General features: G+C 43.8%; 4 protein-coding genes and 1 pseudogene across 4 annotated transcripts; 1 reads left to right on the plus strand and 4 right to left on the minus strand.

Moving 5' to 3' along the window:
- Positions 1-9629: 9629 nt before the first annotated feature.
- Positions 9630-17827, minus strand: LOC128124058 (pregnancy-specific glycoprotein 22-like). Its single transcript, XM_052760294.1, has 5 exons — positions 17764-17827; positions 16132-16491; positions 12515-12874; positions 10948-11307; positions 9630-9904 (listed from the first exon to the last, which is right to left on the minus strand). Exons 1-5 carry the CDS (start codon positions 17825-17827, stop codon positions 9630-9632), a joined length of 1419 nt encoding a protein of 472 aa, XP_052616254.1.
- Positions 17828-25064: 7237 nt separating this feature from the next.
- On the minus strand, positions 25065-26228 carry LOC128125617 (MHC class I-like protein MILL2). Its single transcript, XM_052763195.1, has 2 exons — positions 25290-26228; positions 25065-25191 (listed from the first exon to the last, which is right to left on the minus strand). The coding sequence occupies exons 1-2, from the start codon at positions 25555-25557 to the stop codon at positions 25094-25096; spliced, it is 366 nt and encodes a 121-aa protein (XP_052619155.1). The 5' UTR covers positions 25558-26228; the 3' UTR covers positions 25065-25093.
- Positions 26229-28867: 2639 nt separating this feature from the next.
- LOC128124059 (MHC class I-like protein MILL1) lies at positions 28868-57717 on the minus strand. The gene is made up of 2 exons (XM_052760295.1): positions 57583-57717; positions 28868-29139 (listed from the first exon to the last, which is right to left on the minus strand). The coding sequence occupies exons 1-2, from the start codon at positions 57677-57679 to the stop codon at positions 28868-28870; spliced, it is 369 nt and encodes a 122-aa protein (XP_052616255.1). The 5' UTR covers positions 57680-57717.
- Positions 57718-90679: 32962 nt separating this feature from the next.
- Positions 90680-101242, minus strand: LOC128124060 (pregnancy-specific glycoprotein 22-like). The gene is made up of 4 exons (XM_052760296.1): positions 101236-101242; positions 96162-96521; positions 91958-92317; positions 90680-90951 (listed from the first exon to the last, which is right to left on the minus strand). The coding sequence occupies exons 1-4, from the start codon at positions 101240-101242 to the stop codon at positions 90680-90682; spliced, it is 999 nt and encodes a 332-aa protein (XP_052616256.1).
- Positions 101243-106581: 5339 nt separating this feature from the next.
- Positions 106582-107084, plus strand: LOC128124061 (heterogeneous nuclear ribonucleoprotein K-like; annotated as a pseudogene).
- The last annotated feature ends 4349 nt before the right edge of the window (positions 107085-111433 follow it).

Genomic DNA, 111433 nt, shown 5'->3' on the forward strand with positions numbered 1-111433 from the left:
TTACAGTTTCAGAGGTTTAGTACATTATAATTATAGCAGGACATGGTGCTGAAGAAGGAGCTGAGAGTTCTACATCTTGATCTGTAGGCAGCAGAAGAAAACTGTGAACCACAATAGACATAGCTTGAACATGTAAGTCCATAAAGCCTGCCCTAACAGTGACACACTTTCTACAACAAGCCCACACTTACTCTATCAAGGCCACACCTCCTAATATCACCACATCCTATGATCCAGGCATTCAAACACATGAGTCTACGTAAGGCATAGGTATTCAAACCACCACACCTCAGCACAGTAAGTAAGCAGGTGTACTTACAGCATGGGAGATATAAAGGCTTCAGACAGAACCATTGCTTGGTCCCTAACCAGCAATGCCCTGCCTCACACAGGTAAGGACCATGCAGAGATATTTCATGAAATACCAGTAGTTGTTTTCTTTTATTTTTCTTTTTGTGTATGGAATTTTTGGCTACATGTACATCTATGACCACAAGCAAATCTGGTGCCCAGAGAAGCCAGAACAGGACATTGGATCCCCTGGATACTGGAGTTATAGTTGGTTATGATCTGCCATATGTGTGGTGGGAACTTAACTTTGGCCCTCTATGATAGGAATCAGTGCCTTAACCACTGAGCCATCACTCCAGCCATTTCAGGTGGATGTTTTCTGAGGCATAACTAACTGGTAGAAGGTAGAGAGCAAGAACTTGCAAGGACTCTGGCTGAAAGGGACAGTTGTGTTTGGTATATCTTGGCTATGGATTTGGGATGCTAACTTGTTCCATATGTGACCATTGTTAGTAATACCCAGTATCTAAAGCCAGTCACTGCAAGGATTATTTCTATAAAGAGCACAATATGGTAAGATGAGAAGCAGGTGCTAAAATGGATTTATTCACTAACTTCTTCAGCAGAAAGTCCATGTACTAGATATGGTTCCTACTGGAAGGGACAAATTTAAGCCCTGTCCTTTACCTTTCAGGTGTAGAGATATCCACATACAAGAAAACACATCGTTTCCTGTCTACTAGGTGGGTTTGGGAGACCTGAAATTCTGCAGAAATTCTCCAGAGGCAGATGGCTGTTCTAGAGTCAAATCTAACTGTCCATTTGTTTTCATTTCCTGCACCAGACATCCCCTCAAGCTGCTGATGACAAAGATTAAATTCTCTAAGAAACAGCTCCTCATGATCCACAGACATCAGAGATGGCCTCCAGGGTGGAGACACTCTATATGTACCTGTAGACAGATTGCTTATGCTTCCCATCTTCCATCCATGACTTGTGTGAGCCTAATTGGATGAAAATGTTTTCTGTGTCTTGATATCCCAGTGATATCACATATGGTAAATGAATATTGTCATAGCAATAGAGTAGGCTAAATATGACCAAGGACCTGACATTGGGACAAGACAGCTGTTTACATCAGTCTTGTCCTATTTATGATTGTTACTATTTACCTACAGAAAGAGTTCACTAGACTTAATCGCTGAGGACATTCAGTCATCAGGAGGACCTATATCCTCTGTCCCTCCACTTGGGGACATTGATATTCCTGTAAAGTCACATAAACCCATCAGAAATGTTGGCTTAGGGCCTCGGCACCTGGGCAGCTGTATTCTCTATGCTGAGATTCAAAAGGACTTGCCCAGGTGACCTAGCTTAACTGTGGGTCTCTTGGTAACAATGGTTGGTTCCATGAGTTAGGAGATTCAGACAGCTAACAAATCATTCTTCTCTGTTAGCTGTAACAGGTCAGACTATAAGCCTGACCACATTCTCCAGCTCACTTGGAGTCAGGATTCTGAGACAATGATCTTGAGCCAGGACATCCTGGTCGTGGGTCACCCCTCTAATAAGATTTCATATTTCCCTCATTTAGCTACATTTATGGTGAGATCCACAAAATCTGAGCTTGTTCTGATCCTTTGAATGAGTTACATCACCACATATACTATTCTCAGCAGGGTGAATTCAGATAAAAGATTGACATTGCAATTGGTCTACACTGGGTGTGCACTAACTGCTTAAACCCTAACATGGGCTAAAAATAAAATAAAATGAGATAAAATTTTTAAAAAATATCATGTGTCCATCAGGATGTTGTTGGAAAGAGCAAAGATCCATTGATGCACATTGTGTCTGCCACTGTGTGCAAGTCTCGGTAATCTTTGATTGACAGCTATTATAGCTGCATATGCCCATAAATTTCAACCACATTTACCCCTTTTCATCAGTAAAACTTTGTACTGATAAAAATTAAAAAGTTTTTACCTTTTTTGTTTTTACTGTCATTCCCTGGTAGACTAAGAACAAGTAGAATGCCAGGCATTGGTGGCACATTCCTTTAATCCCAGCACTCAGGAGACAGAGGCAGATGGATCTCTGGATTTGAGGCCAGCCTGGTCTATAGAATGAGGTCCAGGACAACCAGGGCTACACACAGAAACCTCGACTTGAAAAACCAAAAAAGGAAAACTGAACTAATAGACTATTCTCACCTTCAGCTGCATCGCGCAACTGTGATACTATGGTAATTTAAGCAATATGGAGAGGGTACCAGCAGGTTGAAAGTAAGGCTAGAAGCTGGAGGGAAGGAAGGATTCTTAGTTAAGAGCACTGACTGCTCTTTCAGAGAACATGAGTTCAATTCCCAACACATACAGGGCAGCTCACCATAACAACTAACTACAATTCTAGGGAACCCAATGCCTCTACTGGACTCCGCATGCATTGCGTGCAGGTGGTACACAGACACACAGGTAGAAAAAACACTCATAAACATCAGTAAATCTTGTAAAAAAAAATCTTTAAAAAATAAATAAAAACTGAGGCTAGAGAGAGAAGAGGGGAATCTTGGCCCCTGGGCATTTCATGGAATGCTGTGCCTATGTTCTAAGCAGATGTGTTCATCCCTGAGCTTCAGTGTGAGTGACTGGGTGGTTCTACAGAATTTGGTGGAAAGAAGCAATGTGACGTGATCATTTTCAGTTAGTGCTCCTGAACATCTCCTACAGATCACTCTAAAACAGAACATTCACCCTGCATGTCATTGTATTCTCAGGTTTGTGAATGGTTCAACTCAACTGCTTCTAGGTGTGCTCACAATTAAGAGCATTTTGTGGGTTGGGGATGCCTTCTCTCTTTCAACCACTAGAATCCTTGGGCCATCTCTTTCTTATTTTATTTTTATGAGATTTATTTTATTTTATATATGCATATGGTTCTGTACAAACCTCTGTGCAGGACCCTTCTGAAGCCAGAGGACTTTGTGGAATTCTCTGGAGCTAGAGTTACAGAAGGTTGGTTGTGAAGGCACCAAATATTGATGCTGGGAACTGAACTCAGGTCCTCTGGAAGAGCAACAAGTGCACTTATCCACTGAGCCATCTCCCCAGGCCTCCTTTGTCATTTTCTTTCTCTGTGCGTGAGAAAATCCTACTGTAGAGTTATGGAAGTTAGAAGGCATGAGGGAGTTGAGTCTGTCTCTGAACCACGTGGGACATGGGGATTGACTCAGCATGTCAGCCTTATCAGCAAGTGCCTTTACCCACTGAGCCATCTCTTTAGCCCAACCTGGTAGGATTTTCATTTGGAGAATCACCCTGTCATAGTTGGAGACTTAAATCGTCAAAATATAATGGCCAACACTGATTAATTTTGAGTAGAGAACACTCTGGCTTTCCCCTCCATCTCTTAACATTTCCTGCTCACTAAGAGCTTCCTGTTCCTGCTGCTGAACTGCTGTCCTCCCCCCTCCACCCCCACCGTCCTCTCTCTGTACTCTGCAAGCACAAACTCTGAGGCCCCTCTCAAGCTCTTATCTTAGGAAATTTCATCTATTCTTTGAGATCCCCTTCTCTTATCCACTGTCAATGCATGGTCACCTTACCTTTGTGTCAGGACACAGGTCTGCAGCTTTTGGCCAGATTCCCACACCCTTAATCAGGCCACATCTCCTACAGATCACTCTAGAACAGAGTGCAGGAGCTGTCTGTGCTGAGACCTGACTGCTCACACTACAGTACCGGGCTCCTCCATGCTCCTTGTCACTTACACAACACTGAACTACAGCACATGATGTGAAACCCCCCACCATTGCTAGGAGATTGAAAAAGATCATACTTTTTTTCTCCTGGGGATCAGGAGAAGACTGCTTAATGATATTGCCCAGAAATAGAGGGTGTTCTTAGAAAAGGCTCCTCAATTTCCCTCCCTGATCACTCTCTTGGTAGCTGTTTCTCATTCTCTCACTCTCCCCAGCCCTCTCTTATTTTCATTCTTATTTTTAAAGCTTTTAAAAGTACTTTTTTAGAATTTTCTACATACATATTCTGTTTACATTATGTCCTTTTCACCCCACTCTCCTACTCTACCACCTGTTAGGAGTTCAACTCCCTCTCAACTTCATGGTTTTTTTTCTTTAATTGTTATTATTATTACATATATGTATGCATAAGTCAATAAATACATAATACAATCTGATGGGTCCATTTAGGGTTGTCCATATATATATGTGTTTATGGTTGACCGTGTGGGATTAGATTACTTATCCAGGGCTCATCCCTGGAGAACATTGACTACCCCCTCTCAGAACTCATTAATCACCTGGAGCTCTTTATGTAGGAGGGGGGTCTCTTGAGATTTCCCCATGTATCCTGCCATGTCAATTTGTGTTGTCATTTTTAATATCTATTTATTCAGTCACATGGTTGACTTTTCTTGCCTGTACCTTTCCCGTAATACATAGAAGACACAATCTCACAGTAGACATCCTGGTCTTCTGCCTCTTACAGTATTTCCAGTCCTCTTCTGTGATGTGCCCTGAACCTCAAACAAGGGGGTTGTGTTACAGATAGATCAGGTAGGGCTGGACACCGCACAATGTGTATCTTAGTTAGGGTTTTATTGCTGTAAAGAGACACCAAGGCCGTGGCAACTCTTATTAAGAAAAACATTTAATCAGGCTTGCTTACAATTTCAAAGATTTAGTCCATTATCATCACGGTAAAAACCATGGTGACATGCAGACAGGCATAGTACTGGAGAAGGAGCTGAGAGTTCCACATCTTGATCCTTAGGCAGCAAAAGTATACTGTGTGCCACAGTGGGAGAACTTGACATATGAGACTTCAAAGCCTGCCTCCAAGTGACAAACTTCCTCCAACAAGACCACACCTGCCCAAACAAGGCCACAGTTCCTAGTAGTACAACTCCCTAGGGGCCAAGGATTATAACATGTGACTCTGTGGGGGACATTCCTATACATACGACCAGGCATTCATTGTTTGTTGCATTTGGATTAGTTTTAGATTTCTTTGGTGGGCTCTCTCTGTGCAAAAAAAGAGCATCTTTAATGTAGGGTTAGAGCTACACTTGTCTGTGGGAATAAGAATGTGTATTTAGAATGAACCTAGAAATTAAATGGGTTTAGGAAAATGGCCATTATAGGTTCCCCATTAGGATCAATAAAATCACTATCCATTTTCAGTTGATTGCATTCCAGTACCAGCCAGGATTCCCCTCATTTGGGGCAGCCTGAAGTCCAATTAGACAGTTTTTCACAACCTCCAAGGGATAACTGCTACTCTCACACATTTAGGGATATCTTGTCATGCTGGCCATTGCTGTAGTTTGTAGGAATCACAACTGGGTAGGACAATAGATTGTTTTCTTCTGTTGCCAGCTTGCATAGAATCTTCAAGCACTATAAGATCTAGTCCTCAGAGAAGAGGTTTCCACATCAGATCAGTAGGCACAGGGGCTACAAGAGTCAGCAGCAGGTCCTCTGCATGTATACTATAGCTATTAGCTTAGTCTTTTTATGAGAATCTTCACTCAGAGAACAAGTGGATCTCTGACTCTTGTGTCTGCTCTTGGGACTCTTTTGCTCCTGTTGGGTTGCAGGGTCCAATCTCAATATGCTAGGTTTTATTTCATATTACTGTGTTTTATTTTGTCATGTTTTGTTGTTATCATTTAGAGGCCTATCCTCCTCTAATGAGGGAAAGAAATGGGGTGGATCCCCAGGGTAGGGAATGAGGGGAGGAACTGGGAAGGGTTGAGAGAGGGGAAACTATAAGCATTATATATTGTATGGGGAAAAAAAACTATTTTCAATAAAAGGGGGAAAAAAGTTCTTTCTTCAAAGTGACTAATGGCATTGACAACCTTTAATTAGATTAACTTTACTTTTTTTTTTTAATTTATTTTGCAATACAATTCAGCTCTACATATCAGCCACGGATTCCCTTGTTCTCCCCCCTCCCGTCCCCCTCACCCTCCCCCCAACCCCCCCCCCATTCCCATCTCCTCCAGGGCAAAGCCTTCCCCACAGACTGAGGTCAACCTGGTAGACTCAGTCCAGGTAGGTCTAGTCCCCTCCTCCCAGGCCGAGCCAAACAATCCTGCATAGGCCCCAGGTTTCAAACAACCAACTCATGCAATGAGCACAAGATCTGGTCCCACTGCCTGGATGCCTCCCAAACAGATCAAGCCAATCAACTGTCTCACCCATTCAGAGGGCCTGATCCAGTGGGGACCCCTCAGCCATTGGTTCATAGTTCATGTGTTTCCACCCATCCGGCCATTCGTCCCTGTGCTTTATCCAACCTTGGTCTCAACAATTCTCGCTCATATAAACCCTCCTCATTCTCGCCAATTGGACTCCCAGAGATCCACCCGGGGCCTAGTCATGGATCTCTGCATCCAGATCCCTCAGTAGTTGGATGAGGTTTCTAGCACAACAATTAGGGTGTTTGGCCATCACATCACCAGAGTAGGTCAGTTCGGGCTGTCTCTCGACCATTGCCAGCAGTCTGTTGTGTGGGTATCTTTGTGGATTTCTGTGGGCCTCTCTAGCACTTTGCTTCTTCCTATTCTCATGTGGTCTTCATTTACCAAGGTCTCCTATTCCTTGTTCTCCCTCTCTGTTGTTGATCCAGCTGGGATCTCCCGCTCCCCCAAGCTCTCTTTCCCTCAACCCTCGCCTTTCATTACCCCCACTCATGACCAGGCTGTTCATGTAGATCTCATTCCATTTCTCTGTCATTGGGCAATCCCTGTGTCTTTCTTGGGGTCCTGTTTTCCAGGTAGCCTCCCTGGTGATGTGAGTAGCAGACAAGTCATCCTTGTTTCATGTCTAGTATCCTGCTATGAGTGAGTACAAAAAGTAAAGATTAACTTTACTTTTTAAAGAGTAGCATTATTAACACTAGAAGTGAAATGTGAGAACTTGCTGTCTGTTTTTTTGGATTACTAAAATTTTCATGACTATAGAGTGACTTACATGAATCAAAGACCTAGAGACCCAGAACTTTACAGAGGAGGAACCGTGAAGAAACACAAAACTGATTCCACTTATAACTCTTAAGACTGAATCAATAAAGAAGTCTGACAAAAGTGAACAATTTTTAATGTTGAAAACAGACAAACTAGGAGTAGAAAGAGGCCAGTGCAGTAGGGAGACATGTGAAAAACCACAGCCAACTCAGTACTCAGTGGGGACACTGACAGCTTTCCCTCTAAGACCAGAATCGACACAAGGATGCTACAGTGGCATCTTTTTGTCAGCATTCTCTTAGATGTCCTAGACAGAACAATTAGGCAATGCAAATAAATAAAATGTGGTCAGTTAATTGTCTGTAAAATAGATCTGCAGATGACATGAACATATTTTTGGAAAATTCAAAAGATTCCACAGAAGTTTCTGGAACTGGCAAACAAATGCACCTATCTGAGCTCTACTACTATAAACTAATATTGAGCACAAACAATCAGATGTCCTGTTTTATTCCATGCATAGAGAAGATAAGTAACAAGGAGGACTCAAGTGGGACTCACATAACTCCCTGGGAAGTCTCAAGGAATAGAATAGATTTTGTGAAAGGACTGGGTGGAGGTGGGGATGGGAACAAAAGGAAACAGGTGGATGAAGGTAGAATGTAAGGAGAAAGGACTTGGAGTAATGACTGGGATGGTGGGGGCATTTGGGGAGCAACGTGGAAACCTACTACAGTGGAAACTCCCTGGAATCCATAAGAGTGACCATAGTAAACACCTAGTAGCAAGGGATAGATAGCATGAAACAGCCATCTTCTATAACCACAGAAGATTTTTAGCAGTGGGACTGGGACAACAAAACCTTTGACCTGCAATCTGTCTTTCCTGTAAGATGTACTGGGGTAATGGTGGAACAGAACTTGTGGGAGTGGCCAGCCAATGACTGGTCCAACTTAAAGTCCAGGCCACGATAGGGAGCCCAGACCTGACACTGCCTGGATGGCCAGGAACCAGAGGCGGGACAACCCAGAAATTCAAGATAGAACCAAACATGACCGGAAAAACATGTCAACGAAATGATTACTAATGATAGTCTCTTCTACTCAAAGGTAAATGCCTAGCCTCATTGTCATCAGAGAGGCATCATCAAGCAACTGATGGGAGCAGCTGCAGAGACACACAGCCAAACACTCGGGAGTGGAAAGAAAAACCCACAGAATAGGGGGAGGATGGATTGTAGGAACCAGAGGAATCAAGGACACCATGAAAACATGGAACACAGAAACAATTAATCATGGCTTAGAGAGTATCTCAGAGACTAAAGAGATAATCACAGACCCTGTATGGGTTTAAACTAGGGCCTCTGCATGTAAGTTATGGTAATGTAGATGGGTATTTTCCTGGAACTCCTAACAGTGGAAGTGGGGGCATCTCTGACTCTGTTGCCTGCCCTTTGGACCCTTTTCTTCCTACTGGGTTGCCTCTCCCAGCTCTGATGTGAGGGATTGTGGCAAGTCTAATATAACTTGTTATGCCATGTTCTGTAGATATAGCAGGGAGGCCTGATTATTTTTTGAAGGGAAGCAGAAAAGGAGAGGATCTGGGGTAGAGGAGAAGTGGAGTTTAGGGAGGAGTGGGGGGAGGGGAAACGGTGGTCAGGATGTAATATATAAGAGGATTAAAAAAAAGGAAAGAAATACATATTAACAGGAAAACACTCATGTGCAAGGCCCCACTGTGAATGCCACTCTCGGGATGAAACACAGTATGATCTGTGCTTACGTGAAGGATTTTACATCTGTGCATTAAACAAACTGTGGATCAAAGCTATTTAGAAACCAGCTATGTCCATTGTGAAACATGGGCAGACCCTTCTCCTGTCACTCTTCCTCACTTCAAATGGATGACTGGTGCACAGGCAGCATTGGGCCTAGGTGAATTAGTTAAACAAGGGATGTATTTGAGCGTATGAAAGGATGTTTTTCTCTATGCAAACAATGCACCATTGTGACAGCAGTCTTCAAAAGTTTGAGGGCTCCTGAAATTGCTTCCCATGAATTCCGAGGTATCGCTATGTATTTCAGCCACAACCTAAGCTCTTGAGGCCTTTGAATTTTTATATACCATATTGATGGCTTTATTTTCCTTTTAAGACAATCTCACTTTAAATCCTGGCCTTCCATTGTACACACACTTATCTCAGGTTTATAGCCATGAGTCACCATGATGACTGTACCTGAGTAGTAACTAATCATTTTCATCATATAATTTTTCTCCATTCTGTAATCCATTGATAAAGAAATGACACCACTGTGCTATGGGATGAGAGGAGAGAGGTCACTAACTCATCTTGGCCAGAAGACTGGAAGACTGGTCTTCAAACTGAAGCGGTTGGAGATCTGACACTTATACTCTCCAAAATCCTCATTCCTGACAGGATCTATTCTGAGTCCACACTTTGTCGGGGACAGAGTCATCCTCTCTGTGAGCTGCAGATTCTGGTTATTGAAGATCCAACGGATGGAGATATCAGTGTCGGGTGAAATGCAGGTGAAGATCACAGATGTACCTCCTGTGACTGTGGTGTCAGTGATTCGAACAAAGGGCTGTGTCACATACTCTGTAAAGAAACGGAGGAAGGTAATAAATGACAGAAGTCCCAAGAGTTCTATCAGGCCCTCTTTATACTTTTTAAAGCTTCCAGTGGGGAGAATTTGGAGCTGTGTCTATAAACATATCTTCTACTTTGGATCTCCCACCCAGGGACTGTTCTACACTGATTCAGGCACTGTTTCCTGTGTCTCCGTTTCCCTGTAACAGGCACATCTAGCCCTCCCTAATGATCATGGCTGTGCCCATGAGTTAAGCTTAGTTATGAGCAATGGTGTGAACTTGGGATGGGGAGCTGCTCACATCAGCAGCATCTGCTACTATTCACCTGCAGAAGAGAATTCCCTAGGCTGGGCCCCTGAGGTGAAGGAGGAATCTGGAGTAGCTGCTGCCTCTGTTTCTTCCCTTGGTGCCTTGACCTTCCTGTGAAGTCTCATAAGCCCATCAGAATGACAGGCTAATGGTCCAGACACCTGTCCACTGAGCCTCAGGAGGAGATGCTCAGGTGACCTACCTAACTGCAGCTGTCATGACAGTGCACAGATGGTTCCACACTATGTGACAGTCCTATGACTTGGACAATCAGTAAAGCTGACAGCAAGCTCCCTATCAACTCTCACAGGAAATCTAAACAAAGAGTTACAAAAATCTCCCCAGTGTCACCTTGAGTCCATCCAAGGGCAAAGCTTTGGATTCAGGGCTTCCTTGTGCTCTCTGTGAGGACCTCATGGCTTCCTCAGCCAGGGACTACCTGACTCCCACAGAGTCTTTCTGGGGACATGTGCATGGTGAGAGCCCCATGTGTCTGGGCTGCAGCTGATACCCTGGGATTGAGTTTACCCAGCACAGATCCCCCTCTCTGCACATAAAGACAGGTGAGGAGTTCTGATTTATTACAGTTTGTCTACCCCATATGTGTCCTGCAGTAAGAGCCGAAACCCCAGTGTGGGACACAATGCAATGGGGGAGAGAGCAGACACAGCCCAGTCCTGACAGTTTAGTGTATGAAGTAGGATAAGCCACCCCCAGCCATCGGAAACTGTAGTCGCTTACTCTTTACATAAAATTCCACGTATGCTTTTTCAATATTGAAATCTTTGTTTAAAACTTCCAGTGTGTACATTCCTGCATCTTTCTCATTGACATCCTGGAGCATCAAGGATCCATTATTGTTCAACATCCATCCTCTTCTGTGTGCAGGCGCCCAGGAGATGGAATTGATGGTTCTGTTATATTCTACAATTTTAAGGACCGGAGTCCTAAACTTTGATTTGTACCAGACAAGGGTGAGTAGATCTTCTGGAAGATTATGAACTTGGAGAAGTACGCCTTCCCCTTCAGCAGGATACCGAGGCACCGGTTGGATCATGAGTTGGGAAGAAGTAAAAGGGTTACAGAACAGAGAAAGAGAAGCTGGGAGGGAAAACAGGAAAAAAAAAACCATCACATGGGGATCATTGTGCTTGTTGAAAAGATGATGACCTCCATCCTGAGCAGATGGATTCATTACTCAGCTTAGAGGTGCAGGTCTGTGTGTGTCTACCCCACTTAATGAAGAGCAGAAACATGACCTCCTCCTTTCCAACAGTGCCCCTGATAGTGCCATGTCCTCTTCATGGAACTGTCCCCTTGAGTGTCTACATGGCTGCTCCCTCACAGGCCTCAATCAGACACTGCACACACTCATGTACACTGGGATGTACACTTGAGATGATGCCTCCCCAGAACTCAACAGGCCTGGAACTTTCACTTTCTAAGTTTTTTCTTCAGTTTCCTTTGAGGCAACACTCAATCTCTGACTTGACCTAATTGATGCACTTGCTGCTCTGTCAAGTACTCCTTAGGTCTGGGGCTGTGTTGGGGCTGGGAGCAGTCTGATCTTCAAGGCAGGCTCAGGTCTTTAAAAGGCTTGGGTACTAGGCTGGCTGGTTTTATGACAACTTGACACAAGCTACAGTCATTTTGCAAGACAAGGCCTCAGTTGTAAACACTACTACCAGATTGGCCTGTCAGCAAGAGAATAGTTTACATTTATTTTAAATTGGGGACTCATGCAAAAGGATTCAGATCAATGCAGGCAGTTCAAGCCATGGGCCAGGAGTCCTGGGTGATGTAAGAAAGCAGGTTGAGCAAGTATGAAGAGCAAGCCAATAGAAAGCACTATATGAGCTCTATACCAGTTCCTGGATTTTATTTATGACACTCTCAATTTGGAGCTAATAAATATCCCAGTTTGATATGGATGTTCTTAAATCACTGTTCCCTATCATCTTTGAGAGACTGTAAGTATAGAGCACTAGAAAATGCTCCCTTGGGTCACTTTAGTCCAGCCTTGGAAGGAAGACAGGATTCAGGGCTCCCTGGTCTAGAGCCCCAAGAACCTCAGCTGACTCTGGCATCTTAGGCTGAGTTACTTTCCATCAAGGTCTTCCTTGATGCAGGTGGAGTCAGAAGATGGATGATGATCTATGGCCATTTGTCTCTACCAGTGTGTCCTGCACTAAGTGCTCAAACCTCCCCGTGGGGACACAGAGCAGAGGGAAGGGAGGCTAGACCAGCCATGACAGCCCTGTGTGTCTAAGCCCCACCCAGCACTGAACAGTCACAGAGAGTCACTTACTGTACACATGGAGTTGCACTTGTGTTTCTTCCTTTCCCATGTCTGTTCTCAGAACTCGTAGGGTGTACAATCCACGGTCTCTCTGAGTGACACTGTGAAGCAGCAGGGATCCATCACTGTGCAATGTCTCTCTGCCGCTGTATGCAGGCCCCCACACAGCTGACTTCCTGTCTGATATAAAGTGGGTAGCCACAACGTTCTTGAAGTCAGTCGTTCCTTTGAACCAGACAAAGCCTACAATGTTCTCTGGGGGATTGTGAATGCGTAGAAGAACACTTCCCCCTTCAGCAACGCTGGGTGGCACTAATTCAATACTGGTCTGGGCAGAGGTAGCAAGGCGCCCACACTTCCAAAGGAAAGCTAGAAGGGAAGAGAGAGATCCATCTAAATGAGACTTTTGTATTTGACTTATGAGGCCCTGTGTCCTGGCAGCTATGTCCATTGCTCAGCCTAGGATTGTGGGTTAAGTGTCTCCCTGCCCTACTTGGTGGAGGTCTGCACATGATCCCCATGTTCAGTGTCCCCACACTTGTCACTTCCACTATGTGGCTCTCTCTCTTCAGTTGTCAACATAGCCCTGTCTTACTGCCATCTGATCCCTGATCATATTTACAGTGTTAGTGTTGGGGTGATGCCTGCCTGACCTCTTCCCCTACACACCCTGTGTCTTTACTCTATGAATTTGTTCTGCTTGGGGTTGCAGCCAACACCTGAATTCACCTTCTAGCTTTCTTTACTTCAAGTCCACTCAAACTGGGACATCATAAGAACCCTGAGTTGTCTTGTATTTTTTTTTAAATAGTGCCTAGAAAAAACACAGAAACATGTGGAGACTGAATGAATGAATGATGTCCCAGAACCCTGTATGCCCATAGATTTAAGAAACTCATAGGTTTGGGAATATAATATTCACTCATTCTATTATCTTTGATTTTTTTTACACTTGTTTACATATTATACTTGTGTGTGAGTAGTGTAAGGTTTAGTCTAGTGTGTGGGGTGCATATAGGACATAGTACTTAAGTGGAGGTAAGAGGACTTCTGTTCATTGGTCTCAGCTAGCCAGACAATGAAGCAAATGCCTCTATCTATTGGACCACATCAGTGATCCACACCAGCTTGATTTTTATTTGGGCCATCAAGCTGAGAGCATCAGTCTTCAGGATATTGTGGTCATGCTGACTCACTTCATGCAAGAATAATGTCTCCCAACCCTTACTGGTAAATATTCAATGAGAGCATTCTAATGCTGAACCTCTCTCCTATTCTGTATCTTCTCCCCTGCAAACACTGAGATTCCACTCACGTCCTTGTGACACTCAGGAGACTCCAGACAGTACATCAGCCCTCTCCTCTCACACACTGTCAACTCCTGGTCTGCTCATCTGTGAGCAGAAGCCCCTGAGATGTGGTGCAGCCTTTGGACAGGAGTACAGAGTGGCCTCCATTGCCTCAGTAGGCTGATCTGTCATCCCTCTGAGGTTCTTCAGCTCCATCACAGCTCCCAAGCTCTGCTGTCCTTCCCCTATCTGAGCTGAGTCTCTTCCCAGGAAGGAGCACCTCCCAGAGTCCCATAGGCTGAGGGTGGGTCAGTGTTCAACACATTGTTCAGCCCCTCCAGTTTCAGTGCTGCCCCAAGTTCCTTTCCCATTCTCTCCTTATGTTTCTGTCTCTAGAACACGGAGTGAGAGTCAAGGGTAATGACCATCCCTGTGACATGAGAGAACTGCACTCTGCTGTGTCCCGGCCTAGGTTTGTCAGCACCAAAAAGGGACAATCTGCACAACTGTGTGACAAAGAAACCCAGCTGGGCACCCAATCTTCCCTGTGTTCTCAGTGCTCCGGAAACATGGAATTTGCTCCCAGCAGGAAGGTGACAAATCTGCCTTTGAGGCTCCAGAGGGACCAGATGAGTGATGTGTGGGGGAAAGAACAGATCTATTCTCAATGGAGTCTCCATCAGACTCGGTTCTGACTGAGGTCAAAGGTCCAAGATGTGACAGGAGTCTCACATCTCAGGTGTGTGGGAGGAGGTGACCTGATTCCTGGAAAAAGGCTGTGAGCTCCTTCAGCCTGTGCAAGATTTTCAGGACCATGCTCCCACTTTTCCTTCTTGATGAGCTGTGTAATGGGTCTGCCCATGTGCTCTGTAGTTTTTCTGAGATGTCTGGAACCTCTATTTAGTTCATTCCCCTTGGATAGCCTATATTTCCCAAAGGAAACACATAAAGTGGGAAACAGAACATGATCTCCTGGCCTTGTAGCAGACACATTAAGCAGCCTGTCTGAGAATGCTGGGACCATGATTTCCAGGTCTGTGGAAATGGGTAAAACCAGGCTACCAGGTAAGATCCTGGTTCAGGCAAGTACTTTTCTGCCAGTTCATTATGTGTCCTGATAACATCCCTGGTGTTCACCAGGGGAAATACGGCTCATGTCTGTGAAGCTGTCAGATCAGCTCAGCCTATAGCCATTTGCCTGCAGAAAAAAAATTCCCCAAGCTGGACCCAGAAGACAAGCACTTGGCAGGAGAATCTGTGTCCTCAGTCCTTCTCCTTGGGGACCATGACCTTCATATGAAATCTCATATGTCCAATGAGGACAGTTAGTTAATGGCCTGGACGGACACCTGTTGAGCTATGCTCCCCTGATGACTCTCTGAAGAAGATAGTCCAGGGGATGGAGCCCAACCAAGGTTTCAGGACAGTGCAGTCTGGTTCCACACATCACAAGACCTTCATTACTAGGGAGCTCTGTTCCCTGCCATCAGGAAGTCAAAATCCAACACTTATAAAATGCTTCTCATGGACACCTGGAGTTGATTTTCAAACAGAGGTCTGCAGGCAGGGCATCTCTGTGAGGATCTCATGTTTTCCTCAGTCACGGTCTGTCTCAAGGAAACACTCCTGGTAAGAACCTCAAAAGTTAGACAGAGGCAGATATCCTTGGCTGAATTACCCACCACACATCCACCCGTGTGCAAGGTAAACTCAAACAAAAGATTCTGATCTATGCCATTATTCTACACCATATGCATCCTGTTCAAACCCAACTGGGGCACAATGCATAGGTGTCGAGGGTCATGAGAGCATACAGCAGGTGATAACTGGTGTTCATATGTCAACCCACCAAGTGAATGACTCTTTGATGGGAAGCCCCACCTGGCAAGGCCATGAGGTTACTGACTATAAATGACCAGTTGCTAACTGTCTCTGTTTCTCTCATGTGCCACTTCATTTCTTCACTAGGAACTGCAGTCTTTCCTTAAGAACAGCTATGCTAGCCGGGCGGTGGTGGCGCACGCCTTTAATCCCAGCACTCGGGAGGCAGAGCCAGGCGGATCTCTGTGAGTTCGAGGCCAGCCTGGACTACCAAGTGAGTTCCAGGAAAGGCGCAAAGCTACACAGAGAAACCCTGTCTCGAAAAACCAAAAAAAAAAAAAAAAAAAGAACAGCTATGCTATCTCCCCATTTACCACACATTTACATGTAATGTGTTCATGTAATCTCATGATTACATCTCGGTCTTATGGGCAAGGTAGGCACAAACCACTCTCCTGTGTATGTCCAGTGAAAAAGAACTCACAGAGCTCACAGAGTTCACAATGAATCACTTACCGTGCACTTGGAGGTACATGGATGTTGTTGATAGGATTTTTGCACGTCTGTTATAGGTTCGTAGAGTATAGTATCCTGTGTCCTTCTGGGTGACGTTTTCCAGCAACAGAGATCCATTGTGATATACTGTCTCTCTACCGCTGTGCACAGGCCCTGTCACACTTAAATTGTTGTGTAGTGTATACATTGCAATTCCTTGTTTCATATTTGTTAGTCCTTTGAACCAGGCTAAGGCCGTAAGATTTTCTGGCAGATGGTGGACAAGGAAAAGGACATTTTCTCCTTCGGCCACTAGGGGCGGCAGTGATTCAATGGTCACATCGGCAGTGGTGGACAGGTGCCAGAAAGTTAAAAGGGAGGCTAGAAAGGAATTGAGAAAAAAAACCACCAATATTAAATGGGTGTGATCATCACTCCGCTTAGGTGTGTGAATAGGGGTGTGCAACATGACTTCCATTGACTCAAAGTGTCTGAGTGTGTCAGTAACTCTCTTAGTAATTATCTGCTCAGGTGTCTGCCTGGTTCCCCACTTGGTGTCCCATATCCTCCTTACAGAGAGTATTTGGAGTGAGGAGCAATGCCTCTCTGAACTCCTCCTCTGGAAAGTCCTCACTTCTGATCATTTTTCTCTGTTCCCTCTATGACTGTAGTCAACCCACGATGTCCTCTTTTGGATATACTGACATCAGTTCCGCTAGAACCAGAGCTTTTTGTTTGTGTGTTTGTTTTTGTTTGGGGGTTTGGGGTTTGGTTTTAGTTTTGTTTATTTGAGACAGGGTTTCTCTGTGTATCCTTGGAACTTGCTCTGTAGACCAGACTGGCCTTGAACTCACAGAGATCACCTGACTCTGCCTCCCAAGTGCTGAGATTAAAGGCCACTGCTGGGCAGAACCAGGGATTTGTAGGAGCAGGATTAGTCTGACCTTTTTGGAAGGTTCAGTTCCTGAAAAAGACTCAGACACCAGTGGACAAAGGAAAAAAAGAAGAAAGGGAGAAGGAGTTTGTCTCCATGGATTTATCTTCATAATTGCTAGGATTGGAGCTTATGACAATAATTATACTCAAGTGTGAAATGAATGATTTGAGATTTACTTATGTGAATATATGTGTGTATTTGCGAAAGCTGCTGCCTTCTTGTGCACATATGAAGATGTTTTCCACAAATATGTGTGGGGGCACACGTGTCAGGGTGTGCATGTGTGGGTGCTGCCACAGCATCTGTGTGGAGGGCAGAGTAGAGCCTGCAGGAGTCTGTTCTCTATCTACTGTGTGGGAGCTGAGGGTTGGTTTCAGGTTGTCATATCTTCACACACTGAGACATCGCACTAGCCCTCCCCTGTTTGATTTCTGTTTGGAGGGTCGTGCTGTCATGGTTGGGAACAGCTGTCTTGAGAACATTGCAGCCAATGTAACTCACTGTGAACATGGAGTGCTTGACCCTTCTCCCTTACCGTCATCACCTGCTGTCCTCTGAGAACTTCAGGCCGCTGAGCCTCTGTCCCTCACTGTACCTTCTGCCCCATGACTGCAAACAGAAACCTTGAGTCTCCTCTCAGGATCCTGACTCTTTAGGAGACTCCCACTTGCTTCTGAGTTCCCCTCCCCACACAGTTAGAGAGTGAGGACCCTTACCTGTGAGCAGAAGCCCCTGCCAGAGGGTACACCCTTTGCAGAGAAGCACAGAGGACTCCTCCATCAATCTTCTCACTTGCTGTCCTCCCTCTGAGGAGAAGAGATTCAGCTCCAACACAGAACTCAGGCTCTGCTGTTCTTCCTTTGGGGCTGAGATTTTTCTGAGACAGGAGCACTTCCCAGAATCCAAAGGGTGGTGAGTGATGGGGTTTGAGTCCAACACACTGCTCAATCCCTTCTACTCTCCGTGCTGTCCTGCATCTCCCTCAAATTCCCTTTTTGTTTCTCCTCCAAGCAACACATTGAGCAACAAGGCTGATAAGCATCCCCATGCCCTCAGAGAACAACGGCTCATCCCAGGGCTGACGCCTGTTGTGTCCTTGCCTTAGGTCTGTCAGCACCAAAGAGTGAGCTTCATCACGTGTATGTGTCCTAGCTTCATCACGCCTATGTGTCCTTGTCACACAGAGACCCAGCTGAGCCCAGACTCTACCCTGCATTCTCAGTGCTCTTGGAAAGTGGAATTTACCCCCAGTAATAAGGTGACAGAAACGTCTCTGAGGGCTGAAAAGAGACAAGCTGAGTGATGACTAGGTATGATGATCAGTCCTTTATCACTAATGACACCAGTCAAATTAAAGATACAAGAGAGAGGTTCAGGAGCAGTTGTGTGAGGAGTTTCATGTGCTCAGTGTTGGGAAAGAGGTGACCTGTGTGTCCTTGAAAGGGCTGTGGACTCCATCTCCCTATGGATGGTTTCAAGGTAATATTCTAGCATTATGTGTTGGCTGAACCCATGTCCTTTCTGGCCTTCCTGGGTCACGTTTGCCCTTTTACAGGTGATTCCCCGGTGGTAATCTGGTCTTCCCCTATGAGAGATGCCAGGAGAGAGGACAACGTCATGGTCCCCATGCAAAAAGGTGTTCTCAGACAAAGAAAGGAGCCAGTAGGTCAGAGCAGGGCCTAGGGAGAGAGCTCAAGGTTAGTAGGGACAGAGATGGAAAGCAGTCTGCTAGATCATGACTCAAGAAACAATTTTCATAGCATTGAGCGTGTACCCTGCTATCGCCCCCTGGAGATCACTGGGAGAACTGCAATGTCATGTCTAGGGCTACAGCAAGCATGGTCTAGAAGCCAAATGTGAACTTCCCTGATATGTTCAGCACAGGTGGGATGCAGGCCCTGTCATCCTGACCACTGTGCTCTTCAGGACTCCTAATTCCATCTACTGCAGGATGGGTCTAGACAGGGTTCAAGATTTGTCCTGGGAAGCCCTGGACTAAAGTTGGAAGTGGTGTGAACACAGAGGAAGAGCATTCTCGGGAGGAGCCTTGTGCTCAGGAAATTTCAGAAGAAAACACTAGGACATTTCTCTTGAGATTAAAAAGACAGGACACAGATGAACTTAGTAATGAAAGCAGAGGCAGGGGGATCTCTTAGATCTAGACCAGATTGGTCTGTGGAGCAAGTTCCAGAACAGCTGGGGCTACAGAGAAATCCTGTCTGGTGAAAAAAAAAAAAAAAAGGAGAGGACACTAATGTAGGGGTTGCACGTGCACTTTCTGGCCAATCACTGCTGTCTATATCCTAACTTCTCTTTGCCCGGGTGTTCTGAGGGGGGTTGCTCTTGAGTACAAATCACATTAATTCAAATAGGCGTGACTTCCCTATACATTGTTCTCTGTTTCTTACTCTTACTGTGATAAAAAAAAAAAAAAAAAAAAAAAAAAGCACCCTGAAAAAAGAGCAATTTAGAAGAGAGAGTAGAGTCCATTTCCCTTCTGGCCTGTGTTGTATTATAGCACTGAAGGAATCAAGGCATAAAACGTGCTATTTGCTGGTTCATTTGCAGGCTCACACTCTGGCTCATGCTTAGCTAGCTTTCTTATACAATCAAGGACCATCTACCTTGGAATGATGCTGTACTGATATCCTCTGATAAACCTGTTCCAGTGCCCTCAAAGGCAATGATTTTCAAGTAAATCCTACAGATAGGACAGAATAAGGCTTCCCATTGAGCTTCCCTGAGAAGTACCCACAGACTGTATGTAATCTGGAACTCTATGTACAGAAATCTCAAACACAAGACCAGGAGAGTGCCTGTCAATCAGCTAAATGAGCAGCCTGGATCATAACATGGGCCAATATTCTCAGGAGTATGATGGTGATGGAGATGAGGCAAGGTCCCCAAAAACAAATGAGTCTCAGAATGATCTAGGAAAGTGAAGAACAAGGGGTACAGGTAAGCTTGAGGCAAAATCATTGTCTTGTCCTGTAATGCTCTGTATTTTACAGGTAAGGACCATAAAGAGATATTTCCTGAAATATTAGTTGCTATTTTCTTTCTTTCTCTCTCTTTCTTCTTTCTTCCTTCCTCCCTCCCTCCCTTCATTTTTCTTTCTTTCCTCATTTCTGTCTTTCTTTACATGTGTATGGTTATTTTTACCGCATGTATATCTGTGAACCACAAGTATGCCTGGTGCACACAGAAACCAGAAGGTACCATTGGATCCCTGGGAAATGAAATCACAGATTGCTTGTGAGCTGCCGTGGGTGTCCTGGGAGCACAACCTCAGTCCTCTACAAGAGCAATCATTGCTCTTACCCACTGAGCCATCTCTCCAGCACTCCCAGGTGGATATTTGCAGAGGCAAATATTACTGTAGATGGCAGAGGTGTGTTTGGCAGAACTAGGTTAGGGATTTTGGACTTTAACATTTTCTATATGAGACGATTGTTACTCATACCAAGACCTAAGGCCAATCTCTGAAAGGATTACTTCTCTAAGAAGCACAATGAGGTATGATGAGAGACAGATGTAAAGTTGTTTGAAATAGTGACTTCCTGGGCAGAGAGAGTCCTGAGTTAGATGCAGGGTCCATTGGAAGGAAGAAAGAAAAGCCCTGTCCTTTGCCTTTATGGAGTAGTGGCAGCAGAATTCCAGATAACACATGATTTCCTGTCCAGAAGCCTGGTTGCAGAGTCCTGGAATTTTGCACAAATTCTCCTGTGGCAGGTAGTTTAGTTCTAGAGCCAAATCTAACTATCCATTTGTTTTCACTTCCTGGGACAGACATCCCCTGAAGTTGCTGATGACCAAGATTAACATCTCTGGAAAACAGCTCCTCTCCATCCACAGAAACCTGAGAAAGTCTCTTAGGTGAAGACACTGTATACAAGGTTGTACACAGACAGCTTGTCTGTCACCCATGGCCTGTGTGAGGCAGATCTACACATTGAGGTTTCTGTGTCTCAGTTTCCCAATGATAGCACACTCGGTAAGTGAATGTTGCCATGGTGATAAGGTAACCTAAAATGTGAACAAGGCCCTGACACTGGGACAGGACAGCAGTATGAATCAGCACTATCTGTTACTACGTGCCTGCAAGAGAGAATTGCCTAGACTTAATCCCTGAGGATGTGCAGTCATCAGGAAAATTTACACCCTCTGTCCCACCCCTTGGTGGCCCTGATTGTCTTGTGAAGACTCATAAGCCCATCAGAACCATTGGCTAATGTCCTGGGCACCAATGCTGCTTGAGTGTCTATGCTGAGACTCAGAAGGAGATGCCCAGGTGACTATTTGGTGCCCAAGCATTTTGTGGAATCTCCTGGAGTTGGAGTGAAGTAAGATTGTGATTCCTCTTCACATACAACACTAATAGCCTATATTGTTTGAGGAATCTCTTGGACTAACCTGACCAAGAATTTGAAAGGAGGTTTCTCATCCCTGGTTCTGGATTTCTATAAATCAATGGCTCTTGGTGTGGATCATTCTCATGCCAACTTCATTTAAAAATATGTGTATATGATGTAATTTTAGGTAAACGTAATATAATAATGTGAGTCCTTGTAATTTTTCAAATATCCTTAATGCTATATATCCCTCTTCTATCCTTCCTCCTCTGCATCGCACTCATTCACATCCACCGGTTAAGGACCCCCCTCCCTTTTTCCACTCCCCTTTCATAGCATCTGAACAATGCTGATCCTACCCCCAATGTCTCTTTTAACTTTCCTACTTCTCTAGGTATTCCAGAGACTATATCACTGTCTTCCTTGGTCTCAGTTACTCAGTCGTTATATTTTCCAGCTCCACTCATCTACCTGCAAGTTTTATGCTTTCTTTTTCCTTACAGCTGAATACTTTCACTGGGTCTATGCATCCCATTTTAACATAAACTGCATAATCGTCCCAGTAGATGCAGAAACATTCTTTGACAACATCTAGCATGTCTTCATGGAACAAGTCCTGGTGAGAGTAAATGATGGGAGGGGAATACATCGATATAACACAGGGTACACAGGACAAAGCCACAGTCGGGACATTTTAATTGTGCTGAAATGTGATTTTATTTGTATGTTAATAAACAAAGTTTGCCTGGAGGTCAGAGGTCACATAGTGAGGTCACATAGCGAGCCATAAGCAGAAGTCCCGTGGTGGTAGCACACGCCCTGAATCCAATCACATGACAGGCAGGGTCTCTGTGTGGTCAAGGACACAGCCAAGCCTGGTGACACGAGCCTTTAATCCCAGTACCAACCATAGAGACCTGGAGGTCCGTATAGACCAGACAGTGATGAGGAAGTCATGTGGCTGGGCCTAGAGCCAATGAGAAAGCAGAAGAGAAAGGGAATAAAAACACAGGTTACACAGGAAGAAGCTCTCCCTGGGGAAGCGACGAGGTGGTAAGGTAAGGTAGTCGTGGCTCTTCGCTAGTGCTCTGATCTCTTTGGCTGTTACCTCTGCATGTGGCTCTGTGTGTCTTATTTAATAAGGCTGTTTAGAAATTCGTCTACATGTGGCGCCCACATGGCAAGAATTCATTAAAACACCGTTGGTGGCCTTACAGGACAGAGGTTACAGGCCCCAGGCCTGGCCGGAGCTACAAGCGGTCTGGCCACATCCAGTCAGAGCAGCACGTGACCGGAGCTACCAGCTGCTACACACAGCTGGAGCTACTTGCGGCCAGATCACCAGCTCACGTGGCCGGAGCTTAGAGGGGCCAGAACTACAAGCAGCTCAGGCCCGAAACGGCTCAAGCCGGAGCACGTGACCGGACTTTAGCTTTTTTCTCCTCTTCTGGTAGATAGTAGATGTGCTCCCCCCCCCTCTCTGCAACCACGTTGTTTGTTCAGTTTCTGTGAAATCCTATGAGCCCAGGTTACTTAATTCTGTGGGTTTTCTTGTGATGTCCTTGACCTCTCTGAATCCCACAATCCTTCCTCCCTCTCTTCAGCAGGATTTCCTGAGCTCTGCCTCATGTTTGATCGTGGGTCTGCATCTGTTTCCACCAGTTGCTGCATGAAGCCTCTCTGATGACAATTGGGCTAGGCACCAATCTCTGAGTATAGCAGGATATCGCTAGGCATCATTACTTTGATTTTTCTCTACAGTCCTCGTTGGTTCCGTCCTAGGTCTCTGGGCCATCTAGCCTCTGGGTCCTGGCATTCTAGGCAGTGTCAGGGGTGGGCTAATCTCTTGGCATGGGTCTGAGGCTGGACCAGTCATTGGTTGGCCACTCCCACAATCTCTATGTCACCCTTACCTCAGCACATCCCATAGTCAGAACACAATGTAGGTCTAAGGTGATATAGCTCAGTTGGGGTCCAGACACCTCCATTAGAAGTCTTGCCTAGGCACAGGAAGTTGCCAGTTCTGTGTAGGATTCCACTATTGCCGGGAGTGTTAGCTGGGGTCATCCTTGTAGATTCCTGGGAGATTCCTTTGCACCAGGTTTCTACTGACCCTGAAATACCCCCTTCCCCATTGGTTCTTTCCGTACTCTCCCCCAAACCACCCCACCTGATTCCCGACCCCACCCCCACCTTGATTGGACATACTTTACAGCCAGTTTTCTGTAATTGTTAATCTCAGACCTTAGAAACTAATATCATATATATTGTTTTCAAGTCTGATCCTTAAACACATTAGAAAACTTACTCAGACTTTTGTAACTTATAAAAGCCATTTAGTTTCCCATTCTAAAGCCATTTATCCATATAATCTTTATACATCAATCTTTATGCATTAAATAATTTTTATATTTTTATACCTTATCTCCTTATCTTTACAGCAATTTTATTTTTAAAAACACTATAGTAGTATACATAGATTTCCCTTTATTATTTTTAAAATAAAATGAATTGGGAGGGCCAATTCACCTCCTTTTTTGGGGGGGGGGTTGTTCTTGGAGACAAGGTTTCTCTGTGTAGTTTTGGTTCCTGTCCTGGATCTCGCTCTGTAGACCAGGCTGGCCTCGAACTCACAGAGATCTGCCTGGCTTTGCCTCCCAAGTGCTGGGATTAAAGACATGTGCCACGGCAGCCCGGCTTACTTCCTTTTATTGTGAAGGAGTATTAACATTCAACAAATTTTGTTGTGATCATTTTAGGCTGCCATGGCTGAAGGTAGAAAGAGAGTAGTTCAACCTAGAAGATAGACCAGAAGTCCTGTATTGGATCTTCAAAGATCCATTTGATTATTAATACGGACTTAAAGACACCACAGAGATTAAAATATCCTCAAAATCTTTAACTGTCTGTATTTATGTATACATACACTGTCTCAACCAGATGTTTCATAAATATCTTTTGAGGAGAAGTTTCCATGTTTGAATCAAGATGCTAATTGGAATAGACCTCATCATCATCTGGTGAATTGCCTGCCTCTCAATCATCTTTTGGGCTACCAGGTCTCCCTCTGTATAGTTTGGCTCTATGCATCCTGTGTATTTGGTAGAAAGATGGGAACATTTGTGGTTTGCCACAATCTGGCCTTTGCTGTGGGTGTCCTGCCTGCTTTCCTGTCCCTGTGTTTCCTAATGTATCTAAGAATACATGGGAAGCAGCACCGTACATCCACCAGGGGGCGCTGTCTCCCAACAGCGGGGGAGGTTAATAGGTTAATGGTGGCTCCTTGGGTTCTTCTATTCACCAGTGGAGCAAAAAGAAAGGTACCTTTCTACCTGTACAATTTACAAAGAGAAGGAAAGACCAGGCGGTGGTAGTGCATGCCTTTAATCCCAGCACTCGGGAGGCAGAGCCAGGCGGATCTCTGTGAGTTCGAAGCCAATCTGGTCTAGAGAGCGAGTTCCAGGACAGCTACAAAAACAACATAGAGAAACCCTGTCTCGAAAAAAACAGAGAGTCAGAGAGAGAGAGAGAGAGAGAGAGAGAGAGAGAGAGAGAGAGAGAGAGAGAGAGAGAGAGAGAGAGAGAGAGAGAGAGAGAGAGAGAGAGTGAGAGAGAGAGAGAGAGCTGTCACCCTCTTTCACACCCTGCAGGGATGCTCACCTGGTCTCTTGCTGTCCTGTGTGTTCTTGCTGCTCTAGGCCTGGCCTAGAAATACCAACACGGCAGGAAAAACAGAAGCCACAAGAGCAGAAGCAGAGCTGGTGGCTCCACCAGTTTTCCTGGCTTGAGGTTCTGGAAGTCACAACAAAAGCTGAGTGATTGTACTCCACAGGGGCTTCCCGACCACGCCTCCCACTCTCTTAGGAGGGATGCTTGCCCTATTTTCTCACCAAGGAGTGTAGGGACCTCAATGTTCTTGCTGCGGTGTCTCAGGCGGCAGGTGAAGTGTGGTTCCTGTCCAGGAAGAACCCAAACAGACACCCAGGTCTGGTAGGTCCCATCTCCGCTGGGCAGGATGGTCCCAGGCCCAAAGGTATGCTGCTGTGCCGGCTTCCCATGCTGAAGCCAGGCCAGGATGGCCACAGCAGGATTCAGATTAAAAGCCCAGCATGTCAGGGTGATCCTGCCCAGTTTGTGCACTTTGCTGGTCACTGTCATGTTTGGGGAACCTGAGAGATGATAAAGCGGGTCAGTTAAGATGAGGACCTTTCAATCTCTGAATGGAGTGTCGCCCAGAAGAATCGTCTTGTTCACATTCACTGCCCGGCGCCCACTGGACGGCACAGCTCTCAGTGGTTATAGGACTGTGGGAGGCTGGGGCTCGGCTCCACTGGCCCCTGATGCTCTTGAGAGTCAGTCCCTTCTTTACATGCTGATGATGAGAGGACATGGTGTCCCTGCTGTCACGGGCCAGCAGTCCCTCTTTCCAGCACAGGTCACAGATGAACAACAGGCACTGAGAGGACAGAGGCTCAGTGTTTATAGGGGCCACAGATCAGACCGTGGTGGGCTGTGCCTCTTCTCTAGGACAAAGCCAGCTCCGCAGTCTCTAGGGGACAGGGGAGGGACTCTCTAAGTACAGTCAGCTGACTGTGGCCATGATTCTTTGTTCCTGGATTTATCCAAAAACTGATGACCAGTATCTTTCTTCCTCCACTAATATCCCAGGACAACCTCTATTTTCTGTTACAAGATTTATCTAAAGCTTTAAACATCACATTTCAGATCCCAGACAGGTCCATTATCATAACACTAGAAAGGTAGAGGCAGGTGGTAGGTGAATTATGAAACTCTGTTTTCTGAAAAAGACAAGCCAAATAAAAAATAAAAAGTTGATCTTTTAAATATTTTAGAATTGTTTACTTTATTTTATGTATATAAATGTTTTGCCTGCAAGAATGTACATGTACCATGTGTAACCTAGTGCTTACAAAAGTCATCAAAAGGTTTTGGATCCCCTAGAACTGGAGTGACAAATGATATTAAGCCCCCTAATGGATACTGGGCATTTACCCTGGGTCCTCTGCAAGAGCAACCAGTGCTCTTACCCACTGAGCCATCTGCCAAACCCCAACTTGGGGTGTGGGGATGGCAAAGACACAGGTTAGAAACAAAGCATGTCAGAGTGTGCCACCCCACTGCAGAACTGTGGTGGGTCACAGTCATCTCCTGCACACTGCTGAAAGACGAGGCAGAGCTCAGTGGGGCTGAGGACCCCAAAGGCCTTTCCTAGTGAGAACCTGAGGGCAGGAACAACCAGTTATTATATAGTGTCACCCTGTAGATGTTTTCTCCAGCCTCCTTTCCCTGGGAGACAGGCCACCTGTGGTCAGATGAGTATATGAGATTCACACACAGCTCCATTGGCCCTGACAGTCTATGGGTGTCAGCCCCCACCTACCTGGAGAACTTGAGAGCACATGAAAATCTCGCTGTCAGAGGCCAGCTGATCTGGCCTGTGATGCAGAAGACTTTGTAGACACTGATGGGACATGAGCTTCCCTGTTCCACAGGGACTGGACACCTGACCTCAGTGGACTGTAGCTCCTTATGCCACAGAAGAAAAGAAAGCCTGTTCTAAATGCTCTAAGGCACAGTGAGGGACCAGCCTTCCTAGGACAGGGAACTGACCGGGGACCTGATGGTTTGCCTAAGGCTTTAAGATTTCCCCTTGAAGATCCCTAGATGATCAGTGGTTTCTTCATCCTGACTGCCCTCTCACCACCCTGGGTTCTGTGGACACTCTTTGTGGGAGTCTCTGTGAACATGATGCCCAGCAGAGAATGTCGATCCATAATAGGCAAGAAGGAAGTCTGGTTCAACACTGAGCAGTAGCCAGTGTTAGTTTAAACTTTGAGAGTCTGATCCTGGGTAGTTTGATTTAAGTATATTTAAGTTCAGTACAATTGGCAAAGAAGATTCCTGGTGATGATTAACTTAATCCTGTGTGTGCACAAAGCTTAGGACATGACTACATCAAAAGTCTTGTAAGGTACCAGTGACATCATCCATCAAAATAGATTCTATAGGTTAACTGAAGAAATAGGCTCATGATAAACAAGTTCATGATGAAGGTCTAGAGGAGGATAGTGTTGTAGATTGAATGAGTCAAACAAGATTAAGATAAGGGACTTGGGGAGCCTGTGTGCCCTGATCATACAGATTGCTCAAAGATCAGAAGGCTCTTACCCTTGTCTCTCTGCTCCCAAATTCCTGGGTGAAAAACATCTCTCCCTTTGGAGAGACAACCCTTTGTGTTCAACATTCTCCTGATTCCCAGATGCTTATCAGTGAGCACAAGGACCCAAAGGCCCACTACTGCTCTGTGTTTTTGTCACAAGATTAAATTGAAGAAGAAGCACTGAACTTGATCTTCCTTAATCAAGACCAGAACAAGAGCAAAATGACTTTGACCCATGACACAGAATAGGTTGTGAACCAGCTCCAGGTGCAGAAGTCTCCCATCTCAGCTCTCCATCATGATGACCCCATCTAAGGGACAGGACTCCACACACCCAGTTGTCTCAGTTCTTCAAAGTAAGCATCCCAGAATGTAGGGCAATGGAGTGAAATCTATGGTTACTGATACTTGGGGACTTTTAGCTATGGACTCATGTCAGAGACACAAAAGCCTCCCCACTTAATGTGTACAACAGAGGCTCTGGAGGAGATTACTCACACTCTATTTGAGTGTCCCTTAGGCTATGTGATGCTTGTCTAATTTAGTGAGAACCCAGCACCTCATAAGCACTGTGGCAAGATGCAGACAGACACAGTGAATGGACCCATGCACCCATAGTCAGTACCTGTATCCATCAATTGGTTCCCCAAATAAATCGAATATCTCTGGAGACGGTCAGGACATATGCCATTCAGAAAAGTCTTAACTTGTTCCACACTGGGGCCATGCCTCTCCCAGAAGGTCTTGGATGAGTGTGCTGAAGGCATGGACACTTTCCACGTTTGGCTCTTCTGGTCAAAGGTGAGGAAGTCGCCCGGCGGTGGTGGCGCACGCCTTTAATCCCAGCACTCGGGAGGCAGAGCCAGGCGGATCTCTGTGAGTTCGAGGCCAGCCTGGACTACCAAGTGAGTTCCAGGAAAGGCGCAAAGCTACACAGAGAAACCCTGTCTCGAAAAACCAAAAAAAAAAAAAAAAAGGTGAGGAAGTCTTGCCCATCATAGCCCAAGCGCCAGAAGCTTCCAGTGTTGTTTCCTTGGGTTTCACAGCCGAAAGTTGCCTGAAGGGTGTGAATGCCTGGCCATACCAGGCAGAGACTTGTCACCTTATTTTTTAAGGACCTTATTTCCCTCTGGTCTTAAGGTGAGTTGGGCACATCCTGTGACCTCTCAGGATTCAGGTCCTGCATCCCTCACAGAAGCATCACTAGTTTATTCAATCATCCTAGCTATGTCCAGCCCCAACCCTGACTTTAGAGACCAGAATTGAATTATGTGCTTCTGTCTCTGCCTACTCACCTCCATGCTGGCCCTTCTGGGTCATGACCTCAGTCAGCATCCTCCTGAGTTGCTCCTCCTTCTCCTGCATGCCCTCAGTCTCTCTTGCCCAAATCTCAGCTCCTCCTTGTCCCTTGATCCTAGGCCCCCAAAGCTCTGCTCTTCTCCTGTAGCCATCATAGAGCAGGAAGAGCTCATTGTCAATGTATCCCTGGGCCCTGAATTGGGACTTCCTTGACACCTCCAGAGACAAGGCCATGAGGTCATAGTGCAGAGTATGGGTTCCTGAGAGAGGAAGAGAAAGATGACACAATTAACAAGTTGATGGTTTTCACAGTCAGCTCTGCCTTAAGGAATTGAGCTCAGACTGTACTGTGTTCCTGTGTGAGTGTGAGAAGCCAAGTGGAGTGTTTCGTTAGAGCATGAAAGAGAAAAGGAGTAGGAGAGTGAGAGTCAGAAAGACTGTAGTAGAGAGATGTAAAATGGCCTTCTGGTGTCTGACGGCCTTGGCACTACAGATCTATGGTGGTCTGTGTGTAGTGTGCTGCTACCCAGGGCCCTGGTGTTGTCTGGGCCTGGGCTGCTCCTGAGGGTATGTGTGTGTCTGTGGCCCTACAGCAGCCAGGGCCTGATTCAATATTTGTGGTTCCTGTTGCAACCGAAGTCTGTGTGGTTTCCTGAGTCTGATCAGCCAACCTGGACCATGTTGGTGCCCAAGGACCATCCATGCTGCAGCTGGCACCATGCAGATCTGAGTGGCCTGTACTGCTGCCAGTGTAATGGTGACAACCCAGCCAGAGCTGCTTCTGAAGGCCATGTCATGAGTGTGGCCCCACTGCAGCAAGGGTCTGTGTTGTGTTCAAGACTCCTGTTACCATGGACAGCCTTGCAGATACCTGAGTTCTGGGGACATGTTTGTGTCTGAGGGCCACAGTGTTGCTGGGGCCATGTCAATCTGAGTGGACTGCCCTGCCACCTGGGGCAATGGTGACATCCAGACATGGCTGCTGCTGAGGATCATGTCTGGGTCCATAGTCCAGCTGCACCTGGAGTCTGTGTTGATGTCTGTGGCCTGTGGGATCTCAGTGAGCCATAGGAATCTATGGGTGATGAAATCAGGTCAGGCTGAGCTGTCCCTGCCATTGGTGGGCCTGGGAAAACTGGCCCTGCCCCTCACTGGACACTGAGCAAGAGAGCCGGTCCCAACCCTCACGGGAGAACTGGCTCCACACCTGGGAGAGATGGCCTCACCGCTCACCGCAGCTGAGGGAGAAATGACTTTAATGTAATGGGCATAGGCTATAGGGTAAAAGGGCCAGACAAAGAAACACACCCTAACCCTGAAACCAGAGCCAAAAACCCACTGTGGCCCTGGAACCAGAGCCAGTGAAAGAAACACACCTTGGCCCTAAAAACAGAGCCAGAAGGTTAAGAAGAGCCAGTGAAAGAAACACACTTTGTCCCTGAAACCAGAGCCAAAGAAACATTCTCCGCCCCTGATCAGCTGAGCATGAAACCAACCAACCCCTGAGCATGAAATCAGCCAATCTCTGAGCTTGTCCAAGATGCACGATTGAAATCTGATCAATTCCCACCCTGAAAATCTTCACTGTGCATAAACTCTGCCGCCAAGAAGCCCTGTATAGGCCCAGTGCCTGTTCCTTGGGAGTTTGCCTTTTTCCACCTTGGCAGAGGCAGCCACTCGTCTGGATTCCTCCCTCCCAATAAATCTCTTAAATGAGTTTTGGGTGAAGATCTTTCGCTGGAATGGAGAAGCTCAGAGAAGTAACAACTTTAGAAGGAGCAGAAGCGAACTGCTATATTTCTTGAGGGGAGGGGTTCCCCCAGCAGAGTGGGGCAGAGAAGTAGCAATTTTCACTGGAGCAGAGAAGCAAGGGACATCTCTACAGGGAAACTCTCTTAGTAGAGTGGAGTAGAGATGAGCTGTAAAGAATTTCTGGGAGAGGACCAGGATTGCTACATTCCTGTGGGTAAACCATCCACCATCAGACCACAGCCATAGGTATAGCCTGGCTTCTGAAAGCCGGGATGCCTTTCCCTTCAGAGCTGTAAATACTTAAATAGGAGACCTGGCTCCTCTCCCTCACCTGAGGTGGGTGGCCTCTGTGGCCCAGACTGCCCAGTTCAGGTAGAACCCAGCCCCACAGCTGGCCCTTGGGTTGGCCCACCCTAACATCTGCCTATTCTAGGACCTGCTGGAGCTCCTGAAGTGACTGATCCTGTGGAAAGCTACTCGTGGGATCTCCATAACTCAGGGCTGCTGCAGGATATCCCAGGGGAGTTTCAGTGAGGTTGCAGTGATGAAGGTGTACCAGAAACCAGAGGCTTTGAAGCAGATCCATGACTCATTGCAATCAACATTTGCTAGTAAAGCTGATTGGACAAAGGAGTATAGTATGTGGTTCAAAATATTATAAGGGACTACTTCAAAAAATCTCTACTCCATGATGTTGGAAAATCTAAAAAATGGGACACATTTCTAGATTGAGTCAAACCACCAAAGCTAAACCATGAAGTGATCAATAGCCTAAATATAACCATAATAAAGGGGAGATTTTTAAAAAGTAATGATAATCCTTCTGAAAAAAAGCAAATGAACAAACAAACACACACACAATAAAACAGCCCAGGCCCATATGGATTCACAGCATAATTCTACTGTATTTTTAAAGAACATCTAGAGCCAATTCTTCTTAAATTAAAAAAAAGACACATAAAGAGCATTCTCAAACTTGATCTATGCCAGTATCAGTCTCATACACAAATCAAGTAAAGACACAGCAAAATCCCCAAATCACAGACCAGTATCCCTAATGAAATCACATGTAAAATCCTGAATAAAAAATACTTGAAAACCAAATACAGGTACATATTAAGAACATCCTCCACAATGATCAAATTGACTTTATTACAGAGACACAGGAATGGTTTAGCATATGTAAGTTAACAAATATTATAAAGCCTAGTCACGGGCTTGCAAACAGAAAAAAAATCACAGGATTGTACTAGAATGTTTTAAGGTGTGTTACTTTTGTTTATGTTGCATTTGTTTAACTCTGTGAAGCTGTGTTACTGTGCCTGTCTAAAACACCTGATGGTCTAATAAGGAACTGAATGGTCAATAGAGAGCAGGAGAAAGGATAGGCGGAACTGGCAGGCAGAGAGAACATATAGAGGGAGAAATCTGGAAAGGGGGATGGAGAGCAAGCCAGAAAAGGGGAGGACATGAAGGGCCAGCCACCCAGCTACACAGCCAACAATCCAGGATGTGAGAGTAAGATTTACAGAAGTAAGAGAACGGGAAAAGCCCTGGGGCAAAAGGTAGATGGGATAATTTAAGATAAGGAAAGCTGACTAGAAACTAAGCCAAGCTAAGGCCGGGCATTCATAAGTAATAATAAACCTGCATGTGTGAATTTATTTGGGAGCTGGGTGGTAGGCCACTAAAAAAAAGAGTAAAAAGCAGATAACAACATTACAGGATCATTTCCATAGTTCCAGAAAAATCCTTTGAAAAGATCAAGTGTGTATATAAAGAAAGTAGCAAAAAACATATGAAATACATGAAAGGACAAAGAATTTTACTGGAGTATTGATCCGAAGAAATAAGGAGCTGGAGCTAAGAGTGAGAGCATGCATGGGGCTGTGCATCCAGTCCCTACAACCACAGTGAAAAATCTAAAGAGTATATAAGATGGGAATGCCACTGAAGAAACCTGTAGCATCTGAAAGTTAGGACTCATCATGGGATTTGGAGCCGACCTGAGTGGATAGGCTCTATTATAGTGGCCAAATATATGGTGGGGTATGAACGATAGAGACAGAATGGTTCATGTTGTATGGATCGAGGCAGATCCAGAGAGGAGAAGGCAATGAGGAGTGTGCCGAGGTCAGTGGCCTGCTTACCACCCAGGGCCATGGTGATATCTGGACCTGAGCTGCCTGCAAGGGCCACGTCTGTGCCCATGGCCCAGCTGCAGTCATGGTCATGTCTGTGGTTCCTGTTACCACCAAAGCAGAGAGGATAGGGTTGTGCAGAGTGTGACCCACCCCTCACTGGCTGCAACAGTAGGAGAACTGGTCCTATCCCCAACCAGCTGTAGCACTGGAGAGAGCAGGTCCCTGCACCTCACCTGGGCATCACGACAGAGATGACTGTTCGTCGGGGAGCAGGTCAGCTGGCCCTGAGGGCATGAGAGTGGGAGACATGGTTCTGCCTCTCTCAACTGCCATGTGGTGGCATGGGCAAGGAAAAGATGCCCTCCCACATTCACCCCTCACCACTGGGGCCAGTGAGAGAGCTGACCCAGGCCCTCTCCAACGAGGGGGAGCAGGCCCTGCAGCTTATCTGGGCAAGACAATAGAGCTGACCCTGTTGATGGGGGTGTGGATGAGACACCTTAAGAAGGTAAGCATGATAAATCTGGCCCCACCTCTCATCTGCAATATGATGGTGTGGGCAAGGCAGAAAACCCCCCCCCGCATACCTCCTGCAGCCTGTGGCAAGTTGAAGAGCTGTCCCTGAGGTCATGAGGACCAGTGCACTGGCGTGACACTTCTCTCTGGCTGCAGTACTCAGGAGAGTAGGCCCTGCACCCTGCCTGGTCAACACAGTAGAGCTCCCCTCTTGGTGGGGGTCTGGTGTGCCAGCTCTGGGGGCATGAGTGTTGGAGAGATGGCCCCAGTACTAGCCTGTCATAGTGCAATCTGGGCAGAGAAGACATGCCTTCCCTTACTCCTCAACCCTTGCTGCCTGCGGCAGGCGAGAGGGCTGGCTCCTGGGTCATGAGAATACAATGGCTGGCCCTGCCCCTCCGTGGCTGCAGCACTTGAAAGAGTGGTCCCTACACCTCTCCTAGGCAACATAGTAGAGCTGGCCCTGGTGGTGGTGGTGTTGGCAAGCCAGCTTGGAAGACATGAGATGGACAACAGGCCTGGCTCCTTTCTGCTTACTACTACATAGGGTGAGCTAGCCAGGTTGGAGCTGGAGAGGCTACCCTGGTGTCCAGGATGAGAAAGATCTGGCAGGCTGAGCAAACCAGCAATCACCCAGGCCCAGACCCAGGGCTATGAGTTGGCCCATCTCATCATCCACCCCTTCTATGATCTGTGGGAGCGTGTGAAGGGGCCAGCCCTAAAGACCTGAAGTTGCATGATCTCCATGACACAGGACAACAACGGGATATCCAAAAGGAGCCCTAGTGAGCACCCGGTGTCAGTGGTATGGCAAACCCAGAAATCTCAAAACCAGATCAGTAACTCATTGCAATGAACACTTTCAAGTAAGATATGTAGACTAATGTGAGTCACTGTGTCACACTAGATTCCATGATGAGATTGTTCTTTCCTTTTGAATTCTATTTTGTTTTATCTAGGTGAGGAGGTTGAAGGGTTGAGGGCAGAAGGGAAGGGATAGAAGAGAGATGAGTGATATCAAGATCATAATATGAAATCCCAAAAAAAATCAATAAGAAATTAAATTGGGAAAAAAACAAACAAAACCCAACATTCTTATTCCAACTGTAGTAGAATTTGGACAATGGAGTGTGAGCATACCACAATAAGGTTCGTAAACCCAGAGTAAATTTGAAACAATGTCCTTGAGTCTACTGATTCCCTGTCCACACTTGTCCAGACACTTCCCTTCTGCAATGCCTCACCCACTTCCCCTTCACTTGGTCCCCACACCTATCATGGCTCCTCTCTACCTCCCTGGTATAAGGGATACTACTTCTGCTTCCCTTTCTCATTGCTTGTTTTCATACATACCTCTCCCATTGTTACCACCTCAAGAGCTTGCCTGACACCTTCTCAGAGAGTATCAGACACACACACACACACACACACACACACACACACACACACACTGCACCAAATATTCACTTCACAAAAAGTTATATTGACACAACCCCATAGACTCTCACAAGTACCATGAGAAGGAGCCTCTTGGCCACAGGAATATTCCCCTGGGTGCTATGAACCAATCCTGGTGACAGTTAGTACCTATATCTAGCAGGAAGTTCCTCAAGGACACTAGGTATCTCTGGAGCTGAGCAGGACATACATCCTTCAAGAAAGTCTTAACTTGATCAGCTCTGGGTGCACACATCTCCCAGAAGGGCTTGGTCTGCTGGGTGGAGAGCACAGCCACTCTCCATGTGAGAGTCTTCTAGTCAAAGGTGAGGGAATCCTGCCCATTGTAGCCAAGGAGCCAGAAGCCCCCAGTGCTCAGGTTTCTCTAAAGCTCACAGCCCAGAGTTGCCTGGAGGGTGTGATGGCCTGGTCCACATCAGATAGGGACCAGTCATCTTCTTGTCTCTGGATCTCATCTCCCAGTGGGGTTCAGAGTAGGTAGGGTGCATCCTGTGATCCACCAAAGTATGGGGCACTTGTGCCTCATAGGGAAGGACCAGTGATTTGTTCAATGAACTTAGACACACCCTGCCCACACCCTGACTTCAGGAACCAGGGCTGGATCTGTATGCACTGAACTCTGTGCACTTACCCCCGTCTTGGCCTTTCTATCCTGTGACCTCAGCCAGCATCCTCCTGAATTGCTCCTCCTTCTTCCAAAGGTCCTCAGTTTCTCTTGCCCAGATATCAGCTCCCACATGTGGTGATATTGTGTCCCCCATATATTGTGTACCCTAATAAACTTATCTGGGGTCAGAGAACAGAACAGCCACTAGACAGACATAGAGGCCAGAAAATGGTGGCACACATGCCTTTAATCCTATCACTTGGGAGGCAGAGATCTATCCACATCTCTGTGAGTTCAAGGCCACACTGGAAACCACCAGGCATGGTGATATACACCTTTAATCTCAGGAGGTGATGGCAGGAAGCAGAAAGGTATATAAGGCGTGAGGACCAGGAACTAAGTTTGTTACGCTTTTAGGCTTTTAGCAGCAGTTCAGCTGAGATCCATTCAGATGAGGACACAGAGGCTTCCAGTTTGAGGAAACAAGATCAGCTGAGGAATTGGCAAGGTGAGCTTAGCTGTGGCTTGCTCTTTTTGCTGATCTTTCAGCATTCATCCCAATATCTGGCTCCTGGGTTTCTTTTTATTAATAAGACCTTTAGAAATTCATCTACACCTACATGTCCCTTGATGCTGGGCCCCAAGGGCTCTGTTCTCCTGCTCTCTACCTTGTAGTACAGGAAGAGCTCATCATCAAAGTATCCCAGGGCCAAGAACTGGGTCTGCCCAAAGCCCTCCAGAGACCAAGTCTTGAGTTCATAGCACAGTGTGTGGGGTCCTGGGGAGATAAGTTCATGGGTTCCCACAGTCAGCTCTGCCTTGAGAGACTGAAACCAGACTATACCATGCCTCAATGTCTCATAGGTAGATATGAACAGCATGAGCTGTGCTCCCAAATAAATAAATGAAAAAATAATAAAAAATTTAAGAAGGTAAACAAAACAAAAAAGAAAATAGAAAATCATTGAACTAAAAAAAGAATTACGAAAAACCTGTCAAGCTCTCTAAAATATTTAAGAAATTAACCTAAGGGCTGGAGAGACAGCTCAGTGGTTAAGAACACTGACTGCTCTAGAAAAGAAATGGTATTTGGTTCCCAGAACCCACATGGTGGCTAACAACCCTCTGTAATTCCAGTTTCAGGGGATCCAACACCATTTTCTGGCCTCTGAAGGCACTGCATGCATGTGTTGGACATACAAACATGTAGACAATGCATCCATGCACATAAAAATACATTAACAAATTTAAAAAGAAGTGAACTTGCACATGCACTTGAGTGGCTGAAGCAGGAGGATGACAGGCTCTAGGGTTTCCACAGAGTGAGACATTGACAATCAAGTAAAACCTCAAAAATTTACCACTGAGGAAACTAAACTGGGCTTTCCTGGGTTCTGGGATCGACTGGTTTAATCTTCCATTTATCTAAACAATCTTATGTAAACTCTAGCAGAACATGGACCATGGAAGGCCCATCAGAATGATTCAGCTGCCCCCTTAACTTCCATCTGCTGCCCTGCCTACACCTGCCTGGATTCTCCTGTGCACATCCTCCCCACCCTGCCCCATTCGCTTGGTCCCTTCACTTGCCATAAGTCCCCTTCATCTCCATGGTGGGAGACAGACAGGGCCACTACAATACTGTGAGGAGCCAGATCAATCCAAGACTTCCTCAGAGGCCCTGATGAAAGACAAAGGGAACTTTGGGGTTGTGACCTTGTCCAGGAGTGGGCTTGGCAAGGCTGGAACTATACTGGAGCCAGTGCCTTGGAGTCAAGGTTGCAGTTTCCAGGGACCCAACTCTTCCCTCTGGGCAATGGTTATCAGTCCTAAGGGAGCTGTGTCTGTAGTATCCTGTGTTCTTCTTCCAACATTGACTTAATTCTCCGCTGAACTTCGCCATTTTTATCCTCCAAATAGTGTATAAGATGTTACACTTCTTTTTTTTTTTTTTTTTTTTTTTTTTTGGTTTTTCGAGACAGGGTTTCTCTGTGTAGCTTTGCACCTTTCCTGGATCTCGCTCTGTAGCCCAGGCTGGCCCTGAACTCACAGAGATCCACCTGGCTCTGCCTCCCGAGTGCTGGGATTAAAGGTGTGCGCCACTACCGCCCGGCTAGATGTTACACTTCTTAATAAACTTGTTTGGCATAAGGCATCAACCATTTCTTTTTTCTTATTTAGCTCCCATTTTCTCTGTTTCCCATGCCTGGTCCTCAACTCAACATTAAAGTCATGTGCCACAACCTGCCCGGCTTAGGTGAAAGTTTAAAGACAGAATATCACCTACAAGAGTGATGTGAGTTTCATATTAATGTGTTTGCACTGTGGAATTTGATAGGAGATTGCTTAGACCCACGTCATAAAGTTGGTTAACAACGTTAAAGTGTAGTTCAACACCCACACAAATATGGTTGGCTTACTCCAAAACATGGAAACAAAATATAAAAATTAAAAATCAAAAAATAGCAATAAAAGTCCTGAGAACAAAGAAGCAGCGTCAATTATTGAATTATTTTTACTTCCTGATGCCTCATAGGATGAGGAGGACGTTTCCTTTTTAATGATATGGTTTTAAAATCCCCTGAAATGGCTCCTACTCCTCTAGGGGAGCCAAGTGCCCCTTCTAGTTCATCACACACAGGATCATTAAGGCCCCTGTTAAAGCTTTCTGCACTTCATTTCTGGGAAGCTGGAGGGGCTTGAGACCCAGGATAAAGTATTTTGAACAAAAAAAGCCTTCTGCAAGCCACAAAAATATACAAAGTAGGATTTCAGTTGATTATGACTAAGCTAATACCTAGAAGAAGCCAAAGGCCTTCCAGAGGTCAAGCTGAGGCTCAAGGAGTCTTGTTGATATTTGGCTTTTGATTATCAGCTGTTTCCTGCTATGAGTTTCTTGTGTGCTATTGTAGCTTTTACATCATTTATTGGGCACCATTTCTCCTCTGCTAAAGAAATATTTAGATAACCTTGTGTGCCGACAGCTATGCACAGCCAGAACCCCAGTTTAAGCCTCCCTGTAATTATCGTCATTAGCAGCATCCAGCCAGGACCATCCCCAGATGGATGAAAGTACCTTATCAGAGATACCTCTGTACTCTCTAAGAGCAGACTTAAGCATCCAGACTACATGTTTGAGAAGGCCGGGTGGATGTGCCAATTAAGCTTAACTTCCTCTTTTGCCAAATCTTACCTGTAGTTCCAGATCTCCCTTTAACTATCACCAGAGGCATCTAGCTGTACACAAGTTGCCTAGCGACTGAGCACACTTTCCCCCACCCTGCAGAAAAATGGCAGATAGCTTGGACAGATAGGAGCCACAGGAAAAAAGAAGACAGTTTTTTTTTTTTTCCCATTGACCTAGCAACTTATAGATTCTTAACATTTTCTACCAATCATGTTTAAGACTATAGTGGAGCACATAAGATCCCTCTTCTTAGATATTTCCCAAATTTAGCCTTTAGTTAATTCATTTCCCCATTAGTCACTTCTCTTTTGGGTCGCAAATGATAATAAATAATTACTGCCCCTCTATGTGATTCTTATCACCCCTCCGCTTGACCCTGGAAGCCTGGTGGTCACTGCCTGAGGAAAATTCTTACCTGTAGATGTATCCAACCTTCTTATTAAATAAGAAACACAGAACCAGTGCAAAGAAGAAAGTCAAGAGGTCAGCGCTAAGAGCTAAAACCTTTCCCTTCCTCCTGCGGTGGTCCTACCTCTCCGAACCAGAGCTACCCCTGTGTTAAAGTCTTTATATAGAGTTCCTGTCCTGCCTTCTCATTGGTTGTAAACCCAACCACATGACCGCCTCCTCACGGCCTGTCTGTATAGGCCTCCAGGTTTTCCATGATTGGTATTAAGATTAAAGGCATGTGTATCCAATAATGGCTGTATCCCTGAACACACAGAGACTTACCCAGCTCTGCCTACCAAGTGCTGGAATTACAAGCGTACGCCACCACTGCCCTGCTTTCCTATGGCTTGCTAATAGCTCTGACCCCTGGGCAACTTTATTTATTAACATACAAATAACATTTTAATACAAATAAAACATCACCATATTTCCCCTTTTCTATTTTAATAAAAAGGAAAAAAAAGAAGAAGCTTATAACTAATATAAGAAAAACTATATACAAAAGTACAATAACTATATACAATATATACAAGTAATAAATACCTAAATAATGTCTAGTCCATTTGTATTTGACAAATTCAGAGAAAATAATTTCATTATCTATCCTATTTTGGTAAGTCCAAAATGTATCCTAATTAATCTTCAACTATAACTAACTAACCTTCAACTATAACTAACTAATCTTCAACTCCCTCAGAGACCCAAGAAGGAAATAATATTAGCTAACAAAAATAAAAACAGGAAGTGCATGCAAGCAACTTCCAGAAAATTTGTGAGTTGACAGAAACAGCCAGCTGTCTGGACAGTCACCTGAGGTTTCTTCGCAGTGCTGGGGCATCATCTTCAGCCTATAGGCTTAGCATATCTGACAGACTCATTTGTGAAGTAGGATGTACACAAGGTCAACAGTTCAACCTCACATTGAGTGAGAGTAGTCCATGTACCAGAAACACCTGAATTCCACTAGTGTCATGTCATGATTCAGGATTTTAAATTCTGGAAATTGTTGATGGTTTTTTAATTCAGCTGTCCATTCTTCTTGGCTGTGTATATATGGCTTCATCTCAGCATCCCATTCTTCTCCACATCCCTCTATCAAATGCCAGTCTACTATTGAGAGGCGTGAGCTTAGTTACTCTTCAAGAATAACTGTTTCAGCTGCTGTTCCATTGCACATCAGAGGCCATCGGCCCACTGCCTGTTCAGCTGCCTTCGAAGAAAAGAGCACTGTACCTTTTCCGAATTGCGAAGGCCACTTCAGGGATGGTGCCATATTGTCCTGGCCTCTGAAGATGCCTTTTGATAAAGCCATAACCACACTTGTTTTGGCAAGAATCAATAGTCCTTTGTTTTATGTCCTGTCTGTCCATTTTGTCCTGTTGATTCGAGGATACTTTGTTGTCCAGTGGCTAACTTTTGCCACAATGAAAGTTAACTCCATATGCAGTTTCTTCAATGCCCATATTTTCTCTGAAGTAGATTGGTACTGCCAGGAGCTGATATGTCTCATAGTCATAACAAAAAAGAAAAATTTTCTAAGTTATTAAAACATTTTAAATGCCATATTCTGTAGATCTCTGAAGGGTTTGAAGATAACCTGTCTATCTAAAATATATCTACTCAATCTTGAAAACATACCTAATATAACTACAAGTTCTATTATAATGTCTAACTACTAACTTTCATTTCTTTATATCCTAATACTTGGTAATAACATTCAAGGATCAGAAAATTGCATTACATTGTTAGATGAACAGTACAATTAGAAAAATATATATAACATTTTCTAACAATATCAATTTCAATATATATAATTTGTATACAATATAAAACAATCCAATCCAATGTAAAGTATTTACATTTTTCTTTTCTTTCTTTTTTTTTAATAAGAACTTTAAATCTAATCTCCTTTGCTTAGCCTTTTTCCTAACCCTTGACAACAACTTGTAACCAACCCCCCTAATCAATGAAAATTATCCCAGACCCAAAACCCATTAAAAGACCAAAAAAAACAACCGCCCCACACCACCTCTTTGGGAATGTGGACGTCGTATTCTTGAAATTGCTTCCTGCTGGGTATGGGCGAAGGTATCTTTATCCTGAAAGAAAAATTTTAGGTTAATTGTCAAATTCTAGGAAAGGTAAATATATCCTTCATTATCCAGTCTGTGTATAATGCCAAAATTCAGGGTTTATCTCAAATCCTTATTCAAGTAGTCTTTGAGACTGGATCATCTCAGCTAGCTCTCTCAAAATTGCTCTGAGCACTTTGTAGTTCAAAGCTGATCTGTAGATGATGTTTGTCAGCTTAGTGATGTTATTATTGTCCACGTGGAATTGTTGTTGTTGTGGGGCCCCATCTTCTTCCTGGAGACTTCAGTTGATGTTAGGCCTGACCGTGATTTCCTGCAAAAAACTGATAAGAGACTCGAACACAAAGACTATATATGCGACTTTTTAGAATTAGTTAGTACTCTATATGACCATTTATATCTTAACAAAGTTTAAAATGTATATATATATATATTAATCTTGTAAATTTTGATATAAAATTCATACTTTAAGAAAAGTTTAAAGAATCAGAATAGAATCAAAGAGTTGAGATTAGTAATAGAATAGTCCCTTAATTAATTTGGCTTTTCTCCTGTCCGATAGCAGAAGATGGCTCTTCATGATACAGGGAGTTTGCATTTTCCTTTTAACAACATGCTTGAGTTTAAAGAAGGAGAGAGCCATTCTCCAACTCCAAAGTCAGCTTTAAATTTTAATTGAACTGGGACTATTAGAAGTTAAATAGTGTTAAATCTTTAAAGAAAAGCAGAAACAAACATTTAGGAAGACATAAAATTTTTTTAGATAACATACCCATACGCCATTTCACTCTGTTTCTTAGGATAGATGATTTGTCCCTTTCCTTCAGTTGTCTCATTTGTCCAGTGTTCTTCAGATTCCTTAACCTTCATTCTCCTAAAAAACAAAAACAAAAACCTTCCCCAAGGTTTTTTGGGGATGTTCCTTTTTGACAAGTTATTATCTGATTAAATGAAAAGGCATGTGTTACTGGTGTAAGTTAGTTTAAATTGGATGTTTACGATAGTTGATGAACTATCACCTCCTCTAATTAAGAGGTCTCTCTTGTTCAAATCGAACCTTTATCAATTTTGATGGTACCCACAGCTTATCTTCTCCTGTAGAAATAAAAGCAAAACCTCATCCCCAATGTAACACATATCCTGGTTTCCATTCTGAGGTCAGCACATCCTTAAAGTATATAGGTTGATTTAATTCTGTAGTTTTTTCTATTATCCAATGTCTCTCTGCAGCTGTTGTTCCTTTCTCATTGGCATTGAGAAAATTCAAAGTTAATAGAGCATTATGTAGTCTATTTCTGGGGGTTTTTGTTACTCCTTTTTGTTTATTTAGCATATCCTTTAGGGTTCTGTTTGATCTTTCTATAACCGCTTGACCTGTAGGATTATGTGGTATACCTGTAACATGGTTTATATTATAATAAGCAAAAAACTGTTTCATTTTAACAGAGACATATGATGGAGCATTATCAGTTTTGATTTGTGCAGGTATACCCATAATGGCCATAGCTTCTAGCAAATGAGTGATTACAGAATCAGCTTTTTCAGAACTCAAAGCAGTTGCCCATTGAAATCCTGAATAAGTATCGATAGTGTGGTGTACATATTTCAGTTTTCCAAATTCTGCAAAGTGAAACACGTCCATCTGCCAGATTTCATTCCTCTGAGTACCCTTTGGGTTACATCCTGCTGGTAATGGTGTTTGATTGTAGAAGGAACAAGTAGGACATTTCTTTACTATTTCTTTGGCTTGTTGCCAGGTTATGGAAAAATCCTTTTTTAAACCTTTACTATTGACATGATGTTTTTTATGAAATTCTGAGGCCTCCAGCACATTTCCTATCAATAATTTATCAATCTCATCATTGCCTTGTGCTAGAGGGCCTGGCAGACCAGTATGGGATCGGATGTGAGTTATATATAAAGGATGACTCCTTTTTCTGATTGTATCTTGTAATTGAATAAATAATGAAGTTAATTCTGAAGCATCGTGGATAAATTCTGCAGTCTCAATATGTAATACTACTCTTTCAGCATACTGAGAGTCAGTTACTATATTGAGAGGTTCTGAAAAATCCATTAATACCAACAGAATAGCATACAATTCTGATTTTTGAACTGAATTATAAGGACTTTGAACCACTTTACTTAAATTTTCTGATTTGTAACCTGCCTTTCCTTGTTTGTTGGCATCTGTATAAAATGTACAAACTCCAGATATGGGTTTTTTCCTCACAATTCGAGGCAAGATCCAATCAGCTCTCTTTATAAGATCAATTCTATTGCTTTTGGAATATTTGCTGTTAATTTCTCCCAAAAAATTGCTACAAGCTTTTTGCCAAGCTTCATTTTCTATCCATAATTTTTCAATGTCCTCCTTAGTTAAAGGTACGACAATTTCTGCTGGGTCTATTCCTGCTAATTGATGAAGTCTCAATTTTCCTTTCCAAATCAAGTCAGATATTTTTTCCACATAAGTTTTTAATTTTTTATTTGGTTTATTTGGTAAAAATATCCATTCCAATATAATATCTTCCCTTTGCATTAATATTCCTGTTGGTGAATGCCTAGAAGGTAAAATAACCAAAATGCAATCCAGCTTTGGATCAATACGATCTACGTGCCCTTCATGTACTTTCTTTTCTACCAAGGCCAATTCTTTCTCAGCTTCAGGTGATAATTCTCTTGGACTATTTAAGTCCTTATCACCTTCTAAGGTTTTAAACAAATTATTCAGTTCATCATTTTTTACCCCAACAATAGTTCTTAGATGAGAAATGTCTCCAAATAATCTTTGAAAGTCATTAAGAGTCTGTAGTTGATCTCTCCTAATTTGCACCTTTTGAGGTCTAATTTTTTGAAGTTCTATTTTATATCCTAAATAATTAATAGAATCTCCTCTTTGTACCTTTTCTGAAGCAATTTGTAATCCCCAGCAAGGCAATATTTTCTTTACTTTTTCAAACATTATTTCTAAAGTATCTGCATTTGAATCAGCTAATAAAATGTCATCCATATAATGATAAATTATAGATTTAGGAAATTTTTTATGTACCACTTCTAATGGCTGTTTTACAAAATATTGGCACAAAGTTGGGCTATTCAACATTCCCTGTGGGAGAACCCTCCATTGAAATCTTTTAATCGGTTGAGAATTATTATAAGTAGGCACTGTGAAAGCAAATCTTTCTCTGTCTTTTTCTTGTAAGGGTATTGAAAAGAAACAGTCTTTTAAATCAATAACTATGAGAGGCCATCCTTTTGGTAACAGAGTAGGCAAAGGAATTCCAGATTGTAAAGAGCCCATTGGCTGAATTACTTTGTTAATTGCTCTAAGGTCTGTTACCATTCTCCATTTACCAGATTTTTTTTTATAACAAATACAGGAGAATTCCAAGGGCTGGTTGATTCTTCAATATGATGAGCATTTAACTGTTCTTCCACCAGCTCTTGTAAAGCCTGGAGTTTCTCTGTTGTTAAAGGCCATTGCTGGACCCATACAGGCTTGTCTGTTGACCATTTTAAAGGTAGAGCTGTTGGTGTTTTTGGAAGATTATCAGTTGTTGTGCCCTGTTCTTGTATGACATGGATGGCTGGTGAGCACTCATTAGAATATCTTTTAATATTTCTCTCAGAAATATGTACTAATTTATGATTTGTTTCTGAGATTGGAGGGATGTTAATCTGAGTATTCCATTGTTGTAACAAGTCTCGACCCCACAGGTTCATAGCTATGTTAGCCATATATGGTTTTAATTTTCCTTTCTGTCCTTCTGGACCTATACATTCAAGCCATCTTGCACTTTGTTTCACTCTAGATAATGTCCCAATTTCTAAGAGTTGAATGTTTACCTCCTGAAGAGGCCAAGTTGGATGCCAAAATTCTGGTGCAATTATGGTAATGTCAGCACCTGTGTCTACCAGACCAGACAACAAAACACCATTTATTTTTATTGTTAGTTTTGGTCTTTGTTCATTAATAGAAGTTTGCCAAAATTTTTTCTTTATGTTTTTTCCTGTATTTCCTATTTTCTCTGTTTCATCATCTCGACTAACATGATTTATTCCAATAGACATTTGGTTATTTAGTTGCTTTGAGTAGGGGTTTCCTCTACAACTGCAGGAAAGGTTTGAACTGGATTTACTGTGGGCGCCTGCCTGAGGCCCCTCTGGGAGTTTCCCCGAAGCTCGAGGCAGAGGGTTACCCTGTCTGTCCCTTGTTGATCTACATTCATTGGTCCAGTGTTTTCCCTTACCACACCTTCTGCATACTCCAGAAGGAAGGGACATTCTGTTGCCAGTGTTCCTTGAAGAAACATTATTTCTAGGAATGACCTGTTTACAATCCCTTTTCAAATGTCCTTGCTTTCCACATCCAAAACATCTAACATTGCTCAAACCTTTTGAAATTGCTTTTCCTACCCACATATCATCATGGTCATAAGCCTCTACATTAACTGTATCTCTAATCCAATCTTCCAAAGGTGCAGATCTTGCCTTTAACGGCCTGATTATTCTTTTGCACGCTGCATTTGCATTCTCAAAGGCTAAAGATTCAATTATTATCTGACTAGCCTCTGAATTCGGGACCATTTTTTGTACTGCTGAAGTCAATCTTTGTAAGAAATTTGTGAAAGATTCTTTGGGGCCCTGTATAACCTTTGTAAATGACTCAGTTTTTTTTCCTGGTTCTTCAACTCTGTCCCATGCATTCAAAGCTGCCGTTCGACATAGAACTAGGATTTGGACATCATATGAACATTGTGTTTGTACTGAAGCATATTGGCCTTCTCCAATAAGCTGATCCTGGCAGACTTGTATTCCACTATCCCTCCATTGTCTTTCTATATTTTTAGCCTCATTATTGAACCACATTTTCCACTGGAGATTTTGTCCGGGTTCAAGAACAGCCTGTGCCAATTCCCACCAGTCCTTTGGTAGAATCCTATTACAAGTTGACCAGGTGTTTAACATTTGCTTTACATATGGGGAGTGCATGCCATAAGATGCTATTGCCTCCTTAAATCTTCGTAAGTCTAACATTTCAACTGGAACCCAAGTATTTTGTTCATTCTCTTCATCAGGTAGCTGCTGTACGGCTACTGGATAAATTAAGGGTGATTGTGTGAAAACTGGCTTTCTTTCTGTAACCTTATGATCCAATTTTGAAACAACTTCACTATTTATTTCTTCTGTCTGAATTTGAATTTCTCTATAATTCATTTTTACAGGTTTAACAAGTTTTTCTAAGACTGTTATCCTGGCACTTAAGTTGATCTTTTTAAATAGTAAAATGAGGATAAGAAAAGTAATAAACTGAATAATTCGTTCAATATTAATCTTCTCATATAGTTGTTCCATTGTCAGAGTGCCTAAAATTTCAAACAAAGCCCAATTTTCTTCCAATGTACACATAAAGCCCATTTTTTTTAATGTAGAAAAAAATTCTCTTTTAAATAGATATGTTAATTGACTTACCAAGTCTGGGTAGAACAGTAGAATCCCAGGGAATTTCACAGCCACCTGGTGTTCGAGGTGTGAATCCAGCGAGAGAGAGAGAGAGAGAGAGAGAGAGAGAGAGAGAGAGAGAGAGAGAAAGAGAGAGAGAGAGAGAGAAAGGGTAGCCGCTTGAGCCGAGTCAAGCCTTGGCTTTACAGGCAGGGGCCCTGTTCAGCAGGGCAGGCCTGAGTTGTTTGTAGCAGTTGCAAGTAGCTCCAGCTGCGGGTCAGTCAGGCCTGGGCCCAAGCTAGGCAGCCTGGCCGCCCAGGCCAGAAACCGGACCTGCCGCCAAGCCAAGCCAAGCGGTCTTTAATGAATTCTTGTCACGTTGGGCACCAAATGTAGATGTATCCAACCTTCTTATTAAATAAGAAACACAGAACCAGTGCAAAGAAGAAAGCCATAGGTCAGCGCTAAGAGCTAAAACCTTACCCTTCCTCCTGCGGTGGTCCTACCTCTCCGAACCAGAGCTACCCCTGTGTTAAAGTCTTTATATAGAGTTCCTGTCCTGCCTTCTCATTGGTTGTAAACCCAACCACATGACCGCCTCCTCACGGCCTGTCTGTATAGGCCTCCAGGTTTTCCATGATTGGTATTAAGATTAAAGGCATGTGTATCCAATAATGGCTGTATCCCTGAACACACAGAGACTTACCCAGCTCTGCCTACCAAGTGCTGGAATTACAAGCGTACGCCACCACTGCCCTGCTTTCCTATGGCTTGCTAATAGCTCTGACCCCCGGGCAACTTTATTTATTAACATACAAATAACATTTTAATACAAATAAAATATCACCATACTTACCTACCTTTATGACCCCGTAGAATTCAAGCCTGGTGACCTTGCTCGACCAGCGGATTGCTATGGCTTGGGTTTATAACTGGACACTTGAGAGACCTGGGGAGGATGGAGAGATGGAGAACGGAAAAAGATAAGGAGGATTTGACCAGAGAGAATGTGTGGATGAGATGGAAGATGAGGAAGAGTCAGATGGGGAAGTACTAGCTGGGTAAGAATGAGATGAAAAGGACCTAGATGAGGCAGAGTTAAGACGAGAGAATTAAGATAGAATAATATAGATAAATATAGAGAGAAATCAGGCAAGAAAGGAGCTAGGCATGAGAGCAGAACTGAAGCTGTGTAAATAGGATGTTATTCCAGAGAATTAAAGTGAATGGACTAAAGAACTTGGTGTGCTGAGATTCTATTTCCCAAAAATAGTCCTCGCTGCTTGTAATTCTCTCTCCTGAGCCTCTGGGATGTATAATATTAAGGCTGGTGCCTCTAATATTATACATGAAAAGCCTACTTGTTTTTTTTCTGGATTTCCCTCTACCACAGCAGGGGATGTGACAGCATGGAGAAAGAGAGGTGCAGTGAAACACAGAGGCCGCTGCACAGACTCCAGACTCCCAGAGCAGCGCCCCGCATTGCCCTGCAATCTTACGCTAACGCAGACAACTTCATAATTTCCACACATCAGGCTTTATCGCTGACTATTACCCCTGGCCATTCTCCATGACTGTGGTCTGAGGCCTCATTTTTCATTCTTGTCTTGTTTCCTTGTCCTTCAGGAACACTGAGCAACTTGTGCCATTCTTAATTGATCCTTGATTAATCGCCGGGACACCTGAGATATTAAAACTATGGGATATCATTTATTTTTTTCTTCTCTCTGCCACAGCCGTGGGAAATAAGGACTGCAATCCCATAAGCCCCACATCTCCTCTGGGATGCCTTTTAGAAACCCTCAAACCTCTCAGCTTAATGTCCTACTTACAGACTTCTAAGCTTATCCACCTCTGCACTAAAAAATGGCCTCAATATCCCTTAGATAACAATAAAAAATGGCTACATAATTCCTCCTTGGACCCTGGCATTTTATGGGAGTTATCTAACTTCGGTCAGCGAATGGGCAAATGGAAAGAGTTATCTTACATCCCAGCCTGTTTCCATCTCAGTTCCAAACCCTCTCTCCTTGATTCCTGTTCACCTGCCCGTGTGCTTCTAGCTGTGTAACCTGAACCAGAGGAACCCCGCACTACTACTCTAGACCCTGCTAATGAACCCCAGCCTTTCTGACCCCCTGCTCCTTCCTCTCCTCCAGGGACTGTTCCTTTGACTCCCCCAGCCCCTTCTTCCTCTCTGGTCCTGGGCCGAGTCAACTGCCCGACTCCGGCTCTCACCTTTATTCCTCCTGTCATGCTTTCTTGAGCTGCTAAGGAGCCCCACCCCAGTCAGGCCGACCTGGCAGCCATCCTCCCTTTGTGAGAGGAAGCCAGAGTGGATGGACTGGTTAAGGTCCATGTCCCTTTCTCACTGGCAGAACTCTCTCAGATAAAAAAAAATTGGGTTCTTATGCATCTAATTCTACTTCTTTTATTAAAGAATTCCTATATGACTCAATCTTATAATCTCACCTTTCATGATATACACATGATCCTAACTAACAACCTACTTCCTGAGGAGTGCATACGAGTTTAGGAACATGTGATGATATTTTATTTGTGCTTTAATAAAGCTTGCCTGGAGATCAGAGGAAAGCCAGCCACCATAGTAAACACAAATGTCAAGCAGCACACACCCTTAATCCTATCACTTAGCAGGTAGGGTCTTTGTGTTTTTCAAGGCCACACTCGGGAACAGAGCCAAGCGTGGTGACACACACCTTTAATCCCAGTATCAACCATAGAGACCTGGAGGTCTGTACAGAAAGACAGAAAGTGACAGATCTGTGTAGGAAGAGGAAGTGAAGTAGCTGGGCTAAGAGAGCCAATGAGAGGGCAGAACAGCAAGGCAATAAAGGCATGGGTAGACAGGAAGTAACTCGCATTTGGAAACTGCAGAGTTGGTGAGGTAAGGTTGGTTGGTGGCTTTCCCTATTTCCCTGATCTAAGGTTTTTTCGGTTCCATATTTTTTTTATTTAAGAAGACCATATAGAAATTCGTCTACAGGAACAGGCTAGGATACATGCAGACAAGGTCCACCAGACTAATGCAGCATATCTTCCCAGGGGTGAGGTGGTCCCCTATTGGGATCCATGATGGGATTATAATACCCCGGGTGGCTCTCTAGCTAGGGATCAGTTTATGACCTGCCTCCTAGCAGGTCTTAGAAAGGCTGCCCACAAACCAGTAAACTATGAATAGCTTCAAGACATAGTTCAGGACAGACAGGAAAATCCACCTCAATTTCTAGAATGACTTACAAAGCCCCTCTTACAATATTCTAATCTAGATCCTGAGAGCCCATAGGGCAGTCAGCTCCTTATGACCCATTTTTTTTTTCACAGAGCTTCCCCAGCATTAAGGCTAAGCTTAAATGTCTGGAGAGAAGATCCCAGACCCCACAGGCAAAAGTCTTAGTGCTGACTTTTAAGATGTACCATGGGAGAGATGAGAAGCCCCTAAACAGAAATACCAAATGCTGCCAAGGCCATCCAACCACCTGCAGCGACTGCCTAAGTACCCCCAGTCCTTGTTTGTTTTAAATGTGGTCCAGAAGACCATTGGGCTCGTAGTTGTCCTGCTCTGTGTGGGCTGCCTGGTCCGTGTCCAAAGTAGCACCAAGAGGGATATAGGTCAGTTGACTTCCCCTGTGCACTTCATGGCATGGGAACATCAAACACAGAGCACCCTCCAGGTGACCTTCTAGGCTTGGCCATGGACAATTGAAGGTGCCCAGGTTCGGACCTGACACCTGTCATCTCCCACAGGGGGCCTTGGGTACCATTCCAGTATCAGGGTGATCCATTTCCTTCTTTGTGGGCACCTGGACAACTTACTAGATCCTGAGGGAGTTTTGGGGACCCACCTCTTCTTCTTGTCTCCCTATTGTCAGGGTAGGGGGATAGCCTTATATATGTCATCACTCCCTACCACTTAATTGCATTTTCAGGGGTATCCCTATTACCCACACCTTTGTGGTTGTGCCAATTAGCCCTGTGCCACTAATGGGAAGAGATTTTTTTAGCCAAGGTAGGAGTTTCTATTTCATTTGCTCCCCCATTTGCCTGACACCAGACTCACCAGCAGCTCCTCTCCTCCTAGCCACCCACCCCATAAGCTCTAATGTTTCATTTCCCTTGCCAGCCTCTCAGGTAGACCCCCAAGTCTGGGGCACCCCAAACCCTTCTATTGCTAGGCACCATTCCCCCATTATTATCCAGTTACAGGACCCTACCCAGTATATCACTCAAGCTTAGTAGCCTCTCTCATTCCAGAGCCTTAAGAGGCTTAGACCTATCATCTCTGACCTTCTAAGAAAAAAGCTACTTTGCCCAACCTCTTCTCCTTTTAACAACCCTGTATTTGCAGTTAAGATGTCTAATGGAACCTACTACCTGGTTCAAGACCTCCAGCTCATTAATTCTGCAGTGGTCCCACTCTATCCTGTGATACCCAATCCTCATACACTCCTCTCTGCTGTGGGATAATGCCCTTGTACACTGGTTTAATAAAACACTGATTAGCCAGTAGCCAGGCAAGAAGTATAGGTGGGATAAGCAGACAAGGAGAATTCTGGGAAGAGAAAGGCTGATGCAGGAGATGCCAGCCCACCGACCAGGAAGCAGCATGTAATGACACACAGGTAAAGCCATGGAACATGTGGCAACATATAGATTAACAGAAATGGACTGGGTTTAAATGTAAGAGCTAGTTAGTGGTAGGACTGAGCTAATGGCTGAGCAGTTTTAAGTAATATAAGCCTCTGTGTGTTTACTTGGGTCTGAATGGCAGCAGACCAGGTGAGACACAGAAAAACTTCCCACTACACCTCTCCTCTATCCCCTCAGGAACCTCCCATTTCTCAGTTCTGGATCTCAAGGATGCTTTCTTCTCTATTCCTCTCATCCCTCAGTCTCAACATACCTTCCCTTTCACCTGGACTGACACTCACCTGTCCATGCATCTGACCTAGACTGTCTTGCTATAGGGATCCAGAGACAGCCCACATCTATTTGGTCAGGCCTAGCCTCTCACTTACCCTCTCTGTCCCTCCCTGGCTCTAAGTTAATGCAGTAGGTAGATGACATTCTACTCTGCAGCCCATCATTACAAATTAGCCAAACTAACATCTCTGGTCTCCTAAATTTCTTGTCCAGCTGGGGTTATAGAGTCTTGCCTTCAAGGTCCAGCTGTCCACTCCTCAGGTCACCTATTTGTGTCTAAGCATTACCCCAACCCCAAGGCTATTTAGAAACTTTAGAAAGAAATCACCTAGTCTAGTCTCTTGCAGTCCCCTCTACTAAACAGGAGATTCTATCATTTCTGGGAATAGCTGACTTCCTATGGTCCTGGGTCCCCTCTTTTTCCCTCCTTGTTTGCCCCTTATACGAGGCAGCTTTTGGCTCCCTGCATAAACCCCTCCTTCACCCCATTACTAAACCCTTTTGGGAGTTCCAACAGGCTCTCCTCCAGGTCCCAGGACTTCACACCCCAGACCTAAGTCATCCCTTCTCCCTCTGTGTAACAGACAGGGAGGGATACACCCTTGGAGCCCTAGGACACCAGCTGGGACCCTCCTTTGTGCCTGTAGCATGCCTCCCAAAAAAATTTAGACCTCACCACTCAGGGATGGGCACCTTGCATGTGTGCTTTAGCAGCTGCTGAGCTCCTTTGGGTCACCCACCACTATCTTCTCCCACCACAACCTGTTCCATCTCTTAACTTATAAAGGCTTACAAGCTTTACCTCCTTCCCGAGTTCTTTCTCTCCAAGTGGTACTAGTGGAAGATGCCACACCTGCGTTCCAAACTTGTCCACCCCTTAATGTCACAAGTCTTTCCCCTCAGCCTGGTAGTGACTACTCATCTCATTTCTGCACTGAAACCCTAGAGGAACTACTGCCCCATCCTTCCCACGTGCAGGAGGGCACACTGCCTCAGGCCACTTAAATCAGTACACAGATGGCAGTTCTTTTTTACATGAGGGGACCTGCAAAGCAGGCTGTGCCATAGTGTCAGATACTGGGGTGGTTAGAGCCAAGGCACTATCCGCTCACACTGCTAACCAACAGGCTGAACTAATAGCTCTCACCTGTGCCTTCCAGTTGTCACAGGGACAATCCCTAAATGTTTACACAGACTCTAAATATGCATTTCATATCCTCCTGTCCCACACTGCTGTCTAGAAAGAGCGTGAGCTTCTTACACCAACACATAACAACCCACATCCTCACAGCCACCCCCTGTCACTCGGCAAATTCTGTCCTATGTACACCAGCTCTTTCATCCTAATTGTCATGCTCTGTCTCATTTTATCAAGGCCCACCTGCATCCCACCCCTAAAGACTTGCATTTCTTAAGAACTATTACTGCCTCTTGTAAAATCTGTCAAAAGTTAGATCCCAGTTCCAAATATCAGAGTCAACCTTTTCTCACTCTCCCGGCTAGGAGCTCCCTTTCAGGGACTGACTGGCAACTCGATTTTACCCATAAGCCTACTGCCAGATGAGTCAAATACCTCCTTGTCCTAGCGGATTCATTCTTGAGCTGGGTGGAGGCTTTCCTGTTTGTTTGTTTGTTTGTTTGTTTGTTTGTTTGTTTGTTTGTTAATGGGCTCAGACCGTCTCTGACCTCCTTCTCCAGGAGATTATGCCCCGATTTGGATCCCTGCCTCTCTCCAGTCTGTAATGGCCCAGAGTTTACCTCCCAGATTTCTCAAACCTTATCTGAAGCTTTTAACATCCCTAAGCATTTCTATATCCCTTACAATCTTCAATCCTCAGGGAAGGTAGAATGGACCAACCACTCCTTTAAAAATATACTTACTAAGACGTCACAGGAACTTCACCTTTACTGGGTATAACTATTGCCTCTGGCTCTTTTCAGGCTCTGGGCTCTTTCCACACAACCCCTTTAAATTATACTGTCTGAACTCGTGTCTGGGAGGCCAGTCCTAACCCCTGGCCTCCTATTCAAACCTTTGCCGCACCCTGACCACCCGCTCACCCCCTTACTCTATCACTCTGTTCTCTCCTATGGAATTGGACTGACCATTCCCTACCCAGGCCATCCCCAATCAACAGCAGGGATCATGTCCTTCTTCCACCCAAGGCCAGCACCCCTCCCTACTTCCCCCTAAATGGCATGGACCCTTCAAGGTAATTCTTGTGACCTCCATAGCTGCTAAGCTCAAGATCTTTCCTCACTGGATTCACTTATTTCACCTAAAACCTTTTACCTCACCCCCACCCCAGGGTCATTCCTCCTCATACTCAGTGATGCAAACAGGGCCCTGCTCTCGTAAGTTCTAGAGGACACAGAGATCAACTGCCTGTTTCCAATTCCAGAAGAATAAGGCTTCATCCCACAACTGTACTCAACTCCACTGGATTGGGGACCCCGTATGTTTCTCTTCTTGATTCCCCCTCTGCTTTCTCCTGTCTCTACTGATCACATTCTGCTTCATCAGTTCCCACCCCGTCCCCCATCTCTAATAACATATTCAAATTTCGAATTAACTACTCAGCTCACTATTACAGGACCACCATCAGCCACAGAGCTGGAGATGCAAGGACCATCAAATATACCCCGGTGGTAAGAAACAGTAACACTCCAGAATTATTCATACCCCCAGACTCCAAAGGTTCTGGACTCTGCAAAACAGACTTTAATACATCAAAGTTTGTTATTGTTAGCTGCCCTCACCAATCCATCACCTGTGTCTCCTGGATGCTGAAGGGATAGGGTGATAATGAAAGGAAACAGACGCCTTAAGGTTTGTCTCAGGTGAAGACAGGAAGCCTAATTGATAATAACAGAAACAAATAAAGCAGTTCCAGATTCCTCTCTCTCTTTGCTACATGACTCCATAATTTTAACACTAACCAATAAAATTCTGATATCAGAGTACTCAACACTATAATATCATAGCTACAAGCTCAGGATCTTAAATTCCCTTTGGTCACTTCTTAATATGTCTAAATTTGTCTCCTTCGTAAACTTAAAAATTCTTCTGAGCTCCAGGGAGTTGACTTGGACCCACCTAGACAGGTCAGATCCACTTCAGACAAGTATCATTCAAACTTTCCTGGTCTTGTGACCCCCTCCCTCACCCTTAGGGTCCTGCCTCATCTCCTCCCCCACCAAGTACCAGGATCTAAGAAAAAATATTTTCTAAACTTCAACTTCTGCCTCACCGGCATCTTGTAAGATTCAAGCAACAATGGATGATTGCCCAGGACTCAAAACAGCAGTGAAGACAATCAGCTACCTCAGGACAACCAGCTACCTTGGAAAAAGTCCCCTGCTCACCAAAAATTAACTGATGCCCACCAAGTCAGCTGGGAGCAGTTCCAAGAGACACTGTGCCCCAATTCTCATTCACCCACCTCCCCTAATCCCTTACTTTTTATAATAACAAACAGGGTGGAATGTTACTATTCCTAGCCACTTCTGGAGTCACATGACCACACATGTGGTGTCAGCAGTCAGGCAAAATGCTTAGTCACTCCAGGGCCTTACATCCTATGTAATCTGTGCACAGCATGGTCAAGTAATCTGCACAAAGTGTGGTCACGTAAGCCATGTGCATGTGTGGCATAGCTATATAAGCCCATATGTGCATCCATGAGGTGACCTATAAAAGCAGACTCCACCCTGCCCTCTCTGCACATTTCTCTCTGGGAGGCCTACTCATGTCTATCCCTTCCTTTCCCTATTAAATTCTCTTATAGTGGGTTCTGTTGTACCTCGTGTTCTCCTGTGCCCTGTAAACAACACTGGGGACCCAATGCCTCCCTGGGCTGTGGTTATCACTGTAGGGTAAAAGGGCCAGTGAAAGAACACCCTGTCCCTAAGACCAGAGCTAAAAACACATCCTGCCCCTAACCAAGTTCAGGACTTGAAATCCCACAAATCCCTGAGCTTGGCTCAGAGTCTGTCCAGGGTTTCCCCAGCAAAGTGTTAACAGCCCTCGCTCTGGGAATGGTTTCCCTAATGCAAGTGTAAGAACTCTGCTCCAGCAGGGGAGGGGTTTACAGCTCTGCTCTGCTCCAGAAAAAGAGTCATTACAAGAAACCTCACTCAATAGATTTATTGGGAGGGAAAAATCCAGCAGAGTGTTTGCCTCTGCTAGGGTGAAAAGCAGTGACAAACTGGACAGGATACAGAGCTTATATTGTTTCTTGGGGGCGGAGCTTTCCAGCTCTGGGAAACCATTGGCCATCCTGCCCCACCAAGTTCCCAGGAGTCTGTGATTATACACTATGCTAGGACAGCCAAGGACATTTCCTCCCAAAGTCAGTGTCCTTTAGACATGAAAGTTCCTCCAAATGGCTACCAGATGTTCATCTTTCCAGGGACTCAACTAGATAACACACATATACACAGAGAGAAACACAGACACACAGACATATACACACAGACACATACAAAGACATATACACAAAGAGACACAGAGACACAAACACATGCACAACACATGGACACACACACAACACACAGAAACACAGATACAAACACAGAAGCACACAAGCACACACACAGAGAAACACACAGACATGCTGCAAGTCGCAGGAAAATGTAATGGAATCCAGCTTCTATCACAAAAGCTATTACTTGGAAAGATCAAGGACTTTTCCAAAGGGCAATCCATGGCTTAAGAAGTCTTGGTGATATTTTAGCTTTTGTATAGACATATTAGCCAATTCCTGCAATGATTTTCTTATATGCTGTGTATGCTTCCAAGAACTCCTAACAGTGTATTTATCTCATATTCTTCTCAAGCATCCTCGGCCGTAACAGCAAACGGGGCGCAATGTAGCTGTGAGGCAGACTTCCCAGCTCTGGCAGTGACCCCGCCCTGCCAGTGTATGGCGGCATAGGAAAAGAGGAGAAGTTTTGTTTTAGTGACTTAGAGACTCTTTTACCTAACCACGTGTGGGATTGTAGTTTGAGCACATTTATGACAGACTTGTAACATTTCACCTAACCACTTATAAGAATATATTTTGAGCACATAAATTCCCTTTCTGATTTACTCCAGGACTTATCAACCCCACCTCCTCTATTCACATCCCTGTTTCGGATAAAGCTGGCTATCACGGCTCTGGTAGGGAGCTTGGAAGCTTTGCTTGGTATTGGAAGAGTCAGGCTGCCGGTGAGATGGAGGGGAAGGAACCAAGATGGAGAAGAACGAGGATGAAGAAGAGGATGGAAATGGAAAAGAGTTAGAGTTGTGAGAGGACAGGAGGAGAAGGGACAGAGAGGAGCTGAGTACAAGAACAGAAAAGAAAACGTGTAGAGAGAAAACTGACTCAAAAAAGAATAAAGCATATGAACTAAAGGGTTACATGTACATAGATTCATTTAATGTCATCAAGGATTAGATTATCAGCTGGTCACAGATTCTTTCTGGACCCTGAAAGGGCTTTCAAGGGTCTGGACTCCCATAGTCCCTGTTACAGACACACATACAAAGACACACATTCACACAGAAATACATGCCCAGAAACACACACACATTACACAGACACAGAAGCACACACACCATGCAGATACACACAAGACGCATATACACAGACACACAAACACACACACTCAACACACAGAAACACACAGGCACACACAAAGACATACACTCTCACATAAACACACAAATACATATTTAACACAGAAACATACAAGCACACACACACCACACAGACACAGAAACACACACCATGCAGACACACAACACACATACTCAGACACACACACATGACACAGACACACAAGCGCGCACACACAGACACACACAGTCCCATACACAGACATAGACACACTCACACACCACACAGACACATACACACACACCCACACACACCACAGACACAGACAAACACACAGCACACAGACACAGGCACACATAGACACACAGAGACACATACACACAGAGACACACACACTCACATACCAACAGACACATAGACACATATTTACACGCCCCAAATTCCCTCATGCTGCCCTCCACAGCACAGGGACATAGGAGGTCCCTCTCCCTGCCCATCACTCACCCGCACAGGTGCCCAACAGCTCCTCCAGGAGCAGGTACTTTAGTGACAGCTGGACTAGGACTAGGGCTCTGGGTTCCAAGGACAACATCGTCTTCATCTGCCTTCATGAATCATCTGAGTTCTCTGCAGATTCAAAGCCAGACACGCTTCTCTTCTGGGTCCACCCAGCCCCGGATGCCAACAACTGAAGTGTGTCACAGAGGGCGGAGCAGATCTGGCAGCAGGTGAACAGCTGGCTGGTGGGAGAACAGCTGGTGTGGGGCTCGGTGGAAGGTGAGAGTCGCTGATAGAGTGAGAATGCTGTGGGGTCAGGCAGCCCTGATTCAAATCCTCTACTTCCTCTCCCTGAAAGCATTAAAGCTTTCCTTTACAGCTATCTCCACTGCATCTACAGGAAGGTTTCTTCTTCTTGACTGTTTGTTTGTTTGTTTGTTTGTTTGTTTGTTTGTTTGTTGAGACAGGGTTTCTCTGTGTAGCTTTGGAGCCTGTCCTGGAACTCAGTCTGTAGACCAGGCTAGCCTCGAACTCACAGAGATCTGCCTGTCTTTGTCTCCCGAATGCAGGGACTAAAGGCGTGTGCCACCACCTCACGCTCTTCTTGATGTTTTAATCAGGAGTCTGGAATACATATAAACCCCTCATCAACCAGAAGCCTTGTTTCATTATCCACTCCCCATATCAAGATTCCATAGACCACTCAAATGTAAATACATACACATGCCCACTCAGGACTCAGAAAATTTCTGCTAGGAATTCCCCTTCTGCAACCACAAAAACAAATGATGTAAGCTCCTTATTAATAACTTATTGAGAATAAAGCCATGATGAGAAATTTTGAAACAATTTAGGTAACTATTGTTTGACCTTTGGGTTTAGTTATGCTGCTGTCTGGATTGGGTTTAGCCCCTGGGGCTGAGCTCACCACCCACTGCTGCTGAGCAGATCCTGCCCAGCCTGGACTTAAGTATTTTTTTTTTTTTTTTTTTTTTTTTTTTTTTTTTTTTTTTTTTTTAAAAGGTTTATTTATTATACAGTGTTCTGTCTCCACATATCCCTGCAGGCCAGAAGAGGGCGCCAGATCTCATTACAGATGGTTTTCAGCCACCATGTGGTTGCTGGGAATTGAACTCAGGACCTTTGGAAGAGCAAGCAGTGCTCTTAACCTCTGAGCCATCTCTCCAGCCCGGACTTAAGTATTTTTAAAGCAGAACAGTAAAATTAAAAATATATTTTATACGCACGCGCGCGCACACGCGCGCACACACATACACACACACACACACTCACACACATTAGGAGAGACACAAGGCAGCTCATATAATTTCTCACTAGTTTAGAAACTCAGGGAGTAAGGGTGGTGCTGCACACCTTTAATCCCAGATTTTTTTTAAATAAATGAATTTATTTATTTATTTATTATGTATTTATGTGTCATTTATTTTACTTCCCTGGCACACCTATCTCCTAGGGGAACAGAGAAAGTTGTGAAGCCAGCACAGCTGCTTGACAAAGCTCCAGCAAAGCTGAGCCACACACTATGACTGATAGTTGACCTGAGGCCCTTTACTTTTGATTGGAATCTCTGTCTGTTACACTCTTAGCAGGCTATTACTGTAATGCTTCACCCATGTCTTTTCTGGGGAAATTATTTCTGTATCTTCCTGAAGAAGTCCTGAATGTACGACCCCCTGCTTTCAAGGAAATAACCTTAGTTGATCACACTTGAGAGTCTTCTCTGTGCCTTGGAGGTTGGTATCTGCTCCTACACAAACTCAAGAACAAAACAGAACCATATAAATTCAGAGGAGGCTGACAAGGTTGAGCAGGATAGGAGAATTGACAGCAGATCAGTGTAGCTGGACTTTCTCCGGTCCTTCCATGCCCAGCAGTCCGGAAGAATCTCTCACACCTGAGGTCCCACAGCCACCTATAAAATAATTATTCAGAGGCTTATATTAATTACAAACTATATGGCCTATGGCTTCAGCTTCTTGCTAGCTAGCTCTTTCATCTTAAATTAAACCATTTCTTTTTTTCTTAAGAAATTTTTTATTCATTTTACATACCAATCACAGACCCCCCCCTCTTCCCTCCTCCTGCCCCTCCAGCCTTCCCTCCCTCCCATATGTGCAAGTGCCCTGCTGTGTCCAAAAAAAGACTGTTCCCTTATAGTCATCCACTGGCTCTGGGATCTTTCATCCCTTAGTCCATAATTTGGGTAAATGAGAAAGGAGTGATGGATCTAGGAGGAGTGAGGTGAGTAAATTATATGACTATCATACATTTTTATAATTAAAAATGATAAAAATGAGACAGAAAGAGAAAAGAAGAAAAAGCTCCATATAAACCTACAATCTTGTAAACAAACTTAAAAGTTGGAAGGGAGGTACCCTACATGGCTGGAAAAAGCTCTCCTGGAAGTGATGGGTTATAGAACAAAAACTCCAGGGCCAGGAGGAGGATTGCTCATGATTGGTTGATCAGGGAGCCCCTATGGACTCAAGAAACAACACAGGCTCTTGTCCTTGCTCTTGGTTGCCCAAAGAACTAGGTGATAACACTTGATTGCCAAAGGCATCACACATCATAGTCACATTATACAGAGCCATGGAGATGGAGCTGTGTCTGAAGCCTCCTTCCTGCCTGGTAGCTTTCATAGTGCCAGAAGATGCCATGCAGGCTGTTGGGGAACAAAGTCTTACCCAGCTGTGAATCCAACTATGATACCAACCTGCCAAGAAAGATGTTCAACAGTGGCACAGATGGTATTCGGTAACCAACATGCTCTCTGATTGGATTGTTGGATTGGAGGTCCACTCCACAGGAGGGATTCCATATGTGGTACCATAAACCCACTCCAAATCCCATGGCATGGAAGGTCATAGGGCCTGGGGGTGTGGTGTGTGTGTGTGTGTGTGTGTGTGTGTGTGTGTGTGTGTGTGTGCGAATGCTAACTTCTGTCGTTATTCAAATCCACAAAGCATTGGACTACTTTCTAAATAAGAATGTTTATACTCACAGACAGTAAACACTCTTCTTGGCTTTAATCACAGAGTCTTCTCTTCAGTTGAACCACACTGAAGGCAGAGAAGAAGGAGCAGCACAAGGTGCTGAGAACAGCAATTGTTTAGTGCTCAGCACTAGATTTGACACTTCTGTGTCTTCTCCTGGGTTCAGGGAACATTGCCAAAGAGGGGATATAAAGATTGTCAGAGCTGGAAGATGGGGAGAAGCACTGCAAAATGCCATCTTCTGTGCAGGACAGTCACTGCAGGCAGGAGCTTACAACTCTGGATAACTGTGCTGGGTCTGCACAAGAATGGGCCCATCAATGCCAGGAAAGGATGGAGAGGAATTTAGGGGGGTTCTGTCTCTCATTTCTAAATTGTTCCTTTGGATAAATTTGGGGGAAGGCAGAGTCAGTGACTTCAGCTCTGTGCCATTGGTGGCCTCTCAGGCTACAGTGAATAGTCCCAATGCAATGGTCACACAGATGCACCAGATTAAACTGAGCAGGTCATACAAGAAAGCCCTAAACCATGAACCCAGGAAAGGGACAAGTAGGGGGGAGGAGGTGTTTATGGTGGTAGGTGGAAGATTAGGGAGAATCGGGGAAGGACATAGCAAGAATTCATTATATACCTGTGTGAAACCATGAAAGAACCAATTTAATTGCCGGAGACGGCATCTGAAAACCCTGAGGTGTTGCCAATGGAATCTGTGCTGGTACCCGAGATCCCTCCAGGGCTGCCCCACCTCATATTCTACTAAGCCTGCCTTCTGTGGGTCAAGGAGAAAACAACCCTTGTGTTCTGAGGGCCGACTTTATGGCGTATGCATGTCATGTTCTCATTCATCCAACAGTTACCGGTTCTTGTAATCCTCCTACTCTATTTGTTCTTTATGATCTTCTTTCTCTCTCCTGCAGTGGTTTCCATGAAATTAGAAATGATATTGAGGTTGTGACAATGGCAGGAGTTAAAGTTGTTCTGCAGGTCATGGGAAAAACCCAGAAGGCTGGTGGCAGAAAACTGTAGATGGAGTGACATATAGATGGGATAAAAGACAAGAGTTTTCCAGAACTACTTAGAAGACAACTTGATGATTTACAGAGAGATGAAGACGGACTTAAGCTGAGAGGAAGCTGGTAGTCTGGTACCTTAAACCATTGCTTGTATTTCTGTGCTTTCTGAGAAACTGCAAGTAGATGGCCTCTGGGGGTGATAACCTCAGATGTTCTGATAATTATTAACCTGTGAAAGAATGAGCTGGTATGCTTTGGCTTTATTCCTAGGAACTTCTATGAGCGGTCAATGGGCACGGGGTATGTGGTGATATTTTAATTGTGCTGAAATGTGATTTTATTTGTTTGTTAATAAATAAAGTTTGCCTGGAGATCAGAGGTCATATCGAGCCAGAAACAGAAGTCAGGTGGTGGTAGTCTATGCTCTTAATTTGATCACATGACAGGCAGAGTCTCTGTATGGTCAAGGACACAGCCAAGCCTGGTGACATGAGCCTTTAATCCCAGTACCAACCATAGAGACCTGGAGGTCTGTATAGACAGGCAGTGACGAGGAAGTCATGTGGCTGGGCTTAGAGCCTATGAGACGGCAGAACAGGAAAGCAATAAAAGCACAGGTTAGACAGGAATAAGCTCTCTCATGTGGGAAACTATGGCTTGGTGGTAAGCTAAAGGGTAGTCAGTGGCTCTTCGCTAATTCTCTCATCTCTTCAGCTATTACCCCTGTATTTGGCTCTGTGTTTCTTATTTACTAAGACTGTTTAGAATTTCATCTACATTTGGTGCCCACATGGCAAGAATTCATTTAAAAAAACGTAGGTGTCCTCACAGGCCAGGGGTTACAGCCTCGGCTCGGCCAGAGTTTACAGGCCCCAGGCCCAGCCGGAACAATAAGTGATCTGGCTGCACGTGGTCAGAGCTGCACTCGACCATAGCTACAAGCAGTTACATGCAGCTGGAGCTGCTTGTGGCCAGATTGCCAACTCACAGTGGTTGGAGCTTAAGGGAGCCAGAGCTCAGGCCTGAATTGGCTCAAGCCAGAGCACTGGCTGGACTATAGCTTTTAGCTTTTTTGTCTTCTCCTGGTAGGTAGTAGGATCTCTCTCTCTCTCTCTCTCTCTCTCTCTCTCTCTCTCTCTCTCTCTCTCCCCCCAGGTAGCTGTTTTGAAATTCCCTCAGACTTCAACTGTTCTATGCAGACTTGGAAAGTGAATTTAGATATGAGGTATCTTAAAGGGAGAAACTACTTAAAAGAGAAAAATTTTTCCCACATTAAAAAAATGGGAAATATCTTTACAATGGAAGGAATGTGTCTTTGTTTGATAAAACATTAGTCAGTCTGAAAATGGAACAATTACATGAGAGGATTAATGTTGATGACATGTATGTAACATCAATTATGCATATTATTTGTTTACTTATCAATGTTTTACAAGTTAAAAAGATAATCCATTTAACTGCCAAGATAAAAGTTTTAGAAAAACTTGTTAAAATAAATTATAGAGAAATTCAGACTCAGACAGAAGAATTTAAGAGTGAAATTATTTCAGGATTGGATTATAAGGTTACAGAAAGACAGACTGTTTTCAAACAATCAACCTTAATTTAGCTGGTAACCATACAGCAACTACCTGATCAAGGATGTGCATGAACTAATTGGACTCCAGTTGAAATGTTAGATTTAAGGAAGTTTGAGGAGGCTATAGTATCTTATGGCACACATTTTCCATTTGTAAAGCAAATGTTAAACTCCTGGTCAACTTGTAATAGGATTATTCCTCAAGATTGGAAAGAATTAGTAACTGCTGTCCTGGAACCCAGAGCACAGCTCCAGTGGCACATGTGGTACAGAGATGAGGCTAAGACCATAGAAAGTCAATGGAGAGGTAGAGGTGTGGGAATTTCCCAGGATCAGCTTCTTGGAAAAGGCCAATATGCTGACCAAATACAAAGACAATGTTTATATGATAACCAAACCTTAATTCTATGCCACATGACAGCCATGAATGCATGGGACAGAACTGAGGGAGCAGGAAAGCAAATTGAACTTGTACAGCCACTTTGGAAATCAATATGACACTTTCTTATAAAATTGGGAATCAATCTCCCTCAAGACCCAGCTATACCACTCTTGGGCATATACGCAAGGAATGCTCAATCATACCACAAGGACACATGCTCAATTATGTTCATAGTAGAATTATTTGTAATAGCCAGAACCTGGAAACAACCTAGATGCCCTTCAACTGAAGAAAGGATAAAATGTGGTACATATACACAATGGAGTACTACTCAGCAGAGAAAAACAATGACAGCATGAAATTTGCAGGTAAATGGATAGAACTAGAAAATATCATCCTGAGTGAGGTAACCCAGACTCAGAAAGAAAAACATGGTATGTACTCACTCATAAGTGGATACTAGATGTAAAGCAAAGGATAACCAGACTGCAACTCACAACTCCAGGGAAGCTACCTAGTAAATAGAACCCTAAGAGAGACACAGGGATCACCCAACAACAGAGAAATGGATGAGATTTGCATGAGCAACTGGGGGTGGGGAGATAATGGAGAGCAAGATCAGGAGAAAGAGAGCTTAGGGGAGCAGGAGTTCCCAGCTGGATCAGGAACAGAGTGGGAGAACAAGGAAAGAGATACCATGATAAATGAAGACTCCACAGGAATAGGAAGAAGTAGAGTGCTAGAGAGGTCCCCAGAAATCCACAAAGATGACTCCACTATAGACTAATGTCAATGGTCAAGAGAGTGCCTGAACTGACCTACGCTGGTAATCGGATGGCCGAACACCCTAACTATCATGATAGAACTCTCATCCAGTGACTGACGGAAGCAGATGCAGAGATCCATGGCCAAACCCCAGGTGGAGCTCCAGGAGTCTAATCAATGAGAGAGAGGAGGGATTATATGAGCAAGAGATAATGAGACCATGATTGGAAAAAGCACAGGGACAAATAGCCAAGCTAGCGGAAACATATGAACTGTGAACCAATAGCTGAGGAGCCCCCATGGAACTGGACTAGGCCCTCTGAATAAGTGAGACAGTTGATTAGCTTGAACTATTTGGGAGGCCCCCAGGCAGTGGGTCCAGGACCTGTCCTGGGTGCTTGAGCTGGCTTTTTGGAACCTAGGGTCTATGCTGAGACACTTAGCTCAGCCTTGGTGCAGGGAGGAGGGGAATGGCCCTGCCTCAACTGAATGTACCAGACCGGGCTGACTCCCCAGGGGAGACCTTGCCTTGGAGGAGGTGGGAGTGGGGGTAGATTGGGGGAGAAGCCTGGGGGTGGGAGGAGGGAGGACAGGGGAATCAGTGGCTGATATGTAAAATGACTAGAAAAATCTCTTATATAAAATTTTAAAAAGGAAAAGAAAATTGAGTCATTCACAAAAGTTATACAGGGCCTGAAAGAATCCTTCACAGATTTCTTACAAAAATTGTCTTCAGCATTAAATAGAATGGTCCCAAATTCAGAAGTTAGACAGATAATAATCGAATCTTTGGCTTTTGAGAATGCGAATGCAGCATGCAAAAGAATAATCAGGCCATTAAAAGCAAAATCTGCACTCTTGGAGGATTGGATCAGGGACACAATTAATGTTGAGTCTCATGACCATGATGATATGTGGATAGGAAAAACAATTTCAAAAGGTTTAAGGAATGTCAGATGTTTTGGGTGTGGAAAGCAAGGTCATTTGAAAAGGAGATTTAAACAGGACATTCCTGGAAAGAATGTTTATTCTAGGAAGAACAACAGAATGCCCCTTCCTTCTGGAGTATGCAGAAGGTGTGGTAATGGTAAACACTCTTGGTAAATGGTAAAAACTACTTGAATATAGGTCAACAAGAGACAGACAAGGTAATCCTTTGCCTCTGTCCTCAGGAAACTCTCAGAGGGGCCTCATTCAGGCCCCCACAGCAAATCCATTTCAAACCTTTCCTGCCATCATAGAAGAAACTCATATTCAGAGCAATTAAATAACCAAATGCCTATTGGAATAAACCAGACTGCTCAGAGTGATAGAATAGCTGAGGCAGAGAGAATAGAAAAATCAAAAGAAGCTATAAAGCAAATTTTTTGACAAATTTCTATAAATTAACAAAGACCAAAATTAAAAATACAAATAAATGATGTTTTGTTGGAAGGTTTAATAGACACAGGTGCAGATGTGACAATAATTGCACCAGAATTTTGGCATCCAACATGGCCTCTTCAGGAGGTAAAGGATCAGAACATTATCTCAAGTGAAATAGAGTGCAAGATGGCTCGAATGTATAGGTCCAGAAGGACAGAGAGGAAAATTAAAGCCATATGTGGCTAACATAGCTATGAATTTATGGGGCTGTGATCTATTACAACAATGGAATACTCAGATTAACATTCCTCCAACCTCAGAAACAAATCATAAACTAACACATGTTTCTGAGAGAAATATTAGAAGGTATTATTCTAATGAGTGGTCACCAGCTATCCAGATTGTACAAGAACAGGGCACAACAACTGATGATCTTTCAAAGACACCAACAGCTCTACCTTTAAAATGGTTAACAGACAAGCCTGTATGGGTTCAGCAATGGCCTTTAACAACAGAGAAACTCCAGGCTTTAAAAGAGCTGATACAAGAGCAGTTCAATGCTCAGCATATTGAAGAATCAACCAGCCCTTGGAATTCTCCTGTATTTGTAATTAAAAAGAAATCTGGTAAATGGAGAATGGTAACAGACCATAGAGCAATTAACAAAGTAATTCAGCCAAAGGGCTCTCTACAATATGGAATTCCTTTGCCTACTCTGTTACCTAAAGGATGGCCTCTTATAGTTATTGATTTAAAAGACTTTCTTTTCAATACCCTTACAAGAAAAAAACAAAGATTTGCCTTCATGGTGCCTACATATAATAATTCTCAGCCAGTTAAGAGATATCAATGGAGGGTTCTCCCATGGAGAATGTTGAATAACCCAACTCTGTGCCAATATTTTATACAACAGTCAGTGGAAGTGATACATAAAAAAATTCCTAAATCTGTAATTTATCATTATATGGATGATATTTTACTAGCTGACTCAAATGCAGATACTTTAGAAAGAATGTTTGAAGAAGTAAAGAAAATTTTCCCTTGGAGGATTGCAAATTGCTCCTGAAAAGATACAAAGAGGAGATTCTATTAATTATTTAGGATATAAAATAGGTGTACCAAAAATTAGACCCCAAGCCGGGCGGTGGTGGCGCACTCCTTTAATCCCAGCACTCGGGAGGCAGAGCCAGGTGGATCTCTGTGAGTTCGAGGCCAGCCTGGGCTACCAAGTGAGTCCCAGGAAAGGCGCAAAACTACACAGAGAAACCCTGTCTCGAAAAACCAAAAAAAAAAAAAAATTAGACCCCAAAAGGTACAAATTAGGAGAGATGGATTAAGGACTCTTATTGACTTCCAAGATTATTCAGAGACATTTCTCATCTATGAACTATTGCTGGGGTAAAATATAATGAACTGAGTAATTTGTTCAAAACCTTAGAAGGTGACAAGGACTTAAATAGTCCAAGAGAATTATGACCTGAAGCTGAGAAAGAAATGGCCTTGGTAGAAAAGAGAGTACATGGAGGACACATAGATCATGTTGATCCAAAGCTGGATTGCATTTTAGTTATTTTACCCTCTATGCATTCTCCTTCAGGAATTTTAATGCAGAGGGAAGATATTATATTTGAATGAATACTTCTACCAAATAAACAGAGTAAAAGATTAAAAACATATGTGGAAAAAAATCTCTGACTTGATTTTAAAAGGAAAATTGAGAGTTTGTCAATTATCAGGAATAGACCCAGCAGAAATTGTCATACCTTTAACTAAGGAGGACATTGACAAATCATAGGCAGAAAGTGAACCTTGGCAAAGAGCTAGCAGTAATTTTTTGGGAGAGATTAACAGCAAGTATCCCAAAAGGGATAGAATTGAACTTATAAAGAGATCTAATTGAATTTTGCCTCACATTGTACAGGAAACGCCCATATCTGCAACTCGTACATTTTATACAGATGTCAACAAACAAGGAAAGGCAGGTTACAAGTCAGAAAACTTAAGTAAAGTGGTTCAAAGCCTATGGTGATATTTTATTTGTATTAAAATATTATTTGTATGTTAATAAATAAAGTTGCCCGGGGGTCAGAGCTATTAGCAAGCCATAGGAAAGCAGGGCAGTGGTAGCGTACGCTTGTAATTCCAGCACTTGGTAGGCAGAGCTGGGTAAGTCTCTGTGTGTTCAGGGATACAGCCATTATTGGATACACATGCCTTTAATCTTAATACCAATCATGGAAAACCTGGAGGCCTATACAGACAGGCTGTGAGGAGGCGGTCATGTGGTTGGGTTTACAACCAATGAGAAGGCAGGACAGGAACTCTATATAAAGACTTTAACACAGGGTTAGCTCTGGTTCGGAGAGGTAGGACCACCGCAGGAGGAAGGGTAAGGTTTTAGCTCTTAGCTCTGACCTCTTGGCTTTCTTCTTTGCATTGGTTCTGTGTTTATTATTATAATAAGAAGGTTGGATACATCTACAAAAGCCCTTATAATTTACTTCAAAAATCGGAATTATATGCTATTCTGTTGGTATTAATAGATTTTTCAGAACCTCTCGACATAGTTACTGACTCTCAGAATGATGAAAGAGTAGTATTACATATTGAGACTGCAGAATTTATCCCTGATGAGTCAGAATTAACTTCATTATGTATTCAGTCACAGGATATAATCATGAACAGGAATCACCCCTTATATATAACTCACATCTGAATCCATATAGGTCTGCCAGGCCCTCTAGCACAAGGTAATGATGAGATTGATAAATTATTGATAGGAAATGTGCTGGAGGCCTCAGAATTTCATAAAATAAACATCATGTCAATAGTAAAGGTTTAAAAAGGGATTTTTCCATAACCTGGCAACAAGCCAAAAAAATTGTAAGGAAATGTCCTACTTGTTCCTTTTATACTCAGACTCTATTACCAGCAGGATGTAACCCAAAGGGTACTCAGAGGAATGAAATCTGGCAGATGGATGTGTTTCACTTGGCAGAATTTGGAAAAATTGAAATATGTACACCATACCATTGATACTTATTCAGAATTTCAATGGGCAACTGCTTTGAGTTCTGAAAAAGCTGATTCTATAATCACATATTTGCTGGAAGTTATGGCCATCATGGGTATACCTACACAAATTAAAACTGACAATACTCCAGCATATGTCTCTGGTAAAATGTAACCATTTTTTGCTTATTACAATAGAAAGCATATTAGAGGTATACCACATAATCCTACAGGCCAAGCAATTATAGAAAGACCAAACAGAACTCTAAAGGATATGCTAAATAAACAGAGTGCTGATCGGAAGAATCATAGGCCATGGTTACCTTTTTAGAGCTCTATTGGGAGAGAGAGAGGACAGATGAAGGAGAGAGCAGAAAGAGAAGAAGGGGGCACACAGAGGGCCCATCTGCTTTTTAGGCTGGGATGCTGTCACAGGATGGTGACATAATTAAGGACCAAATCCTTACAGTCATCCTTGTAGATTCCTGGGAACTTTCCTAGCACTCTGTTTCTCCCTATTCCCATGAAGTCTTCATTTATCAGGGTATCTCTTTCCTTGCTCTCCCACTCTGTCCATGTTCCAGCTCGAACCTTCCATTCCCCTATGTTCTCATCCCCCATTCCTTACCCTCCATTACCCCTCTCTAAACCCCTAGTTTGCTCATGTAGATCTCATCTATTTCTCCTTTGCTGGGTGATACATGCATCCTTCCTAGGGTCCTCCCTGCTAGCTAGCCTCTGTGGAGCTGTGGGTTGAAGTCTGGTTATCCTTTGCTTTACATCTAGTATTCACTTATGTGTGAGTACATACCATGTTTGTCCTTCTGAGTCTGAGTTACCTCACTCAGGATGGTATTTTCTAGTTTGATCTATTTGATTGCAAATTTCATGATGTCATTGTTTTTCTTTGCTGGGTAGTACTCCATTGTGTATATGCACCACATTTTCTTAATCCATTCTTCAGTTGAGGGGCATCTAGATTGTTTCTAGGTTCTGGCTATTTTGAATAATTCTACTATGAACATAGCTGAGCATGTGTCCCTGTGATATGATTGAGCATTCCTTGGGTATAAGCCCAAGAGTGGTATAGCTGGGTCTTGAGGAAGAGTGATTTCCGGTTTTCTGAGGAACTGCCATACTGATTTCCAAAGTGGCTGTACAAGTTTGCACTACTACCAACAGTGGAGGAGTGTTCCCCTTGCTCCACATCCTCTCCAACATAAGCTATCTTCAGTGTTTTTGATCTTAGCCATTCGGACAGGTGTAAGATGGTATCTCAGAGTCATTTTGATTTGCATTTCCCTGGTGACCAAGGATGTTGAGCAATTTCTTAAATGTCTTTTGGCCATTTGAGATTCATCTGTTGAGAATTCTCTGTTGAACTCTGAAGCTCATTTTTTAAATTGGATTGTTAGGTATTTTGATGTCCTGAATTCTTTATATATTTTGGAGATCAGCCTTCTGTCAGATGTGGGGTTGGTGAAGATCTTTTCCCATTCTGTAGGCTGTCATTTTGTCTTATTGACATCTCCTTTGCCCTACAAAAGCTTCTCAGTTTCAGGAGGTCTCGTTTATTAATTGTTGCTCTCAGTGTCTGTGCTACTGGTGTTACATTTAGGAAGTGATCTGCTGTGCCAATGCATTAAAGACTACTTCCTGCTTTCTCTTCTATCAGATTCAGAGTAACTAGATTTATGTTGAGGTCTTTGATCCACTTGGACTTCAATTTTGTGAATGGTAATGGATATAAATCTATTTGCAATCTTCTACATGTTGATGTCCAGTTATGCCAGCACCATTTGTTGAAGATGCTTTCTTTTTTTCCATTGTACAGTTTTGGCTTCTTTGTCAAAAAGCAGGTGTTCATAGGTGTGTGGGTTCATGTTAGGGTCTTTAATTCAATTCCATTGTTCCACATGTCAGTTTTTATGCTAGTCCCAAGATATTTTTATTACTGTAGCTCTATAGTAGAGCTTGAGGTCAGGGATTGTGATGCCTCCGGAGGTTGTTTTATTGTACAGGATTCTTTTAGCTATCCTGGGTTTTTTGTTATTCCATATGAAGTCAAATATTGTTCTTTCCAGGTCTGTGAAGAATTGTGTTGGGATTTTGATGGGGATTGCATTGAATCTGTAGATTGCTTTTGGTAAGATTGCCATTTTTACTATGTTACTCTTACCTATCCATGAGCATGGGAGATCCTTCCATTTTCTGACATCTTCTTCAATTTCTTTCTTCAGGGACTTAAAGTTCTTGTCATACAGGTCTTTCGCTTGCTTAGTTAGAGTTACCCCAAAGTATTTTATATTATTTGTGGCTATTGTAAAGGGTGATGTGTCTCTGATTTCTTTCTCAGGGGAGACCAATAGAGACAGCTGACCTGATCTAATGGGAGCTCATAGACTATGGACTGACAGCTAAGGAGCCTTACACGGGACTGACCTAGGCCTTCTGCACATGGGTGACAGTTGTATAGCTTGTTCTGTTTGTAGGGCTGCTATCAGTAAAATCAGGACCTGTCCCTTGCACATGAGCTGGCGTTATGGAACCTATTCCCCAAGCAAGAATGCCTTGCCCAGCCTTGATGCAAGGGGAGGAGCTTGGTCCTGCCTCAAGGTGACATGACATGGTTTGTTGACTCTGATGGGAGGCCTGCCGTTTAGCAGCCTGGGGGTCCAGCCCTGAGTGCCACTACCCAGGGTACTCAGAGAAACGCTTCTCAGAAGCAGAGATGGAAAGATAGCCTCATACATAATCTGAGGGTCATACTCTTTATTATTCTGCTCTTTATTCTTCTGCCTATTACAAATTCCCATATATATATTACAGTTCACATGGGACAATAGATCTAGTTATGAAGCATATCTTAGTATATTTCTATTCATCAAAATTATACATCTTAATGGGAAGTCATCTTCCTGACCACCCACAGATATATGTGCCCATAAAATTGAGATGCAATCAAGAGATTATACATATATGTCATATAAAATTAGTGCAGGTACTGGGGAGATACCACAGCTGTTTCTGCACAATTGAAATTACAGACAGGAGCAACAGTTTTCAGAGTCAGTGGCTTTGCAAGCCTTGTCTGACAGGGTTCCTCCATCAGAGAATCATTCGTCTGGTGGATTGACATCTGAATTATCCATTGCTATCTGCTGTAACTGCATCATGGCCCACAATAGCTTGTGACGTCACTCCTGACACTGCCCCTTTCTGAATGGAGGAGGAGCGAATTGGGGGATAGATGGGAGGTGGGTGGAGGGAATGGGAAGAGAGGAAGGAGGGGAAATTGGTTGGTATGTAAAACAAATGAAAATTTTTAATAAACAAATAAATAAATAAAAGTTTATCACTGGAAACATTATAGAGGCCACTACTATAGGTACATATCCACAGCAAGTGTCTTCCACACTCATGTGTTTACCAAACTCCATGTCTAGCTGTATTACTGTATGAGCTGTGCCATTCACAGCAAAGGTGGTCAGGAATCAATCTCCTGAAGCCGGGAAAGACCGAACACCCCCACCACTGTTTATAGCTACTGTTGCTGCACCACGACCTCCACCAAAGCCTGTGGGAAGAGGTGGGTTCATAAGAACAGAAGAAAAAAACACCTTGGGAAAAAAATGGGAGTTGCACTTTAAAACACACACACACACATACATGCATATAACATATGTATATATACATATATATGTTTAATGGAGTCAGGCCCACCTGATGCCCCCAGTGGGCAGAAGACAACCACAGGCAGGCCTGCATAGCAACCTGTACCCCAGACAAGTGGATGCCACACAATGGGCAGGTATGTGATGGAGAAATGGGAGAGGAGAAGCAGAGTGGATCGTGCACTGTGGAGAGAAGGGGACCTGAAGACACAAAGGTGGTGAGGAACAGGCTGATGTGGGTGGCCTATGCTGCCACCCATGATGTCCATGTGATGTCTGGACCTGTGCTGGTGCAGAGGGACATCTATGGGTCCATGGCCCTATCTCACACAGGATCTGTGATTATCTCCATGGCCCATGTTACCACCGAAGGCTATGCAAATGCTTGGGATCTGAGCTACCACCTGAAGCCATGTTGTTGTCTGAAGGTCACAGTGTCACTGAGACTATACTGATCTTAGTGACCTGTGCTGCTACTCAGGGGCATGGTGACATCTGGGCCCAAGCTGCAGCTGAGGGCCATGTCTGTGTTCTCGGCCCTACCTTAGGCAGGGTCTGTGTTGATGTCTGTGGGTCTTTTGACTACTGAGAACCTTGGAGAGTTGAACCTGGGCAACTGCTCTACATAAAACAGAGACTACTGTTATAGCCTTAAGAGAAAATTGTTGTTTTTATACAACAATTTGGGATTATCATCTGCCTATACTCAAAGAAACACTGCAAAAAAAGGAGACCTGAGGTGATATAAATAACCATTTCCATTCCATTTCCATTCCAGGCTCCTCCTACATAGTAACTCTAATGTCAATCATGGCAGGGACTTTCATCCTTCTATTCTGCTAGTTTACTGTGGGCTCTTGCATCATTAATGCCTTATCCTGAAGATGACTCTTGTCTGGGTACCCTGAAGCGGATGGTTATCAGATCCCAATATAAAGAGGTACCTATCACAGAGTCAAGGATTTGTCTCGGGATACAACTCAACTGGAGAATGTAAGGGTCACAGTTAACTGTAAGCCCCAGTTGCCCAAGGACAGATAACTTCCAGGACTGTTGGAGGTTGCTGTTTATGAGAGACAACAAATCACATGTTTTAGCTCCCCTAAACAAATTGTGTCGACTCAACTGCACTGGATGTGCTTGATCACACATAAGCAGGAGATAATGCAGGCAGCAAGAATGTCAGGTTATATGCTTGACCCTTGCAATGGGAAACACAGTAGCCTTGTGGTTTTGCCTTTTTAAGCCTCTGTAAAATATGACTCATCACATATTTTCTAGGAATCCACAATATGTCCTGGGCCAGAGCCCATCATCCTGGCCAGTATCTAATTAAAGCTTGGAGCAAGAAAATTGGCCATTTCTTTTAGATTTTCCAATTTTGTGGAGTACAAGTTTTTGAAGTGTGACCTGAGGATTCTCTGGATTTCCTCATGGTCTGGTGTTAATGTCCTCCTTTTCCTTTCTGATTTTGTTAATTTGGATATTCTCTCTCTGCCTCTTGGTTAGTTTGGATGAGGGTTTGTCTAACTTGCTGACTTTCTCAAAGAACCAACTCTTTGTTTCATTGATTCTTTGTACTGTTCTCTTTGTTTCTATTTTATTGATTTCAGCCTGGAGTTTGATTATTTGCTGCTTTCTACTCTTCCTGGGAAAGTTTGTTTCATTTTGTTAGAGAGTATCAGGTATTCTGTTAAGTCGCTAGTGTGAGATTTCCCCATAGTCTTTACGTAGGCACGTAGTGCTATGAAATTTCCTCTCAGCACTGCTTTCACAGTGTCCTGTGAGTTGGGTAAGGAGTGCAATCATTTTCATTGAATTCTAGGAAGCACTTAATTTATTTTTTTATTTCTTCCTTGACCCAGTGGTGATTCAGTTTCCATGAGTTTGTAGGCTTTCTGTAGTTTATGTTGTTGCTGAACTCTAACCTTAACCCATGGTGATCTGGTAAGACACAAAGGGTTATTCCAATTTTTTTGTATCTGTTGAGATTTGCTTTATGGCTGAGTATGTGGTCAATTTTAGAGAAGGTTTCATGGGGTGCTGAGAAGAAGGCATATTCTTTTGTGTTTGGGTAAAACGTTCTATAGATGTCTATGAAGTTCATCTGAGTCATACATGACATCTGTTAGTTCATTTATTTCTTGGTTAAGTTTCTTTCTGGCAGACCTGTCCATTGGTGAGAATAGGGTGTTGAAGTTTCCCACTATTAATCTGTGAGGTTTGATGTGTGGTTTAAACTTTAGTACTGTTTCTTTTACAAATGTGGGAGTCCTTGTATTTGGGGCATAGATGTTAAAATTGAGACTTCATCGTGATGGATTTTTCTGGTGACAAATATGAGAAGTTGTTGGAGCCAGCTGATGAGTTGACTAGGGTTGCTGAGTAGGGCATGAGGCTGAGGAAAAAACAGAAACAGAAGAATAGACGGAGACAGAAAATCAGTGCCGGGAGGGCTTCTGCTCGATACCAAGCAAGCCCTGAGTTTATTTCACAGCCAGCTTATATAGAAACTGACAGGCTAAAGTGGAACAAAGCACAGCACAGGCGGTCTAGCCTGTCCTTGAATCAAACATGTGCCACCTGCTAACATCAGCAGCCTGCCTAGAATTGGGCATTTGCTAAATAATTAGTTCTTCCTACAAGGTAATCAGGACTTCCTCACAGTCCCTTTACTTTTCCTAGGAGCCGTATCAGAGCTTTCTCACAGCCTCTGAAGAGACCAGAGCAAGCAAGCTTTGAACTCTTTTGAGTCAGAATGGACTTCAGCTTCAAGATGAGTCACTGTGGGAAACTGAGTCACTATGGGCTCCCACAAAAAGTCCTTCTCCATCTCTTTTGATTAATTTTAGTTTGAAGTCTGTTTTGTTATACTTCAAGAGCTACATCAGCTTGCTTCTTAGGTCCATTTGATTGGAAAATCTTTTCACAGCTCTTTTCTCTGAGGTAATGCCTGTCTTTGAAGTTGAGGTGTGCTTCTTGTATGCAGCAGAAGGATGGTCCTTCCAAGGCAGAGAGACTTTATTTATAGTCAAGTGGATTTTCCTATAGTCCGCTCAAATCTTCCTGTCCCCTCCACTTCTTTTAATGATTGTCATGACCCAGAAGAATTGCCCAAAGCTCTGAATGATGCTCATGCTACTTTACTCCACATGCTCCCGATTCCTGTATTGTTTCAGCTGGTGATTGGCTTCTGCTCTGATTCCAGGAGGAAGGTGATGAATGTGCCTGGGAGGCCTGTCCTGAGTCAGGATGAAACTTACATTTTGATGGTGCTGTTTCCTTGACTCTTCAAGATGTCTGTTGTGAACATCACAGTGTCCCTCGGCTTAGATTCTGGGGAGTGAGGAAAGAGACATTCAGGGTAGATGTCCTTCAGTTGTACCCTGGCCTTTGACAAAATCCAACACCCCTTCATGATAAAGTCCTAGAGAGATCAAGAATACAAGGAACATACCTAAACACAATAAAGGCAATTTACAGCAAGCCAACAGTCAACATCAAATTAAATGGAGAGAAACTCAAAGCGATGCCACTAAAATCAGGAACAAGACAAGGCTGTGCACTCTCCCCATACTTATTCAATATAGTACTTGAAGTTCTAGATGGAGCAATAAGACAACAAAAGGAGAACAAGGGGATACAAATTGGAAAGGAAGAAGTCAAACTTTTGCTATTTGCTGATAATATGATAGTCTACATAAGTGACCCCAAAAATTCTACCAGGGAACTCTTACAGCTGATAAACATCATCACTATGTGGCAGGATACAAGAATAATCAAAAAAATCAGTAGCCCTTCTATATACAAATGATAAAAGGGCTGAGAAAGAAATCAGAGAAACATCACCCTTTACAATAGCCACAAATGATATAAAATACCTTGGGGTAGCTCTAACCAAAAGGTGAAGGACCTGTATGACAAAAACTTTAAGTCTCTAAAGAGAGAAATTAAAGAAGATATCAGAAAATGGAAAGATCTCCTATGCTCATGGATAGGTAGGATCAACACAATAAAAATGACAATTTTACCAAAAGTAATGTACAGATTCAGTGCAATCCCCATCAAAATCCCAGCACAATTCTTCACAGACCTGGAAAGAACAATACTCAACTTCATATGGAAAAACCAAAAAGCTAGGATTGCTAAAAGAATCCTTTGAAATAAGGCAACTCCTGGAGGCATCACTGCCCCTGACTTCAAGCTCTGCTATAGAGCTATAGTAATAAAAACAGCTTGGTATTGGCATAAAAACAGACATGTGGAACAATAAATCGAATTGAAGATCCTAATATTAATCTACACATGTATGAACACCTGATTTTTGACAAAGAAGGCAAAACTGTACAATGGAAAAAAAAGAAGCATCTTGAACAAATGGTGCTGGCATAACCGGATGTCAACATGTAGACGATTGCAAATAGATCCATATCTGTCACCATGCACAAAACTCAAATCCAAGTGGATCAAAGACCTCAACATAAATCCAGCTACACTGAACCTGACAGAAGAGAAAGTAGGAAGTAACCTTGAATGCTTTGGCACAGGAGACCACTTCCTAAATATAACACCAGTAGCACAGACACTGAGAACAACAATTAATAAATGGGACCTCCTGAAAATGTGAAACTTCTGTAAAGCAAAGGACACAGTAAATAAGACAAAATGACAGCCTACAGAATGGGAAAAGATCTTCACCAACCCCACATCCCACATCTGACAGGGGCCTGATCTTCAACATATATAAAGAATTCAAGAAACTAGACAACAAAATACCAAACAATCTAATTTAAAAATGGGCTACAGATCTAAACAGAAAATTCTCAACAGAAGAATCTCAAATGCCAAAAGACATTTAAGAAATTGCTCAACATCCTTAGTCACCAGGGAAATGCAAATCAAAACAACTCTGAGATACCATCTTATACCTGTCAGAATGGCTAAGTTCAAAAATACTGAGGACAGCTTATGTTGGAGAGGATGTGGAGCAAGGGGAACACTCTTCCACTGTTGGTGTAAGTGCAAACTTGTACAGCCACTTTGGAAATCAGTGTGGTGGTTTCTCAGAAAATTGGGAATCAATCTACCTCAAGACCCAATGATACCATTCTTGGGCATATCCCCAAGGAATGTTCAATCATACCACTAGGACACTTGCTCAACTATGTTCATAGCAGCATTATTCATAATAGCCAGAACCTGGAAACAACCTAGATGCCCCTCAACCAAAAAATGGATAAAGAAAATGTGGTACATATACACAAAAGAGTATTTTATTACTCCGCTGTAAAAAACAATGACATCATGAAATTTGCAGGCAAATGGATTGAACTAGAAAATATCATCCTGAGTGAGGTAACCTAGACTCAGAGAGACAAACATGGTATTTACTCACTCATAAGTGGATGCTAGATGTAAATCAAAAGATAATCAGACTACAACCCACAGCTCCAGAGAATCTAGGAGACAAGAAGGACCCTAATAGCGATATACGAATCACCTTGGGAAGGGGAAACAGAGGAGATCCTGATGAGTAAACTGGGAATGGAGGGGCAATAGAGGTTAGGGGGTGGGGAATGAGAACATGAGGGAACAGGATGGTTGAGCTGGGGCTGGGATGGAGTGGGATAGCAATGAAAGAGATAACTTGATAGTAGACATTGTGGTGTAAGGTAGAAACCTGGTGCTAGAGAAATTCCCAGGAATTCACAAGAATGATCCCAGATTAGACTACTAGCAAAGGTGGTGAGGGTGCCTGAACTGGCCTACCCTGGTAATCAGATTGGTAAATACCTTAACTGTCATCATAGAGCCTTCATCCAGGAACTGATGGAAGCAGAGGCAGAGATCCACAATCAAGCACCAGACTGAGCTCCAGGAGTCCAGTCAAAGAGAGGGAAAAGGGATTATATGAGCAAGGAGTGGGGGGGTCAAGATCACAATGGGGAAACCTACAGAACAACTGAACCAAGCTCATAGGAACTCATGAACCTCAGACTGACAGCTGTGGAACCTGCATGGGACCAGACTAGACCCTCTGTATACAGGAGACAGTTGTGTAGCTGGATCTGTTTGAAGGGCCCCTGGTAGTGCAATCAGGATCTATCCCTGGTGCATGAGCTGGCTTTCTGGAGCCCATTACCTCTAGTCGGACACCTTGCTCACCTCTGATAAACTGAGAAGGGGCTTGGTCCTGCCTCAACTGAATGTACCAGGCTCCCCCCATGGGAGAACTTACCCTGTTGGAGGAGGGGTTAAGGGGGAAGGCAGGGTGAGTGGGAGGAGGGATGAGAGGGGATCTATGGTTGGTACGTAAAATGAATTTAAAAAATAGGGTAAGATAAAAGGCTGATGCTAAAATGATTTTAAATAAGTAACTGCTTCAGCAGAAAGTCCCTGTGCTAGAGACAATATCTACAGGAAGGGACAAATTTAAGCCATGTGTTTTACCTTCCAGGAGAAGTGATTACAACACACAAGAAAACATAACATTTCCTGTCCATAGATGGGCTTGGAGGAACGGAAATTCTGCAGAAATTCTGCAGAGGCAGGTGGCTTAGTTCTAGAGTCAGATCTAACCGTGTATTTGTTTTCATTTCCTGGACCAGACATCCCCTCAAGCTACTGGTGACCAAGATTAACATCTCTAAAAAACAGCTCCTCCCCCTCCACAGACACCAGTGAAGGTCTCTAGAGTGGAGACACTGGATACGTGGCTGTAGACAGACAGCTGGTGCTTCACATCTGCCAGTCGTGATCTGTGTGAGCCTAATTTGACTACTGCGTTTTCTGTGTCTCAATATCCCAGTGATATCACATATGGCAAATGAGTGTTGCCATAGCAATAAGGTAGTAATAAGGTAGGCTAAATATGATCAAGGACCTAACATGGAGAGGCAGTGTCGGGCAGTCAAAATACAATGGCCAATCGTGATTAACTTTGAGTAGGGAACAATCTGGCATTTCCCCCTCCTCCTAACATTTCTTGGTCACCAAGAGCTTCCTGCTGCTGAACTGCTGTCCCCCTCTGTCCTCTCTCAGTACTCTGCAAGCACAAACTCTGAGTCCCCTCTCAAGCTCTTATCTTAGGAAATTCCCACTATTCTCTAAGTTCCTCTTACCCACTGTCAATGCATGGTCTCCTCACCTTTGTGTCAGGACACAGGTCTGCAGCGTTAGGCTCGATTCCCATGGCCTTAATCAGGCCACATCTCCTGCAGCTCACTCTAGGACAGATGCAGCAGCTGTCTGTGCTGTGACCTGACTACTGTCAGTTTACAACACCTGACCCCTCCATGCTCCTTGTCACTAACACTACACTGAACTACAGCACATGGTGTGAAACTCCCCATTGTCGCTAAAAGGTTATAAAAGATCCAATGCTCCCTTTGTTCTGGGGATCAATGATGCTGCCCTGTAATGGAGGGTGTTCTTAGAAGAGGCTCCTCAAGCTCCCTCCGTGACCACTCACATGGTAGCTATTTCTCATTCTCTCTCTCTCTCTCTCTCTCTCTCTCTCTCTCTCTCTCTCTCTCTCTCTCATGCTCTCTTATTTTTAAAGCTTTCAAAAGTACTGTATCACAAATTCTAATTGGTCTTAATAATAAAAACCCAGAGCCAGATATTGGGGTAAATGCTGAAAGATCAGTAAAGGAGCCAGCCACTAGAGAGACTTCTTACCTCTACAAAATCCTCAGCCAAGCTTTTGTCTTTGTTAGGATTCTGCCACTCTTCCAGCTGCATGACCACACATGCGCAGTTCAGTAGCTAAGCAAGGGATCTTACATCTTACATCATCAGCGCACTGTGTGATTGTGCAAATGTGCAAAGCATGGTCACGCAATCAATGCATGCATGGTGTAGCTCTGTAAGCCCACACGCACATGTGCAGGGAAATACTTAAAAAGCTGGTCACAGACTCCCCTCTCTCTTCTGCTCTCTCCCCCCAACTACTATCTCTATCTCTCTCTCTCTCTCTGCATGTGTCTTTTCCCAGGCCTGGTCACTCTCTTCTGTCCCCCCACTCCTCATAATAAGGCTTTGATACTGGGTTTTGTTGTGCCTCATGACCTTTCTACACGGTAAAAGTGCTGCATTTAAAACAAACAGTCTTCACCCCACCTTACCATTTCTGCTCTCGGCCCAGCCATATCACTTCCAGTTTCCTCCTCCCAAGTGCTGGGAATAAAGGTGTGCACCACCACTGCTCAGCCTCTATTGGCTAGCTTTGCACTCTGATCTTCAGGCAAGATTTATTTCTTAAAGCACAAACAAAAAAATCACATTTTCCTTTTTTTGTTGAAAATAAAAAAGGTTATAATGAATATAAGAGAAATTATATAAAATAAGTATATACAATATATTCAGGCAATAAATACATCAACAATGTCTTGTCTATTAACATTTGACAAATTCAGAGAAAACACTCCATTATTTATCCTATCTTGGTGAGTCCAAAAGGTTGTACCTAATTCACTTTCTATTCTAACTTGCATTACCAAAACTATCTTTTAATGTCTCTCAAACTTATACACTTTACACCTCTTTAAGGAATTTCTTTTCTGAATCTGATAATAAGGAAAACTATAACTATAAAGTCTTCAACTCCATCAAAGACCTGAGAAGAAAATAATATTACCTGAGTAAGCAGGAAGGCAAGCAAGTGACTTCCAAAAAATATGAGAAATGACAGAAATGGCTGGCTGCCTGGACAATCACCCCAAGGTTCCTTTGCAATGTTGGGGCATCTACCTTTGGCCTACAGGCCTAGAATATCTGACAGACTTATCTGTGAAGCAGATTTTCTGAAGGGATGTTCTACCTTGTCTTGGCAAAGTTCAACAGTCCTTTCTTTTATGTCCTCCATGTCCCATTTGGATGGCATACTGTCAGCAGTAGAGGCAAGGGCAGTTTCTTGCCCAGTGGCTAACTTTTGACACAAAGAAAGTAAACTCCATGTGGAGTTTCTTTGCTGCTCATCATCTTCTCTGAAGTAGATTGGTACTGCCAGGAGCAGACATGTCTCATTGTCATTTAAAAAGAACCTATGTTATTAAAACATCTTAAATGCCATATTCTGTAGATCTCTGAAGTGTTTGAAGATGATCTGTCTATCTAAAATATATCTGTTTGACCTTGAAAACATACCTAATATGACTACAAATTTTATTGTAATGACTAATTACTGACTTGCATTTCTTTATATCCTAATTAGTTTGTAATAACTTTCATGGACTAGAAGTTTACTCATTGTTAAATGAGTTGTATAGGTTCAATACCTTGAACAAGATTAGAAACATATGTACAGCATGCTCTAACAAAAATAATCTTAATTTTCTATCACTATACAAAGATCCATATCAATGTAAAAGATTTAAAACAAGTAGTTGCTTTTTAAAAGTAGATTCAATAATCTACACTTTTATCCTGTCATATTTATATGCCCATTTTTTCTTTTCAGAGTAGATTCAATAATCTACCCTTTATCATATCTAGATTCCCTTTTTTTTCAAAACAAGGATCCTAAATCTAATCTCCTTTGTTCAGCTTTTTTCTTGACCATTACCAATAACAACTTGTAACCAACCATCCTAAACAATGACAAATATCCATAACCTATTGAAAGACCAAAAGCCACCCACCTCACCTCTTGGGAATGTGGATATTGTGTTCTTAAGTTTACTTCCTGCTGTCTGGAGACAACAGCATCTTTAGGGGATCCTGAAAAGAAAATTTGGGGTTAATTGTCAAGTCATGGGAGAGGTAGCTGTATCATTTGTTGTCCAGTCTCTGTGTAATGGGAAAGTGCAGGGCTTGTCTCAAGTCCTGGCTAGAGTAGTCTGTGAGGCTGGATCATCTCAGCTAGCCACATTGAGATTGTCCTGGGCAGTCTGTAGCTGATCTTTAGGTGGTGTTTGTCAGCTTAGTGGTGTTATCATATATTGAGAGCTGCTGGTAGCAAAAGACCATGGGAGTATACAGCAGGTGACAACTAGTGTTCAGAAGGTCAACCTATCAGCACCAAGGGTTCTGTTGGAGGAAACCATCACGCAAGGCGTTATGGAATTACTGCCTTTTGAATGAATTGGCTGTTTCTTGTTGTAAACTTCTTGTGCAATAACAGCTATGATATCTCCCCCTTTGCCATGCATTTCCATGTTATGTGTATGTGTAATGTCATGATTACATCTCAATCTTATGGGCGCACGTAATTGTGGATAGTCAAGAAGATGGTTTCTTATTTAACTGAACAATTTTGATGAATAGAAACATACTAAATTATGCTTCATACTAGGTCTGTTGTTCCATGTGGACTGTAGACACTTAGCGGTCTTGTTCTCCATCCTTAAGGCAAAATTGGCCAGACAAAGTGTCCTCGTAGAAATTTCACAGAACATAACTTCAGATGCCTGGCTTTGTTGGATCAAAACCCTTCAGAAGAATTATAGTGAACTTGAAATATAGTGCAGGTGTCTAGCCTTAGTATATCTTAGTGTAGATGAATTTCTAAAACGTCTTATTAAATAAAAAAACATGGAGCCAAATATAGGGGCTTAGAGATCAGGGAAATAGTGATAGCCACCAACCTTACCTCTCCAACTCTGCAGCTACCAAAAGTGAGTTACTTTCTGTCTACCCGCACCTTTATTGCCTTGCTGTTCTGCCCTCTCATTGTCTCTTAGCCCAGCTGCCTCACTTCCTTGTTACTGCCTGTCTGTACAGACCTCCAGGTCTCTATGGTTGGTGCTGGGATTAAAGGTGTGTGTCCATGGTGGCTCACAACCACTTGCAATTAGATCTGGTGCCCTCTTCTGGCCTGCAAGGACACATGCAGGCAGAACACTGTATACATAATAAATAAACCTTTAAAGGTGTGTGTCACCTCGATTGGCTCTGTTCCCAGTGTGACCTTGAACACACACAGAGACCCTGCCTGCCAAGTGATCGGATTAAGGGCGTGTGCTACCACTGCTTGACTTTTGTGTTTATTTAATGGCTGGGGGGGGGGGGGGTGAAGGGAGGGACAAAGGTGGAAAGAACTCCATAGAATCATGAGAGAACAGAGAAGGGACAGAGAGGAGCTAAGGATGAGAACAGAAAAGATGTATAGATAGAATTGATTTAGAGGAATAAAGTGAATGGTCTAAAGAGCTCTGTGTGCTCAGATTCATTTCATATCCCTCAGATTAGCATCCTAGCCACTTGCAGGGTCTGTTCTGGACCCTGGTAGAAATCTCCTCAGGGCAGGCACCTGTGGAGAATTCGTTAATCACAGTCCTGGTGGAATCATCGTTGTTGGGCCCCATCATCCTTTTGGAGACTTCAAAGGTCACTGTTAGGCATGGTCATGGTTCACTGGTTCACAAATCTCCTCAGATCTAGCATATGCACAGGAGTCCATTCAGCTCTTACACAGCCTTGGGGATATCTGTCATTTGGCAGTCCCTGTAAGGTTCCTGGATAAATTAAGGTTGGCTGTTTGGAAACCTTAGGCTGTTCCTCTCTAACCTTATCATGCAATGCTGAGACTGGTTCTCCTTTAAATTCCTCTGCCTGGGTCTGAATATCTCTATGATCTGTTTTAATAAGTTTTTCTAAAACTTGTATCTTGGCACTCATATTAACTAACTTTTTTTAATAATAAAACAAATATGATCAAACAGATGATATTTATCATTGACATTACACAAATCCCATCTAAATTAATTATCCTCTCATTTAATTGCTCCATTTTTCAAACCATCCAGAGTATTGTCCTACAGAGACCTAACTTGCTCCATTGTAATAATGTTTCCCATTTTTTAATATGGGAACAATTTTCTCTTTGAACTAATTCCTCCCTTTAAGAATTCCCCATTGTCTCACCAAATCTGCCGACAATGACAGTGAAGATGTGAGGCTGACTGCTTCTGCGTAGAACAGTAGAAGCCCGAGGTGCTTTCAAGGAAGCTACCTAGTGTAGCAGCTGCCTGAACAGAGTGTCCAGGGAGAGTCCACAACCCACCAGGAGAGAAGAAGCCAAAGAGCCAGCCATCCGCATGGGGGAACATGTGAAAGCAGCTAACTTCTGCAGTTTTTGGAGCCCCAAAGCCTAGGGAGTTTGCTGGAGATAGGCTGCAACAGAAACTCAGCCGGGGGAATAATGACTCCGGCAGGGTGCAGCTCCAGCCTGTGGGGTGGCTGCAAAGTCACAGGCAAGTGGCTTTTTGGTGAGTTTGTGCCCCACAAGTTGGATGACAGATGTAGCACAAATTCTAATTGGTCTTAATAATAAAAACCCAGAGCCAGATATCAGGGTAAATGCTGAAAGATCAGTAAAGAAGCCAGCCACTAGAGAGACTTCTAACCTCTACCAAATCCTCAGCCTGAAAGGGCCAAGGTACTGTCTCCACCCCCACTCTATCACTTCCTCTCTCTGCCCAGCCACATCACTTCCTGTTTTCTCCTCCCAAGTGCTGAGATTAAAGATGTGTGCCACCACTGTCTGGACTCTAGTGGCTAGCTCTGCACTCTGATCTTCAGGCAAGATTTATTTCTTAAAGCACAAACAAAATCTCACAACAAGGTACATCCTTTAGAATCTTCTACATGCATATTGTATTTACATTACATCCTTTCCACCCCTCCTTCTCTTGCTCTACGTCCTCTCATGATTTCCACTCCCTCTCAACTTCATGACTTTTTCTTTAATTATTATTACTATTACATATATTCTTGTATAAATCAATAAATATATAAATACAATCTGATGGGTCCACTTAGTGTTGCCCATGTGTGTATGTGTTTGTGGTTGACCACGTAGGTTTAGATAAGTTATCAGGTCCTCATCACTAGAGAACACTGACTCTCCCTCTCTTGGCACTCATTAATTATCTGGAGCTCTTTATGTATGAGTGAAATCTCTTGAGATTTCCCCATGTATCCTGCCATGTCAATTGCTGTTGTCATTTTTCAGGTCTATTTATGCTGCCATATCGTTAAAATTTCTTGGGTACAGCTTCCCCATAATATATAGAAGACACAATCTCACAGTAGACATCCTTGTCTTCTGCCTCTTACAGCATTTCCAATCCTTTTCTGAGATGTGCCCTGAACCTCAAACAAGGGGGTTGTGTTATAGATAGATCAGGTAGGGATGGACACCCCACAGTGTCTGTCTTAGTTGGGGTTTTATTGCTATAAGGAAACACTGGGGCCATGTTCAACTCTTTAAAGGAAAACATTTAATTGGTGCTGGCTTATACTTTCAGAGGTTCAGTACATTATCATCATGGCAAAAAGCATGGTGACATTCAGGCAGGCATGTTGCTGGAAATGGAGGTAAGAGTTCCACATCTTGATCCTGAGGCAGCAGAAGGAGACTGTGTGCCACACTGGGAGTTGCTTACCATATGAGACCTCAAAGCCCACCTCCATCGTCAGAAACTTCTTCCAACAAGGCCACATCTACCCAAACAAGACCACACCTCCTAGAAGTGCAATTCTCTGGGACAAGCATTCAAACATGTGAGTCTATGGAGGACATTTGTATACATACCACCACAGCATCCATTGTTGGCTACATTTGGATTATTTTTGGATTTCTTTGATGGCTTCTGTCTATGCAAAAAAAAAAGCGTCTTTAATGTACGACTAGAACTACACTTCTCTGTGGGAATAAGAATGTGTATTTAGAATGAACCTAGAAATTAAACTGGTTTAGGAAAGTGGCCATTATAGGCTCTCCTCTAGGATCCATAACATCACTATCCATGTACAGTTGATTGCATTCCAGTACCAGCCAGGGTTGCCCTCCTTTTGAGCAGCCTGGAGTCCAATTAGACAGGTTTTGGTTGCCTCCAAGGGATAAGCGCCACTCTTGAACATTTGGGGATATCTTTCTATGATGGTCGTTGTTGTCATTTGTAAGAATCACAACTGGGTAGGACAATAGATTGTTTTCCTCTATTGCCAGCTTGCACAGAATCTTCAAGTACCATAAGGTCTAGTCCTCAGAGAGGAGGGTTCTGCATCAGATCCAGCTGGATTCTGCTATATTCATGGGTCAATTCCTTATCCAATCATAATCAGAGAGGCTTCCCTGGCAGTGAATGGGAAGCGAATAGATGCAGACACCCACAACAGAAACCATATGTGTAGGGGGAAAGGGCCAGTCAAAGAAACACACCCTGGCCCTGACCAATTGAGCATGAAAACCAACCAATCCCTGAGCACAAAATCCAGCCAGTTTCTGAGCTTGTCCAAGCTCAGGGATTGAAATCCAATCAATTCCTACTCTGAAAATCTTCACCCTGGAAAAACTCTGCCCCTAAGAAACCCTATATAAGCCCTGTACCTGTTCAGTTTGCTGCTGCCTTTTGCCACACTGGCAGAGGCAGCCACTCTCCTGAATTCTTCCCTACCAATAAGTCTCTTGAATGAGGTTAGGGTGACAACCTTCTTTCTACTGAGTGAAGCGGGACAGAGAAGTAACAACGTTTGCTGGAGCAGGAGCAGAACTGCTACATTTCTGCAGGGAGGCTCCCTTAGCAGAGAGGAGCAGAGCAGAAAGGCTCTTGCCAGATCAGGAGAAGAAGTACTACATCTCTGTGGGAAAACTTCCTTAGCAGAGCAGAACAGGGCTGCAGAAGCTCTTTGAGAGGAGCAGAACTGTTACATTCCTACAGGGAAACTATGCCCCACTGGAACAGAACTGTCGGTATCTCCTGGCTTCTTATCAGGATATCTTTTCCTTCTGATCTGTAGGTATTGCCTGGCTTCTGATAGCCAAAATACCTTTCCCTTCAGAGCTATAACACTTACAGGTATTGCCTGGCTTCTAGTGGCCAGAATAACCTTCCCTTGAGATCTGTAACACCTACAGGTAGGTATTTCATGGCTTCTGAGAGCCAGGATACCTTTCCCTCCAGAGCTGTAATACTTACAATGCGGACAGTCAAAATGGATGTGTCCATCAAATCTATCCCTTAAGAGCTCCAGGAACCCCTCAAAAGAGGAGGAAGAAAGAATGTAAGAGCCAGAGGGAAGGGAGGACACCAGAACAAGACCCTGTGAATCAACTAAGCAAGGCACATATGAGCTCACAGAGACTGAATCAGCATGCACAGGACCTACATGAGTTGACACCAGGTCTTCTGTACGTATATTATAGCTATTACCTTAGTATTTTTATGAGACTCCTGACACTGAGAACAAGGGTATCTGACTCTTGTGTCTGCTCTTGGGACTCTTTTGCTCCTGCTGAGCTGAAGGGTCCAATATCAATATGATAGTTGTGTTTCATCTTATTAAATTTTATTCTGGAGCTGGGCAATTGGTGGCACATGCCTTTAATCCCAGTCCTTGGAGGCCAGAGTCAGGTGGATCTCTGTGAGTTCGAGGCCAGCCTGGTCTACAGAGTGAGTTCCAGGACAGGCTCCAACGCTACACAGAGAAATCCTGTCTCGAAAAACCAAAATAAAATTATTCTGCATGTTTTGCTGTTATCTCTTGGAGGCCTAGTCTTCTGTAAGGAGAGAAAGAAAGGGAGTGGATCTGATGGTAGGGGGTGTGGGGAGGAACTGGGAAGGGTTGAGAGAGGGAAAACTATAAACATATGTATTGTATGAGAAAAGAGTCTAAGTTCATTCTTCAAAGTGGTTAATGGCATTGACAAATTTTAATTAGATTAACTTGGTTTTTAAGAGTGACATTCTTAACACTAGAAGTGAATTTTGGGAACTTGCTGTCCATTTGTCAGATTACTAAAATTTCCATGACTACTCAATAATGATGTGGGTAATTATAGAGTGACTTATATGAAACAGACAAATATCTGAGACCCAGAACCTACAGAGGTGGAATCACGAAGAAACACAAAATTTATTACATTTATAACTCATAAGACTGAATCAATAAAGAAATTTGACGAAAGTGAACAATTTTTTTTTTTTTTTTTTTTTTTTTTTTTGGTTTTTCGAGACAGGGTTTCTCTGTGTAGCTTTGCGCCTTTTCCTGGAACTCACTTGGTAGCCCAGGCTGGCCTCGAACTCACAGAGATCCGCCCGCCTCTGCCTCCCGAGTGCTGGGATTAAAGGCGTGCACCACCACCGCCCGGCGAAAGTGAACAATTTTTAATAATGGAAACAGACAAACTAAGGGTAGAAAGAGGCCAGTGCATTGGGGCACACGTGAAAAACCACAGCCACCTCAGTACTCAGTGGGGACACTGACAGCTTTCCCTCTAAGACCAGGATCTACACAAGGATGCTACAGTGGCCTCTTTTTGTCAGTATCCTCTTAGATGTCCTTTATTTGTGGCAACACAAATAAATAAAATGTGACCAGTTAATTGGCTGTAAAATAAATCTTCAGATGATATGAACTTATTTTTGGAAAATCTGAAAGATTCTACAGAAGTTCCTGGAACTGGTGAACAAACACACCCGTCTGAGCTCTACTTCAGTAAACTATTATTGCCACAAACAATTAGATGTCCTGTTTTGTCACAGGCATAGAGAAGCTAAGTAACAAGTGAGACTCAAGTGGGACTCATGTATCTCCCTGGGAAGAAGAAATAGAATAGATTTTGTGGATGGATGAGGGGCAGTGGGGATGGGAACAGGGGAAAACAAGTGGAGGATGTTGGGATAGAAGGAGAGAGGACGTGGAGTAGCAACTGGAATGGTGGGGGCATTTGGGGAGTAATGTAGAAACCTACTACGGTGGAAACTCCCTGGAGTCTGTAAGAGTGACCCTAGTGAAGACTCCTGGTAATGAGGGAAGGTAGCCTGAACCAGCCATCTTCTGTAACCACAGAAAACTTCTAGATGTGGGACCGGGACGCCAATCAAGATACAAAACCTTCGACCTACAATCTGTCCTTCCTGTAGGATCTACTGTGGTAATGGTGAAGCAGAACTTGTGACAGTGGCCAACCAATGACTGGTCCAACTTAACGCCCAGGCCATGAGAGGAAGCCCAGACCTGACACTGCCTGGATGTCCAACCAGAGGATGGACAGCCCAGAGACTCAGGATAGAACCAAACATGGCTGGAAAAACATTTCAATGAAATGGTTACTAACGATGCTCTCTTCTACTCAAAGGTAAGTGCCTAGCCTAATAGTCATCAGAGAGGCATCATCCCACAACTGATGGGAGCAGCTGCAGAGACACACAGACAAACACTCGGGAGTGGAAAGGAAAACCCACAGAATAGGGGGAGGATAGATTGTAGGAACCAGAGGGATTGAGGACACCATGAAAACATGGAACACAGAAACAATTAATCATGGCTTAGAGAGGATCACAGAGACTGAAGTGATAATCACAGATCCTGTATGGATATGATCTAGGGCCTTTGAATATGTTTTGATGATGTAGATGGGTGTTCTTGTGGAACTCCTAATAGTGGAAGTAGGGACATCTCTGACTATTTTGCCTGTCCTATGGACCCTTTTCTTCCTATTGGGTTGCCTCTCCCAGCTCTGATATGAAGGGTTGTGGCAAGTCTAATATAATTTGCCATGACATGCATGTGCTATATATACATAATGAGCCTGGGAGGCCTGCTCATTTTTTGAAGTGAAATAGAAGAGGGGTGGATCTGGAATAGAGGGGAACTGGAAGTTTCGGGAGGAAACTGTGGTTGGGATGTAATATGTGATAGGAGACTAAGAAAGGAAAGATATACACGTTAACAGGAAAACATTCACATGCAAGGTCCACTGTAAATGCCACTCTCATGATAAAAACAGTACGATCTGCTCTTACATGAAGGATTTTACATCTGTTCTTCAAACTGTCGATCAAAGCTGTTTAGAAACCAGCTATGTCCACAGTGAATCATGGGCAGACCCTTCTCCTGTCACTCTTCCTCACTTCACATGGGTGACTGGTGTGCAGGCAGCATGGGGTCTAGGTGAATTAGTTAGACAGGGAATGTGTTTGAGCATATGAGAGGATGTTTTTCCCTATACAAACAATGCACCATTTTCACAGCAGACTCAGAGCATCCAAAAGTTTGAGGGCTCCTGAAATTAGTTTCCATGAACTCTGAAATATCATTATATATTTGAACCACAACCTAAGTTCTTAAAGCCTTTGAATTTTTGTTTACCACACTGATGTCTTTAGTTTCAAGACAAGCTCTCTTTAAATCCTGGTCTTCCCTTATATATATGTGCATCCCAGGATTATAGGCATGAGTCACCATGCTGGCTGTACCACCACATAACGTTCCTCCATTTTCTACCCCATTGATAAAGAAATGCCAGCATTCTACTATAGGATGAGAGGAGAGAGGTCACTCACTCATCATGGCCACCAGACTGGGAGACTGGTCTTCAAACTGACGCCATTGGTGACCTCACACTTATACTCTCCTGCATCCTCCCGCCCAACAGAATCTATTCTGAGTCCACACTTTGTAGGGGACAGAGTCACCCTTTCTAAGTGATGCAGACTCCGGTTGTTGAAGATCCAACGGATGGAGATATCAGTGTCGGGTGAGATGCAGGTGAAGGTCACAGATCTGCGTCCTTCGACTGTGGTGTCAGTGACTCGCACAAAGGGCTGTGACACATTCTCTGTGAAGAAACAGAAGAGGGTACAAAATGGCAGGAGTCCACAGAATTCAACCAGACCCTCTTTAGTTCATACTTTATGACTATAGAAATACCTCGTACTTTGGATCTGCCACCCAGGGACTGTGTTACCCTGATTCAGGCACTGTTTCCTGTGTCTCCATTTCCATGTAATAGGACACAGCGTGCATGATCATTGCTATGTCCATGAGTTAAGCTTAGTTATCAGCAATGGTTTGACCTTAGGATGGGGAGCTGCTCACATCAGCAGCATCTGCTACTATTCACCTGCAGAAGAGAATTCCCTAGGCTGGACCCCTGAGGTGAAGGAGGAATCTGGAGTATCTGCATCCTCTGTATGTTCCATTAGTGCCTTGACTTTCCTGTAAAGTCTCAAGCCCATCAGAATGATAGGCTAATGCCCCGGACACGTGTCCACTGAGCCTCAGGGGAAGGAGATGCTCAGGTGACCTATGAACTGCAGATGTCATGACAGTACACAGATGGTTCCACACTCTATGTGACAGTCCCATGACTGGACAGTCAGCAAAGCCTTCTTCCCTGTCACTCTGACAGGAAATCTAAACCAACAGTGACAAAAAAAATCTCCAAAGTCACCTTGAGTCCAGCCAGGGACAAAGTTTTGGAGTCAGGGATTCCTGGTGCCCTCTGTGAGGACCCCACAGCCAGGAACTGCCTAACTCCCACAGAGTCTTTCTGGGGACATGTGCCTGGTGTGAGCTCCAAGTGTCCGCGTTTGGATGTCAGGCTGACATCCTGGGGCTGAGTTTACCCAGCACAGGCCCTCCACTCTGCAGGTAAAGACAGGTGAGGGGTTCTGAACTACTACTGTTTTTCTACCCTTGTGTTTCCTGCAGTGAGCACCCAAACCCCAGAAGGGGGGACACAGTGCAGTGGGGGAGAGAGCAGGCACAGTCCAGTCCTGAGAGTCCAGTGTATGAGGCAGGATAAGCCACACCCAGCCCCTGGAGACCATAGAATCACTTACTCTTTACATTAAATTCCACGGATGCTTTTTCAATTTTGGAATTCTTCTTTAAAACTTCCAGTGTGTATATTCCTGCATCCTTCTCAGTGACATTCTGGAGCATCAGGGATCCGTTATAGTACACCATCCCTCTTCCTCTGTATGCAGGCCCCCAGAAGACGGAATTCATATCTCTGCTGTATTCTACAATTTTAAGGACCGGGGTCCCATACTTTGATTTGTACCAGACAAAGTTTAGCAGATCTTCTGGAAGATTATGAACTTGGAGAAGTACGCCTTCCCCTTCAGCAGGAAACCGAGGCACCGGTTGGATCATGGTTTGGGAAGAAGTGAGAAGGTTACAACACAGAGAAATGGAGGCTGGGAGGAAAAAGAGAAAAAAGCCATCACATGGGGATCATTGTGCTCAGTAAAAAGATTGTGGCCTCCATCCTGAACAGATGGATTCATCACTCAGCCTAGAGGTGCAGGTGTGTGTGTGTGTGTGTGTGTGTGTGTGTGTGTGTGTGTGTGTGTCTACCCCACTTACTGAAGGGCAAAAACATGACCTCCTCCTTTGCAACAGTGCCCCTGAAAGTGTCATGTCCACTACATGGAACTGTCCCCTTGGGTGTCTACATGGCTGCTCCCTCACTGCCCTCAGTCAGACACTGCACACACTCATGCACACTGGGGTTTGAGATGATGCCTCCCCTGAACTCAACAGGTCTGGGACTTGCATTTTCTATGTTTTTTTCTTCAGTTTCTTTGAGGCAACACTCAATTTCTGATCCCACCTAATAGATGCACTTGCTGCTCTGTCAAGTACTCCTTAGGTCTGGAGCTGTGTGGGGGCTGGGAGCAGTCTCATCTTCAAGGCAGGCTCAGGTCTTCAAAAGGCTTGGGTGCGAGGCTGGCTGGTTTTATGTCAACTTGACACAAGCTGCAGTCATTTTGCAAGACAACAGCTCAGTTGAAAATGCCATCACCAGATTGGCCCATGGGCAAAGCTATAGTACATATTTAAAAGTGGGGGCTGATGCAAAAGGATTCAGACCAATGCAGGCAGTTCAAACCCTGGGCTAGCATGTAAGAGCAAGCATGAAAAGCAAGCAAATAGAAAGCACTCCTCCAGATCCTGGATTTCATTTATGACACTCTCAATTTGGACCTATTAAATATTCCAGTTTGACATGGATTTCTAAAACCATTGTTTTCTATCAGTTTTGTAAGAGTAGAGCACTAGAAAAATATGCTTCCCTGCATCACTTTAGTCCAGCCTTGGAAAGAAGACAGGATTCAGGGGTCCCTGGTCTAGAGCCCCAAGATCCTGGGCTGACTCTGGCATCTTAGGCTGAGTTACATTCCATCAAGGTCTTCCTTGATGCAGGTGGAGTCAGAAGATGGAAGATGATCTATGGCCATTTGTCTCTACCAGTGTGTCCTGCACTAAGTGCTCAAACCTCCCCATGGGGACACAGGGCAGAGGGAAGGGAGGCTAGACCAGCTATGACAGCCCTGTGTGTCTAAGCCCCACCCAGCACTGAACAGTCACAGAGAGTCACTTACTGTCCACCTGGAGTTGCACTTCTGCTTCTTCACTTCTCATGTCTGTTCTCAGAATTTGTACAGTGTACAATCCATGGTCTTTCTGAGTGACACCACGGAGCAGCAGGGATCCGTCACTGTACAAGGTCTCTCTGCCAGTGTATGCAGGCCCCCACACAGTTGACTTCCTGTCTATTATGTATTGGCCAATCTCAACTTTCCTGAACGAATTCATCCATTTGAACCAGCCAAAGGCTATAATATTCTCCGGGGGATTGTGAGCGAGGAGAAGAACACTTCCGCCTTCAGCGACACTGGGAGGTACTGATTGAGCAGTGAGCTGGGCAGAGGTAGCGAGCCGCCCACAGGTCCAAAGGAAGGCTAGAAGAGAAGAGAGAGATCCATCTAAATTGGGAACTTTGTATTTGACTGACATGGGCCCCTGTGTCCTGAGCAGCTGTGTCCACTGCTCATCCTAGGTGTGGGAGTGTCTCCCTGTCCTACCTGGTGGAGGTCATCACGTGACCCTCATGTTCAGTGTCCCCACACCTGTCATTTCCACTCGGTTGTGTCTCTCCTCAGTTGTCAATGTGGCCCTGTCTTACTGCCATCAGACCCCTGCTCACATTTACAGTGTTGGTGTTGGGGTGATGCCTGCCAGACCTCTTCCCCTGCAGACCCCACATCTTCACTCTCTGACTTCATTATCACTGTTTTTCTGTTCCTCTTGGGGTTCAAATCAACACCTGACTTCTTCAAGTCCATGAAGACTGGGGCATCAAAAAGAAACTTTATTTGTCTTATTTTTAAAAAAAATACTGCCTAGGAAAAAAAAAAAAAACTTGGATATTTGTAGAGAAGGAATGAATGAATGAATGAATGAATGAATGAATGATGTTCCAGAACCCTGTGTGCCCATAGACTTATTTAATAGTTCATAGGCTAGGGGATACAGTATTGAATCAATCCATTTCCTTTTATTTTTTACACTAGTTCACATATTATATCTGCATGTGAGTTTGTATCAGGACCAGTCTCAGTGTGGGTGGGTGGGTGCAGGACACAGCACTTGAGTGGAGGTCAGAGGACAACTTGAGGTTCACGGGCATCAGATTGTCAGAAAAAGAAGCAAATGCCTATATCCTTTGACCCATACCACTGGTCCACACCAGCTTGAATTTTTATGATGTCAAGCTAAAAATATCAGTCTTCAGAATATTGGGGCCATGCCTATTAATTCTGTGTAAGAACAGTGTCTCACCAAAAGGGAAAATCTGCACACCTGTGTGACACAGAAACCCAGCTGGGCACCCAGTCTGCCCTGTGTTCTCAATGCTCAGCAAACATGGAATTTGCTCTTAGCTGGAAAGTGACAGAGATATCTGTGAGGCTCCAAAAGGACCAGCTGAGTGATGTGCGGAGAAGAGAACAAACCTGCTCTCAATGGAGCCATCAAAGTTCTGACCCAGGTCAAAGGCCCAGGATGTGTCAGGAATCTCACACCTGGGTGTGTGGGAGGCGGTGATCTGATTCCTGGACAAAGGCTGTGAGCATCTTTGTCCCAGGCAAGATTTCAAGACCATGCTCACTTCCTCTGTTTGCTGAGCTGAGTAATGGGTCTGCCCATGTGCATCGTGGTCTTTCTGAGATAACTTGGACCTCTGTCTAACTGATTGCCCTTGGATATTTTATATTTCCCAAAGGAAACACATAAAGGGGAAAATGGAACATGATCACGTGGCAGTGTAGCAGACACATTAAGAAGCCAGTAGGTCTGAGAATGCTGGGTCCATAATTGCCAGATCTGAAAAAAGGAGGGTGGAACCAGACTACTAGATAATGTTCTGATTCAGGCAAATTCTTTTCCACTTGTTTATTGTGTGTCCTGACACCGCCCCAGGTGATCACTAGAGAAACTGCAGTTCATGTCTGGGGAGCTGTCAGATCAGCAAGGCCTATAGCCATTTCCCTACAGGAGACAATTCCCTGAGCTGGACCCCAGAGGACACTTGTCAGGAGGACCTCTGTCCTCTCTCCCTGTCCTTGGTTGCCCTGACCTTCCTGTGAAGGTCATCAGAACATAAAGGTAATGGCCTGGGCACCTGTCTGGCTAAGCTCTCCCTCCATGTTCAGTCTCTGGAGAAAATGTCCAGGGGACCTAGACTAACTAGATCTCTCATGACAGTGCACTGGCTGGTTCCAAAGGTGCAGGACTTGGACTACTAAAAAGCATTGTTCCCTGCCATCAGGAGATCAAAATCCAACCTTTGTGAAATGCTTCTCCGAGCTACCTGGAGCTGAGTCTGGAACAGAGGTCTGGAGCCAGGGCATCTTGGTTCTCACAGCTCTGTGAGGATCCCAAGTTTTCCTCCATCAGGCCCAACGTTGATTCCCTCTGGGTCATTTTCAAGGATATATTCCTGGTAAGAACCCCAAGAGTCTAGACAGAGGCTGTTATCCTGGGCTGAGTTACCCACCATGCATCTACCTGTCTCAGGGTGAAGTCAAATGAAGGACTGTGATCTATTGCCATTATTCTACACCATGTGTGTCCTGCACTAAATACTAAAACCCCAGCATGAGGATGCAATGCAGAGGAAAACCCAGGCCACTCTGCTGTTTGTGTCCAACGGAATGAAGCCCACCCAGAAACCAGAATTCACAAAGAATCACTTACGGTACACATGCAGGCGCATAGTTGTTACTGACAGAACATCTCCATGTTCATTTAAGGTTTGCAGGGTGTAGAGTCCTGTGTCCTTCTCATTGACATTTTGGATCAGCAGGGATCCATTGCGGTACACTGTCTCTCTACCGCTATATCCAGGCCCTTGCATGATTAAATCTCTGTCTGGTGCATATATTGCAATTCCAAGGTTCATGCCTGACTCGCCTTTAAACCAGGCAAAGTTTAGAAGATCTTCTGGCAGTTTGTTGACAAGAAGAAGGACGTTGTCTCCATTGGCCACTTGGGATGGGACAGATTTAATGGTGATATGGTCAGTGGCGGAAAGGTGCCAGCAGGTTAAAATGGAGGCTAGAAGGGAACAGAGTGGAAGCATCAACATTGAGCGGATGTGATCAGCACTCTGCTTAGGTGTGTGGTTAACGGTGTGACCACACTTGGTAGACATGAGCAACATGACTTCCATTCCCTCAGAACCTCTGACTGTGTTATTAACTCTCTTAGGAATCCTCTGCTCAGGTGTCTGCCTGGATCCCCCCTCAGCGGTGTGAGGAGCAATGCCTCTCTGAACTCCTCCCCTGGAGAGTCCTCACTTTCTGTGGTTTTCCTCTCTTCCCTTTGTGATTCCAGTCAACCCATGACTTCATCTTGCAGATGAGCGGACATCAGGTCCACTAGAACAAGGGCATTGGGAGGACAGGTATTAGTTTGACCTTTTTGGAAAGGTAAGTTCCTGGAAAAGATTCAGACACAAGTGGATAAAGAAAAAGGAGAAGGAAGGAAGAAAGGAAAGAAGGAAGGAAGGAAGAGAAATGTGTCCCCATGGGATTATCTACATAGTTCCCAAGTTTGTAGTTAATGACAATAATCAATAAATCAACTTGATTTAAGTTATTTTAGATTTACTCATGTATGTGTGTATTTCTGAAGGCAGGTATCTCAATGTGTGCATGTGAAGGTGTATTCCACAAATCTGTGTGGAGGAAAATGTCTCAGTGTGTGCAAGTGCGGGCATATGTCACAGCACCTGTGAGGACAAAAGTGTCTCAGTTTGCTCATGTGCAGGTACATGCTAAAGTACCTGTGTGGAGGACAGAGAAGAGCCTTCAGGACTCTGTTCTCTCCATCTACCCCGTGGGAGCTGAGGACTGAATGCAGGTTGTCAAGTCTCCACACATTGAGCCATCCCCCTGGCCCACCCCTGTTGATTTATATTTGGAGTCACCCTGCCATGACTGGGGACATCAGGCTTCAGAACATGGCAGTCAGTGTGACTCACTTTGAATAGGGAGTGGTTGGGGCTTTTCACTTCCCCTCATCACCTCCTGTCCGCTGAGAGCTTCAGGATTCTGAGTCTCTGTCCCTCACTGTACCTTCTGCCCCGTGACTGCAAACAGAAACCTCGAGTCTCCTCTCAAGATCCTGTTCTCTTTAGGAGACTCCAGCCTGCTTCTGAGTTGCCCTCCCCACACAGTCAGAGAATGTGAACAGTAGCCTTACCCGTGAACAGTAGCCCCTGCCAGGGGGTCCAGCCCTTGCAGGGAATCACAGAGGACACCTCCATCTCTCTTCTCACCGTGGTGTCCTCCCTCTGAGGAGAAGGGATTCAGCTCTGGCAAGGTGCTCAGTCTCTACTGTCCTTCCTCCCTCTGAGCTGAGTGTCCTCCCAGGCAAGAGCGCTTCTCAGAATCCAGGGGGCTCTGGGTGGTGGGGTTTGAGTCCAAAGCACTGCTGAATCCCTTCCACTCCAAGTGCTGCCCAGCATCCCTCTCAACTTCCCTTTATGTTTATCCTCCAATCAGTGCAGTGTGCAACAAGGCTGATAAGCATCCCCTTGCCCTCGGAGAACAACGGCTCATCCCAGGGCTGACATCTGCTGTGTCCTTGCCTTAGGTCTGTCAGCACCGAAGAGGGAGCCTCCATCATGCATATGGGTCCTTGTGACACAGAGACCCCGCTGAGCATCCGATCTGCCCTGTGTCCTCAGTGTTTTAGGAAGGTGGGATTTACCCCAAGCAGAGAAGCCTGTGAAAGCTGGAAAGGAACCAGCTGAGTGATCAATAGGGATGAAAATCAATCCTTTATTACTAGTGTCACCAGTCAAAGTTCGGATCCAGGAGAGAGGCCCAGGGGTAGTTGTGTGAGGAGTTTCATGTCCTCGGTATTGGGAAAGAGTGACCTGTGTGTCCTGGAAAGGCCTGAAGGCTCCCTCTTCCTATGGAGGGATTCAAGACAGCCTTCATCATTATGTATTGGCTGAGCTGTATGTTGGGTGAGCCCTCATTCTCCCTGATCTTCCTGGGTCACCTTTGCCCTTTGCCTAGGTGATTCCCCTGTGATAATCCATTCTTTCCCTCTGGGAGATACCAGGAAGGAGGTGACTCTCTTGTTCCCCAGGCAAGAAACAGAGCAGGGTCTAGGGAGGGAGCTCCCCATTAGTAGGGACAGGAATGGAAACCAGTCTGCTAGGCAAGGTCATGGCTCAAGCCATTTTATGAGGCCTGAGTGTGTGTCCCGACATCACGCCCTGGAAATCACTGGGAGAACTGCAGTCTCTTGTCTAGGGCTACAGCAGGTAAGGTCAACAAGTCAACGATGACCTTCCCTGATACCCTGGGCACAGGTGGGATGCAGGGTCTGTCATCCCGTTCACTGTGCTCTCCAGAACTCCTCATTGAGTGTAGGGTGGGTCTAGACAGGGATCCATGTTTGTCCTGGGAAGCCCTGCACTGAAGTTAGAAGTAATGTACATCCAGAGGATGGGAATCCTTGGTAGGGGCCTTATGCCCCCAAAATTTCAAAGGAAAGCCTTAGGACATTTTTCTTCAGACTCAATGGAAAAGACACTGATGTTGGGGCTTCACCTGCATTCACTGACCCGTCTCTGGTGTCTAAATCCTTCCTTCTCTTTGCCCACGGAGTGCTGAGGGGCTCTGCTCTTGAGTGCAGAGAACACTGGTTCAGACAGATGTGTCCTCTGCTCTTCCCTATACCTTGTTCTAGACTTCTTTCTCCAGCTGTGATGAAAAACACCCTGAGCAAAAGCAGTTTAGGAGACCAAAGGTTGGTTTCCCTTCCCGGTTTGGGTCACAATGAAGGAATGAAGGAAGTCAAGGCAGAAGGCAGGAAGTGTGCTGCTTGAAGGCGAATTCCCTGCATCACTCGCTCACTCGCCACACTTAGCTAGCTTTCTTATACAACCCAGGACTATCTGCCCAGGGATGCTGCTGTCCACAGTGACATAGGACCTCCTGCATCAGTTAAGACAACCTGTCATAGATGTGCCCACAGCCTAAGATCATAAAGATAGTTAGTAGTTGAGACTCTTTCCTCCCTGCCCCAGGTGACGTTGGACTGTGTCAAGGTAACGCTTAATGCTAACTAGGACACTGTTTCAAACTGCTAAGTCCTCCTCTTCCACAGGGAGATTTCAAAGAAAATTCCCCATTCTCCAAGGGAGTGTCCCTCCGTGTTTGAGGTGGTCATCACAAGTGCTGGTGTCCACCCAGAGCCAGGACACAGCTCGAGGACATCTACCCTGGGTCTCACTTTTCCCACTTCCCAGATCCTGAGCTCAGGGACACTGTGATGTCCACAACAGACCCTGAGAACAGTTAATCAAACAGCATCATCAAAACGTAAGTTTCATCCTGACTCAGGACAGGCCTCCCAGGCACAGTCAGCTCCTGCCTCTTCTGGCATGAGAGCCGAAACCATTCACCAGGTGAGAAAAGATGGGGGCTGGGAGCATTTGGGGTAAGAGAGCATGAGCATGGTTCAAAGCTCCGGGTGTGCCTTCTGGGTCATGGAGATCATGATAGCAAATGGAGGGAACAGGAAGGCAGGAGTTAGTGACAGAAAGGAAAATCTGTTTGACCTTAAGTACAACCCCTCCCCTTGGGAAGTTCCTCTCACCTAGAAGAAAGCCTCCCTCACATTCCAAGACTAATCCAGGGTCACCCAGAATAAATCAGAGATGCAAGGAGAGGAGGAGGAATCATAGCTGGAATCTCAGGATTGGGAGTAGTTTGTGCCCATGACACAGCCTGGGAATTATTTCTGTATCCATCCATAAAACCAAGGCTTCACCCCAAAGCTTGATGCTGATATTTCAGGGATCCATTTCCCTACACTTGTAATCTACTTCACTGTGGTCCTATGGAGGCCAATGTCAGAGTTCTGGACAAGGGAGATATAGATCTGCTGGTATGAGTAGTGATGTTGGGGATAGAAAGCTCTTCGGAGGATGACTGTGACTTCCCATTGATGAGCCAAGAGTGCTGTGCTCACCACCAAGGTGGGTGAGAGGCTGCAAGGAAGGAAAGGTTGAGGTTTGACACTGGGTAGAAATGAATATCTAAGAGGGATATGATCAGATCAGGACATCTGGACCATCTGGAGCAAAGAGAAGAAAGCCACATGTGATGTCAGCCGAGGGAAGGGGAAATCCTGGTCTGTAGAAGGCCATAGTGTCTCTTTGAGCTGTGCTATAACCTTAGTTAAGCAGGTCCCACCCAGAGCTGGGGTGAAGATTAGTAGAAGAGCATTCATGTAGCATGTACAAGCCCTGATCCATCTCCAGTCCAACATACAAAAAAAAAAAAAACAACACAGTAGACTCATGTGTGCACTTGAGCCTGAATCTGAGATGTCCCCTGTGTCTCCATTACCATGAGCCTCTCTAGGCAGAAGTCCCTCCAGCCCATTCTAGCTCAACACTGGACCTGGCTGCATGTGCTTGGCCTAGGCCAGCCTAGGTATCTGTGTGGTGGGTCTGTGTCACCAACCCAAGAGGGACTGAGTGTCCTGGCTCTATCCCTCTGTATTTATGCAGTTGTAGCCATGATGAAACAGAAACTACTCACTGGTGATGTTCAGGTTGAATGGGTCACTTCAGATGGCACTCACTAAGTTTCAGATTTCATACTCATAGGGTCTTGTGTCACTTAGAGTCCTGTTGCCCTGGGACAGCTTCAGCCTGTCACCTTCTGAGAGGCTTTGATCATTTGTGCTCCACAGGTAGGTTGTATTCTGACTCTCAGGTTCATGCTTTAAGGCCACTCACCTTCCATGGGGTTAGAATTGTTCCTTGTGATGTTGGCCTTGGGTAGCAGTGCTGTGTAGACATCATGAAGACAATGCCCCCTGTGGGATCTGTGATCCTTGCAAAGGCCTCTTTCATCCAGTGTTGGTCTCTGTAACCTCCACCACCAATCCATGTCTTTGGGAACCACCTAGAAGATGACTCCCAGGCAGATGCAGGAGGGTCTGAGTGCTCAGAGATAGTGGGCCTCCTCTGCTGCATGGGGAGAAGAGTCTTTGTCATGTGTGAGCAGAGCTGCAGAGCTTGATGGTATAGACCTAAGACCTGAAGTCAGTAGATGCCCATTTTCACTCCTGGTCCTCACTAACCCATGCCTGTCTGCCACCTGAGAGTGCTATCTATGTCCCTCCAGCTGCACTGACCTCTAGGGCTCATACTGGGTCTGCGTCCTCCAAGGATTTGCTGTACAAAGCTGTCTTAGAGATGAGACATGGTGATACTTTCCATTTTACTTCCACAACCAGTCCTCGTGACTTAATATTTGAACACATGCAAGCAAAACACCCATACACATGAGAAAAAATAAGATAATTTTAACAAATAAATGTTTTTTAAAGTTTCCCTTTTGGATGGCAGTTGGTGGTTGCTGGGGGTAACCTGTGAGTGGCCAGCCAAATACTGTTAGGTGATTAATAGACATCTTTCCTGGTAGGCCGTTACCAAGGGTGATGAGACAGAGATGAGAAGAACATGGACAAACCAAACTACTATCACATATCAATGTGTGAATAGACATGCCCTTGGCCAAGCTCTTCCTTAAAATAGTCTTTGTTTTAAATATCAGAGGACATTTGTTTTAGATTCTTTTAGGACAGCCAGGGCTGTTATGCAGAGAAACCCTGTCTTGGAAAAAAAAAAAAAAGAGGAAGGAAGGAAGGAAGGAAGGAAGGAAGGAAGGAAGGAAGGAAGGAAGGAAGGAGTGGAGAGATAATAGCTCAGCAGTTAATAGCATTGTTGCTTCGGAAAAGAAATGGTATTTTGTTCCCAGCCGCTACCTGTGAGCCATCAGTGCCATGCGCTAAGCAGAACCACGGGAAGGACAGCCTGGCCCTTCGAGGCTTGGCTCATGGGGTCAGAGAACACTGCAGGCACACAGAAAGCTAGGTACACACACACACACACACACACACAAAAAAAAAAAAAAAAAAAAAAAAAAAAAAAAAAAAAAAAAAAAAAAAAACTCTAAAAAGGTACAGTATGCTTAAAAGGTGCGTAGGTGCTGAAGAAAGAAAAGGAAATGGATATAGATAGCCATAGAAAAAAATAATAGTTTAAAAATAATAAAGTAAAATCTTTAAAGAGAGGGTAAAGTAATATAAAAATGAACCACGTAAGGAAGGGAAATATTATAACACAGGGAGTTTGGATCTTATGTGGTGCTTGTTAATTTTGAATTTTTTGAAGACTAATGAACAGAGAATGACAGCTGCTGAGAGACACTGGATTATAAAAGAGACTGCTAAATTAAACCAGCCTATATACGTCTTGGCTTCAGAATGGAAGTCGGGAAATGTGTTGTGTTGGGGAAGAGATTATGCCTTTGTTTCCACAGAAAACAAAAAGCTATGAAGTCATTCAAAATTAATAAAGATCAGATTTGACTGGGGGAGACCTCCTGAAGATCTTGGCTACAAACATAAAGAAAAACAAAAACAAGAAAAACTAGACAGGTGATGTATATACTGATCCCTCTACATGGGAACATCTCTGAGACTGGATGAGACATGATAAATCTTGTCGGCTACAAAGTTCTCATGACTTATTATTACATGCCATTCTTTCATATGGATGAATAGAGATTTATATTACAGTTTGGTTATATAGTCTAAACAGACTTATAAAATTAACAGATGCCTTTTACCCGCTCAAACATAGAATAAAAAAACCATCTTAGCTGATTTGTGCACACTGCACATTCTATACTTGTGTTAACACAGATATATGTGTTATCTTTAAAAGTTTGTGTGTTTTCAGGGGAGGAAAAAAGGACCAGACACCAATGAAGAAGCCCAGGTGATCCAGCCTCTTAGAATGCCTCTGTTGCAGTTTCCTCAAAACTCTACATCCAGAACTGTCCCAGCCAGTGGGATCTTCAGCAGAGACCCTAGAAGGGGGAATGGCGACTGAAGGGATAAGAGACACAAAGAATTGACAGCAGGACAGTATTCTGATCAAGCTGCAAAATTTTATTTTTCTCAGGTGGGTTTTATAGTAAGCAGACCAGGAAACTTTCTTTGGGAAAAGATCAGGGGACTGTTGAGTTGCCAAGCAACCCAACCAAGCAACCTAACCACAAAACATTGTTACTAATGGTCACTGTAGCAGAAAGATAAGGAAATGTTAAGTTATTTTCTAGTAACTCAGGATTTATCCAGGCATGTCAAAAGTTTCTGGTTAGTGGCTCAATACTGGACAACAGAAACTTAACTCAGGCAGGCAATATGGCATGGTTCTTAAAATTGTCCTCGGCACAGAACAACTTCAAAGCTGCTAGCTAAGATGTTCCAGCCTCACAGACTATTCGGCCAGGACTTCAGAAAAGCTCTACACTTTCCCATCACACAGAGACTAAACAAAAATAATACAGCTAGCTCTCCCAGGATTTGACCATTATCCCAATTTTTTCAGGGTCCCCTAGAGATGCCATTGCCCCCCAGAAAGCAATCTAGAGAACATGAAGCCCACATTTCCAAGAGGTGGGGTGGATGGTTGTTTTGGTCATTCAGTGAATTATAAATATCACCATTTAGGGGAGTGGGTTACAAGTTGTTGGTCAGGAAAAAAGCTGAGCAAAGGAGATTAGATTCAGGAATCTCTTTCTGAAGGAAAAGGGGAAGGTATAGTATAGAAATGATAGGAAAAAGGGTAGATTATTGAATCTACTTTTAAACTAAGAAGTAGCTACTAGTTTTAAATATTTTACATTGGTATGGATTTTTGTATATTGATACAAATTTAAGATTATTTTTGTTATACTGTATATATGTTTCTTCTCTTGTTTAAGGTATTGTACCTATGCAGCTCATTTGACAATGTAATATAAATTTCTAGTCCTTGAAAGTTATTATTACAAACTATTTAGGATAATTAAGAAATGTGGGTTATTAGTTAATCATCTAATAATCAAATTTGTGGCCATGTTAGGTATGTTTTTAAGGTCTCTGATACCATTTGCCTTGTTACCAAATTCAAAAAGAAACTTACAAAAGAGAGGTAAAGTTTATAAGGTTGAGAGACATAAAAGTTTAAGTTGTTTATTTAAGAAGATGTTTTAAGGTATAAAAGGATATTTTTAGGATGGTAATACAAGTTATGATAGAAAATGGTTTAGGTATAAAATTTTGGACTCATCAAGATAGTACAAATGGACTGGACATTGTAAATATAATTCTTACCTGATAATTATTATATATAGTTTTACTGTGTTAGAGTTAAACCTTCTCTTTTTTATTAAGACAAAAAGGGAGGGAATGCTACAGAATATTTGTTTATACTGTGTGAAGATGTGTCACTGTGATTGGTTTAATAAAGATCTGAATGGTCAATAGCTAGGCAGAAGAGACTAGATAGGATTTCTGGGGACAGAGAGAAAACTCTGGGAAGAAGAGAGGCTGATTTAACCAGAGACTCTGAAGAAGTCGGACATACGGTACAGAACAGAGGTAAACGAGCCATGTAGCAGAATGTAGATTAATAGAGACAGGTTAATTTCAGTTATAAGAGCTAGTTGGAAAAAAGCCTAAGCTAAGGCTAAGCTTTCATAATTAATATTTAGTCTCCATGTCCTTACTGGGGAGCTGGCAGACCCACAAAGGAAAGTCCGACTACATTTGAGAAAGCTTGTTACAGATATGGGGCACGAGTATGGGAGAAATCACCAAGAGTGAGCACAGCCATGATAAATATAGCGTGAAAAGAGTCAGACCAGAGGACTGCCTGAAAACAATAAGTAAATAGGTAGAATAAAAGGCGAAAAAGAAAAGAAAGGAAGAGGTGGAACGGCCAGGAGTAAAACACGGCACAGCTGCATCCTAAAGAGTACTCTTTCTTTTTTCCTTTAGACCTGTGGTTCTCAACCTCCCTTTGGATACAGTTCCTCATGTTGGGGTGACCCCCCCCAACCACAAAATTATTTTTGTTGCTACTTTATAACTGTAATTTTGCTACTGTTATAATAATAAATATTAATCATAATATAAATATCTGATAGCCAACCCCTAAGAAAGGGTCATTCAACAACCCCAAGGGGGTCACGACCCTCAGGTTGAGAACCACTGCTTTAGATGCTCCGTTTGTTTCTGCATCTAGTTCCCATAACATTTTGCTAGAGCACTTAGAGAAGCTCTCACTTTCATTCTAAATATCTGCCCTTGGTTCCCTAGAGAAGGGCCTGTAAATTTAAAGACATGGGAACATGTAGATGAAAGTTTAAGGATAGGGCCTGGAGAGATGATGGTTCAGAGGTTAAGAGCACTGGTTGCTCTTCCAGAGAGGACCTGAGTTCGAGACCCAGCACCCACATCGCTGCTCACAGCTGTCTGTACCTCCAGTCCCAGTGGCTCCGACACCCTTACAGAGACAGACAAGCAGGCCGAACACCAACGCACACAAAATAAATAAATCTGGTTTCTCCGCTGCAGAGACGTCATCATTGCGCTCATCTCCTACTCCACTGCCGACTGTTGGTGTATTCATTTAATTCAAGAAAATGGAGCCTGAAACAGCCCCAACACTGAGGCCAATAGGGAAACTGGTAAATGCCCTGTGGAAAATACGGGAGAGGAACAACCCTTAGAGAGATCTAGAAATACAGATGAGATGGTCGAATTGCACATGTTGCTTCCAAGCAAGAATGCTGGGGCAGTGACCGGAAAAGGAAGCGAGAACATGGAGGCTCACTGAACAGACTCCAATGCCGGTGTTTCAGTCTAGCAGGAGTTGCCCCAAGCACAAACTGAGTGTCATCAGTGCTGATAGTAAAACGACTGGAGAAATTCTGAAGAAAACCATTTCTGCCCTGGAAGAAGGCCTGTGTTTACCATCCCCCACTGCAACCATCCAGCTCCCGCTTGAATCTGATTTGGCGGAATGTGTTAGAAGGCCTTGCCGGTCAGAGGTCACAGTCTATCCTGACCTGAAAGCTTTTTCCAAAGCTTAAAGACATGGGGACTCCCTCCCCGGCAGCAAGACTTCCTGCTCTCTACCTGCCCTTGTTTGGAGAATGTCCCTGGGCCCGGAGGACTGACCTTATCTGAAAGCTGTCTCTAAGCCTGGATGCCTGATTTATCGTTAGCATGACCTTCCTCCCCTCCACCTCCTTCTGGTCCAGGTGGCCTGGGTGGCAGCAGAGCTCAGAATCTTCCTCTTCCTCCACCACCACCACCCAGAGCGGGAGAGCTAATGGCTTACTGGAGACCACTATGATGGCATGGTTGGGTTCAGTGCTAATGAAACTTGGGACTCTGCAAGTGACATATGAAATCAGAACAGCAAATGACTTATGAACCACAGGGTGGTTCTGGATATAATTATTTCTAAGCAGGGGGTCGTGGCTCATATGGTGACCTCAGCGGACCTATTATTACTACACGTGTAACTAGTCCCAAAGATTTGGCTGGGTCTGTTATTGGCAAAGGCGGTCAGCAGATTGAACAAATTGTCATGAGTCAGAAGCATCCCTCAAAATTGATGAGGCTTTAGAAAGATCTGAAGATCGGATCATTACCATTACAGGAACACAGGGCCAGACACAGAACACACAGTGTTTGCTGCCGAACGGTGGGAAGCAGTGTTCTGGAAAGCTTTTCTAAGACTAGTGAAAACCTGAAGGAGTCCTGCATTGTTTGTTTGTTTGTTTGTTTGTTTTCTAATCTGCATCTGTTTAAAAAGCTAACCTTCCCCTGCTGCACAGACATTCTGCCTTTGAGGTGTAGTGAAATCTTGGCTGTTCACCAGATGTAATGTTCTCACTCCTTACAAACAGGGTTAGAGGGAGGACATGCAAAAACTAACACTGAAATTTTGAAACAGCAGCAGAGAGAGTGAATTTTATTTTTTGCTCATTGTTGGTGGTTTAAAAAATAATTCCCCCCATGTAATTATTGTGAACACCTTGCTTTATGGTCGCCGTAACATTGGGGAGTGGGGGGACAGGAAGAAGTAATAGTCCACATGCCCCTGGCGTGTTCCAAGCGCTGTGCAGAATGTAATGATTCTTTTGTAAGAAATGTTTTACCATTTTTAAAATAAATTCAGTGAATCTGTTTTGGGTGGTCTTTTTTCTAAGACAGCTTTCAAACGATGGTTGCATTTTCTAGCACACCTGTAGCATGAATCTTAAAAGTTCTTATTAATAAAATCAAACCTGAGGCCAGTTATTGGGGTGAATGCTGGAAGGTCAGAGAGACAGAACAAGCCACAGCTAACCTCACCTGGCCAACTTCTCAGCTGATCTTGTTTCCTCAGACTGGAAGTTTCTGTGTCCTCATATCCCGATGGCTCTCAGCTGAACTGTGCTCGAAACCTAAAAGCTTAACCAGCCAAATGCTTCGAGTTTCTGGTCCTTACGCCTCATTATCTTTCTGCTTTCTACCACCACTCTCTGGGATTAAAAGCTGGCTTTCTGGGATTAAAAGCGTGTGTCACCATGCTTGGCTGTTTCCAATGTGACCTTGAACTCACAGAGATCCAGAGGGATTTCTATCTCTGGAATGCTAGGATTAAAGGCATGAGTGCCACCATTTTCTAGCCTCTGTATCTAGTGGCTGTCTGTTCTCTGACCCCAGATAAATTTATTAGGATACACAATATTTTGGGGAACACAATACCACCACACACACCCCTAAACTAAACACTAAGTTTGATTTTCAACTCCTCTGTTGGATATAAATGCCCCTCTTGGGTACGGGCAAAATACACTGGCAAATTCAGTCTGGGTGGTTTCTTAATGGTTGGAAAGACATGGCTTGAGATAAATTCCCATCTCCTACCCATGCTTGTAATAAGGTTGGGATTTTGTTTGTTTTTGCAAATGTTTGCCGCTGCTTTTCAACAGTTTCCCATGTTAGTTGTGCAGAACTAAGGTGGGGAGCAATACTAAAGAGTTAACCATTATGCCAAATATATATATTTAAGTATTTGCCAGAAGCCTGATAGACAATGAGCTTTATTGATCAAAATAACACTTGGTTATGGACGTGGCTGATGCTGAGTAAATCCTGGTTATTTTTGTTAGATAAATTCTCACCTATAGACCTAAACGGTCAGCCTGTTAGTGTCTTGTTATAGTTGAAATATATTAAAAATATGTATATAGTTGTGTTTCTATTGTATGCACAATGAAAGAAAAAAGATGTACCATTTCTCTGTTGTGTGTTGAATTATGTAGGAAATGTGTGTGAACGATTCAGAGAAAAAAAAATGTTTTAATGGAAAAAGTTCCTGTGGATGTTTTGTGTAGTAGCTTGGCATCTGTATTGCTAGTTCAAAATCTGCATCTAAATAAAACTTCCATGATGTTAGTTTTGATGTGTGCCCAAAATGAAAAGGGGTTGATTGATACATACAAAGTTTATTGAAATGTTCCTCTTGTAAGGAAATACAGTAATCTTAAATCTAAAAAAGAATAAATAAATCTTAAAAAAAAAAAGTTTTATATCGATGGGTTTTCACTGTGGAATCTAAGAGGAGACTGCTCAGACCCACAGCATGAAAATGATTAACTGTAAATCAACACCCCTGTAAATCTGGTAGGTCTACTCCAAAACAGACACCGGGATGAAAGGGGTTTTGTTGTTGTTGTTGTTGTTGTTGTTCTTTAATTTTTTTTAATAGATAAAAGTCCTGAGAAAGAAGAAGCAATGTTAATTCTTGAATTACTTCGCTTCAAGTTGCCTCAGACTCTGAGACCCCGGTTCACTGGTAGCAAAATTGCAGTTATGAAGTAGTAACGAAAATAAATTTATGGTTCGCGGTTCCTAAGACCATCGGAATATTTCCGATGGTCGCGACCCAAAGGATCGAGGAGGAAGCCTCCCCCTCCCTCTTTTTTTTTTTTTAAGATGCCCGAAATGGCTCTTACTCTTGGAGCTGAGCCAAGCGTCCCTCCTTTCATCACACACAGGATTGTGAAGCCCCCTGTTAAAGCTTTCTGCACTTCATTTGTGGAAGCCCGAGGGGACTCAGCCCCAGCTTAAGTATTTGTTGGGGGCAGGGGGAACTCTTGTTTTTTCCTGGATCTTCCTCTACCACAGCAGGGGATTTGACAGCGAGGACAAAGAGGGGCGCAGTGAAAACATGGCGGCTGGGGCTGCGCAGACTCCAGGATCGGGCGCAGCGGCCCCGCGCTGCCCTAACTCTCCGACTAACTCGGATAACTTATTAGTTTCTACACATCAGGTTTTACCAGCTCACCTTAGATACTAATTGCGCTAATGGGCCGTCTGTGTGAAAACAGAGCGACTGCTGTTTTAGGATCGTTCTGTCTTAGATTCCGGGCTGAGATGCTGACTCCGGAGTGTGGAGTTTAGCTCTCCCGTTTCAGACACAAGCATGCTTTTTCTTGGTCGGCTCTTAACCGCTTTCCTGAGCCAGACAGGCAGACCCTCTGGCTCTGGGATAGGAAAAAGGAGGGCAAAAATGCCCAAGATACTATACACACAGGGTTAAAGAAAAGCAGGCTGGTAACATTTCTTAGAGAGACTTGGAAAGCTAAACCTTTTTCCTCCCATCCTCTAGTTTCCCTTAACTACCCACGGGCTCAGCTTCCCTGAGCCAGAATATGTTTATGTTGTCATTTTAACATTTTGTTTTAGTTTCGATACAGTTTTTTTTTTTTTTTTTTTTTTTTTGGTTTTTCAACACAGGGTTTCTCTGTGTAGCTTTGCGCCTTTCCTGGAACTCACTTGGTAGTCCAGGCTGGCCTCGAACTCACAGAGATCCACCTGCCTCTGCCTCCCGAGTGCTGGGATTAAAGGCGTGAGCCACCACCGCCCGGCTCGATACAGTTTTTACATGATACCAACAAAGAGCAATAAGTACTCTGCTGGGTCTTAACGCCTCTGGAGGTAATTGTTCCTACTCGGTCCAGACATGTCCTACTCACATTTTCCATTGGACGGTTGCTTTGCGTAAGAATAATTGATGTCTGTGCCTTTAAATATGTCATAAATATAAAAATACAAACATTTGAAGGTTTTTAAAGACATTTTTACCTCTACTATCTCTTTAAATACAAGCTAGTAACCAAATGGGGTTTTTTTAAGGTCCAATACAGGGCTTCTGTCCTATTTTCTAAGTTAATAACTGCTGTCCCTACCTTAAAAGAAAAAAGGGGCCGGGCGGTGGTGGCGCACACCTTTAATCCCAGCACTCGGGAGGCAGAGCCAGGAGGATCTCTATGAGTTCGAGGCCAGCCTGGACTACCAAGTGAGTTCCAGGAAAGGCGCAAAGCTACACAGAGAAACCCTGTCTCGAAAAATCCAAAAAAAAAAAAAAATTAAAAAAAAATAAAATAAAATAAAAAAGGGGAGATCAACCTATATGGCTATAAAAAGATATGGTATTAAATAATAAAATATGGATATGAGATAAAAAATTAATAAATAAAAATTATACATAAAAGATACAAATTATAAATAAGAATTTATATATAAGATTAAAGTAGACATGTTTACAAAAGGAATAACTTAAAAACCTTCATAAGTTTTTTTATAAGTTATAAAAGTCTGATAAGTTACTTAAAGCACAAAAAAATTATGAAAAGACATAATAATATATATGATATTAAAGTTTTTAAGGTTTAAAATTAACCATTACCAAAAAAAAATTATGTATGCCAAATTTATTTTAAATATATCTGGCTTTTTAAACATTATGTAATAGTTATTTGTCAGATTGAGGTAACTGATGTTCTAGATGTTTCTTTTGTAGTATCTGCACTACCCTCTTAAACTATACTGGGATATCATCCACCACTCCTGTCATTGGTGACTCAGTACCAATATGTACCTCTGATCTGAGTGACCCTTGAGGACTATGGCTTTGGAGTCTGGGAGGGATTCACTGTACAGTTTTTCAAATATTATCAGTTCATTCATCACTTGAGTTTTCCAGTCTCTAATTGCCCACAGGTTACCCCACTGGCTGGACATTTCCCAGT

The sequence above is a fragment of the Peromyscus californicus genome, unplaced genomic scaffold, assembly GCF_007827085.1.
Source record: "Peromyscus californicus insignis strain IS unplaced genomic scaffold, ASM782708v3 Scaffold_4__1_contigs__length_199733344, whole genome shotgun sequence".
In the NCBI taxonomy this organism is placed as follows: Eukaryota; Metazoa; Chordata; class Mammalia; order Rodentia; family Cricetidae; genus Peromyscus; species Peromyscus californicus.

Excerpts from the sequence above, each read along its gene's own strand:
- LOC128124058 (XM_052760294.1), bottom strand. The coding sequence starts at position 17,827 with ATGGAGGAGTCCTCTGTGCTTCTCTGCAAAGGGTGTACCCTCTGGCAG. Across the intron at positions 16,492-17,763 it reads GCAGGGGCTTCTGCTCACAG|CCTCCCTTTTAACTTTCTGG; the intron begins GTAAGGGTCCTC and ends ATTCCTTTCTAG. Across the intron at positions 9,905-10,947 it reads CGTGGAATTTTATGTAAAGA|AGTATGTGACACAGCCCTTT; the intron begins GTAAGCGACTAC and ends GTTTCTTTACAG.
- LOC128124059 (XM_052760295.1), bottom strand. The coding sequence starts at position 57,679 with ATGAAGACGATGTTGTCCTTGGAACCCAGAGCCCTAGTCCTAGTCCAG. Across the intron at positions 29,140-57,582 it reads GCTGTTGGGCACCTGTGCGG|GAACCCATACTCTGCACTAT; the intron begins GTGAGTGATGGG and ends TTCCTCTCTCAG.
- LOC128125617 (XM_052763195.1), bottom strand. The coding sequence starts at position 25,557 with ATGACAGTGACCAGCAAAGTGCACAAACTGGGCAGGATCACCCTGACA. Across the intron at positions 25,192-25,289 it reads TGAGGTCCCTACACTCCTTG|AACCTCAAGCCAGGAAAACT; the intron begins GTGAGAAAATAG and ends TGTGACTTCCAG.
- LOC128124060 (XM_052760296.1), bottom strand. Across the intron at positions 92,318-96,161 it reads TATGCGCCTGCATGTGTACC|CCTCCATTTCTCTGTGTTGT; the intron begins GTAAGTGATTCT and ends TTTTCCTCCCAG. Across the intron at positions 90,952-91,957 it reads CGTGGAATTTAATGTAAAGA|AGAATGTGTCACAGCCCTTT; the intron begins GTAAGTGATTCT and ends GTTTCTTCACAG.